This window comes from Diceros bicornis, chromosome 1 (genome assembly GCF_020826845.1).
Source record: "Diceros bicornis minor isolate mBicDic1 chromosome 1, mDicBic1.mat.cur, whole genome shotgun sequence".
Classification (NCBI taxonomy): domain Eukaryota; kingdom Metazoa; phylum Chordata; class Mammalia; order Perissodactyla; family Rhinocerotidae; genus Diceros; species Diceros bicornis.
The window spans coordinates 60,157,031-60,301,209 of record NC_080740.1 but is presented as its reverse complement, the minus strand read 5'-3'; the positions used below and the strand labels follow the sequence as shown (position 1 = coordinate 60,301,209).

The window sequence follows — 144,179 nt, the reverse complement described above, 5'->3', positions numbered from 1 at the left end:
CCTAAAGAATTAGGTTCTTCCATCCCCAGGTCTATACAACCCTCAAATTTTAATCTAGCATAGGAGTTGGCAAAGCTTGGCCAGTGAGCTGCTCACCTGTTTTTTTTTTTTTTTTAATTTTTAATTTATTTTTCCCCCCAAAGCCCCAGTAGATAGTTGTATGTCATAGTTGCACATCCTTCTAGTTGCTGTATGTGGGACGCGGCCTCAGCATGGCCGGAGAAGCGGTGCATCGGTGCATGCCCGGGATCCGAACCCGGGGCGCCAGCAGCGGAGCGTGCGCACTTAACTGCTAAGCCACAGGGCCGGCCCCTAGTCACCTGTTTTTGAAAATAAAGTTTTATTGGAGCACAGCCATGCCCATTTATTTACAGATTGTCTATGGCTGCTTTTGCCCTACAAAGACAACACTGAGTAGTTTCAATACAGACCATGTGGCAAGCCTAATATTAGGCTGGAAAGCCTAAAATATCTACAATTTGCCTTTTGTAGAAAAAGCTGCCAATCCCTGATCTAGCACCTTGGGTTGCAAGGAACCGAGGCTCACCCAGGTTAGCTCAAGCAAAAGATGTTTGTGGTCAGGACATAAGAGGGAATGTGCTGGATGCTAGGGGTATAAGATGCAGAGAAATCAGGCCTTGGGGGAACTAAAACTATAATTGCAGATCTTTCTTGTGAGGTTTCTGCTTCTCTCTGCTTCTTCTCTGTTCTCTTTCCACTGCCTGCTTTCCTCAACTTACTTTGCCTTCCATCAGCTAGCACATGGCTCCTCAGGGCTATCCAGACCCCTTCCACATCATGCAATCCCAAATAGCCTTTCACCTTTGGTCTCCATCGCCAATGGCCCCAGCCTCTGAGTTTCCCAATTCTGAACTCCCAGGGGAGGAAATTGATTGGCCCAGATCATCTTTTCAAGTCTATGATTCTTGGAAATTCCTGGCCAGCTTGGGGCTGCCCCTCCCCTCAGTCAGGAGCCTACCCTGGCTCCACATCAGTGACCACGGGGTGTTGCCACATGGAGCAGAATGTGTTGTCCACTCAGCAGGGGCGAAAGGCACAGAGGCCTCCTTGAGAAGAGGATGCAACAGGGCAGGAGCCAGAACTTAGCTAATTCAACTTGTGAGGGACCCGGTCTTTTCTTAAAGTCAAAGGGAATTCTTCTAGTTCTCTATTTACAACATTGACTGAAAAGCCAAAATCCAAACGATCAACATGCTCCCTAGGAGAAGGGGAATGGAGCCCACCTGGAGTCTGCAGATGGATGTAGGGTCAGCAGAGGACCAAGCCCATCCGAGGGAGAGACGAGCAGATCAACTGCGGCAGTTGGTGGGATTTCAGAAATCACAGCATTGTCCTGTCTGGACCAGCAGGAGAAGAAGGGGCAGAAAGAAGTCTAGCCTGGCAGAATGTGTCCTAATATGCCACAAACAAACTGAGGGCTGACGCACGTGCTCCTTTCCTTCCTCCCATCCCATCCCGGGCCTCAGTTGTCCCGCTGATCAAATGATTGGGCTGAATTAGACCAGTGGTTCTCCTGGTTCTTCCCCCTGCATCAAAATCACCTGGAGGGCTTGTTCAAACAAGTGGCTAGGCCCCACCCTCAGAGCTTCTGATTCAGAGGGTCTGGGATGGGGTCCGAGAATCTGCATTTCTAACAAGTTCCCAAGTGCTGTGGCCGCTGACCTTGGACCACATTTTGAGAACCACTGGTCTAGCTCATCACTAAGACTCCTTCCAGCCGTAGCATGCTATGGTCAAGTCTACTCCTAGGTTAGGTTGGATAGAGAGCTTGGACTGTGGGCCAAGGACACCTCTTGCTTGGGAGAGGAGGTCTTTCCCCAGCCTGGCCAAGATCAGACTGTGCCCCCCACCCCCACCATCTTTTCTGCCTCTCGCCACCACAAGGACTGTTTCACCAGAGAGTCCTGGGCTCCAGAAATACTCGGCCACTTCCCAGCTTGCTGGAAAATGTTGACTTTCTATTTCTCCCTTGGCCAAATTCTGTGGGTAGCGTGGCTCCCTGACACGTAGGCCACACAATCAGCTCTCACAACCCACTTCCTCAAGGTGATCCCATGGCGTTCTGCTGTCCATGGTAAACAGCTCTAGACTGGGCAGCTCAAACCCAGGGGAAGCCAGCCTGCTGTGGATCTGGAAAGTTCCCCGCAGGCAGATAGATGGCAGCTGCTTCTCTGGCCCAGACTGAGGCCAAGCCACAAGCTGGGAGGACAACTCAAGCCCAGGCCTCTGACCGGTGATGCAAATTGCCCCTGCAGGGCCTGGCCAGGTCAGTGGCGGCCAGAGGAGCTGGAACTCTGAGTGACAGCTGAGCAGGGCGACACCCTTCACCATCCCGCTAAATCACTAAGAGGTTTCTGAAACAGGTGGCTCAAATTTCCTTGAAAACCCAGAATAATCCCCCATTTGAAGTGTGCGCGAATCTTGTTGTCACCACCTCGTATTAATGGGCAGGCACCACAGAAGGAAAAAGGGGTTTTCGGCTGCATTTTTGCACACTGACTTGCCTGACAAGCTCAATAAAAGCTTAAACAAATATTAAAAAACACACAGAAAGTCAGGCTGGTTTAAATTAACTTCCCAAGCACTTCACCTACTGTAGGAAGAAATTATAATAAAATGTCAGAGCAAAAATAAACCGTGCATGGAAATAAAAATAAAACATAAAATGCCCTCTTACAACTCACTGCTCAGTACGATTTAGTTCATAACAACACATCATTGTACATGAAGTTTTCATAGTCCTAAAGTGTATTTGGGTATTAAGAATGTTGACTCTGAAATATTCATATTTTACACATTGGGAATCTGTCCCTTTCCCAGAAGTCTTATGGATGTAAACCATGAAAAAAAAAAAAAATCTCTGTTAACTCTGAAATAATAATTCTTCCAAATGAATATGCTGCTTGACATATGACCCCAAATTCCATTTCTCTTAGGCGTTCTCATCCTTAGCCTGCTACTGGGGCTCCACAGACGCCCTTTTCCTCACCGCTGGAGAAGAAGGAAGGAGGTGGGGGGTGCGGTATGACACGTTCCACACAGGCTGTCCTGAAGGTTCCCTCAGAGGTGGAGTCTGTGAAGGGGAAAATCACTTGTAATCCTTGGATCCGCGGGCTGTGGCTTGTCACATCCTCCAGACTCGGTGCTTACACCGAGTCGGATACCCTGAGACATTAAGGGGTGGAGTGCTTGGAGCTCTCTGTCCAGGACAGAATAAGACAAAGAAGGAAGGCAGGAGAAGGAGAAAGGAAGGCAAGAGGGAAGGGAGGAAGGCCAGAGGGAGGGAGGGAAGGAGGGAGAGAGAGACAGAGAGGGAGGTGGGAGGAACAGAAAAGGAAGGAAGGGAGAAACGGAGGGAAGGAGGAGGGGAGGGAAGAAGAAAGGCCGGCAAGTGAGCACCTCCAGCTCCACCAGTTCATCTTGTAAAAGTTCTTTCACAGGCTGGTTCCTCCCACTCCGTGTGTTCAGCCAAGCTGATATATCCTCACTTTCCACCCAGAGAGAGTGCGGGGGCTGAGAAAGACCTTGTGGGCCTACGTGCCCCTCCTTCCCCTGCCAGGTTTCTGTCACACCCCTGATTTTCTGGGAAAGGGTTTTCCTGGCAGGGCCAGGGTGGAGCAGCCTGGTACAGCTCAGTGTCTGGCTCCCAGTAAGACTTTCCAGGGGCGACCCGTGCTAGCCTCCCCTTCCTCCAGGTCCTATCGAGGACTCCCACAGAGTGCTCCTGCCTCAGAGGGTAGAGCCGAGGAGGCCCAGGATGGCAGTAGAAAGGAGACAAGCAGCCATCCAACTTGCTCAAGTACACACACAGGTATGTTCGTAAGTGGGTATCTCCTTGTATAGACACACATATAGACGCGTGTACATCTTTCCTTGTGGGTTAATTAAGACCTTCCCAAGAGAATGGGAGATGACTCACCAGCTGGCAGAGTTTGGACAGCCATGCCAGGGGCATCAGGCCTGGCCATCCCTCCAGAGTGGACTGGTGGCTGTCGAGGGCCACACAGACGGAGCACGATGATGTCCAGTGCAGAGAGCAAACACAGGCTAAAAAATGCAACTTATTTCTCTAATCTGCTTGTGCTGATTGTGCCAGAAGTAAATACCAGCAGGCCTGGAAAAAATGTTTCTGTTCGTTTGCCTCGGCCCTGAGCCATAGGCCCCAAAGTGGAAGGAAAAAGAAGAGGAACAGATTCTTAGGCTGTTTTGTCTGGCTTGCTGGACCCTCTGCTCGCTTCACCTCTGGGAGGGAAGTGGGGGAGTTATCTGGAGCCCCCCACACCGAGGACCTGAAATAGCCCCTTCAGTTTCCCACAAACAAGCTTCAGAAGCGGAAACTGGCCCTGGCTCCCTAGGGCAGAAATTGAGAGCTCAACTCTAAAACACTTCCTTTGCCTGGTAACAATGCGCGGAGGAATTTCCACAAATCCCCTTAGCTGTCATGGCTTCCGCTCCTCAACTTGGGAAAAGACAGCCTGGGACATTCCAGCCCCCCACCCCCACCCCCACCCCGTTTGATCTGTTTGGCTCCTAGACAGGGCTTGGACATACGTTTCCCTTCCCTAGTTTTCCTCCTGGAGATGAGAGACAGCTAAGTTTGACCAAGCTGTGGGAAGAGGCCTGGCCAGCCCAGCAGCATCACCAACAGGCTGTTCTCTCACATCAGAGAAGAAAGGAGCTTAAAGGGAGGGCTTGGGAGGACCCAGGCTGCAGAGCAAAGCGTTAGGACTTGAACTTGGGAGCCAAACAGCTCCAGCCTGCGTCTGGGCTCCCCAATTCTAGCTGTGTCACATTGGGAGCTTATCTGAGCTCCTGTCTCACAAGGTGGTGGTGGGGGTCCCATGATGTAGGTTTATAAAGCACTTGGCATGGCTAGCACACAGCGAGAACTTGACAATGTGAGCAGCTGCAGCCAACCCAAAGGTCGGCTACCTTGAGACTCCCCTGCCTTACAATAGCAGAACCTGAATGTCCCTAGTCCCCAAGAGTGTTCCCCACCACATATGCACAGATCACAGTCACCACGTGAGGTCTGCTCAGCAATTCTGCTCTAGCTCAAAAAGCCCCTTGGAAAAAACGCCCAACATCCATGCCATTGTCCATGCCGGCAGCGCTTTGCACAGGTGTGCCTGGAGCATCGCATCCATCTCAGGGACAGGTGGAGGGCTGTTCTGGAGAGTGGTGCCCTGCCAAGCTGTGAACCTCACTTGCCCACTGGATCACCAGAGCAGCTGTGCTTGTGCCCAGAACTGCACAGTGTCTGATCTAGCCTCAGCTCCTAATTTCCAAAGTGTGCTGGAAGGAATCATCTACCTCCAAGGAACCTCAGTTTCTCCATCTGGAAAATGGGAGGGCATTATGTACTGAATTATGCTCCCATAAAATTCAAATGTTGAAGCCCTCACCCCAAGTGTGACTGTATTTGGAGATAGGGCTTATGAGGAGGTAATAGAGGTTAAATGAGGTCATAAGAGGGGGCCTTATCCGATAGAATTAGTGTCCTTCTAAGAAGAGGAAGAGACACCAGAGCTTGCTCTCTCTCTGCACACACAGAGAAGAGGTCACGTGAGGACACAGCAAGAAGGGGGCCATTTACAAGCCAGTAAGAGAGGCCTCACCAATAACCAACCTGCCAGCACCTTGATCTCAGACTTCCAGCCTCCAGAACTGTGAGAAAATAAATTTCTGTTGTTGAAGCCACCCAGTCCGTAGTATTTTGTTATGGCAGCCTAAGCAGACAAGACAGAGGGGGTGGACAGAATCAGTCTTCCGTGGAGTAAAGGAGTACATTAGAAGCGCCCAGAGTCTGGGTGCCAAGGGAAGCAGGGCAGAGAGAGATGGGGGATGAGGCTCCTGATCTTTCAGACCTACTTCACTGGAACCAGCACCTATTTTAGCTGTTTTCTTTAAATTGGAGTTTAAGTGCCTTTTTTTTTTAAAGAAAATTTTTACATTATTAACCCATTCGATCCTCGCCAAAACCCTATGAGGGATGCTTATCATCACCATTTTACAATTGAGAAAACCATGGCTCAACTAGGTTGTCACTTGCTCAGAGCCATACAGAGTGATCTGTTTGATTCCAAAGCCCATGACCGTTCCCTGTCATCCTATAAGAAAGGAGAGGTAGGCGCTAGGCAGTCTTTCTGTCAGCAGGTATTACCCCCAACCTCACCACAGCAGAGACCTGCCACGTAGCATGAGGACTCTGCCCCTACCATCTCGGGACCTAAGTCAGTGGGCTGATTCCTAATTCTCCTCAGAATCCTAGGCACTTGATAAACGGGCATTCAGATTGGCTGCTCTAACTGATTTTTGCATTTTAGACTACATATTTGGAGTAGGGCCTCTTAAACACTAAGGTGAATTTAATTAAAATGGGCAAATGATCATTTTTAATTCAGTAATTCTTAATGTTTTCTTACTGAATCTGCAGAACTAACATGTCTCATTAAACATTCTAGACATTCACGAAAGGATGAATGGAATAAAACTATCATTATTTGCAGATGAAGGATTGGCTACATAGAAACCCCAAAATAATATGCAGATACAGTATTTGAACTAATAAGAGAGCTCTGCAAGATTTCTGGGAAAACAATAATTTGCATTTCTATACATCAGCAATAATCAGTTAGAAAATGTAATTTTCTTAAAAAGATACCCATTTCTAAAGGCCACCAAAAAAATTTAAAGTACCTGGGAATAAATCTAGAAAAGATATGTAAATGCGTTGTGGAAAATGATCAAACTTTAAATAAGATTTAAAGAGATCTAAATAAATGGAGAGAAATACAGTGTTGTTAGATAAGAAAATTCAAAATCATAATTACATCAATTCTAGCCAAATTCATCTATACCTTTCATGTAATACCTATAAAAATCCCAACAGGTACTTTCAAGGGACTTAAAAAGCTGTTTCAAAAATGCATATGGTAGAGCAACTGTCCAAGAAAGCCAAGACACTTCTGAAAAAGAATAAGTTGGGAGGGACCTACCCAACCAGATACAGTAGTCCCCCCTTATCCACAGAGGATACGTTCTACGACCCCCAGTGGATGCCTAAAACCCCAGATAATACCAAATCCTATATATACTATGTTTTTTCCTATACATACACACCTATGATGAAGTTTAATTCATAAATTAGTCACCGTAGGAGATTAACAACAACAATAATAAATTAGAACAATTATAACAACACACTGTAATAAAAATTACTAGAGAGTTTAGCAACCTTAGCATACAATTTTTTTCTTCCCTTATTAAATAGAGCACTTTCACCTTTTCACTTAAAGGGAGCGCTTTACAGCTTCTCTTTGGCATATCTGAATTACCAGCATCACTACTCTTGTGCTTTGGGGCCATTACTAAGTAAAATAAGGGTAACTTGAACACAGCACTGCCATATTGAGACAGTGGATATGATAACCGAAACAGCTACTAAGTGACTGATGGGCCAGTAGCATATACAGCGTGTGGATACACTGGACAAAGAGATGATTCACATCCCGCGTGGGACAGAGCAAGACGGCGTGAGATTTTATCAGGTTCCTCAGAACGGCTGCGATTTAAAACTTATGAATTATTTATTTCTGGAATTTTCCATTTAATATTTTTGGACTTCAGTGACCAAGGGTAACTGAAACCGAGGAAAACAAAACTGAGGATGGGAGGGGACTGCTGTACCATGACTTACTGTTAAAGCTGGAGTAATAAAGATAGTGTTCTTTGGAATGAAGACAGATAAACGGACCAATTAAAAATAACAGATAATCTAGAACAATATCCATGTATATGTAGAAGCTTGATTTATGACTAAGTGGACGTTTCAGATAGTGGATAAAGCCTGGACAATTTAATAAATGGTGCTGAGACAATTGGTTAATTAAATACAAATAAGTGGAATTGCATCCCTGCCTCACACCATATACCAAAAACTCCATTTTGGGACTTAAATATGAAAGATAAAACTGTAAAATCTTTAAAAGGCAACATAGAGAAATATTTTTATATGCTCAAGGATAGTGGGGATTTCTCAATCAAGAACAAAAAGCCCAAATGATAAAGGAAACGACTGATAAATTCAACTACATTTTAAAAGGAGAGAGTAAAAAGACAACTTACTGGTAAAAGATATTTGGAACACATTTAACTAACAAAGGATTGATATAGAGCATATATAAAGGACTCCTATAAATCAAGAAAAAGCAAAAATAAACTATAAACATGAGCAAAAGCCTGAAGAAAGCATTTCACAAAAGAGGAAACACAAATGGCCCACCTGTCAACACGTGAAAATGTGCTCAACCTCATTAGTCATCAGAGAAATGCACATTACAACCTTGGTGAGGTTTTACTCTTTCACACCTAGTCTTACCACAACTATCCCTTCACACCTACCAGACCGACAACAATTAGAAAGGCGGTCAACCCAAGTCCTTGAGAGGATATGGAGCAACAGGAACTGCTATCACAGCTGGTGGTAACATAAATGGGTACAATCACTTTGGAAAAAGTTTGGCCTTACCTAATAAAGAGATTAGTAAGCATATTTTCTACCACCCAGCAATTCCACTCCTGTGTTATGTACCTTCGACAAACTCCTGCCCAAGGGTTCGACGTGACAGGCACTGACATTCATAGCAGGGTTGTTTAGCAGAGCCAGGACCTGAGGGAGGAAGAGAGCCTCCTGGGGCATAGGAGGGAAGGTGGCATTCACCCAAGCATCGTTGTAGGTTGTTGCCTCTGATATTGCACCCTCGGTGTCTGCAGTGGGTTGAATGGTAGCCCCCAAAATACATGTGCGTATCCCAAAACCCACGAATTTAATGTTATTTGGAAAAAGGGTCTTTGAAGATGTGATTAAGTTAAGGATCTAGAGATGAGATCATTCAGGATAATCTGGGTGGACCCTAAATTCAATGACAAGTGTCCTTATAAGACACACTCAGAGGGACACAGGGAGAAGAGGGGAAGGTCACGTGCAGATGGAGGCAGAGATTGGAATTATGCTGCCGCAGGCCATAAAGCAAGCAACACCTGGAGCCACCAGAAGGTAGCAGAGGCCAGGAAGGATTCTCTCCTGGATCCTTAAAGGGAGCATGGCGCTGCTGACACCTTGATTATAGACTTCTGGTCTCCAGAACTGTGAGAGAATAAATTTCTATTGTTTTAAGCCACCACATTTGTGGTCATTTATTACGGCAGCCACAGGAAGCTAGTACAGGGTCTCTCTTGCCTCACCATAGTCCCAGCTCTGTTGTTCAGATGACTAAAAAAAGGAAACAATCGTAATGTCCATCAACAGTAGAATACACGAGTAAATTGTGGTGTTAAGTCACAATGGAACATTACAGCCAAATGAATGAACTGCAGGTACATGGGTCAATTTGAATGAATCTCAAAAAAATGTTGAGTGAAAGAAGCAAATCAAAGAAAACTACAAATATGTGATTCTATTAATATAAACTTCAAAAATAGGTAAAAGGAAGCAATGTATTATTTAGGTTTCCATGCACAGGTAGTAAAGCTATAAAGAAAAGCAAGTGACTGATTAACCCAAAATGGTGATTACTTCTGGGAGAGAGGGGCATATGATCCGGAAGAGGTGCTCAGGGCTTGCAAGGTTGTAGGGTTTAAGCCGGGTGCTGGGTACAATGGTATTTCTTGTATTATTCCTCTTTACTTGCTACATGTACCTTGTATAGACTTTTTGATATCTCTGATATAATTTATAATAAAAATTAATTAACAAAGAAAGTATAGGCTTCTGGAAATTAACCTTGCTGGTGTGCTGAGTGTCTCTTCTCAGATGAAAGATTCTATAAGATACGGGCTAGCTAGGACATAAGTCATTTAGTCAGTCACCCAACAAGTACGCCCCAAGCTCCAAGGAGGGCCGATACTGTGCTAGGCTCTGGGCTCCAAATGAGAAAACAAATTTGTAGGGAAATGTGTGGGAGCTGAGAGAAGAGAGAGAACACACACTGACTTATTTGCAAACTGAAGTGTGTTTAAGGGCCACAGCTTATAATGTTTTTTTTTTTCTTACCCGAAGCCTGAAAGCTTGAGATGCTTGATAAAGGGATAAATTTACCGACTGGATAAATTCCATCCAGTTAAAGATGGAAGACGGAACATAGGCATTTAACATTCCAAAGCCCACAAAAATAAGATGAAAGGATTTTTTTTAAAAGACATAAACCCAGAAGGACAACATGAACAGGAGAAAAGACAGCAGCAAAAACAAAACAAAACAAACAAAAACCCAGCAACAGCAAGAAAAAGAAAGCTGGAAAGCAGATGGATGAGTGGTCACCCACTCAGCAGGTCCCACGAAGCTGACTCCTAAGCCAGCAGCCGGGCAGGCTGGGCAGCCACGTGATTGGCACACAGATCCCTGCGAAGGGCTCAGGGATGGCAGCACCAAGTGTCTTTAGAAGTGGGGGCGAAGGTGGAGCATCAGAGCTGGGGAACGGGTTGAAAGGCTGTTAAAGATGCAGCCGAACCCCATTCCCTCCCCCTCTCCATGGAGTTCAGACTCTGCTCCTCCCTGAGGCTGGCAGACATGGAAGGTTTATTCTCTGAAGAGGGAAACAGAGGGTCTCTTTCCTGGGGGCACCAGCTCAGTTGACAACAGTGGGATGAAGCGAATGTTTACATACCGTGTGCTGAGACACCCCCCCACCCCTCTGCCTCCCATGGGTTCCCCAGAAGGTTGGCAGCCAGGCGAGCTAAGTATGGTGATTAGTTCCCTGAAGAACTCAATACTTGTCAGCTCTCATTACTGTGTCATACGGATGTCTTTTTCCCATTTCCATAGCTGACTGCAGGACTGGAACCCAGACACCCACCCAGGCCTTCCCAGCCCATGTTCTTTCACATTTTTCCACTGATTCCACCAACTCAGGTGGACACTCGCCTCTGATCCCCCACCCCCCCACCCCAGTGTCCCCAGTTCCAAAGATTGAAAGAATTACCTGGCATCCCCTCAGACATGCCGAGGCTCCGGCCACCCTTCCCAACCCTTGGTAAACTCAACCCTTCAGACTCCCACATCCATGCTACTCTGGGCCGCAGTGGAGTCCTCCTTCACCTTCTTCTAGCATTAGTGGTCTCTGGGGGGAGGTTTTCTGAAAATCTGGAGGAGCTCTGAAGAGTCCCCAAGGGTTTTCAGCCTGGAGTGAGAGCTGGTGCCAGAGGGCAGAGTCTGGTCCTCAGGGTCTCTCTTGAGAGCTTCCTGGTCATACCCATAGGTCGTGGATGAATGGGTGCCCCCCAGCCCCCAGGCAAGGGGGACATTAAACAACTGCTGTGAGACCATCACATGCGAGAAAAGAGAAGCAGCAGTTTCTGTGTCTCCCCTTCATGCCAACAGTGGCAGAGATTACGGGTAAATCGGCAATGAAGCCGTTTCCACACAAAATGCAGCGGCTTCCAGACTACTGGGAGGCCAGGAATAAAGATTCAGATGCTTCTCAGCCCTGCCCCGGATGGGAGGCACCCAGGCACAGATAACCTGTCTCAAAGGGCTTCGCCGGGGCTGTTGGCCCTGTCCCTCTGATTCAAGACCCGCCTGAGTGGTCTGCTCCAGAAGTCAGCAAAGGCCCCGAGTGACTTAGCGCCTCACGACAGAGACCCCATAATGAGTCAGGAAAAAGAGCAGAAATTCTCGTTAGAAACCCAAGAGCGATTTTGAAAACATCCCCCACACCCACCCCTGCTCTCCTCCAACCCCAACTGTCATCAGCTCAAGCCACAAAGCCTTCCGTCCCTGGGGAGCCCCCAGCGCCATTCTTCCCTGCGGGTACCACACAGCCAGGACAAGAAAGCATTCCTTTCGGTGGGGCGAGGAGGAAGTGGGCCCAGCCCCGCCAGGCGGGAGGGGAAGAAGGATTCCATTCCCATTGTTTTCCCTCAGACTGGCCAACAATGGGAGAAGGAGCAGGAGGAAGGAGGGGCCCGGAGGGTTTGTCTGACCTGCTGGGGCAGCAATAACCGGGCCTTCCAACCTCCCTCCCGGGTCTTGTGTGTTCTCCAGCCCTCCCTCGATTTCCCACACTCCTTCTTCTTCTTCCTCTCCCTCCCTCCCTCCCCGTCACGCCTTCAGTCTGCAGGCAGCTCAGGGCAGAGGGGGTCCCGCTGATGCCTGTCACCTGTGGCCAGCCCCTGCTTGCCTTGTGGCTCTCTCTGGGGATTCCTCCTTGCATATCTGTAGCCATGATCCACAGACTGGAAATCCAGACCCGTCCCCAGTCCCGTAGACCAAACACCATAATTCCCAGAGCCAGGGCCACGGCCACGCAGGGTCAAGTTTGCTAATCAAAATCAGTTTCTTCCCCTCTAGTCATCACCCACACACACTCAGAGGCTGGAGGTATGATGGGTAAGGTTAAGGGACGAATGATTAATAATAATTTGTTCTTTCACTGCTTTTAACAAATATGTGCCAGGCACTGTGCTAGGTACTAGGGATGCAGCAGTGAACTAAACCAAGATTCCCATCCTTGTGAAGGTTATATCCTAACAGGCAGATCTTTCCTCATTTTCTGCTTTCACCTGTGTGATAGGTCCATGTGGCAAGAAAATGCCTACTTGGCAACGTGGCCAGGAGTGTGGCAGTGTGGCACAGTGGTTAGGAGTGGGTTTTTGACACTAACTAGACCTGGATTCAAGGCCTGCTCCTACCCACTTGCAAATTGTTTGACCTTAGGGGGATTTTTCTTGTCCTTCTAAGTCTCAGTATCCTCATCTGTAAAGTGGGGTTTTATTATGGAGATAAGCATTATTGTTAAGGGAAATAGTTCATTATCACAGGGGTTGTTGTAAGGAACCAATGAGAAGATGCATGTCAAGGGCTTGGCCCAGCACCAATCATGTAATAAATAAATGCTCAATAAACATCAGGTGTCCTCATGGGACCATTCCTCCTGGGGGAGGCTGTCTGCAGGAAGGAATCTTTGCTCCAGTTTACTGTGTACTTGCAAAAGTTCCACTTGCCCTGACTGCTCCCTCCTCTGCAACATCTTATCATGAGCCAGCTCCCAAGCCAGAAATTCCTTGGGCTGTTTATTTTCCATTTGTCCATATGTTCACCACAAATGTGGAGGAGCCTCTGGGTGAGGCTTATGCTTAGGAGCTATAATCGCAACCTTGCAGCCAATGCATGGAGCCAGGGGACAGGACCCAAGTGCAAACAAACTCTCCATATGGTTCAGATTTCTGGGGTCCTTGAGAAGCACAACTCAGGAAAGTTTTTAATTATGTCATTGGGCTATTGAAGAGAAAACAGCATCCTCTGAGAGGACCCTGTTTGAGCTACCAAACTCAAGTCTCATCAGCTATCTCCTTGGTGTTGGGACAAAAGACAGGTCCCACACTGAGGACCTTCACAATAGGGAGATCACAAGGATGTTTGAAATCATTCACTGAACACAGTATGGGCAGGACCAGGGTGGGGACTGTTTACCATATTGTTGCAAATAAATCTTGCCCACAAACCATGCCCTCTTCATGTTTGCAGTGTGAGTGGGAAAACTAGTCTCAGAGTAGATATGAAACAAGGCTCTGAGTTCATAAATACCAACTTTTCCAAAGATGTTAAATCCTGGTCTCATTTGGGGGTCATTTATCCAGAAATTGAAAGACTCAAGGAAATGTCTGTGGAGAGAACATGATCTAATCCCTTTGTCTTAGACAGATGTGCTTTCTGAGTTCTTCTCACCACAAACTTGAGTTAATGAAGCCTCACTCCGCACACAGCATCCTGCTAAATGTTACCACATTTGTTTGCCTGTTGTCAATGTGCCCCAGACATTTAAGGAGGTTCCACTGAGTTCTTAGGCTCCTAGATACACAGAGTAGAAAGAAAGGGGGTGCATCCAACATTTCTGTTTGTTGATCTGAAGATTTGGGGTGGGCCAAGATATCCCAGGATGCAAGTCGGATTTCTCCGTGTGTGTGTTGGAGGGTGGAGGCAGGGAAGGGGTGTTGGCTTGTCCTTCTGTGTACACTAGTCCATTGGAATAGAGAACTCAGTATCAGCTCGGAAATCCCCAAAGGGACAGGCCTGAAGCGAAGACACAATAAGCTCCAGAAGGGATAGGATTATGTCTGTTTTGCTAATTGTGATATCTCTCAGGGCCTGGCAAAATCCTGGGCACATAGGAGACCTTGTGTCAATCAGGGTTCCGGTAGGAAATAGGTGGTATACTCAAACTGGATTATTGAGCAGTTTAATAAAGGTTCTATTTACAAACTTGAAGGAAAGCAACAAGGGATAGTGCAGTGTCCCAGGTGAGCCATAGTGGGGCAGCCTTCACATTCCTAGAACAGAAGGGGCTAGAGGAGGGAACGGTGCCCAGCTATGGCACCAGCTCACTCTCCCCTCTCCCTCAAGTCTCCTGTTGGTGCTTCCCATTGGTGGAACCCAACCAGAACCTAGAGGGAAGTGAGTCCAAGGTGCAGTCCACCCCGGTGAGCCCCTCAGGTCACAGAGCAGGGTAGCGAAGGGAGAGACGGGATCTGGAGGGCCAAACAGAAGACATCGAGCCCTCATAAGGATTTGCTGGTTGACTGAGAAGCCAGCCTCTGACCAAGGATGAAGCTAATAGGGAAAGAAGCCACATGGTGTTCCTCTGTGTTATTGCTGTTTGTGGATCAAGTCCACTCACTAGGCACTCATGCACCAAGCACTGCATTAAGGGCTTTACATAAACGATCTCACTTAATCTTCACAGCACCCCTATAAGGTAAGCACTGTTATTATCCCCATTTTACAAAAAAGAAAACTGAGTCTCAAAAAGTTTATGTAATTGTCTCAAGGCCCACACTTAAATGGAGGAATCAGGATTCAAGTCTAATCTTACTCCTTTATTTTATTTCCCAACTTTTCATTACGAAAAATTTTAAAAGTGAGAAAAGTTGAAAGAATAAAACAATGAACATCCTTATATCAACCACTTAGATTCAACAATTGTAAATATTTTGTCATATTTGCTTTGTATATATAAACATGTAGATTTTTATTTAGAAAAAGTATAAAATAACTTGCAAATATTCCCTCATGCATCTTCCAAAATAATGACATTTTCCTCATAATCGGTCTATTACTGTCACACTGAAGAAAATTAACACCGTTTTCTTAATATCAAGCAAATCAGTTTAGAGTCAAATTTCTCTAGTATTCCCTAAAACATCTTTTTGTTTATTTATTTGAATCAGGAGCCAATTAAAGTTTGCACACTGCATGCATGTGGTTGTTACGTATTTTTAGCCTCCTTTAATCTAGAACTGTCCTCCAACTTTTTTATTAAATGAGATCAGCTTTTTGAAGAGTCCAGGCCTGCTCTCATGTTGAACACTCCATAGTCTCAATCTGCCTGATCGTCTCTTCGTGGTGTCATTTAAATTGTTCCTACAGTCCTCTTATTTCTGAAAACCAGAAATAGAGGCTGGATTAGATTCAGGTCAAACATTTTTGGTAAGAAGGCTTTACAGGTGATGCTGGCCCCTCCTATCGCATCTCCTCAGGAGGACTTCGAGGTCAAGAGACCCTCAGAGCCTGCACTCCAACCTGCCAATCAGGGGCCTGCGCCCTAGCCAGGGGGAAGGAGAGGGGAAGGGCTAGAGATGAGCTTGCTGCCCCATAGAAAAATCCAGACTGGGGAACTCCTTACTGAGAGTTGTCTGGATGGGAGAGTTCAAAATCCGTGGGAAAGAATAGGACAAGAGGGGAGAGGGACAGACGACCCTGACTTCGGTCTTCCCCATACAGTTATAACATTTCCCATTTTCCATCACTCTGAGGAAAAGGACAACTCCCCACTGTGGAGCACAAATACACAGACTGGTGCCGCATTCAGAGAGGAACTGCTCACCACCACCCCTGCCCCCACCCCCACCAGCAAGCTCATTTCACAACTAGGGATGTTCACCTTTTTTATGTGATCCCTTTTGCCCATCAGGTTATGTTGTTTTTTTTCGTCATGGATTGTCCTGTTGCAAGAAATAAAACCCCACTCCAGGTAACTCAAGTGAAAAAGCATACATCATAACGAAGCGGGCATATAGAGAAACAGATAGATTCACGGGGCCCCAAATCAAGATCTATCCAGCCCCTCTCAGACTACACCCACATGAACACAGTAGACGTGTACTGGAGTGTCTGGTCTGCCCAGCACAAAACCCACCACGGGCCCTTAAAGCCCTGGTTTTCCGGAGACCCTCCTTTGGCCTTTGGATTAGGATCGGTGACCCACCAGGTCCAACTAGATTCTGCCTCCCAGGAATTTGGAATTGGAACTAAGAGATGCAGGTCAGTTTCTGCTGGTTCTGGGAATTGAGGACATGTCACTTCAGTAAAGCTGAGAAAGCCAGAGAGCAAACCCTGAGGCCAATACTCAGAGCAGCCAGAGGTGTGTCCCAGGGTCCTAGAGAAGGAGAGAGGCACTGCCCGCAGGCTTCTCCGTGGGAGACCCCAGTTCCTTATACTACATTACCTTTTCGGCTTAAGCCGGTTTGTAATGAGCCTGTGTAACCCGCCACTGAATCCACTTGACCAAACAGCGGCTTACCAGGGCAGGGCAGAGGAGCAGTCTGCCCCTGTAGGAGGAATATTTTATCGCTGACATTGTTTAGAATTGCTGGTGTATGGCAAGCAGTCCTTTGCATCAGTTCCATTCTTGACTTTTCGTTATCTGCAGACAATGTGCCCCCTGTGTGGGGGGGTGGGGGGCGCTCCCAACCACCTCGCTCTTTGGACACCGCTGTGACTAAGTCAGTGAGGACCAAACCGGAAGGGTTTTGGAAATGTTTTTTGAAGTCTTTGTTTCCCTCTGCATCTCGGCCCTAATTCAAATGTGCTTCTAGAAGGAGCCTCCAGAAAGACTTCCCAAGGGGCCTGAAGTGTTCCCTCTGGCCAGCCTGAAGAGAGGCAGAGGACGGTCTCCACCTGTGGGAAACTCTGCCTTGTATGTCAGCAGGGCCAGAGCCTGAGTCTTCAGCCTGGCCCCAGCTCCAGCTAAGCGCCTCTCCAGAGGCCACGTTAGTCACCCAAGTATGGGTTTTCCTCATGCAGGGAAGATGGCTGGTGTCATCCTCCTCCTCCTTCTACAGACATTCACTCTTCTGTTTACTCAACAAGATTCAACACTTAAAAGGAAGTGAGGGTCAAAGATGGGAGCCCAGAAGGCTTCCTGATGGATAAGGTGAAGTGAACACAAGACCTCAAGACACAACCCAAGTGTTGCCATCTTTTCCAGAAACATTCCAAGAATGCCTGCCTCCTCCCAGGCCTGCCCGAGCCTTCCCCTGTGAGGCCGAGATAAATGCTATCTCAGGGAAGCAAGGTTGCCTCGTAGTTAAGAATGTGGTCTCCAGATCGGCTGCTTGGGTTTGAATTCCGGCTTCACCATTTAACAGCCAGCACTTCAGGCAGCTTACATGATCTTAGCCTCAATTTTTTATAAACAACTTTATTGAAGTATAATTTACATATTATAAAATCTCCTGTTTTAAGTGTACAATTTAATAATTTTTGGTAAATTTACGGAGTTGTGCAACCATCACCATAATCCAATTTTAGGACATTTCTATGATCCCATAAAATCCTTCATGCCCATTTACGGTTAATCCTCATTCCCACCCCCAGCCCCAGGCAACCATTAATTTACTTTCATAGACTTGCCTTTTCTGGACATTCCATATAAATGGAATTATACAGTGTATGACATTAGCATAATGTTTTTGAGGTTTATCCACACTGTAGCATGTATCAGTACTTCATTCCTTTTTATTGCTAAGTAATATTCCATTGTATGCAATTTTTTTTAATCCATTCATCAGTTGATAAACATATGAACTGTTTCCATTTGGGGGCTATTATAAATAGTGCTGCTATGAATATTTGTGTCTAAGTTTTCGTGTAGACATATGTTTTCACTTCTCTTAGAAGTGAAATATAGGGCCGGCCTGGTGGCTTAGCGGTTAAGAGCACGTGCTCTGCTACTGGCGGCCCGGGTTTGGATCCCGGGCGCGCACCCATGCACCGCTTCTCCGGCCGTGCTGATGCCGCGTCCCACATACAGCAACTAGAAGGATGTGCAACTATGACATACAACTATCTACTGGGGCTTTGGGGGTAAAAAAAAAAAAAAAAAGGAGGAGGATTGGCAATAGATGTTAGCTCAGAGCTGGTCTTCCTCAGCAAAAAGAAGAGGATTAGCATGGATGTTAGCTCAGGGCTGATCTTCCTCACAAAAAAAATAAAATAAAAAAATAAAAAAAGAAGTGAAATATATACCTAGGAGTGGAACTGCTGGGCCGTATGATAAATTGATGTCTATCTCTTTAAGAAACTGCCACACTGTTTTCCAAAGTGGCTCAGCCTTGATTTCATCAGCTGCAAACTCAGCATCCTGAGTCCCTGCCTCCTCCGGGTGTAGTGAGGTCTGAACAGTCAATGCGTGTGAAGCGCTTAGCACAGCGCCTGGCTCGTTGTAAGTGCTCAGGAAACGCTACTGATTACGGCTGGTGATATGAGCTCCAGGTTACTTGACTACTCTTCCTTGAAGGCAGGGACTGTGTCTGCTTTGAGTTTTTATCCCCAGAACTAGCAGAGTCTCGGAAACTCGAATGCAGGGCCGATTACAGAGCAGAAGTGTGCTGCACCGTCCCAGGGGCACGTAGCGCCTTGCGGATCCACAGAGGAGAGGCTCCAGCTGATGGCCTCCGGCAGGGCTTCCCGGAGGCAACAGCAGACGGGCTGAACCTTGAAGGTGGCCTTCTGCAGAGACACAGGGTTGATCCATAAAGAGCTACTCCCCCACCTCAAGGTAAAACATCCAAAACCCTATCTCAGGCCCTTAATTTCCTTCTGGCGTGGAAGAAGGATAATGGGGAACATTTTCTGCCTGTTCTCTCGGTTTCTTGGCAAAAGTTGGGAGAAGGACTTCCAAGGGCACCTAACCGGACAGCTCCATCCAGTGTCAAATACCTCCTCCCCACCCTTTGCCCTTGACCACCAGGACTAGGAGCAGGCAGTGGGGCGCCCCTCCATGGGGCTGGGCCATAGCCTTAGAACTTGCTGCTCCCCACTCCTTAGGATACCCCTCTAGCTCCTTCCTGCCCCTCCTCCAGGCCCCAGGCCCCAGCGTCTGTCCCACTCATTGTCTTCTGGTGAACCCCTCCCCACCCACTCTGTCCCCAGGATTCCCATTCTAGCCAGGTCTGCGCACAGGAAAGAGAACTGAGGGTGTGGGCGCGTGCGTGCATGCGTGTGTGTGTGTGAGTTGCAGGGCAGCCAGGAGAATCAGCGTCCACGGGGGTGCTTACTCTCTCTGCCCACCTCCCCCTCACTTTCCTCCTCTACTGCTCACAAGAGTGGAGGTAGAGCAGATGAATGAGACGCCTGTGACCCCAGCTCAGGAATGCCTCCAGCTCCAGCCTGATGGGCCATGGTCGGGGGGAGGTGGCTTTGGTGCTTTGGTTCTAATACACTGAGAGGCTCTCATGGGGCAGGGGCACCAAGAGTATTTCCCCACCGGCAGCAGTCATGCCTACTGCTGGCCTCCACCTCTCACATCTGCTAGAAGCCCATCCCCATCTGCCGGAAGGCTACTGGGACAGCGGGGAGAGACACGGGGAAGGAGAGGGAACACTTCCCATCCCAGAGGGCAATTTCAAAATCAACGCATTGCCGACCCAACAGCAAGCCAACTGCACGTTGAAGGAAATCAGTGGAATGTATGCAATTAATTAAAGAACAAGTCTCAAGGCAGACTAAATACTGGAAATCAGGAACTGGAGTCCAAGTCCCTTCATGATCGGAAGGAGGAACTTCCCGATCTGATTGCAGAAAGCAATTTACTTCAATTAGCAGTGACATAAACAGGGTGATTGCTTAATAGGAGTACCGAATCTCTAAAAAATAAACAGGCTGAATTGCATCCCTTACCATTATATTAGCAGAATGGGATTGCTTTTCCCAAGACAGGTTTGATTAACCCTGTAGGAGCCACCCCACTCCCAAATGGAGAGCCTGACATCTCCTGCAAGATCTTTATATAATGGCCCTAACATTTGTTGGGCATTTAATATGTGTTAATCAATTTGCTTGTTGCTTTCATGTCTTTTAATCCTCTCAGTAATCCTGTGAGATATATATTACTATGCCCACTTTAAAAGGTGGGGAAAATGAAGCTTAGAAAGTTCAAGGGGGTGATATTTTCAAATATAAATCCAATCATGTCATTCCCCTGCTTAACTTAAAACCCTCCAAAGGTTTCCAAACTCTTTGTCATGGCCTCCAAAGCCCTGCAAGATCTGTCTCCTGCCTACTTCTCCCACCTCGACTCAAACCACTCTCCCACTTGCTCACTACGGTTTACATTTTGTGGCCACTGCCTGTTCCTCAAACGTATCAAGACAGTTCCCACCTCAAGGACTTTGCACTTGCTGTTACCTCTGCCTGGAATGTTCTTCCTCCATCTCTGCGTAGAGCTGACTTCTCCTCCAGATCTCAGGTCACACATCACCTCCTTAGAGAGGCCTGGTGTGTCTGCCCCATCTTTCCCCTCCCTTCTGGCTTTTGACCTGACACAGAATTACCCACAGTGATCTTGTTTGTTTATTGTAGATGTATTTCTTGTTGTTGTCTCACCCACCACCCCAAGCCCCATGAGAGCAGAGATCCTGTCTCCTGTCTGTGTTGTCCACTGCACAGGTCAAAGGCAAGCAGAAGATATTTGCTTAGTAAAAGAAGTATTATCCCTGCTTTTATATAGATGAGAAAACAGGTTCAGAGAAGTTAAGCCACCTCACAAGGTCAAACAGCCGGTAAATGGCAGAGCTGGTGTTTAGACAGCTTCCTTGCATGTAGCTACACCACACGGCCCTTTTGACTTCTTTTGAGAAGCCTCTCTTCCCCCCATCCACCCTCCCCTACCACCTTCTCACCATACCCACCCCAGCCCCGAGAAGCAGGCACTCATCCAACCAGCTGGGAGAGCACTAAAACCACAGCCCCAGAGCAAAATCTCTTCTTCCTGCCGAAACTCCCTCCATCATTGGTATGTTGGTATTGTTGCTCCTCAGCTGGGCAGGGTCCTCATTCCAAGAATGCAAATTCCGGAAGTTAAAGACCTTAAGACCCCTCTTCCTCGGGCTCCCCACCTGGAAGGATTTAGGTAATGAACTAGCTCCTCTTAGAAAATGTATCCCTGGCCCTGGGGCTGTGGAGGCCATGGAAAGGCTGTTTGGAGGAGCTTAAGCTGCTCCGTGAGTCCCACTTTACCCACAGCCAAGTCCCTCTCTTGGCCCAAGCTCCCCACACTGTGGGTGGGTGGGGGCCACCTGGTCCTCATCCCAGGCCGGCGTAAACTAGAAAGGAAAGGCTGAGCAAGCCAAGATCAGGGGCAGGAGAAGTGGCTGGGAGAAGATCAGAGAGAGAGTAAAAGTTGTGAAAAAATGAAGGCCCAGCTCTGGGCTGCAGTGGAGGCGGCCTCTGAGCATGTCCCTGTGGCAGGGCAGCGGGGGTGGGGGCTGACCTGAAAGCAGAGCTCTTCCCCCGACCTCTGACCCCCTAGACACGGCTGACTTTGGGCCTCAGTGCTTCATCTGGTCCCTCCACACGGTCACCCTCAGCTGTCATCACAGTGCCAGTTCCAAGGTCCATTCCCTACTGGCCCCGGGGCAGGGCCTTAACTTCTCAGAGGCCACTTCCTGGTTGATAAGGAGCTCACAATCCTCACCTTGCCTAATGGAAGGGTTTCAACAGCTTTAAATAAGGTAACGAAGGGGAAAATGCTCTGGAAAGTGTAAAAGATGAAATACACTAAGGGATGTACTCGTGTTTCAGCCTAAGTAGGAAAAAAACTTTAACATTTACTAAACATCTACTGTCGAAGGGGCGGTTTCCTCTGCCTCGCTTTAGAAGAAGCCCGGACGCTCAGGCAGCACCTCGCCTCCAGCTTCTACGCTCTGAAGCCTCGCCGTCAGTCACTGTCTCTGCCGCGCGTAGCCAGCCGGGACAACACTTAAGCTCAGACCTGATCCAATCCGACAAAATCCTGGGGGCAGGGGAGCAGCCTGGGCGCAGGCCCTGAATACCTGCGAAGAGCAGCGGGTGAGGGGCGCCGGGTGCACGATGCAGATGGAGAAGGGACAGGGGCCAGATCACGGGGCCTCCCACACCGTGGAAAGGGGTTTTTATTATTCGGCTCTAAATTATAATAAGAAAGCATTGAAACGTCAACATCTGTAAAAGCACCCCTGGCAGCGTGCGGAGGTGGTCCGGTGGGCAACAGGGGCCGGGATGGGGTGGGAGGAGGGGCTGGAGGAGGGGTGGAGCTAGAGGGAAGAGGATGGACTGGAATTCCGAGACACTTTGGAGGAAGAACCAACACGACCTACTGTGGGTGGGCGAGGACGAACGACTAAGAGAGCGCTAGAGGTTGAAAATGCTTTGCACGGGAGTAAAGCAAAAATCCAGAGCAGCCTTTTTGCTAAGGACACTCCCAAAATTTAAGAAGATCCCAAACCTAGTGGATAAACATAGAAAAAACTCTTGAAAACAAGTCTCACGTATGCCCTCAGGGAACGGGATGTATGGCGCCTCTAACCCGATTGGCTGGAGCCTTCTGCTTCTTTCTTTAATGCAGCTTCTCTCCGAGCTCCTTCTCTGTTAATTATTCCCAACCTCCTGGGTGGGACGGGGCCTTGACTTGCGATTCCGGCCCAGGGCAGTCTTCAGAAATGACTTAGTGTGGCTTTACTTAGGCCTTGGCGCCAGCTTTGGGCCTCAGAGCCTCAAATTCCCCCGTGACCATCGGGAGGGAAGACCGAGTCCCATTTGAGGTCATACAGTGTTTCCCAAGGAGCTCAAATATCACCTCCTCCATGAGGCCCACCCTGACTGCTCTAAAATAGGAATTCTGTCTCTCTGTTATTCTCCATCTTTGTACCTAGGGCTTTTTTCATTCATAGCGATGATCACAATTTATAATTGACATGACTCATTTAATTACTCTTTGCCCTCCTTTCCCCATCAGGCTGGGCCCTCTCCAAGGGCAGGGAACATACCTGTGTCTTCAGAGCCACATCCGCACCCCCCAGCACACTGCAGGCACCTAGTGGTTTATAAATATTTGCCCACTAAATTCAAGGCACTTGACCGAAGCTTTGAAAGCCCTAGTCAAGCCTTCCCTCTTGTGGTCTCTCTCAGGCCCCAGAGCTCTGACTGCCACTGACAACTTCTGTCTCCCACACAGATTCCTCCTTTCTCCTCACCTGCCTCAGGCATTTTGTTCCCAGGGGACTTGTCAGCCCAGTGGCTGCCACGTGCATCATGTCACTGAGGTCAAAGAGGGTACTGATGACAGACAGAGAAGCCAGGCTTTGCGTGTTGAGGAGATGGCACCCAAAGGATCATTACAGGTGTGAGTGGTTCAGTCAAGGACCCTGCATGCCAGCCACATGCCAGGCCCAGGGCTCAGAGCTGCGACACGGTAGACAAGACCAATATGGTCCCTGAATCTTCTTGGAGCTCACAATCCAGTGGACTCCTCAAAGTCTTTTCCAAGAACCATTCAGCCCCCAGGGCAGACCTCCATTGCCAGGGAATCCAGCTCATTCTCTTCCTTGGCCCTGGAAGTGGCAGCCTTCGAGTTCCTCAAGGAAGGAATCGAAGCAGTAAATCCCACCTCCTCCGACTCCAGGCCAGGGGGACACTAGGAATGAAGCTTTCATAACCCAGGCCTGAGGCTCATTGACTACAAGACCTTGAGCACGTGACCTCTCTAAGCCTCATTTCTTCCCTTGCAAAATGAGATCGAGTCCCCACCCCATAGTGTTGTTATGAGGATTAAATTAGATGATGATGATAATTGCTAATATATTTTTTTAACTCTTTACCAGTGCCAGACACTATGCTAAGAGCTTTGTCTGCTTTATCACATTAATCTTCCCAACGACCTCATAAGGAGGGGGGTTATCACCCTCATTTTTAGAGATGAGTACAGACAAGTTGCATCATTGCCCAGCGTCTCCCAGCCAGCAAGTGGTAGATAGAGCTGGGACGCAGACCCGGCCCTTCTCACTACAGTCTACCATCTAACCCGTTGCCTCACACGCCTCCCCCATGAATGCAGCCAAAGTGCGTACCTTGGTGCCCGGTATGCAGTAAGTGCTCAATAAGTGGTACCTCTTATTCAGTACCTGGAGGCTCCCAGTACAAGGCTGCCCCAACTCGGAGAGTTTTTCAGGATTGACCTGTGATCTGACTGCTTGGCAGTCAGACCCTCCCTGACCCATCCCCAATCTGCCTCATTACACAAAGTCAGATTGGAACAGACAGCGGCTGGAAGGCTGGCCTTCCCCAACGTCTCTTCTGCAGCCCCACTGCTGCGGGCCACCCAGAGTCTCAGCCCTGGCTGAAGACCCAGAGCTGAGCATCCTCAAAGAAGCTGAGTGGCCAAGCTGCCTCAAGGGACTAAGTTTTGCTCTCCCTGTCCCCTTCACCCTAAGCCCAGGTACCAGCCTGAATCAAAGCAGCAGGGGCCTGGGAGGTAGCTCCGGGTACCACTGGGACAGCATGAGTCCGTTCCAAAGAAAATGATAGTATGAGATCATTCATTATAATATTTAGCTCCCAGAAGAAACCACTGCAAGCCCCATCCAAACCACAGACAGCTTTGGCAGCCCCAGTATCCTCTTACGGTTACATAAGCTTTGCAGAGAAATAAATACCAACTCATCTCGAAGGAATTTTAAGGGCTAATAAACCTTAACCAGTCGGTGCAGAGAGGGCTCCCTTCCGAGGGAGGGACTGTGGTTTTAGAGAGGAAGGACTGAGAGGGCTCCGGGGTAGGACTGAGAGGGAGACCTCATGGCCCTGGCTATGAGGACATTCCTCAGAGAGGCTCAATCCCACGCCCTCACTAATAGAGCAGACATCTCCAAGGCCAGCCATGCCCCTGGCCACCCCCTCTTGGTATACCATCAGAATCCGCTCCCTAGTTGACTCTTATAGGTAGTGAGTTCCCCATCACTGGAAGCATTCAAGCATACTCAAACAGAAACTGCATGGCTCTAAGGGAGCTTCCAGTTCCAGGATTTTATTATTGTATTATGGTTTTCAGTATAGGAACTCACCCTTGGTATCAACAAAAGACAGGATAATATAGGAAGAAGAATTTGTGTCCAGAAACTGAAGACCTGTAATTTGGTGCTAGCTGGGTGACCTTGGGCAAGTTGCTTCACCGTTTTGAGCCTCAGTAAAATAGAAATAACAATGACTCTCGTCTGCCTGCCCCACCTGATTGCTAGCAGGGGCAGATAATTTGCAGGTGTGTGAAAATGCCTTTCAAATCACAAAATGCTTTGCAAACAGTGAGATGCTGCAGACACACCAGGCGCTAAATGGAGATGGTGGCTGCCTGCCGGGAGTGTTAGGAAAAGCACTAAAAGCCCAGCCTGACCATCATTCCATGCATGTCTGAGGCAGGTTCTTCCACTGCCCTGTGTTTTTTGGGGAAAGCAAAGCAAGTGTGTCAGGGTTAATAAGACTGTAATCTGGAGCCAGGTTCCCTGGGTCTGAATTCTGGATCTGCCACTCACTAGCTGTGTATCCTCAGGCAACTCACTTGACCTCTCTGTGTCTCACTTTCCTCATTTTAAATGGGCATAATAATAGTACCTATCTTAGAGCGGTGTTGGGGGATTAAGTAAATAATATGTCAAGTGCTTAGAACAGTGCTGGCACAAAGAAAGTGCTGTTGTTATCGCTAATATCTTAATCAGATAATTAAGTTAATTCTCTACTAGTCTCTGAGTAGGAAGACTACTCCTAAAGAACAGAACACAAAATGGGTACATTTTGAAAGGGATGACAAAAACGAAGACTACTATTTAATGAGCACTTACTGCGTACCAGGCCCTGTGCTAAGCACGTTACATACATTATCCTATCTAATCTCTATCACGGCCCTTTGAGGTGGTCATGTTATTTGTTCTATTACATAGAAGAGGAGACTAAGCCTCAGCAAGGTCATGTGACTTGTCCAGGATCAAAGAGCTGGTAAGTAATAGCTTCAGGGTTTGAACCCAGCCAGTCTGGGGCTAAGGCCAATTTTCTTGAGCTTATCTGAGGCTCGGGTATTACCTAGGGCTCTGAGAGGTACACCAGTTCAGGACCCTGGCAATCAGAGTCCCTCCAGTGAGGGGTAAAAGGAAACGGGCAGATGATGTGTCATGAACATAATGGGTGACCTGCAGGCCACACCCCAGTCCCTGGCCATTCTCAGGGATCCTGGTCTCTGGTTCCCAAGGAAGAAGAAAAAGGCCTACCTTCCGGGCCAGACGAGACAGTGAGGTGTTGGGAAACAAATGTCAAGTCTGAAGGCAGTGTCAAGTGCAAGAAGAGACAGAGTCCCATCCTCACTGGAGTGGCCTTCCCACCCCAGGCTATGGACAGAAGTTGGGGGACACTCCTTCAGAGGAGTTAGTCTGGGTGGGCAGACTAAATGCCAGGAGGTGAGTCTGCCTGCTCTTGTCAGGCCAAGCCCAGAGAGAGGTAATGAGTAACTGGGCTCACTGAGATTCAGCCTGCGTAACCAAGGAAACCGTGGGGTTCAGTCATCTGGAGACCACAGAGCTGGAACAGGACCCCCAGCCCCGGAACTGTCAGGCCACGTTGCCAGAGTGCCAGGACCAAGGCGCTTGGACTCCACTGCGCTCTCTACACCAGCAAGGGACCCTGCCGGGTTCTCCAGCAAAGATCTGATTGCCTCCGGATATTAAAAGCAACGACTTTAGTCTCTGACTTACAAAAGTAAGTAACTTACAAAAGTTCTTACTGATTGACAATGCCTGTAGGAGAAAGAGAACTTGCTCAATCCTCAGATCAAATTTCTGCACCTCCCAAAACACATGCAGGCTGAGAATGCCCTGGAATGGTGGAGGCTCGCCCCTCTATGCCAGGCACGTCCTAAGCACTGCCAGGTTCTGGAGATCTGGGTGCGAAGAGCAGGACAGAAGAAGGGTACAACCAAGGGGAGACAGAGTGGGGGATGGAAGGGCCCTTTGAGAACCCCGAATAGACACACTGTGACATCCTGCCTGTCTACTCCTCATTCGCCAGCAGGCCCCAGGTTGGTAGTTTGGTCTTCCTCCCTGGCCTAGGGAAGTACTCCAGGTAGCCAACCAGGAGGAGGCTCCCAGGCCAGCTATGTTGGGCCCTGTCAGCCCACCCAGCTCCCAGCAAGGCACTTGGCCCACAGACCCTCACCCACGTGGCATGCAGGCAGCTGGCAACTTGTTTTATGAACATCCAAAATCCAAGGGGAACCACAAAACCACGCTGGGCTGTAGACAACCAATTGCGAGGAGGCCGACACTGGGGATGCCCCTGCATCCTCCTCCTAGGCTGGCTCCCGCTGGGCTCTGCCCCATGCGGGGCAGCGGTGGGAATCCACTCCCTGTCCACCAGGCCACGCTGCCTCCCAAGTCTCGCCACCCAGCTCTGTGAGTGAGAACACCTGCTTTCTCCCCAGGTAGACCTGAGAATGGCAATGGGGAGGGCAGCAGGGGTGGGTGGTCCATGACATAGGTCAGAGGGTCAGTAACCAATGGAGACTACTTGGAACTTTCTCAAATATCTGGAGCCTTTTTATTGCCCATTACTAACTTCTTTTTTTGTTTTTTGTTTTTTTTTTTTGTGAGGAGATCAGCCCTGAGCTAACATCCGCCAATCCTCCTCTTTTTTTTTGCTGAGGAAGACGGCCCTGGGCTAACATCTGTGCCTATCTTCCTCCACTTTATATGGGACGCCGCCACAGCATGGCTTACCAAGCAGTGCGTCGGTGCGCGCCCGGGATCCGAACCAGCGAACCCCGGGCCGCCGCAGCGGAGCGCGCGCACTTAACCGCTTGCGCCACCGGGCCGGCCCCTGTTTTTTTGTTTTTTAAAGCCTTTTAATTAATTAATTTTTTTGTGTAAGGAAGATCGGCCCTGTGCTAACATCTGCCAATCCTCTTTTTGCTGAGGAAGACTGGCCCTGGGCTAACATCCATGCCCATCTTCCTCCACTTTATATGGGACGCCACCACAGCATGGCTTGCCAAGCAGTGCTCGGTGCGCGCCCGGGATCTGAACCGGCGAACCCGGGGCCGCCGCAGCGGAGTGCGCGCACTTAACCACTTGCGCCACTGGGCCGGCCCCCTACTAACTTCTGACCAAGGGGAAGAAATCAGGGGTTTGGGGAACTCTGGTGGCCAAAGGATGGTATGGGGGAGGGCCAGGGGAAAGGCTACATAATTTTCTAAAACTGTCTTTTTTCACTGAACAATATGTTGAGGATATTTTTCTGTCTCAGGAGATGTAGTTGTACTGCATTCACTTTATATTAAAAAATATAAAATGATAAATATTTTCATGTGGCATTTTCAGCTGTGGGATTTGGAGGGCATAGAGATGGACAGATGGCTGGACCAATAGAGTTAGGGCTTCTCCCCGCCCCTCTAGCTTCATCCTGGTCACAGGGATGTCACAGATCTTTTTTTTTTTTTTGCTTTCTCTTATTTTTTGTTGCAGTAACTGGTTTATAACATGGTATAAATTTCAGATGTACATCATTATACTTCTATTTCTGCATAGATTGCATCATGTTCACCACCCAAATACTTACAATCCATCACCACACACATGTGCCTAATCATCCCTTTTGCCCTCCTCCCTCCCCCCTTCCCCTGTGGTAACCACCAATCCAATCTCTGTCTCTATGTGATTGTTGTTGTTTTTATTGTCTACTTATGAGTGAGATCATACTGTGTTTGACCTTCTCCGTCTGACTTATTTTGCTTAGCATAATACCCTCAATGTCATTCATTGTCACAAATGGCTGGATTTCATCACTTCTTATGGCTGAGTAGTATTCCATTGTGTATATATACCACAGCTTCTTTATCCATTCATCCCTTGATGGGGACTTACGTTGCTTCCAAGTCTTGGCTATTGTGAATAATGCTGCAATGAACACAGGGGTGCATGTATCTTTACGCATTAGTGTTTTCATGTTCTTTGGATAAATACCCAACAGTGGAATAGCTGGAGCGTATGGTGATTCTATCCTTAATTTTTTGAGGAATCTCCATACTGTTTTCCATAGTGGCTGCACCAGTTTGCACTCCCACCAGCAGTGTATGAGAGTTCCCTTCTCTCCACATCCTCTCCAACACTTGTTGTTTCCTGTCTTGTTAATTATAGCCATTCTGAGGTGATATCTCATTGTAGTTTTGATTTGCATTTCCCTGATAGTTAATGATGTTAAACATCTTTTCATACGCCTGATGGCCATCTGTATATCTTCTTTGGAGAAATGTCTGTTCAGATCTTTTGCCCATTTTTTAATTGGGTTGTTAGTGATGTCACAGATCTTAAGGTCTTAGCTTAGGCAAACCTTCTTCTGAGTGCACCTCCCTAACCACTTTGGGGGAGTCTCTCTCCTCATTGGTCTCTATCTCTGCACTTCATCACAATGTTAACTAGATATTTTTTGATTGCTTATTGTCTTTCTCCTCCACTAGGTTATAAGCTCTGTGAAAATAGATGTATTCTAAGCACCTTGCATAATTCTGGCACATAATGAGTATTCAATTAATACTTGTTAAATGAGTGAATGAATACTAAATTCAGAGGGAGGTGCCAAGAGACATAAGATGTGGTCCCTAATTTTAGTCTTACTAATTAGGTAGTGAGAAAGATGGTTGTGTGGAAAAAAGTAATCAATAAATGAGATCGTTCAACAAATGGTCTTGGAATAATTGTTCAAGGCATTCATAAGCAAAAAGAAGGAAACGAGCTAAATCGCACACCTTATACAAAAATTAATTCAAAATGGATCATTGATCTAAATGTAAAATATAAAACTTTTAGAAGGATACGTGGGAGAAAATGTTCATGAACTAGAGTTAAGTGAAGAGTTCTTAGACCTAACACCAAAATCACAATCCATAAAAGCAAACAATTGATAAATTGGACTTCATCAAAACTTAAAATTTTTGCTTATAAAAGACTCTACTAAGAGGATGAAAAGACAAGCCACAGACTGGGAGAAAATATTGGCAAATCACATTTCTGAGAAAGGACTTGTATCAAGAACATAAAAAGAACTTTTTAAACTGAACAGTAAGAAGATAAAGGATCCAATTAGAAAATAGGCAAAAGACTTCAACAGACATTTCACCAAAAAGAATATACAGATGGAAATGAGCACATGAAAGGATGTTCAACATCATTAGCAATCGAGAAATGCAAATTAAAACCACAATGACAACCAGTACACACCTATTAGAACAGCTAAAACACAAACACCGACTCTGTCAAGTGCTGGCGAGGATGCAGAGCTCTCATACATTAGTGACGGAAACGTAAAATGGTCCAGCCACTCTGGAAAACAGTTTAGCAGTTCCTATAAAATTAAACACACTTACCACGTGACCAGGCAGTCACTATCCCAGGCATTTATCCTAGAGAAATGAAAACTTATGTTCACACAAAAATCTGTACATGAATGTTCAAAGCAGCTTTATTTGTAATTGCCAAAGAGCAGCAACAACTCAAATGTCCTTCAGCAGGTGACTAGATAAACCACCTGTGGTACATCCACACAATGGAATCCCACTCAGCAATAAAAAGAAACAGATGCAACAAGTTGGGTAGATCTCAAGGGCATTATGCTGAATTCCAAAAGCTAAGCTCAATAGATTACAAACTATGTGATTCCATTTATACAACATTCTCAAAATGACAAAGTTATAGAAATGGAGAACAGATCAGTGGTTGCCATAGGTTAGCGATGGGGGCAGGGTATGACTATAAAGGAGTGCTCCTTTGAGGTGATGGGACAGTTTTGTATCTTGATTTTAGTGGTGGGCCCCAAATCTCTACAGGTGATAAAAATTTAATAGAACTACACACACAACAAAAGTGCATGTAAAAAACTGGTGAAATCCAAACAAGCTCTGTAGTCTAGTTACTGGTGTTGCACCAACGTCAATTTCCTGGTTTGTTAATGTACTATACTCATGTAAGATGCTACCATTGGGGAAGCTTGATGAAGGGTACAAGGGATGGACAGGACCCCTCTGTGCTACTTTTGCAACTTCTTGAAGTCTATAATTATTTCAAAATAAAAAGTTAAAAAAAAGAAGGGCCGTATAGCTCCAAATGTGCAGAATAAATGTGAGAAGCTATAAGCACCCAGGAGAGGTATGGCTCCCATCCAGTTGGGAGTAGTCAAGAGAGCTCCGATCAAACTGATGTTCATTAAGTACCTTCCCTATGATGCATTCCAGGCGTCATGTCAGGCAGTAAGGGGAATTCAAAGACACTGGTATTCTCAAGAAACTTCGAATTAAGAGGGTAGAGAGGTAGGGATGGGGGGAAATGCCCATTGGTAGTGGTGGGACCCAGTAGACCCCCTGTAAGGTGGATGTCGGTCAGGACTCCATTTATTATGTGGACCCCTGTGCTCCCACCTAATGGGGGAACTATGACGACACTTCATGTCTTTGGGTATCGATGTCGACTCAGACTCTGTCTCCAACAGTCGTCAAATATCTAGGTATTCCCAGTTCCCCAGAGCAGAGTGACCTGAATAAATGGCCATAGGTCCCTTTGAGGGAAGGACGGGGATATTACATGCCACGGTATTGCAAGGATCTTCTTTCTGGAGACCCAGCCACCTCTTCAGTCAGTGGCTTACAAGTATAAAAACTGGCTTAGATCTGGAAATGGGCAAAGGATTCTATCTTTTTATTGGACCTCAATCTTCTATTCATCTCTCCTTGATTTCTTCTACCGGTACAAGCTGAATAGTACCTTTATCAACTATCCAGCTATTTGCCCCTGGAGACACTGTGATAGATTAACCATCTCCATAACTTCCTGTTAGGCACCCTTGGCTACCACTTAATTTTGCCAGCCATTATGATCATCATGGTCCCCTGGCTTCTGGTGGTTAAAGTGCTGCCCCTGACCTCTATTACTTGGGGGAACTAACATCACCATCGCTATCAGGGAGACACATCCTATAAGAGCCACTCTACCCTCAGCCCTGGCCTACAAAGGAGAGCCACCACTGAGCTTTTAGTGATGCTGGGCCCCCTCTCACCAACATGTCCTTACACCCTCGGCGACTGGTGTGTCCTCTGAGCCCTCCCGTGAACAGGTAAAAGGCAGGTGTTCCAGCTGTCCTTAGTCTATCCATTTCAACACACCCACCTCTTGGAACCTTTTCAGCCCTTCCTCCACTGTTTGCCATGGCAATTCTGGCATTTCAACTTTGCTCAGCACGGGGTGGTCACTTTCTCCATGCCTCTGGGAGCATCCTAATAGTTAGTACCATCTCCGGGGTCCTGCATCTCAGGAGAGCACACCAAAGTCAAACTCTTCCCTATCCGAGGTGATGTTCTGGTCCTATGATCGCCACCCTCAGATCCAGGCCCATGCACACTCCTCTGGCCCCTCTGGGCACCTCCTACCTCAGTCCTGCAGTCCCTGTGGGATGGTCCCTTGACTCCCATTTCAAGCGCATCACATCCCCAGCTGGGTTATGCTGCGACTTAACCTTAATTTCAGGCCTGGCGGCCAGCAGGGAAGGTGAGGGCAGATCCTAGAGGGACCTGCTGTCTTCAGAGGAGAGGCCCTTGCATTGCTGCCCAGCACAGGGAGAGTGCTAGCTCTTCCCAGGGAGGGCTGACCCACTTCTGCATGCTCTGAGGGTTCACCAGGGCCTGGGAACTCACAATTTTCTGGGGCATCCACATAGATGTCTCCATCCCATACGTCAGGGTCCTAGAGTCTCAACTTTGGCATGATAGAACCGCTTAGTTGGGCATTTCACGTTCTTCGAAGTTCAGCCACTTGGACTAGTAAATCCTAGATTTGAGTCTCTGCCCTCTGCTGAAGATTAGAATTTCTTTGTATGCAACAAAGGGGCCCTCTGGCTTTCACATCTGCCTTTCAGTTGCCTGCTACTAGCCCTTAGCTGTCCATCATCTTTCTGTAGAGCCTCAATGGGGCTTAGTAACAGCCATCCAATCCCGTCATCCATATAGCTCTGTGAACCCCACGGCTCTCAAACACCTCCCACGCCTCCCAGTGCACTCCCCTACTTCACCACCTGGTGAATCAACAATTGGGCGACCACCTCATCCCAGGGCTGCCTGTGCCCCTCTACCCCCACGGTCAGCCCTGGATAAGTGAACCAAACCCCACCTTATTACCTGCTTTCTCGGGCCATTCCCTGGACTAACTGTCCCAGGTTGGATGCTCCAGAAGCAGATGCTGTTATGGAGTCTGGGGTGCAAGATGTTTATTAGAGATCAACATCTGTGAAAGGGAGGAGGCAGAAGCAGAACCGGGCAGAGGGAACAGTTGTGCTGCAATGCAGGCCCGTCACATGCTCGGCCAACCCAGCAGGGAGATCTGGAGCAAATGTCATACCAGAGTTGTCCTTGTCAAGCTGAAATGGCCAGGCGTTCATACCCTCACCTCACGAGGCACCAGATGTGGGCTGCCCTGAGGAGGGCATGACCTCGGGCGAGACAGCTCCTAGCAGCTGAGGCAGACCCTGAGGGAGCCGACAGCTGGAAGCTGCCTGCTGACAGCCCCACAGCTGGGCAGCAAGTCCTGCCTTGAAGGGACATCAGGGCGATGAAGGAGAAATCAAACTCATTTTGGTTGATAAGAAACTTCTTCCCGAAAGATTTGAAGTATGGTTGGGATTTCAATGGGAAAAAGAGAAGGGAGAGACTTTCTTAGTGGGAGAGAGCACCTGAGGGCTTCCCAGGAGATAGGAGGGTGAGGGGCTTGGATGGGGGGCAGCCCCACAGCAGAGGCTGTCCTCTGGGCTTGGGGACATGGTCACCTTTGGTGGATAGACACTCTTGACACTCACCATCTATTTGTTGCTCTCATTTGAAAAGTGGTTGAGACTCTTCTTGAGCGAACTCCTCAGAGAGAGGGCTCCCAGTAGTTCCCCGGGTGCAACCTGTAATGCTGGCAAAGTTCTTGGGAGAAATATCTTTTCAAAAATTGTGCTGGCTTGTTATTTAACATCACTATTGAAAAAACAGAGAGGGACCTGCCCCCTCCACCCACTGAGGAAGTCCCGGCTGACTGGCTGTGGGAGGAAGACCTGGGGTTCTCCCACCTCTCAGGAGCAAAGGGCCAAATCAGTGTGGTAAAGCCTCACTGTGGGGTTAATTACATAAAATAGAGAATAAAGCGACATCAGAATGACCCTTTGACCATCTATGTATACCTTGGAGTGTCCTGAAATATTTAAAGTCTTCATTGCTCATTTTGAAAGGACTAAAAATTAGGGCCCTCACAGAGAAGTAAAGCCCCAGAACTGAGAAGAGACTAATACAGAAGTGGCTTTCCTTTTTCTTTTTTATGTTTGCTTTCAATTGTACTTGAATCCAGATCAATTCCAAGTCCCCTTGACACCCCCTCCCCAGTTCTGATCCCCTTCCAGAGGTGACCACGGTCAGCGTTTATCTTTCCAAATCTGTCTCTATGTATGCACAGACTTATATGTGGACAGATGGAAATAATTTTCGTGGAAGTATTTTTTAAAACATATGTCCATAATGCTCCGAAACTTGCATGTTTCACACATCAATATGTCTTGGAAATCTTCCCCCAGCAGCAGTGTGGTGGCTTTGCAGCAACTTGGCAAGGCTAAAGTACGTCTCCGGGATTTCCCTTTCCTGTGTGTTTCCAGTTAGCGGGGGCCAGGAGACACTTTTGCTGAGATTTGGAGGGCAGATGTGATGCGGCAACCCTGTTCCTTTTTATCCTCGGAAGGTGAGAGCAGGGTCGCCGGGCGCTCTTGCGGGTCACGCACGTTGCCGTTGATCTGCTGGCCTGCAGCTGCTCCGCCGTCCCCCGTGTCCTCCTTCAGCTCCTTCCTCTCCTGGGCCCAACGTGCGTTTGGCTCTGTGAGGAAGGGCATCAGCTTCTCCTGAAGGACACTCATGTCAACAAGTCGGAGGCAGTGAGGCTGACGTGGAATTTAGCGGGCTCCAGCTGGCCCTTGCTCCCCCCAACTTAAATTACATCGCTCTTCTCTACCTGCCTGCCCTGTGGACTTCAAGCTCCAGCCTCAGGTGAGAAGACAACAGCCTTACCAAAACTGTTCAACCAGCTCTCCCGATTGTGTGAAGTCAAATCCCCATAACACACACACACATTGTACCTCCTCGTGTTTCTGCTTCTCTCATTGAACTGATAAGAAGACATAACTATACTCCATTCTTCATTCTTCTTAACTACCATGGAAATGCCAGCATTATTTAACCCTTCCTTATTGAAGGACCTTTGGGAAGTTCCGCTTTGTCACTCTTATAAATCATGCTATAAGAAGCACCCTTGTTCATGTCCTTTTTTTTTTTTTAAGCACATCCGTGATTATTTCTCCAAGACAGAAAAATGAACCTGATGACTCCAAAAGCTGGCAGCCCATTTTACATTTTAGCAGGTGGGTCCAAACCGCAGGGAGGCTCCCTGTGCCTGCAACCAACACAGGCAGGGAATATTGACATGGTAGTTTTAGTCTCCTCCCCAACAAGGATAGAAAAACATTTGGCAGCAATTGATCGTCAGCATAAGCACCTTCCTGGGGTTCAGCAGCGTGGTTAGCACTATCACATACCCAACATGGGAATTCCCAGACCATCTGGTGCACCTGGCAAAGGGTGAGGCACGTAGTGAGTATGGTAGGTTGGATTATTGGTCTCAGTTCTTTACTGACCTGTAGCCCCAGTAGCATGCATCCATACCATTGCTGTGGTTTCATGGTGGGCAGAAAGTGCCTTTCCACCCTTGACTTTGGGCTTGGTCTTGTGACTTGCATTAGCCAGTTAGACATTTCAGATGTGAAGTGAGCAGAAACTTGAAATATGATTGTGCAGTTGGGCTCGCCTTGCTTCTTGGACATGAAAAGATGGCTGCTGATCCAGGGAGGATGAGAGACACGGACCTGGACTCAACCCACAGCTGGAGCCAAAACCAATAGATCCTAGACTAGATCAGCTGAACCCCAGTGGCCCAGACACCGTTCAGAATCACACATAGTATTTAGCCATGTCACTTTAGTCTCCTTCAATTTGGAACAGGTCCTCAGCCTTCACGACCATGACACTTTTGAAGATTACAGGTCAGTTATTTCATAGAATGTCTTTCAATTTGGTCCTTATGAGTAGATTCCAGTTATACATATTTGGCAAGAACATCAGAGCAGTGAGGCTGTGTTCCTTTTGCACCCTATCAGTGGCGCACAATTTCAATTTGTCCCATTGCTGATGATGTTCACTTTGATCATTTGATTAATGTTATGTCTGCCAGACTTCACTGTAAAGTTACTCTTTTCTCTGAAATTAAAAGATATTTTGTGGAGAGAATATTTGAAACTATGTAAATGTTCATTTATTAATTTGTATTAGTATGGAGTCATGATGTCCTAATTTAGTTAGTGGGTTATAATCCATCACTATCACTATTTATTTTGATGTTCAAATTCTCCCGGATTTGGCCAGTCGGAGCCTCTTCAAGCTGATTTCTGTGTCCATTTGACATTTCCCCATCATTTTTTGAGCACATCCTTGCTTTCTGGCACTTCTTGTCCTTTCCATGCCCTAATCCAGGCACCAGCTATTTCTCCAAAGAGCCCTAGTTCCTGTTAGTGGAAAATGATATTTAGAAGCCAAGATCTGGGTGCTAGGTATGTTCATTGCTATTGAGGGGTCACTATTCCCATGCTCTCAGTGGTCAGAGATAGTGGACATTTACATCTATCTATCTATCTATCCATCAATCCATCCATCCATCCATCCAACCAACCATCGATCATCCACCTATGTGTTGAAAACCATGAGTTCTAATAGATATCTCCAATTCCAACCCAACACTACAGGGTTCATTTAAGTTTTATCCTTCTCCATAATTTTAACTCTCTTCTCTGACAGTGAGAAATGTGGCTGTCATTAGTCCTGATATATTTACTTATTTGATCACTTTCCCTGACATCACCAATCTGCCATCACCATCCTTTCCCCTGGACACCCTTCTCTTCCTCTGACTCCTATGCCAGGACAAGCCCCACCCCCATGGGCACGTTCCTCTTTCTGCTTGGACTCTGACCCTTTGCTCCAGGCCCCTCCTCTGCACAGACACCTTCCTCACTCTATTTAAACTCTGATACCCCATAATAGGCCTCTCCTCCCCATGGGCACCCTCCTCTCCCACCCAGGTTCTGTCTTCTCATGTTCCCACATGAGGACGCCCCTGCACCACTTGAATACCTTCTGCACCCTTCAAAGCCTCTGATATCCCTCCTCCTTCAATGCCTTCTTGTCCCTTTGGGTTCTGCCTTCCTGTGCCAGGCAATCTTTCTACATAAACACTCTCCTTACCCCATTCAGGCTCCAACCTCATTCTGGACCACTGCAGCTGTCCCTCAGGCACCTACCTTGCTTTGTTCCACCTAATGGCTTAGGATCAATCTGTTCATGAAAGGATGGGAAAACACAGGAAGGGAGGGGAAGAGTGGGAAGCGAAGGAACCTCTGCTCATCTGGCCGATGGGTGAAGAACAGACTGTAGGGAGGAACGAGCAGAAGGCAGGAGACCAGTTGAGAGGCTATTGCAACAATCCAAATGAGATAATGGAGACTCGCTAGCAGTGGGGATGGTGAGAAATGGTCATATTCTAGATATATTCTAAGGGCAAGGCCAATAAGTTGTGCCAGTGAAATACTTGAGAATTCAACCAAGGATCATTTATATTTCATATCACTTAGTCAAGGCTCTCTGGTTGCAAAAAAGTAGAAATGCACTCAAACTAGCTTAAGTAAAAAGGACGAATTTCTAAGGATTCAGGTGTATCTCTCAGAACCCAAAGGCAGGAGGAGCAGCCAGGCCTCACAAGGGACAGGAACCAGGACCTGGAGATCCACCAGTGGCCAGGGCAGGAACCCTTCCTCTCTCTTTGACTCTCTGGCCATGTGGTCATTTGTCAGTGCTGCTTTCTACACATCTGCTCCATTCTCCTCTCTTGGCAGACCTCCTTCCTCTGTTCTCTGTGCACCTGGCAGAATATGGCAATGATGATCCACAGCTCCTGTTTACATGCCCCATCCAAAAGACTAGTGGAAACCAACTACTGTCTGCTTCCCAGTCCCAAATTCCCAGGAGAGAGAATCTGAGTGGTCCAGAGTGGGTCAGTGGTTCTCTCTTCTTATAGCCAAGGGAGCAGGGTAGTATAAACTTGGCTCCTGGGACCATTCTTGATGAGGGAGGGGCACTCCTTAGGGACTAGGGATCAATAAGCAGGTCAGACACACCCCAAAAGTGTCACTTACTCATTTATTAAATGCAAAGTGTTGAGTAGGTGCTGTGAAGTATGCAGAAACAGAGAAGACACAACCCATATCTTCAAGCCAACAGTCTCTGAAGGGAACTAAAATGTGAAACACTAAGAAAATGATTCAAGACAGCAAGGGTTATGTGTCAGGAGCTCCGAGAAGCACTAGTGGCCTTCAGAAATGAAACAAATCCCACTCACCACCAGCCTCTAATCAGCAGCATCTCAGTTCCTAGGACAGAGGCTGGTCAGCGGGAAGAGGAGGAGGAAAAATCTTTGGTTATATTACAGTGGACATGACAGGCCCAGCAGAGGCCCCATGAGCCGTGCTGTCCTCTGATTCTGCAGGTAGTGGGCCTCTACAGGGCCCTGGACCCTCTCACCACTGATTTATGGCTTGTGCAGTCAGCAAATTTATACCCTCTGTGTCTTTGTTTTTATAGTATTGCTTCTCCAAGAGCTGGCTTCATACCTCAGACATATAAATCTGTTAGAGTGTGGATTATAGCCCAAGAAGTCTTTCCCAGGTGGGCAAGATTTTGTTTTCATCTACAGATTCTTTCAGAGCCCTCCCAACCTGACTCCCCTCTGATATATTCAGTCTGTCTTTATTCACTGGAAAAGCCAACCCAATCTATAGTTCCAGCGCAGCTGGGAGATGGGGCCCAGCTCCCTTCGAAAGCCCTTAAATGTTCATTGAGCCACCCAATTGCTGTTAGCCCACAGGCTTGGAGGTCAGTCTTGGCTGTCTTCAATTTGCTAATTTTGCTAATATCCACCTGCTCTAGTTAATTCTACCATTTCTAAGGCCTTGGCTAAAGGGGCTACATGACAACAAAACAGAGGTGGAATCCTGATACAACGAATTCCAGTTGTCATTCAAATCTTACACGGCTAGAATCATATTTGCAGTCTATAGCAATATGGTGCTAGGGCAAAGAAGGAAGTGTCATGTAGATTCTTGAAATTCCTGTTCATTTCCCCCCACCCCTTCCTTTCAGAGCACTGTTTTGGTTGGATGAAAGCTGTAGTGTTGGATGTAGGGATGGGTGAGGGGAGTTGAAGGATATTTACTTCTTGGGGCTGAACCAACACTCTCCCATCTCCAAGCCAAGCAGCACAAACCAATACCTTCCTCAAGGGCAACTTGCCTCTTGTCAGAGGCAGAAGGAAGCTTGTGCTGGTTCATTTGTGGGAGAGGACTTGTAGGACCAGAGCAACAAATCACTGTGACCCTGGGCTCTACGCCCACCATGGGAACTGTTCTGTCCTGCAGGCCCCCTCTTTGACTCAGGGACCACAGATTCTGCTCACAAAAAAATACTAAAATAATATAGTATGAGTTCCTTGTTTCCTCTACATGGTTCCGTCTAGATCAGCATTTTCCAGAGAGGGTTCCACACAACATTAGTCCCATGAAATGCTCATCAAAAAATAAGTTTGGGCAATACTATCTAGGATAGTCCGCCCTGGGATTAATACAATGATGTGTACTGTGAAAAGGATGAGAAGTCCAATAGTTAGGAAGCCTGGTTAACTTTGTTGAACCTGTTTCCCAAACCTATTTGACCACGGAACACACAGCTCCCACCATTGCTTCTTCTTTAGTAACATTGGCTCCAAGGACACATTTCAGGAAATGGCACTCCTGGCCGACTGGTGCAGGTGATGTGGAATTTGGGAGTCCCCACCTGAGGCACCATAAAATATTGATATATTTAGTTCCATCCATGAACCAGGAATATCTTTGCTCCTTAAAAACATGGCTCTCTTATATGAATGTGGCCTCTGCATCTCAAAAATATGAATACATAAATATTTCAAAAATTGAATGATTAAAAAAAATTTTTTTAAATCAACCTAAACCTACGTGTCTAAAATAAAGCCAAACTTGACAAGCCAAACAACATCAAACAAACGTGTGGTTTGATCCGTGGAAGAAAAAAATCTAAAATTAGAAAAATTATCTCAAATTCAACAGTCTACCATGACATTATTAGCCCAACTCATTTTGATCTATTCAATAACTTAAGTTCTTTAAGCTTTAGCTTACTTGTCCATTTTACAGGGTTATTGAGAGGCTCAGAATGGAGTGTGTATACATATATACACTTTTAGTACTGCAATACTCGAGACACCAGATGTTAAAGATGGTCTTATGTCTTGGTTTTCTCTGAGGCTCCAGTGGCCGAGAACAGAACCATTGATGCCAAGTATTCCTACATGCCGAAGTGGGGCATTAACCCACCAATATGAGATTTGAGAAAGAGGTTGTCAAAAATGATTTCACAGCCCTTGGCAAACATCCACTTTAAGTGCATAAAAGAAAAAAGATTGAAGAAGTTAGAAATGATCATTTGTCTGGGGAAATTTATTGGTGCCCTGAGGCATTTCTCACTGCTGTTGGCCATTAAGACTTAGCTATGAGGTTGGAGTTGGGAAAACGAATAGGATGTAGAGGAAGGAAAAGAGAAACCCACCCCTTCTTTCCCAAAGGATTGTGGGAAGAGGGTGGCAAGCAGAAGAACTGAAGGTAGATGCGTAGGTGTGTAAGTCCCAATTTTCTCTCCAAGAGGTGGTAGGGACTAGATCAGGTGCGAACACGGTGAGCAGAGGAGGTTCTTGGCCCACTTCTGATGAGGCCCCCGGAACGGTGACCAACACAGCACAAGGCTGAGTAGAACAGTGGGTCACATGGTATAGCCAGGAGGAGAGGGTCTGGGGTCTGTCGGAGCCTTCCCCAGTTCCTGCGTGGGGCACGTTGAGTTAAGAGCCAGGGGCCAAGGGTGGAACTCCTGCCCAGGGGACAGAAGGAGGACAAGAAGGCAGAGACACAAGAGGATCCACTGAGGGGAAACAAGTCAGCAAGGATGTCCTACCAGGCGCTGTCTGAGCTGAGTAGGAATGGACTCAGACGTATAGCAGACACCAGGATGGCCCAGGGACCTGTGTGACATCAGCCAGCTCATACCCAAGGGCAATCACAAGGACAGAGGGACCCTTGCCCCAGAAGTGAACTCTCCCACGCCCCTCCCCCACACACCCTCTCAGACCAGGGAGAAGAGACTGAGTGAAACCTCAAGAGACTGTTTAAAAGATCAGACTCCGTTATAAGCTGCACTGGACTGCACTGGTTTTTTTTCCTGCCACCCAGTAGGCCAGGGTAGGATGGCAGCTTCTACCAGTTATAGCTTTAAATAAAGTCACTATGCTTTCTCTGCACATCTGAGAGTGGTGTGAACAAAATTTATGGCCCTAATACAAACCAGTGGAGGTGTTTCTCTTTATTAAATAATGATGTTACCTCTTGATGGAACACACATTGGGTTCAGTAGTAAGAATCAAGGATTCTACTGGGAACCAAGGATTTCTTCCAGAAATAGTTAATTGCTCACTTTAAAAAACACTTTTATTTCATAACAAATTGCCAGAGGATAGGTCGGTGGCTTCACAGTGCCAGGTGGGCAGTGGTTTTGCTCAGGGCCTAAGGCCTGGGCACTGGGATCAGAGGAACCTGGATATGAAAGCTGCTTCCACTGAGCCCCAACTTCGTGACCTTGAGCTGCTAACTTCCTCTCTCTGTGGCCAAGTGCTCGCCTGTACAGTGAGCATGACCCTTGGCTCTACTCACAGTGATCTTTGGAGGCATCAGAGAGGTGAAGCTTACAAGTACTTGGGACGGGGCTGTGCACAGCCCCCTGTGCACAGCCATTATTATTTCTGTTCATCAGTAAGTGAGGATTATTACTATTTCCACATCTCTCTGTTTGCTGCATTGTAAGGCATAGGTCTACAGAGTGAATGATTTTTTTTAAACAAACACAGCAGAACTTTTATGTCTAAAATGAATGTCGTTCATTCACAGACCTCTCTCTGAGATTGAGACCCACATAAAGGGCACTGAATAATTATGTTACAACAGCGCTCACGCCCATTCCGCCCCCCACCCCCCACCCCGGGGGACGGCACTAAGCTATGCTAGGCAGGGGACTGCGCATGACGCATCCCTTTATCCCCAGGGCCCAGCACAAGGCCTGGAACACAGCAGAGGCTGAATTAGTGCCTCCCCAGGGGATCCTTGCCCTTGTTTGAGATGTTTTTTGGCCTCTTCCTCAGAAGTGCTTTCAGGTTCTGAGCCAGCAGCATGGGTACGGCCTCAGTGGTGACAAGTCTTCAACTCTAACGATGGGCTCTATTTTGGGAAACGGTGAGGCATTTGGAGCCCAGGCAGCCAATAAGGCGAGGGGGAGCTTGTCAACCATTGTCAAGGGGGAGCTTGAGTGAAACCATTTTTGGTCAAATGTGCCAGGAAGCAGTTCCACGTGCAGGCCTTGTGAACAGAGGAGCCCTCAGGAGAGAACACGCAGATGTGTGTGAACCTCTGGAAACAGTAAGCATTCATTAGCGGTCAACAGGTTAGCTGACTGGAGGTGAGGCCTGATTTGTTTCTTTAACTCTGTGGCCTTAACTCTGGGGCTTTGAAGTCACTGCGGTGGAAAATTCTACTTGTTTTATTTTACAGAACAAAAGAATAAGTCGTCATTAAGAAATGTTTATGTGGTGCATTTTTCTATGAAAAAGAAATAGCATACAGACTCTCCCAGGAAGGATGCCGTGGAAACTGGTAACAGGACTGCCTCTGGGATGCACAGCAGGCTGGTTCCTGGGGTGAGGACTCCTGAGGCCGAGGTTCCTGGGGCGACAGACTCTTCCCATATAGCATTTTTTCCCTTTTAGATTTCATACTCTTCGCATGCTATTACCCATTAAACAACCAACAGCAACAAAGCAAGAGAGGCAGGAGGAAGGAGCAGCATTCCTTTTCTCTACAATAAATATTTAACCTGAGTTTTTTCTAAAAAACAAAACCAAAAAAGTCAACCATAAAAGGATTAACAGGAGGCTAGCGATCCCATCAGGCCTGTTAGCACATCCCAAGGTTGTTCGCCCAGCCTGGCAAAGAAGGACATTTCATTTCTCCAAACTGTTTAGGTTTGTGGTTGAAGAAAATATCTACCCTTGACCTAAACCCACACAGATAATTTGCAATAAAGATAATCAATTTTACAGAGCCAGCCCTGATGGCCTAGTGGTTAAAGTTCGGCGCTCTCACGGCTTCAGTGGCCCAGGATGGCTTCCCGGTCGCGGAACTACACCACCAGTCTGTCAGTAGCCACGCTGTGGTGAGAGCTCACATGGAAGAACTAGAAGGGCTTACAACTAGGATATACAACCATGCACTGGGACTTTGGGGAGGGGAAAAAAATCAATTTTACAAATACAAATCCTGTAATTGGATTTTGAAAGGAAGCACTGGATCTCCACCAGCTCCTGCCCTCCCTTCCTGGCCTTTTCACCCATCAGACACCTTCCCTGAGGGCAAGAGGGCAGAGATGGGGTCATATCTGCTCTCATCCTCCCACTTGGTGAAGGCAGATGAAGGCAGCATGACCCAGGACTGAAGCCGAGCTTTGGGATCATTTGTAATTTGTTCTTGGACTATCTGCAATTTTTTTGTTTTTGAGGAGGATTGGCCCTGAGCTAACATCTGTTGCCAGTCTTCCCCTTTTTCTATTTTCTCCCCAAAGCCCCAGTACATGGTTGTATATCCTAGTTGTAGGTCCTTCTAGTTCTTCTATGTGGGACGCCGCCTCAGCATGGCTTGATGAATGGTGAGTAGGTCTGTGCCCAGGATTCCAACTGGCGAACCCTGTGCCACTGAAGCAGAACATGCAAACTTAACCATTACACCACTGGGCCGGCCTCTATCTGCAGTTCTTTGTTAGCCACTGCTGGTCCTGGGATGAAATGAATTAGCTATACCTGAGAGTGGGTTAGATCCTCAGATCCCTCCCACTGTAGATTTTATTACGTAAATGAATGACCGTGTGATATACATCATGGAGGAACCAGGACAGTGACTTTTGTCCTTGACATCCCCAATGGCCTTTCCTCTGCCTTCAGGAAACAGCTCCCAGGGCTTCTTTGGGATCCACTCCTCCTCCATGCTCAAGATTCCCAAACACAGGCCTCATGGAGGAACACATGTCCCAGCCTGAGCCAATCACTGCGCCAGATTCCCCAGGTTACGGGATTTACAACAGGGATGCAAAATGGCCCTGGGGAAGCTGGAGCCCATGGGCCACAGAGTCCTTGCTGGGAACACAGAGCCAGAGACAGGCACTCTGTCCGGCTGGACTTGGACCTGAGGATGAGGGGCCACAGGCCACTGCCACGTGGCCTCACGGGGAGTCTCAGGTGAGGAGAGGAGATCTGAGAGAAAAGTCTAGGATTGATGAAAGTCATCTTTGAGTCCTGAATCCATCCATTCCCATCTCTACCCCTAGACATCCTAGTATATGATCCAATAAATACGTTTTTTTTCTTTTCCTCCTTAAGCCAGAGTATGGGTTGGCTTTTCTGTTTCTTATAACCGGTCTGACATGTTAGTGTGCAAAGTCTAGGAAACTGAAGCTTGGATCCAAAGCTGGAAAAGAGTGGGACCAACCTTGACCAGTGAGCGTCTTTGAATTAATCACTGGACTACTCCATCAAAGACATCATTGCCTATATCCTCTTATCTTCCCTTTGTGGGAGAGTGGGAATTCAAGAGGGAAAAAGCCTGAAAGCATGTTAACAGGAGGGCGTTAAATGGAGGTTTTACTCCCCTGATCTCACTACCAGTAGCCCTCTCCTCCTTACTCCTAAACGGGCTTTTTCAGCCCAGCCACTGGGCTCAGAGTTCAGAGCTGGTCTCACAATTTCAGTGAAAGTGCAGAACATTCTCTTACTGGAAATTACAGAGCCCTCTGAAACCCATCTAAGTAAGTAATGAGCCTGAAGAGAGTACAGGGTTGATAATTTGCTCACCACCACTGTGAAACCCTCTCTCTCAAAGGCAGGTCGCAGGTGGCAGCGATGTTTGATGAGGCCCTGAATCAGAGTCCTCTTATGTGGTATTTGCTCCCTGCAACCCCCCAAACCATCACCCTGTTTCTTTGATGGTGCCAGAGGTGTAGGAAATTCATGCGCGTATCCCCAAGTTGAATTCTCAAGTATAAAGAAGAATGAAAAATAAAAAAAGATGCTCAACATCACTAATGCTAAAAACAAGATACAATTTTTCACCCACCAGATTGACAAAGATGGAAACAGTTGATAACATCCAACACAGGTGAGGGTGTGGAGAAATGAGCACTTGTGTTCCTCATTGAGGAGAGCATGGACCGGTACAGCTTTGTTGAGGGCAATCTTGCAGTAGCTATCCAGTCAGGAATGTGCATACCCTTTGAGCCAACAACTCCGTGCTAGGAATTAACCTACTAATACACTCCCACCTATTTACAAAGATATATGAAGAACAAGGACACACACATACATATTTAAATTTATATATTTATGATAACCAGTCTCCAACAATGGCCCCCAACAATTCCTCTGCTCCCTGCATGGCACACATGCTGCTCTCACATCAAGAGGTAGAGCTTATCTCCCACCCCCTTAAATCTGGGCTTGTTCTGTGATTGAATTTGATCAATGGAATATGGCAGAAGTGACATTCTGGAACCCAGCCTCATGCTGTAAGAAACCCAAACCTCATGTAGAAACCAGTTAGAGAGCTGAGGTGCTCCTGGTGACAGCTGCAGCTCAGCTCCCAGCATCAGCCAGTACCAACTGCCAGCCATGTGAGGGAGAACATTCTGGACCTTCCACCTTTGCCAACACCATAAGGCAGAAGAACCACTCAATCAATCCATAGAAACATGAGAAATAATAAACTGTTGTTTTAAGCCACTAAGTTTTGAGGGTTTTGTTCCTCAGCAATAGATAACAGAAACAATATTCATTGCTATCTTGTATGAAATAGAGAAAAAGTTGGAAACAGCTTAAAAGGCCATCAATAGGAGAATGATTATGTAAGTTATGGTCTAGCCATACTAGAAATGTTGTGCAGCCATTAAGAAGATTGAAGTATATCTGGATGTAGTGACAGGGAAAGAACCTCAAGATAGGTTAATAAAAGCAAATTTCAGGGGCCAGTCCGGTGGTGTAGTGGTTAAGAGCGTGCGTTCCACTTTGACGGCCCAGGGATCGCAGATTTGGATCCCAAGGCGTGCACTGATGCACCACTTTTCAAGCCACGCTGTGGCGGCGTCCCATATAAAGTAGAGGAAGATGGGCACGGATGTTAGCCCAGGGCCAGTTTTCCTCAGCAAAAAGAGGAGGATTGGCATCAGATGTTAGCTCAGGGTTGATCTTCCTCACACACACACAAAAAGCAAATTTCAGAACAATATGCCTAGTATAATTTTATATAAAAAATATATTATTTAGGTAAATGTATATACACCAAACCATTAACAGTGGTTACTTCTGGGGAGAAAGATGGGTTTGGGGGCAAAGGAGGATGCAAAAACTTCTGTTTTGTTTTCTGCATTTTTTTTTTTTTGCAATTGCAAGTACTTGTGTATTAGTTTTATAATCTAATAAAAGATGACAAATGGATTTCTCAACCTTTTCAACCCAGTCCACTGACTTCCTGAGAATTTAGGATAAGCCCAGTCTCATGTTGGCTGTCATTTCACTGAGCCCCTACAATAAACCAGGCAACCTGTGTAGTATTTCTAATTTTCAAAACAACTCAGGCAGGTGGGCATTATCTTTCCTATTTCAGAAATGTGGACACTCAGGTTCAGAACGGATGCGTAGCTTTCCGAGTGTCACCCAGCTGAATGGCAGAACCAGTTTCTGAACCCAGGTGGGTCCCACTCCGAAACCCTATGCCCTTTCAGGTAAGACTAGGCTCTGCCCAAAGGAGCTGAAGGTCTGGCTGGGGACGAGGTCTCCCACACAGAAGCAGCACTGCTGGATGCCACAACTGCACTCGTGGACCCAGGTTCAAGTCCCAGCCTCACCGCTGCCCAGCTGTGAGGTGTGGACAAGTGACAGCCTGTGTCTTATTCAACCATCGAACAAGCGTTTATTGAGTACCTCCTAGATGCCAGGTACTGCTGATGCTGGGTCCCTAGCACCTCAGAAGGGAAATCCCTGCCCTCTTGGAGCTCATGATATAGGAGCCAGATATAAAACAAGTGACTAAATAAATATATAACGTGACCACAGAGAGTCCTAAAGCTAAGAAAAGGAAATACAAAAATGCCTCAATTTCCATGTCTGTAAAATGGGATACCAATGGTGCCGACTTCATAGGACTCTTGTGCTGAGTCAATAAAACATTTCACGTAAGATGCTTAGTGTCAAGCTGAGCGCATAGTGAATTCCAATAAGTGGGAATTATTAATTTTTATTATGGGCTAAATTTTGTATGCATAGGCCGTGATAAAGAGTACATGACAAATATGTGTTAAATGAATACAACAAAGAGGCAACCCACCTGGGCTAGAGCAGTCATGGAGGACTTCCCAGAGGAGGTACCACAGGAGCCTGTGCTCAAAGCTGGACCATGCTTTGTTTGCAGGGCAAAGGCCTCCACCCTGCCAAGGAGGCTCTGGAGTGGCCAAAGACAGAGCCAAAGCGAACCTGCCCATCACCCTGCTAATGTGGTTAGTTAGGGACTTATCACAGAGAGGAGCTTGGCCTCAGACCCTTTGTGGGGCTGACCACAGGGCCTGTGGAGAAACCAGACCGGGAACAGGCCTGCTGCTGCCACCACGGGGAGGGCAGTGGGGGTGGGGTGCAGGAAGGCCTGGGGGAGCACCAGGTTATTTGTTATGGGGTGAAGAGGAAGCTATAAGTGGTCCTCTGTCCTCCATTAACAGCAGGATGGAGTCAGGCTGGAGCCGCCGGCTGCGGAATCAGCCTTGTTTTTTAAACACACATGGCTGGCCCAGGCCTTTTAACCCCCAGACACCCCAGGGTTCCTGCAGGAAGAAAACAGTAGCCTTTGGTCTAGAAACTCTACAGCTGGGGTGTAGCTTAGGGCATTTCTGTTCAGCTCAGAAACAAACAGAAGATAAGAATATTGTGATAAAAGGAACTGTACTTTTATAATGGATTATTCAAAGTCAGGGAGTCTGGGCTGGTTATAATTCTTTATACTTCAGACTCCTCACTGTACATCCTCAAAGCTAAGAACAAATAATAAAAATGGATTACTCTTATCTGCAAAGAAATATAAACTATTTATTTCTACTTTATCCATCCTTCTAAGACTGTCCCCGAGCCTATCACCAAAAGTTACCTGAAAGTATGGATCTCGAAGTGTTTAGACATGCCCTCTCCCCTCTGGCCTCTGAACCTCACCCCTCACCATATTGCACTGGGACTTTTTCTACAGCACTCTTGGAGAGGTGAGGAAGTGGTTAGACCAGTGAATCAACTTTTTGGAGCAGTCCCGACTCCTTGGGAAGCTCTTGAAGGCCACAGACCCTCTCTAGAAAAATGCACATGTGCACACCACACAGAATTGTGCAGGATCAGGGGTTCCAGGGTGCTCCGTCTGCCCCCCAAGCACATTCTAAGGCTCATAGGATCCCAGGTTCTGTCCTTCCCAGACCAGACTGACCAGTAAGCTTCCTTTCGGCTCTGACTCTGTAACTGCTTTGATTCCATTCTCTACATGAGATAATCCTTAGCAATCAGAGTCTAATTACAAAACATTTTAGTGGCTCAGAATCACCCAGGAGAGTGCTGAAGCTCACGTTAGCTCCCTGTTACCACCAGGGAGACCAGGGCGTTCAGGCAGCAGCTCTGAATCCTGACTTTCACCCAGGATGCAGGGAGCGGTCCCTGGTACCCTTAAGGCCCAACAAGATTTCCGTCTGCCCCATCAGACCCACTGCTGGGCTGAGGAGGAACCGAGGAGAAGGAGGAGCTTTCCCAGTCCCAGCGCCACCACCCTCCCGCATGGCCTCAGCCCCACACTCCACAGTGGAGTCCTGCAGCCCTGCCCGAGAGTCCAGTCCAGATTGGTCTGGGCCCCCAGACCTCGGGGAAAGGGCAGAAAGTGAGCATGTAATATTCACCGTGACTCTCATCCAGCCTCGATGAAGAACAAAGCTGCCTGTCACCCCAACTCAACTGACCACTGACAGGGGCTCCTTCCCAGAGCCTTCAGTTCTTATCTACCAAATCGGGATTCCAGGCTACCTCTCATCTCCCTGCTACATAAGGATCATCCCAGACCTGCCAGAAAGCAATGTGCAAGGCAAAATCGCTGCCCCAAGGGCAGTCTGTTCAGAAACCAGGGCGATGGGGGCAAAGGAACTCATGTGAGGCAGGAAGATTAGGATCCGCAGGCCTTTGGTCGGAGTCAATGGGAGCAAGCCAGCCCCAAATGCAGGAATGATTACTAACAGACCATGTCCCAACCTTACACGTGTTCCACATCCACAAACTGGAAAAAATGTCAAATTAAATATGAAACAGGAAATGGAGATAAAGAGCTATGCACATAAACACACACACACTCTTCCAGTTAGCACGGGCTAAAAGCCGGTGGTGGCAATTTTTAATTAGAAAGGAGGACTAATAGCCGCCTCTCAAGGCCAGGCATTCCTCCCTGAAGCATCAGGCAGAGTTAACCCTTGCAGATCCAGGGGGGGTGCCTTGTTACGAATGGCTCCTTTGCTAGAGAAATCTCATCAGGGTTTTCTAAACCTGGCTTGATTAATTGCAGAATCATTAAGAAAGAGAAGGAGGGAGGGAGGGAAGAGAGGAGGGAGGGAAGAAGGTCAAGGGGAGGAGAGGTCAACCCCTCCACCGCGATGGTATATGGGTGAAGGCACCTGAAGCCTGAGAGTGATGGGTTCAACTCCCAGCTCTTGTCTTTACCAGCTGAGTGACCATGGACTGGTTACTTACCCGTTCTCTTGGTTTCAATTTTCCTAGTCTGTGAAATGGGGATGATAGTATGAACTTGAGAGGGTTGTTGTGAAGATTAAATGAGATAATGTATGAACAGAACTTGTTTGCCTGGAACATTTTAAGTACTCAAACATGATGGCTCTTTCATTATTACTCTTGAGTCTCCTCCTTAATGTGTCTGAGGCAGCCACTTCCTCCTGTGATGTACAGGAGATAAACTACCTCCTGGAGAGACTGCTTTCAAAGTGTGTTGGGTAAGGGGGAAGTAAGTGGTTGCTCCTTCCATAAACAGATTGAACCCCCCACACAATGACAGTGAAATGCGACATCGGGGATGGGGGAGTCCAGTAGACTGTCCTTTAGGGAATCCGCCCTCCCCACAGAAAGAGAGGAAAACAGGGGCTGAGGCTGCCCTCCCCCCAACTCCTTTCCCGCATCACTCCCCTGGGTAGCATTTGATTTGAGCGTGGACAAGGATACGGGTCCGTGGGTTTTCCCCCTTTCTCTTTCCAAGTCTGTGGGAAAAGAAACGAGTTCTGCTTATCGCAAAGACCACTTAAACAGCTAGTTCACAGAATCATGCTGGGCACACAGTAGGTGCTCCATAAATGTCTGTTAAGTGACCAAATGGACAAAGGTGATCTGGTTCCCACAGTGGCTACTCTTAAGGCACTCACACGCCAGTGAAAGAGACACAGAAATCTTTTCCCCTTCACCAAGTTTCCAGGTACAGGGGAACAAAACGCAGCTCAATTATGGCCTCCAAATACATTTCCAATTTTATAAAATTAGTTTTAGAAAGAATTGAGTTTTTTCTCTCCTCTCTCTGTCTCCCTATCACTTTTACTCATACATTCTTACTAAGACGTTGGACCCAGGACCTGACACATAGTAGGTTCGTAATATATTTGTGGACTAAAAAGTAATTAATAAATGCACCTAGTGCTGTCAAGAGCCACACTGCTGGCCTGATGCAATGGTCAGAGAAAGATGGCAGTTGAGCCCAGAGCAAGTCAGCCATGTGAGTTTTCTTCCATCAGCATCCTGTACCAGATAGTATCTTCCTAAATGAAATCCCAAGTGCAGACCTGTTTGGGGAGTGCAGCATTGCCAGCTCACTCTAGTGACTCAAGCCATGTGCTTTAGAAAAAAGCAGCCCACCTTTCTTAGTGGGGGTAGACACAGTGCCAATAATTTACATTTTGTGAGCATTTATATGCCAGACACTGTGCTGGTTGATTTACATCCAATACAGACTTTAATTCTCACAACAACCACATGAAGTAGGTTATATCATCCGCATTACACAGATACATGAACCACCGCCCAGAGAAGTGAAGTAACTTGCTCAGGGCCCCCCGGCCAGTCTGTGAGGCTCCAGGGGGCTTCCTTGCCCCGCCTCTCAGCACTGACTCTCCCAACCGCCAGCTTCCATTTCTCCCCAGCTGCGGCCATTCCTCAGACACGCGGACTTTTGTTCAAGCACTTTGCCTGACCTGGAAAGGCCGTCCCGTCTTGTCCACCATGTAAAGGCCCCCCTCATCCTCCAAAACTGTGCTCCGATGCTGCTCCTTTCTGAAGCCTTCCCGGCCTCCCCTCAGCCGAGGCAGAACCACCGGTCCCTTCTCTGTGCCCTCAGTGCAGAGTGTCGCGCCACCCAGCACTCACGGGGAGGGGCAGGATCCAGTTCACCACCGTACCTCCAGCACCAAGCACGGTCACCTGCCTGCCACACAGCAGGAACACGATAAATGTCCTATAATTAAGTAGAATTAAGCACATCCTTCCCCAAATAACAAAATAGAGAAGTAAACCCCCAACCCATTCTGGGACATGCCCATTCTGGTCCCCAGGAAGTGGCCGACCAACAGGGTGGGGACGGAGGCAGCAAGAAGATAAGAATTACGCTGTCCCCAAACAGCCCTGGGCAGGGGTCCAGGCTCGGGGACAGCCAGCAGTGGCTTCGCCCACCTCAGGAGGCGTTGTGGTGGGCAAGGTGCTGGGCAAGCTCAGATGGTTAAAGGTCATCTGGGCTCTGGGTGGTCACCGCCCTCACCCCGCAGACAGAGCCCATAGCAGCCCTGTCACTCCTGCAATCTTCTTCGGGCCCCTCACACTCCCCAGCCTCCCTCTCTCTGCAAGTTCTCCATGATCTCATCACATTTATCACAAAGAAGCCAGGAGAACAAGTTACCTCCTGGGCTTATCTTCAAGCCCAAGGGTTTTCTCTCTGTCAGAACAAGAGGCCGTTCCCCCAGAACTCCCAGCTTTTCCCTTTCCTTATTGCTCATCAGAGACTCTGAGCAGAGGGGAGAAGAGGCGGAGCAAAGAGAAATCTTCCCACGGAGACACCTGGAAAGGGCTGGACCCCGGCTGCGAGGGAGGCGTGGGGATCTTCCCGGATGGAAGGGGTGGGGGCCTCTGCTTGTTGCCTTCCAGCAACAGAATGAACTAAAAGACCTCTGGAAATCCCTTCCAGCCCCCCAGTTCTGTGTTCTTTCTGGAGACTGGTCACATGTACCTGTGATTCAGGTGGCCATAATTTATTGTCCAAACCAAGACACTCTTAAAAACGGAAGGGGTCAAATTGGCATAAAGTGGGCCTGCCCCAGGCAAACTAGGATGTCTGGTCTTTCCACCTACAGGACCGAGGACAGGGAACACTTCCCCAGAGTCGAAGTTTGCGTAGCTCCAAACCTGCAACCGGTTCAAATTTTTCCAAAAGAAATGGCCACTTCTCAAAGAGATTTTGGCAAACCACTTCTCTGAGCAACATAATAAGATACATGATAAATCATAATGTAATCTCTCTTTGGCCTAACGTCCTCTGGTTTCTCCTGTAGATGCTCTGTACAGAGGTCCACGCCAGGGGCAGTCTCTGAGTGAGCAGACGCTCCCAGAGGGGAAGCCGCGATAACACTAAGTGGCCTGTTCTACTGAGTGGTTCCCGTCAGCACCACTCCTTCTGTGGGGGCAGGAGGCAGGGCCTTGAACCAACTTTCCCAGGTGGGAAAAAGGAGGGAGCCGAGCCACTGGCCACTTATCACAAAGTAGAGCCCCTCTGTGTAGCATAATCTGAGGCGTCCCCACATGCCCCAGAGAGGTGGGAGCTGGAAAAAGAGGGTAGTACTTCCTGTCCTTCCCCCGACCAGAATGTGGGCCCAAGCTCCTGGCTCCCCTCCCTTTCTTCCCTCTGGCTTCAGCCCAGGGTTCGGTTTCAGGGCAGCAGGGACTCAGGGACAGCCGACCAGCACTTGGGCCCAAGCAGATGCAGGGCTCCCCGATTAGTTAGGTGAGGAAATATGTGGGATGGGGCCTCAGGAACCTTCTGTTACTTTCCTGCATCCCCTTTGTAAACTTGGGACATCAGGGACAAGTGGCCATTGGTGATCAAGAATCCGTGACCTCTCAGGATCATTATTTCAGATATGTGTGTGTGTGTATGTGAAATTGGAGATCAAAGGATCAGATGTGTTGAGGAGTCCCCATAGAGGACTGTCCCCAAATTTCTGTCAGTTTTGCCATGCCTGGGTACCACCTGAACACTTTTATTCTATAGAGTTCACCAAGTCAAGTCCATTTTTAAACTTAATCAATAGTTTAGCCTTATACCAAAAATAATCATCTGTGAAATAATGGATTTTATGAATGTTATTACATAAATAAGATAGAAGCATTTAGTGTGTGTGTATTTTAATACATGACTATTAAATTTTAAAAATCTTTATCTATGGACCTCCTGAAATATCTCACAATTGGGGAAACACAGGGGCAGGGGTCAGTGGTCCGAGCTCAGGGCACCAGAGGGATGGCAGAGAGCAGGACAAGGGTAGGGTGTTCCCTGTGGAGTCATCTTGGGCTGACCAGGTCCGACCCTCAAAGCCCCAGCTCCTATAAGGGAGGCCTATCCACACATCAATGGTTATCGGGTCCTGGTACCTGCTCCCTCTTCCTTCCTGTCAGAGTGGTCGGGCCAGCTGGTGCTCCCCCAGAGGGCTGCTCCATCCTTGTGGGTTCCCCAAACCCTGCCCACACCACTGCAAACTGTCCCTTTATTAAACTCTCGGCAAAAGACCCAGATGAATGTGCCATCTATTTCCTATCAGGATCTGACTCATGTATGTAAATATCTCATACAAAACATAAAACGATTATAAAGTCCCCAAGAAATGATGGACAAAGCTTAGGAACAGATAATTTATATAGAAGAAATACAAAATAGTAAACAAATGGTGGGGAATTATTCAATGTACCTAGTAATCAAAGTGAGGCACCTTAAAAACTCTAAGGGACTATGGTACACCTTTTAAATCAGCAGAAGAAAAACACAAGCCAAGAGACCACCCAATGCTACCAGGCTGGGACAAACTTGGCACCTCACCCATAGCTGGTAGCAAAGCAGGACGTATGGTCCTTCTGAAGAGCAGTTCAACAAAATGTGTTGAGCGCCAAAAGATGTTCAGATCTTTGAACCAGGTAACTAACTACTGGGAATTTTCCTAAGGAAATAATTCATAAGAGTATAAAGAAAAATGCACAGAGAATCTCATTTCAGCCTTTTTTAGATAACAAAAATCAGAAACTGTCCAGATGAGACCCAAAAGAGTAGATTGGTTAAGTAAATTATACTTTATCCCCTCAACGGAATATTAATCTTGTCTTTAAAATTGTAAATATAAAGACTTCATACAACATGTTTATAATGTATATAAAACTAAACAAGAAAAATACCAATGCCCGTGGGCAAAGATGGGAAGGACATGCTTAAAAATGAAAGCACTTATTAGATAAGGTGGTGAGATTACAGGCATATTTTTTCCTATGAAGATTTTCTTTACTGCCATAATAATATTTAATACATTGCTAGTACAATATTATTTTGACAATTACAAGTAAAAGGGAAAAATTAAAATTTCCAAAGTAACATATATCTTGTGGATAATAACCGTACTAGTCTCCCACCTTCTCTAAATTCCTGGGTCTTTTAACATCCGGTAACAGAACACCGTGGTATGGTAAATGGAGCTGGGCTTTGAGACAGACAGAGCTAAACTCCCGGATTTAAGAGCTGTGGGGCCTTGGATAAGTTATGTAACCTCTCTGAGCTTCAGTTTCCTCATCTGAAATATAGGATGATAATATCTACCTATCTTCCAGGGCTTTTAAAGATAAGTGCCTAGTACACCATAAGTGTTCAATAAATGATCACTATCAGGCGAGATAAACTACTGGAGCTCATTTCTACAAGTCTATCTCAGCTGACATTGTTCTCTACTCCACTTTCTGCGTGTGTATGTCTTTCCTCCCAAACTAGACAGTGAGCTCCTGAAGGGGAGCCTCCTTTGGAGTTAGCCTGAGAACAAAGCCCACAGACAACGATCCATAAATACCAGATGAACAATGGATTAATACCCATTGGGCCCATTGTTAATCATATGAAGAAGGGCAAAAATAAAGACTAGAAATATTTGGGCATTCAGGAAAAGGCTGGTGAAATCTGTGACCTCCCACAAGCAGACAGCCAGGACAAAGAGCCCTTGAGAAAAAAGAACACTATCCCTTCTAAAGGCCCGCCCAACTCATTCCAAAAATGGAAGAAACACAGGATCTGGAAGCAAACCTTACTGTTCTCTCCATCCTTCTCCTTCCCCCATCCCACCCAGGGAACTAGCCTGGAATGAGAAAAATTCCAACTAGAGGGTTCCACTGCAACGAAGAGTGGCTGGCCCCACATGTGGCCCTTCCGGCCCGTTCTGAAGAATTGAGGGATCCCAGGAGAAAGTGGAGAAAACCGTAACCCCTCAGTCACATTCATTCTTCAGCCCCCTAAAGACCAAACACATTTCCCCAACTCCTTACTCTCAAAATTAGGAATTAAAAGGAAAGACTTGAGCATTTACCTCATCTTTCCGGAAGGAACTGTATTTCAGGGTAATTAGATAGTTCCAGGCAAGGAGAGGAAGCTCTTCTTTACAGACAAACTCTAGAGATAATAAATGTAGGAGGAACAAAAATTCGAAAATCGCCTTTTCACAACTCCAATGAAATAACTGATTCAGGCAGGGATCATCAATGGATGCTAAAGCCATTGGGTAACCTTGGTTTGGGGGAACTGGATGTTCAACATGGGGACCAAAGCATCACCCCACAAATCATCTGCTGCTATCAGTGTGGAAAATGGAAATATAACTCGACACTGGAGGGATCAGGCAAGAACACCCGTACTCACAGGCACAGAAGGACCCCCAGTGGGACCACCGGACGAGATGTACCCCTTGATGTGAGGCAGTGGGAAGTGTGCAGCAAGCCACACCTGAGTTTAATCAGGTTCTAGGTCTGACTTCAGTTTACAGGAAATATGGCTGATGGGGAAGGAGTTAAACCTCACCACAAGTCAACAATCAGACCACCCCAGAAGGTGGGGTTCTACAGGAGACCTGCCTGCTTTCTCCAACAAGCCAATGTCATGAGGGTGGGGAGAGGTGGGGAGGGAAGTTCTAGAATAAAAGTGTCTTAAAAGCCACAACAACCAGATGCAATATGTGGTCCTGATTTGAATAAACCAGCTGTAAGAAATATTCCACCTGGGGAAATTTGAATATGGATTTGTTGTTAGATGATATTAAGGAATTAATGCTAATTTTGTAAGTTATAATACACAGTATTGAGGTTATTTAGGAATATATTCTTACTTCTATGAGATGCATATGGAAATATTTAGAGAAATGTCATGATGTTTGTACTATACTTGAAAATATATCAGTGAAAAAAAGATAAGGCACATATGACCAAATATTAATGATTGTTAAATTTAGGTGATGAACTTATATAAGGTACCGAATTCATAAGGACTAAGTAGACTGGTGGTTATGAGGGGCTGGGGGAGGGGGAATGGGGAGTTAGCGTTTAATGGGGACAGAGCTACAGTATGAGATGATGAAAAAGTTCTGGAGATGGAGGGTGGCAATGGTGACACAACATTGTGACTGTACTTCATGCCACTGAACTGTACACTTAAAAATGGTTAACATAGTAAATTGTACGTTATGTTTTCTTTACTACAATGAAAAAAATTTAGGTGGTAGATGTTCATTGTACTAATACTATTCTTTCTACTTTTCTGTTTGTTTGAAACTTGTCATAATGAATAATTTTTTAAGACTGACCACCCCTCTGGTCCCACACTGCGACCTGGTCTTTTCTCTACTCCTAGTTACACCCCAAGTCTTTTAAAAAGCCCATAGGAGGTCAAAGCAGTTTTTAAAATCCTCCCTTTTTTTCTTAAAAGTAAATCTCAAGGACTAATCTCTTTCCGGCCCTCCACAGAGTCTGGCTCAGAGCAGAATGGAGAAACTCTGTTCTAGAAAAAGCCAGCGCCTGATGAAACAAGATAAAGGGACTCAGGGCTGGAGTCCTCTGAGTGCTCACCAGAGCCAGGCACAACTCTGAGGCGGCTCTTCAGACTCTGTCAGGTCAGCATCCTCACCCACTCTTACAGGTCGGGAAACAGCCTCAGAGAGGTTAAGTAACTTGCCCAAAGCAGCTCAGCTGACGTACAATAGATTTTAAACAGGCCTCTCAGAAAGCAGAGCCTTAGTTAACCAGCCCTGGAAGCTTTTCTGCCTCCTTCCCTAGGAAGACTGTAGGGCTGTAATCTCCAAACATATCAGCCCTTCCTCCCACATGGCCTGGGTTCCCCAGGGTTCAAGGCTGGTTGGTCAATTTAAAAGCACTGACCACCACTTACCATAAACTCTGAACTGGGCAAGGCTCGTGCAGGAGTCAGAGGCAGAACCCTGTTCTCTGGCCTACAAGCACTTACAATCCATTTGTGAAGACAACACTAAGAAACACGAGAAACCGGGAAGGAGTAACGCACGAGACAGTGCTGGTGGAAGCGCTGGAGTGGAGCCCTATGACCTTTCGCCCTCGGTTCCTCCTGCCACGGTGCCCGTCACGCTGCGCTGTGATGACGTATTCAGAGAGGGCTCTCTGCCTCTGCAGCGTAGTGACCACGGCGCCTTCAGGACCTTGTCTTATCTTATACATCGCACACGGACAACGCCGCCTGGCACAGAGCGGCTGTGGGCGATACTGAATGCAGGTGGGGAGAGAGTGACTAGGCGCACAGAGCAGATCATCCAAATTCCCCACCTTCTCTGCCTGGTTTGGGTCCTGGGAACCAGTCACACTATTGTCCTCCTCCCCTTTCTGCCCACACCCCAATCATTCCAGACTCCCTCCAGGTGGCGCGGGTGCCCTTGACCTCCTCCCCAGCAGGGGGAAGGTGTGGTGTTACTTCTGACAGAGCCTCGCACACAGACGCTAAGGGTGCTACTGGAATCTGCCCCGGCCAAAGGCCACCCCCAGGTCCCGAGCCCTGCCTGGCCATTCTGTCCTTGGGCAGGTGGGCACCTTGTCAGTGTTAGTCCCTGCTTCCCCCAGCCCCCGGCTTCTAGGCCATCCGATTTTCTCCATGAGTGATGGGGACTCACAAGGCAGATGGGATCCGCTGCCTCCAATCTAGTCCTGAGACCTGGGAGGCCCCCAAATCAGGATAAAATCTCCTCTGTGTGCACAGCGGGGTTGCTGACACTATTTCCTGGGTCAGGACTGCTCCCTCAGCAAGTCCTCTGAGCTCTGGCGGGACGAGAGCATGACACACAGCTGGACCACAGTTTCTTGGTGCTCAGGCCCCACGGACATGGGTTTCCCCAAGTGTTCCTAGTAGGCAGACCTGGTGCAACTGTCCTTCTGACTGAGGGGGTGGGTAGGCACATTGGCATCTTAGCAGCAGCACCTGCTCCCAAGGAAACATCCCTTCCCCAGCATCCGTGCCTCTGTGGGCTGGCATTGCATTTTCAGTGTGGGCAGGCTGCTCCGTGCCACATCTTCCTCCCTCCTTCCCGGGGACGGCGCTGAAAATGCATGATTTCCAGGCTCCCACGTGGCTGTAATGACTCCACAGTTTTCTTCACTGAATGTTTCGACACAGTTTTTAGAACCTACAACATGCACATACTGCCAAGTACATTCTTGCCTTCCAAAGCCTTTTTTCATTTTGGTTAATCAGGCCAAAATTATTACTACCACAGGCAAAATAGGAAAGCTGAAAAAAATTTGGAAAAGCACAAAACCGGAATTCTGTCTTTGTTTTTAAAGCTACACTCCAGCTTTTTGGAATGCATACTCGAGTTTTAGATTGAACAATTCTGAGGTTACGTGCTTGTATTCACTGAAGACATTCAAACTAAGAAATTCAGTTCAGAATAGTAAACATCTGAAGCTGCATCCTACCCCAACATACACTCAGTGTAGCTCCATTAGGCCTACTTTCTTCCTATTGTGACAGATGCATACAAAACCACTCTGATGAGGATGCTCCAGGACCCGCCCTCTCCTCCCAGCCCCCACTCCAGCTTTTTGCAAAGCTAGTGGTCTAAATACCACTGAACAATGACATTTTTTACAATGAACTTATTCTGTCCTGTTAACTAAGTTGTATGTATAAACCTGCTTGGCTAGAAAGCTTTTGTTAATGCTTCATAACGAGGCAGTGTGGCACAATGATTTGGGGCAGGATCTGGAGTCAGACCTGGGCTGGAATCCCAGCCCCACCTTCCTAGCTGTGTGGCCTTGAGCAAGCGACTCAACATTTCTATGCACAAGGCTCCTCTCCTGGAAAATGGAGATGGTAACAGGAACCAGCCTGACACATAGTAAGGGCTCTGCATATGCTCACTGCTCGTTTTGTTCTGTTTGTCCTAACTTTGCAGTTTTCCCTAATTGCAATCTTCTGCTGCAAACGTCACAGATCGAGAACACACAGGGGAACAATCTCCTCTGTGTGCACAGCGGGGTTGAGTGGTCTGCATAACCTTGGGAGCCAAGTTCACCAGTGACCCGGCTATATTTTAGCATCACAACCCTCGGTCTGGCACAAACTCACTACCAGGGCCCAGAGGACCACAGACACCCAGGAAGGGATGAAGACTCTTCATGTTCTTTTAAAGCTCTCATGCAGGTCTACATTTCACTGCCCTCAGCAAACCACCCTCCCACAAGCCACGTCATCCTGGATTAACCTCCTTGGATTCCGCAGCCAACGTCTCCTCAGAACCGGGGAGGGACCTACCTAATTTGCCCTTATCCTGGAGGTTGCTCTCTGTGTCATCCTCAAGGTGCCTTGGGCATGAGCCCATCCAGTGAGGGTCCAAGTGTCTCTGAGAAACCCAAAGTCTTCTCTCCTCCAAAGCGGAGGTAGGAGCTGCCAAGCTCACCTGGGCAGGATCCAACCAGCTGACACCTGCCCTCTCAGCCAAAAACCCAACAGTCAGGATGTTTCCACAACATGGCTTAATGGGGAGAGGGAGGGATGGAAACTGGGACAAAACCTAAACATTCAATAATAGGAGATTATTAAAGTATATTATGATATAGTCAGGTGATGGAATACGACTCAGCCACTTAAAATGATGTGACGCAAGACTATGAAGAAAAGATGCTGGAGATAGACTGAAACAAAAAGCAGGCTAAAACAGCTTGCACAGTGGAACGCAGATTGCAAGTTTTTAAAAAAACTTTCCCGTGCATATGTGTTTATATACTTTATACCTATATACATATGCATGTGCCGAAAACAGACTGGAAGATGCACCAAAATGTTCACAGGTGCAATCACCACGTGGTGGAATTAGAGGTAATTATTTTATTCTTCATTTTGCTTATCACTGGTATTTTCGATAATGGCTATGAATGACTTTTGGAAAGAGGAGGAAATTAACTTTAAAAGAACGTTAAGAAATGCCTCAACTCTAGTCTCTCTCTGGCTGAGTCACATCTTACAGAGAGGAGACAAAGGCATGGCGGCTCCCCAAATTCATCCCCATTCCTCTCGGTGGTGGAGAATGAGTTTCTGACGGCAGAGCGGGCGCATCGCGGGGCTGGGATGGTCCTGGCAGGAGTTACTTTCTAACACGTCCCGACATGTGTTTCCAGTAACGCTGTTTGTAGCTGCTTTCTTCTCTTATCGCTCCCCCCGTGACCTTTCTGGTTACAGACTTACTGGCTGGAGCCAGGTGGATTTGTTTGATTTTTGTTGATGGTTATTAGGAAGAGGAAGTGCCAGAAGGGATTACCTCAAGTTTAAACCTATTTCCAGCAGAGTCCCAGGGCCTTTAATTACACATCTTGGGTCTGTTTGGTAAAGAAGTGGTCAAAGATGTGCTTTTTATCTCCCTCGGAATCTCCTGCGACTGGCAGCATTCCATTTGTGCCTGGTGTTCCTGTAAACTCAAGCCACAGTCCCCCGGCGGGAGGAGGGTGGTGGAGAATGGGATATGAAGTTGAAAGCTGGCAAGAGACATTTTTAATAGCACCATACCTGCGAGTCCTTGGTCAGGCCATGCCCTTTTGGATATTGACAATAGAGGAAGGCTAGGAACTGCGTCCCCAAAGAGGTAGAATTCTGTTTTCTGGACCAGAACTACTGCAGTTCCCGGAAGAGTCTCCCGAGTCAGCTACTGCTGAACCACAAGGCTGAGGACAGTCAGAATGCTAAATGCCCAGCCCAATCCAAGAGCATTCTCTTTCTTTTTTTTTGCAAATTTTTTTTCACATCTTGGTACTGAAAGAGTACAGCCTGAATCACCATGGCAGGCAATCAGCGTGTCTGGGATGATCAAGAAACCAGATCAGCTGTGGGGCAGACCAATGCCACTTTTCTGCTACAGGTGGGCCTAGTCAGAGAGATCCAAGGACCAGCTGGTCCTCAAAAAAGACCCTTTCCCACTCGCTGATTTCTTCAGGCCCGTGAAAGAAGACAGACTCCAGGAAGCCAAGCCCAGCTCACGAGCATGCTGCCATCCTTTGTCTGTTAGAGAGATTGCCAGATTACAAAGTTGCTAAAGGTCCAAGACTGGGAAGTTTAACATGTAAAAGGAAACTTTATTGGGGGAAAAAATGAGGATGCTCTGTTACCAAGGGTCTTAGCACATCTTCAATATATCAGTGAAGTCAGGAAATTAGGAATTATTCTTTAGCTGCTTGCATTAAAGACATAGCAATGTAGGTCAAATGCATACACAATTTCAGACAATAGGACTCCAAATTTACCTCTAATTTACGCCCCAGAGGGGTTGGAATTTAGGGAGGTACTTTTGGTTAGAATGGAAATGGGAACAAATGGAGTTTAGTTAGAGGCCTCATTCATCCTAGGCTGGGACCACTTATCACCAAATTCTGTCCCTGGCGAAGCTATTTCTTCCATAACCCCCAATATCGCAGCAATTCCCTTCAACAGGAGCACACAGCCATTGAGTACAGATTCTTGCCGCAGTCCCTGGAATCTTTCAACCCCCTCAAGGCAAGCAAAGCAATATTCTTTTTCTTGGCACTGCTGCCTCATTAGAGCAATGAAAACAGGCCCTGAAAGATACAGAGCACGGTCTCCCCCAGAAGAGAGCCTTCCCTGGAGTGAACCTGGCCATTGAGACTCCCAGCACACTGGAGGCCACGAGGTGTAAGGGCTATTTTAGTTCACCTACAATTCTGCTGCAATATACACATGTACCCTTTCCATCTTACATCAGGATTTTTCAAAGTGTGGTACCAACACACTGATGGTACTTTAAATAATGTTAGGTGGGACATAACATTTTTCATTTTAATGGTTATGTATTTATTCTAGTGTGAATTTGAGAAAAATGAAAATACCACACCAATGGTTATTTCATGGATATTGTTTCGGATGAGGTTAAGTAATAACAAATTTAGTAACATTTAATAAAAAATTTTAATTAAATAGTGATTCAGTAATATAGGTGCTATACAAATAGGACAAAATTCATGAAGCTGATTTTTAGCTGGCTAAAGTTTGGGATAATTTGGTGCCAGTTTGACAAACGAACCAATGTATATGAAAAGCTCGAACAATTATATTGAAACACGAGACAGCCTTCCACGGTGCTGACAGCTACGGATCAGAAAGCCCAGGTTCAGACCCTAGGCTCTATTGTTTTCTTAGCTCTGTGACCTTGCACAATTCACAACTCTTTAAGCCTCAGTTTCTTCATCCGTAAAACAGAAGTAAAAATTCCCATCTCCTAAGACTGTTCTGAGAATTAAATGAGGTAATACTCATAAAGCCTTTAGCACAGCACCTGACACAGAGCAAGTGCTTAGAAAGTGAGAGTAATGATTATAAGTGGAAAGGACTCATTCTAAAGCAGTCTACCATCTATCTGTTCTGAAGAGGTCCTTCCGAGAAGATGCAGCTCAAACAGCAGAAGAACGTTGAGCCCTGTGGGTCACGGATCAGCTCCCAGACAAACATGCATGCAGACACGCTTGCAAACATTGCCAACATTGCATACAGCATACAGTTTTAAGGTGTTCACAGTTGGCACCTTCTTTAACCACTTCCTGAGCTGACTACAGACCTGCTAAATTAAGATGGAGAGCCAGGGTACCAAGAGGCACCTCCGCCGCAGAGAGGCCTGGAGTCATCCCACCTCTGGATGCATTCCTAAACCAGACTTCGATTCTCTCTGGGTGCCTCTAAACACACAGGCCACCACAGCTTTATTCTCTACATGGGCAGAATGCAAATAAGGTCTTGAGGACCCACATATACCCCTACTCAGTAACTGGCTTGTTCTCCTTGCCCTATCTTGGTGCAATAGAGCCTGGCCTTGCAATTTTTAACTCAGTGCTGATGGAGCTGGGTAAACTCAAGGGACCAGCAAATGTACATGGAAAACCGTGGGCCCTGATAAGCTGCTGATACGCTGCGCCTGCACTTCCGCCAGTTCTATTTAAACACTGATAGACCCTTGGGCAAACAAGAAACCTTTTGTGCTCTGAGCATCCACAACTGCCATCCGGAGTCTGTTCTGGACACAGCCAAGGCTCAGAGGAGGTGGAGTGGGGGTGGGAGAGAGGCAAACTTTTCCTGCACTTTATCAGATAAATGCACACAGGCAGGACCACGCGGATCTTCAAGCCTGGGGCTCCGAATCTTTCTCCCTGCCGCCTGCCCCACCTCACAGCAATCTCTTTACAGTTGAGATTGAGAAAATGTTTTCTAGAAAATTCACTGCAGATTCTTCAAGCAGAACATATGGCTAGTTCAAGCTACGACCCACCCACATCACACTGGTAAGAGATGAATGACTCAGCTCACAAAGAAGCCGGGAGGGGGAAGCTGTGAGTTTACCCATACACACTAACGTGAACCAAAAAGGGAGTCAAGGTCAAGCCCAAAGAAACGCCAAGGAAACCAGACTGCTGTGGTGCCAGGACAGGGGTTGTTTCTCACAACCATTTGAGTTTCAGTTTATTTAGTAAACAGAAGTTTGAATTTGAATTTCTTCCTGGAACAGTAAGTGGACCAGAGCCTTGATCTTCGCAGTACGGTTCTTCTGGACCAGCAGTTTGGGTGTCAGCTGGGAGCCTGTTACAGATGCAGAATCTTGAGCCCCAGACTAGACCTAAACCAGAATCCACATTTTAACAAGACCCCCAGCTAATTCAAATGCATGTTACAGTTTGAGAAGCACTTGCTTGAGTATTTATAAAGCTCCTGGAAAGGTGTATTAAAGGATAATAAAATATGGATTGTTTCCTTTCAGGTTTGCAACAGATCTTAACCTAAATATCGAGTATAAAAAATAAAGTTCAATTTAAAAGAAGGAGACTAGTAATAGTAGACTTGTTAATATAATAAATTTTGTTTTCAGTACTCAGTTCTCAAATCTAAATGAAGAAATATTTCTCAAGAATAGCTCAATATACACATCAGTTGGGCAGCTTCAAACACCTTCTCTGACATGAAAACAGGATTACTCTTAGCAGTCTAAAGATGTTCTTCTCATGAAAGTTCACAGCTGTACACATTAGAATTAGTGGCATTTTAAGAAGTTAAAAAAGTATTTCAGATTTAGCACTATTGACAGAAGGCAGATTTTTAAAAAATCAGAGTTGAACGTTTCCACAGTCAACAGGGATTACCTTTGGAAAAAAAGGGGAGGAGGGGAAAGAAGCACTGATTAGTGGGTTTGGATCCTCACTCTATCTGCTGTGTGACCTTACTCAAGTTACTGGACTTCTCTGAGCCAGCTCCTACAGTATAAAATGGGGATAACAGCACTTTTGCTGTTGAATTATTGTAGGATTAAAAGAGACTATGCATGAAAAGCACTATAACAGCATTTGGACACAATATGAGCTGAATAAATGTAAGCTATTAATAAGAAATTAGTATTGAAATACTGTCTCAAGATGTCATTCTGCATAGTTTGAGAGAGAGAGTGAAGACACTTGGATCTTGCCCTGTCTCTGTCCAGCGCTAGCTCTAAGAGTCTGCAGAAATCACTTCGTTTGAGCAGTAGCTAGAAAGATTCACATCATCAGTGAGGCCTGCCTCATTGGCTTGGAGTGGGATAAAAACCCCGTGGTACAAACTGGGGAGGCTGAAGCCAAGGTCAAGGTACAGACCAGGTTGGGGCAGCACAGTGCTGAGAGACGGGCCCACTTCATGGAGAACAGGCAAGAACAGAGAACGTCTCAGGCGTCTGTGGAAGGGTGGATGTTCTGTGCCTCCAGGCCGGAATCCCCCCATTCCCACCTGCAATAAAGGGAAGCTGGCAGGCTGGGAGCCCTGGGGAAAGAGAAAGGAGTAAGTGTTAAGGAGGGATCAGGCAGGGGCAGGAGAATAACAAGAGAGAACGGAAGCAGGTGCATCACAGGAGGGGCAGGTGCCGCATCACTGTTAAGAGTTCATGCTCTGACAACACAAACCTAAAAATTAGTCTCAGCCTCACTGCTTAAGAGCTGGAAGAGGCAAGTCAGTTAACCTCTCTGAGCCTCCCTTTTTTTAAGTATAAAATAAGGATAACAGTACTACCCACCTCAAAGGTTTGGGATGATGAATAAATGAGGTAATGTGTATAAACAAGGAAGCGGGGTACTCCACGCATGGTAAATGCTCAGTAAATGGTACCCATTACTATCTGTCATGATAAGCCTCTGCAACAGAACAATAATACACATATTTACTGTAGGCTTAATCCCTGGGGTCAAGTTTGAAACCAGGAATCCAGGTCAAAGGAATCTGATGTGAATTTCAGATCAACAGCAAACTGGGTCTCTTTTGGACACCCTACCAATGGAAGACCAAGGTTATATGAAGCCTTTGTTACAGTGCAAAAGCCTAGTCATTCTCCTTAGCAATGGAACAGTGTAAAGAGGTATTAGAAGTTGGTTTAAAAAACACTATCATTTAGGATTCATCAGAACTAGTTAAAATGCAGGAAAAAGCAAGATAATCTCTAGTGCAGTAAAAAGACTGTAAAAAATTTAATGTCTGATATAAGCAGAATGAGAGACCTCATCTCACCAGACTGTACTGGTAGGCTAGTACCACACTATGTAAACATGATAAATTCACAAAAACAGGGCTGAAAAAGAACAAGCAGTTGATTTTGCGGGGTAGTGGGATTACAGGTGACTTTTACATTTGTTAGTTATTTTTTGCAAAATCAGGGTATTTTTGAAACCCCTGAAAAGATCAAGGAGAAAAAATGTATAATGGCCTACCAGTTTCAGGCAGAGTAAGAGATGAGTTGGGGCAGTGGTGTCAAACTTTTTTTCAGCTGCAGAGTCTTTTTTGTAAAAATCTTATTGAGCTCCGAATCTAGACAGCAGATAAAAATACTGCTTTTATTGAGTCAATTTATTTATATGTTCAATTTTAATCCTTGGGCCACTTAGGTCTGTAAATGAGAGCACAAATAACTACACAGTTTGAATATACATTTGAATCAAGACATTTTATTATATTTTTAATGGTTAAAGATATTTTTAGAAGATGAAATTCCAACTAAAAGCTTACAGAATCCTAGTGTTTCTCAGAAGATAGTTCAGAAATATCAAGAGGATTATGAAAATTGGGGCTAGCCAACCCCTGTGTGCTTGTCCATATAGACCCAAAGCTGGCTGTAGACTCAGGCAGAAGCCATTTGTGTTCATGTAAAGTGAGAAAGAATGATGAGCAGAGGACACCCCAATGTCTTCCTTCTAACGACCAACCAAACTAACAAACTAAGAGGGGCACGGAGAAGAGGTGAGCCCATGGACACTGTGACAAGGCCACATCTGTGAAAAGCTCCCCAGATCCCAAATAAAAGGAGAAAACAGGCAGGTGGTACCTGGGCAGGCTTGGATTTGCAGGGAGGAGACACAGACACAGGCTGGGAACATCCACGTAGAGGCATTCAGGATCACTCACTGGAGGGCTTCAGGAAGGAGAACAAGGCATGTGATTCTCTTGTTGGGGGGGGCTCAGTGGATGGTGAAGGAGGGCAGAGAGTAACCAGGGTTGACCTGGCCCAGGTGAGATGAGGAGAAAGGAAAAGGAAAGGTGGCCATGAAGGAAATGCCCGTTCTAGTCATAGGGAAGGTCGGTGTAGGAATTTAGGACAGGAAAAGGCAAAGAGACGTCGCTGTTAGGAGAAGTACAGAGCAGCAGGCCAAGAAGGTATGTGAAGAGCAGAGAAGGGAGCCAAGAACTTCAGGCAAGTGCAGAAAGAAACAAGGTGGAAGGTACAAGCTTTGAAGACCTAAATCCACACAAAGATAGTGTATGTCCCGTCCTGTAATATAATATGAATGGCCCACAGAAAGGAGGCCAGAATTTCAGCCTATAGGACTCAGGAAAGGAAATGAGAATCAGAGTTGATGGGCTTTATAGAGTGTTTTGATGTGACTGAGTGTTGAAAACTTATCTGCCGGGGGAGGTAGGCTTTGGTTGCTCGTGGTAAAGAATGCATAATAATCCCTTTTATAGTAATCTGTGAGGATCAAATGAACATGTATATAAATATAAGGTCCTACATAAACATGCGATGGCATTACCAGAAAAGCAAGAGGAAGTCGTATTCTCATCTGGGCTGCAAGAATTTAGGAGGAAGAGAATTTAGGAGGATGGTCTGATTTATCAGGGATGGTCTAATGACAGCCTTTAGGAAAGAAGGAATGAGAAAGGCAGAATTTATGAAAGCTATGTGGTCCTGAGAAGGAAATGAATGCCCTTGGTTTGAATTACAGGTTTCGGCCTTTAATGTCCTGCTCTTGGATCCAATGCTGGAGCTGGCTGCAGAGCTGCAGAGAGCTGTCTTCTGTGTGCCAGGCTCTTTACCTACATTATCCTATTTAGAACTAAAAGCAGCCCTGTGAGAAAATAGTCTGGTACACAGACTAGGAAACCAGAGCTTGGACAGAGCAAGCGAATGACCCAAATCACACAGCTGGTAATGGGGAGCGAGGGTTCAAGCCCTGGCCTGGTGGACTCATGCTCGCCTCTCCCCTCGCAGCTGGTTCTCCAGGTCCCAGCCTCGCAGCGCCCTGACATGCGCCCTCCAGCTCTGGGCTCCTGGGGCTGGCCTCCCCAGGTGGCAGTAATCTCTCCTTCCTGGGAGGGTATTTGGTTTTATGAAGATCTTGAGTGCCTTTCTGGTGAAAACTAAATTAGAGGCAGGTAATCATAACTTGAAAAGTGTAAAAAGCTTCTTCCACCACTACACAAATAGGGCAGAGAAAATTATCATGTGTTAAGATTTCTTGGACAGGAAACTACTTTCGTCTTACGTCCTGCCCCACCCTCTCCCTAGACCAGAATCTCCTTGTGGCCAGGGCTAACTTGTACAAATCTTGCATACACTGTACCTAGCACAAGGTCATACACATCATTATCAGCTAATAAAAATGAATATTTATCAAATGAAGCCCTAAAGCAACTATATGCAAGAAGCCAGAGCATTTCAGTTGTGCAAAATAAGTTCTAGTGATCTACTGTACAGCAGAGTACCCAAAGTTAATACTGTATTGTATACTTACGAATTTGCTAAGAGGGTAAATCTTATGTTGTGTTCTCATCACCAAAATAAATAATAATAAAAAATAAAGAAAGTGGGAGGAAACTTTTGGAGGTGATGGATATGTTTATGGTATAGATTGTGGTGATGGTTTCAGAGATGCATACTTATCTCCTGTATACAAACTCATCAAGTTATATACATTAAATATGTATAGCTTTTTGTATGCCAATCACATCTTAACAAAGTGGTTTAAAACAAATAAAAATAAAAAAGCCAGAGCACAAGTGTTTATAACACATAGAAACTATATTTTTCAAAAGGAGAACTTGATCACTTCTAACACAGGTGATTTTCCAAATTTCATCTGTAATTCTTTCCAGGGAAATAAAATACTACAGATGGAGGTAAAGCCAAGGCCACTTGGAATCTGAAGATGTAGGGAAGGTGTCTTGGCTTCTCTTCAGCTGTCTGAAGTCACCAAAGCAGTGCTCTAGAGGGCCAGCTTGGATAAACTTATGACCTCTGCTCGGCCCTGTGTTCCTAAAAATTTTATGGGAAGGTCACTAATAAACTCAGTGTGCAAATGCTCCACCATCTAGTTAAGAAATAACTGCTCCTGGAGCTGACTTCCATTACATATTTTCTGCTAAATACATTTATTTACCTTTCCTTCTAATAAAATACACCCAGCAATAAATAAAAGGCAGTAAAGGTATCCATGGCTTGCTATTAAAACATGATATGTTTTAACAACAATTTTTAGTATACTGTTTTTGGATGGATCAGGTATTATTTGAAAATAAGCACCCAATGAGGCCACGATTGAGATTGGCACCAAAGAACAAACACAATAATTTGTCCTAAGTACAGTGTCTGTACTCAGAGAACTAAATGTCTCCCCCTGAAAGATCAGATTGCACTTTAAAATGGTCAATATACTTCTACCAATGAGTCACTTGTACAAAAATGCCACCATAAAACACATTAGTCTCTTTGGTTTTTTTTTTTAAGTTTAAACCACAGTCTAGTGAATTTAGTTCATCACACTCTTACATAAATGCTACAGTGGAGGGGGAAAAGAGTCTTTGGAATTTCAGGGATTTTTTTCCTTTCTTTTTTGTAAAGAAAACCTCTCCAGAGGGTATCCAACCACTTCTTGGAGACATAATCATATGTAAAGAAAAGTGACCCAGATAAAGGAGGAATTAAAAACAAAATCCTTAGTCACTCTTTAAATTTATTCTTCAGTTTAGGCCAATCCTCTTTTATAGGGGGCTCCTAGCAATTAGCTGGCAATCTTCTCCCGTGAGTCTGAAGGATTAAAGCAGGAGAAAGAACAAAGGCCCCGATTTGCTCTGCTCTCCCATCAGTCCTTCTTTCTTAACAAATCAGACTTCATTTCCTCCGGGCCTCCATCACCACCTAATCTTCTTTGTTCCTTCCACCCGTGGTCCCTCAGGGAAAGGACTCTTAAAGGTAATGTTAGGGAATGCCACCTAAACAAAATTCTTTCAGAACATACAAAGGTTTGAACATGACTTCAGAAACTAGAGAGTGGTTTTTCATTTTCTCATTTTGGCATTCTGAACAAAGGGCAACTTTTTTTAATCATTGGATATTTAAAAAAATGTAGCAATAGGTAATAAGCCATCCAAGTTAGGTTTCTCAGGAGTTTAGACAGACTCGTTCCTCTCTCGCAGACTACTGAGGACAGTGCTCCCAGAAGGTCACATTAAAGGGAGCACAGCCTGGGAATGGCACATGTGACATGTTGAACTTACTGTCCCACCTGCCACTGACATGGGCCACATGCAAACCTCTTGAGCTCTTAGGGACTCTAAGGGGCCTGCTAATCCACTCTTCCTTTTCCTCTACCCTTAAACCCTTCCAAACAGAGGAGGATCTACCCTATTTTTTATAATTTTATTTATTTTTATTTTTTTCCCCCAAAGCCCCAGTAGATAGTTGTACATCATAGTTTCACATCTTTCTAGTTGCTGTACGTGGGACACAGCCTCAGCATGGCCAGAGAAGCGGTGTGTCCAGTGCGTGCCCAGGGTCCAAACCCGGGCCGCCAGCAGCGGAGTGCACGCACTTAACTGCTAAGCCACAGGGCCGGCCCTACCCTATTTTTTAAAGACCCCAAGGAAGAGTCCACAGTAAGTCGTTTTTTTTTTTTTTTTTTGTGGTGAGGAAGATCGTCCCTGAGCTAACATCCATGCCAATCCTCCTCTTTTTTGTTGAGGAAGATCGGCCCTGGGCTAACATCCGTGCCCATCTTCCTCTACTTTATATGGGACGTCGCCACAGCATGGCCTGACCAGTGGTGGGATGCCCGCCTGGGATCTGAACCCGAGCCGCCAGCAGCGGAGCATGCGCATTTAACCGCTGTGCCACAGGGCTGGCCGCGAGTCCACAATAACTCTTAGCCGAATATTTAGGAATTAATTTCCCTATCGCCCTTCCCTATTGCTCTGCACACACGTTCTTTCCCATAGTTCTACCACAAAAAGGAAAATATTGTAGCCATGAGCTTTGAGAAGACCTACATGAAGATAAAATAATTCTTAATCTTACCAATCAATGCCATGAAAATATTCTAATGAAAGAGTAACTCATAATTTTAAGGGTAGGTATGCATGCTCTGCAAGTTTCTTCTATTCAACCTCCTTCTATGGAAAGTGAAGACTCGACATGAGTACTTACCCATTCTCTTTATTTGGAAGCTCTGAGGAACTGCTGCAGGAACCAAGTCTGCCCACTTATAATTCTACAGGATGGGTGTTGGAAAAACATAAAATGTTTGATTTCAATACCTAAATCTAGGGCTAAATCACAGAAAGGCTGAAGACGAAAAACAGGTGGGAGACCTGGTACAGATTAAACCCCATTTCACACATACAGCCTTGGGGCTGTTTGGTTAACTACCCAAACAAGGATTTCTCAAACCCATGACTATGGGTACACAGATCTAGGGCTTGACAGTCACTGAGCTGGACCTAGAAAAAAATGAACTGCCAATGTTGCTTCTTTAGGCCACCAGTGCCTACTTTTTAAAAGCAACTACATAGTACCAAACGATGCCAGTAATAAAAAGCCTGGTGGAAATATTGATCCTTCCAGTGGCTCACTCACTAATTTATCTGCAATCCCAGTTAAAACATAAACTGGAAATAAATCATGGATGTAAAAGTCCTCAATGTTGACAATCAGAGAAAAGAACAACATACCAAATTGGCCAGAGGGACATCTAAACCCAGCGACTGCCAAATACAACCTGTGAAATGTTCTGTCAAAATAAAGATGTGGAATCAGGAAGCAGATGGCAAAATTCTAAAATCTCACTTAAGGGAACATTTTAGGCATTTCTGACTGTTGTGAAGAAGAAAAGAAGGATGTTTCATCAAGTGTAACTCTAGCCGAGTTATGCTAATAGTTGCTCCAATCTTCTCCACTTGGCTCAGGAAGTAACTGGCTTAAACGGGGGAAGCCGCTCTCAGTGGGGGACTGAACACAAACCCTAACGATGCAAGGTGCAAACTCACTGCAGCTCTGGACGGATGTCAGGAGTCGGGCTGGGTTTTGTAGTCATAAGGCAGCACTTCCTTAGTTCCACAGTTTAGCTGATAATGCTTTGTGTCAAGAAATCACCTTCTCTATTTGAGAGATTTCTTTTAGGTTTTTGACCCATTTTCTTGTTTCCCAGGCTGTGTATACCACTCATGAACCTTCCAGACAACTAATGAATAACCATGAATACTGTCTTCTTCTCACAGCTCCAGCACTAATCGTTGTAACACTTAAAGGAAACAATTTTTCTCAGTTTTGGGGGTCTACAAACCTGCAATCACATAAATGATTAAAACTAATCACTTTGGGAGCAGGATGAACAACATACAAGCCAGGGCTGGGAGATGTCGATGTCACACAACTGCATCTCAGTTTCTGACCTGGGTGAAATCCTACATAAATGAATTCTATTTCATATATTCTATATTCAGTTTTAAGAGCTTTGCATTTAAAGTTTATGTCTTACTAATTCGCCAATTGATGAACTTAAGAATTAAAACTCTCAAAATCAGTAAATAATGCTTTTTGGTAAAGAAAGAAAAAACAGAGATTTAAGTAAAAACAAGTATCAAACCAAAACTTGAGTGATATATCTATTCTACAATAGTAATATATCTATTCTACAAATTCTGAGAATAACTGGAGGGCTGAGGGGATCAAAACGCCATGCAGTAGATGGACTATTTCAGATTTTATAGGCAGCGAAACTGTCCTCAGCAGGACAGCTCTCCATTGATAGACTTCCCATAAGAGCAGGTCTTTCGACAGGCCCTACAGTTGTAGCTGATACGATCAACTGCATTATAAAATAGCCCCTTTTTAGAATGAGGATACAAAATCAGTTTCTGTCACTATCTTTTCCTCCTGAAAACCTTTTACTCTTAACCTAAACTTACGCTCCCCTTTGGGAATTCCTGGTCTATTTCTTTGAGGTGTCCTCCACTTTAGTACCAGAGCCTCCAAAGACCCAATATTCAGAGGCTCCCTGTGCAAGAACACTTTTTGTGGGTGTTCTAGATGAGTACAACCATACATATCTACAACAGTGGACAGGGATCTGCAAACGGGAAAGTTAACCACAAGCACTTTAGTAATGCTTTAACAGATGCTCTCACTCAATCCACCGTACAGTCTATAAATACTACTTAGGCTTAAAAATAGGCAAAACAAGATTTTTAAAAATGCACAAACCATCTATGGAAACGTATTTTGCATTTTGTGATGTCCTTCATCGTCCCTCAAATCATCTTCAGAAAGCTTGAAAGGTGAAAATCTAAATAGCTGAAAAACACCAGCAGAACCTGAAAATTGTTAAACTACATCTCGCACATGATTTACCTGGACTCACTGTTGAGTTTTCACCAAGAACCAGACTCAGGTAGGTAACAAGGGCCATAATTACTTTTTCATAAAATATTCCCTCATACTTTAATGTCCAGTTCTATGTCTATTCTCGGCATGTTTTAAGTTAAAATTTGATTATTGGAATTTACTAGAGTCGGAGCCAGGTGAGTTTTCGCTATCTACTATGCTGACCTCAAAAAGGCCTGACATCGGGAAGAGGCGGTGGGGCTGGAGTCAAAGGTGAGGCCAGTGCTCCATTTGTGGAGGATCTTCTTGTTGATTCTCACCCCAGAACCTCGTCACCTCAGGCAACCACTTAAATTGAATTATCACTTTTATTGGCCCTGGAACTCCCTTTCAGAAGTTATTTCTTCCTTTAAATATAAACGATTTATAGCTAAGTGGAGTATATCCTAGTAAAGAAAATAGTAAAGGCCAAAAATCCATCTGTGTTACTAATGTCTCATGATAGGCCACAGCTCAAGTCAGAGAACTCACACCGAACAAGAAACAAACAAACAAACAAAAACAGAATATCATTTACTTCACCAAAAATCTTGTTGTTTCTTTAAAACTCTAAACAAAATTGATCTCATCAATAAAGGTATTCATTCTTATCTTGTAACAGGTGAATTTTAATAACAGCTTTTATTCCCACACAAAGCATTCTAATTTTCTGAAAAAAATGAATGGCTATGGGCCAGCCCGGTGGCACAGCAGTTCGCGCTCCGCTTTGGCGGCCCGGGGTTCGCAGGTTCGGATCCCGGCGCACACCGACGTACTGCTTGTCAAGCCATGCTGTGGCGTCCCATATAAAGTAGAGGAAGATGGGCACAGATGTTAGCCCAGGGCCAACCTTCTTCGGCAAAAGAGGAGGACTGGCATCGGATGTCAGCTCAGAGCTGATCTTCCTCACACAGAATGGCTACACAGAACCCTTTAAACATCATTTGTATCATTCCAAATGGTAACAACATGGTGGACCTCTGTGGTCATGGGTGAGCCTAGGTGTCCCTTAGCCCAGAGTTAAAGTCAGTTTATTCCATGTCCTTAGGCAAATAACAGTTCCTCAGGATCCCCTTTCAAATCATTTATTTTAAAGCCCTACCCTTTAGCTGAAAGGGTTATTCTTAATAATGAACCTACCAAAAGGAGACAGAAAAGAATGAGAGAGAAAAATGAAAAGTAACAGAGCAGCATGAACATTTCCACCCTAAACAGTAAGGACTCTAGTTGACACATGGTACCAACTTGATGTATCTGAAAAGACTTTAATTTTTAGAACATTTAAAAGAAAATCATCCTCCTAAGTACTTTTAAAGCATATCAAACTGTAGGTTTACATCTGACAAAGTCTGACGGACCACCAAACACGTAGAAATAGGAATTCCAAATATTTCAGTTCTCTGAATATACAAAACCAAATAAGGCACAAGGACCTAGAGAATAAACACAAAGCAAGTCTCAGTCTCCAATGTTTGAGTTAATGGGATTTGGGGCCCTTCTATTTTGTCCTGTAGGATAATTTAAATAGTTCTCTCTGTTACACATGTCCACATTTATTCGGCTTGTTAGAGATATATTGATTCTGAAACTTAGAACATTATAGGCTATAAACTCTTCCAAACTCTATTATTGGTATAATCTAATTCAAAATAAAAAAAAATCTTCCAAGAGACTTTCATAACCCCCCTGCCTACCTATTACAAAATATAACTTCAGAACAAGAAGATACTATACTATTAACTATAATAATCAATAAACTAGTGAGAATGATCATTGAAATGTCGACCCAGGGGGCTCTCAATTTTCCTGTTTGGCTTTCAAACAACCTACACTTCTGTGCATCACATACGGACAACTCTAAACAGACTGCCTGTGCTGATCCTGGATGTTCACAAGCACCAGATAAACGAACACTTGCAGCCATTATACCATGCTAGTGCTGGTTTGTGTAGTTATTTGACCATCTTGCTGCATTTTTTCTTTATATTTTATTTGAGTAAGTGGAAGAGGGAAAAAAATCAAATGGCTGATATTGTAAGAACCACTGGGCTCTAAATTTAACACAACTGAGACAAGAATAGAAATCAGGAGGAATGAGGAAATCTTTAGCCTCAACTGGGTGCTCACAGGACGTAAAACAGTTGGCTGTGTTCAACTGAGAAAAAGGGCAAATGCAGGGAATGTACTGGAAAATACTGGAAATAAATTATCCTAAGATTATGTCTAAAAAATGAAGCATAATTGGGAATTCCCAATTATGTATTATGTAGAGATTTAAGATCTCTACAACTCCTCCCTATTTTAGCCGATTATCTTTTGCAGAACCAGTTTTCACATATATTTTTAGGAATGTATTGAGTATATGAAAGAAGAAAACTTCCTGTGCTGAAAAAGAAGGAAAAATTGGCCTAAGACCAATTTTTTTATATTTACTGAATAATTTGGTATGAGTCTGTTTTGAATGAAGATTAGAAAAAACTGCCTTAGCAATCAACAGATGCAAACCAAGAAATTAAACACTAATCTACAGCAAAAGTTGCTACACAAGAAACGTTTATTAATGTTCTGTTGTATTTACAGTTTTAACATAGCAAACCAAGGTGAATTACCACTTGGCAGAAAGCACATCATTCTACATTGATAACGCATAGGTTTCTGCTAACACATTGTAAAAGCTAGTAATACAGTATGTTAGGGATCATCTCAAAAGTTCCATGCTAATTCTTTCTTTGCTCCTAGTACCTAATACCCCCTCTACTCTCAGCCCCAGGCTTAATCATCAGGAGACAAAACAAAAAGAAAAAAAGGGGTAGAGACTCTAATCACACAGAAAGTGTCAAGAACCGCATTTTAGTAATTAAGTTGCATTTGTCCTGGTCTTTTCTATTTTATGCAGTGACAACACCTTTACAATCCCTTAGGTACACGACACAGAACAATAAGGTACTGCAAAATTTAGAATACAGACTACAAAAAATTAATGCTTTTTATTGACCAATTAAGAACATATTCTTGACCACACCTTAAATGTATTTTGCACTATGATTTTGCTTCCAGATGTTCACAACTGAATAAATTTCTAGATTAATTTTAACAGCAAATATGGATTACGTGCAGAAAAGCAGTCATAACAAAAGTTTTAACTTTTGAGAAAATCCCTTTAAAATGGCCAGCATTATACATATCTTACACTAAAATATTTAATTCCAAATTCATTTTGAGATGGAGGATGAATAAAGCAAGATTGCCCCCTACTGACTACAGGGACAAGGCTCATGCTATTTAAAATGACTACAAACAACAGATAAGGCATTATTAATACATCACAGACTTGATTGCGAGAGCTTTTTCAAACATTAACCACTAATGATTCGATGATTACAGAATTCTGCATTAACTATTAAAATTTTACACCTAGGAACAAATAGAGAGAAATGATCTTTTTCAACAGTACTTTATTTTTTTAAAGCAGGTGATTATTCCTCTGTGTTCTGCATCTTGATTCACTTCCTGCAGGTGTTCTCTTGCTTCTGGAGAGAGAATTCATAAACGCAGGAAGGCCTTTGCCAGAAAACATCTGCCAGAGAAGGATATTGAATATTGAAACTCAAGTTAGCTTGTTATTCTGGCTAAGAGGAGGATGCAGTCACAAAGGAAGGCAGGATGTTTGGAGACACAAGAAGTACATTTTAACATAGCTTTAAGATTACTATACACTGACATCACAGTATTCAATAAACATTAAAATTTCAGCTCTTAACATTATCAAGGACTCAAGAACTAGAAAGAACCTGAATGCTTTCTCTAAATCCCATGAGGTCAGGGGTCTCTCTCTCCAAACTTCCAACAAAAGAACAGAATGCAAGTAGCACTTCCTTCGCCCCACACTTAACCTCAACAGCACTGACTGAAACTGGCGGACAAAGAGACAGCAGAATCCAAGTACACAGGTAATCTTCCTAATACACCTAAAGCTACTGTTTACCCTGTCAATTCTGCCAGATCTCACACCAGGAAGACTTCCAGTAAGGATGCCAATGATGTCATGCTGTACTGAGAGCATGGCAAATTAAAAAATGACTGTAAACTTATAGGTATCACAGATACTTGTTTTAATCAATTAGAAAAAAAGTCAATGTATTTTTGGGCATGTATCTCTAAAAAAAAAAAAAAAAGATATACGAAGCCCCAAACTAATTTTTAAAGAGGAATATATATGACTGAAAGAAATACTCTCAAAATAACGTCCATACATGTTGTTACATGCAGTTTTCATCTAATACTATGAGGCATTTCTGTACTGGCATAATTGTTTTGGTTCTCATGGAAACAACGGGAAAAGGTACAAGCAACTTCCTATATTAATGCTAACACTAAAGAGATGCATTAACTACATAACAAATATTTACTGAGAAACTACTTTGTGGTACCGTGCACCAAGTGAGAGTTGGATGGACTCACATACAGGCCCTTAGCTTACTCTTCCATCTTCCCAAACTGCTGGAAAAGCCACAAGCAGCCCTTTTATATCTTTTCTGATTAGACTACTGCATAAATCTTTAAACAGCCAATAAAATGCAGAGAAGCTGCAACACTGGAGGATATTAACATATTCTTTTTAAACTGTTAATGTTTTCCCAAACTCCAAATTGAGTTGGTGTTTTGATTTGAAGTAAACCAATGATACTGACACAAGAGCAAATTTCTTTAGATTGAGAGACCTCAGAATGCACAGGGACAAAGACACAAGAATATACGGAACTCTAAAAGCCAAACAGAAGCAAAAAGAAAATGGGTAGACTGATGTCAAACAGAGGGGTTTGCAATGAGGCTAGCCTCATTACAAACCTAAGTAACTTCAGTTGTATCAGTTTCCACTAATAGATGAAAACTGATATAACATTAGAGTTATACTATTACATCAAAACATTAGCGTTTGCACGAACACATGATACAGTCCAGATAACTACCTGGACATTTTCCTTAGTTCATGCTGCTTCCACAGACATAAACTAGCTTTAATAGATCCCTCCAGGTCAGAGCCACACAACAAACATTAAAAATCCATTAAAAGTACCTAGAAAGGTTACTAATGAGTGATCTCAATTACCATACAGATTCCAAATGAAAAAGATTACTAGACAGGCACTCACTGCTCTCTGTCTAAGACCTGGAGGCCTGTTCAGACCAACTTGACTCACTAGTTGTTACAAAAACAATGGTGGAACACGAAGTGGAGGACAGATAGGCTTTAGGGACTGTGGACATCATTACTAAACTGTAGATCAGATCGCTTCAGAAACAAAAGGAATCCAACAGCCTACAGATCATTTAATTTCAAGAGGAGGACAACCATTTCTTCTTGGACATTATGTGAATTTTTTTAGCAAAAGTTTCACTGGAAATATTTCTGTCTTGCTACTTTAACACAGTCCAATAAATCAAACTTTAACTTGAAGTGAATTTCCTTTAATAAAATAAGAGAAGTATTAAGGAGGAGGGGGAAGATTATAAAAAAGGAGAAATTGGAAGCATTTATCATCACATGGAAAAAAGTTAAAATATCTGATGCCTAATAGGTATAGCTCACCCGGTCATAGCAATCACTCATTAGGAAGGGCCCTATCTCATTAATGCCAGGGCTTACAAATGCTCTTTCCTCCTACTTCACATGTGGCTAAAATAACAGAATTTAAAATCTATTATGCTTCCTATGTCATGTGCTTTTGTAGTAGTAGTAAGATACCAGCTAACTGTGTGACCACCTTACAGCCACTGTAGCCAACCCCTCAATTACCTGTCAGCATCAGAGGAAGTGGTACTCCATAAAAATTTATTTTCCAGTTAACTGGTAAATAAGAAAAAGTATGAACATTTTATATTTTTGCGCTTTTCAGAGAAAGATCTTTCTAAAAGGTATCTGTTTCTTTTTAAACAACACAGAAGGAACATTTTGTTGCTCTGCTTCCTCACAGGCACACACTTCTCTCTGATGCCACTCTGCCCACCTCCAGCAGTTCCTTCTGGCTTCTCTTGCTGTGGGGTAGGAAACCACATTTCCTTTTTTAAGCTTAAATGAGCTCCGAAAGGGAACCTGAGAGCTGCCCTATGACAGCAGTGCATGAGCTTAGTTTCAGCTTCTGTAACATCTACTTTTGCTGATTAGAAGAGGCTTTTTGGGGTCATTTTAAGGTTTGTTTATGTGTACTATATTTTGGGTAACCCGAATAGAAAAGTCACTATTCTTATACCTTTTTCCAGTAAAATGCCAGATCTTAGTACAACATGGGAATTAAGTTCTTTTTTGTTATAGCAAAGTTATTTTCAAAATTCCCTACCTGTGTCTTTCCGGCAAAAAGTAAGCATACAGCTAGCTTCTCACTAGTGACATTTCCATTAAAGAAAGTAAGAAGTCTCAATGAAAGAAAATAAAATCTTCATACTTTATGTGATGGTTTTCTAGCACATCTTCAAACTAAATTAAACTACATTTCCTCTGAACTAGAGGAAAAAACATTCTACATTTAGATCTGGATGGCCAGTTCTTACCCAGTCAATGGACAAAAGAAATTCAGTCCCATGAGATATTATGGCTTTTCAGGTTCCCTCTGGGGATACTGAAAATTAGTAAGGAAGTCATTAGAATTCTAAATGCTGCTCTAAGTCCCCAAACCCTTAATTTAGAGCTCTGAGTGCTCTGGGCATGTCAGGAATGATTTCAAATCAACTAGAATATCAAAGTCAGAGAGAGAAGCAAAGAAATCCTACTATGCCCTCCAATACCTCTAAGTTCCTGACAACTCCTAGAGTACTAGAAGGCTTCTGACTCCAAAATACAGAGAACAGCAGGCCTATAATTTTCCTTCACAGCTCCAATAGCGTTATTACTAAGGACTGCCTACTTCTAAATCACAGCCCTAAAGATGCTTTAACATTTAGATACTCCCATAAAACATTTCAGAAATTTTAGAAAATCAAAAAAAAAAAAACCAGTAACAACAAATTTTATAAACAAAAAACCCTCAATAAAGTCCCTAACAATACACGAAAGCTGAGAAGATCAGGCTTTTCTCTCAACCTGGTTATTTGCTATGTATTAGAAGCAAGACGAAGAAGGTGTGCAATCCCTAATAAAGATGGAAATTTCCTTCTAACTAAAGAATGAACAGACAGAGTGTGATCTCAGTCCGTTAGAAATTCAAAGCTGTCATTAGACTAGAACTACAGAATCTAAAGAAGGAAAGGAAAGGAAAAAGGAAAGAAAAAAGGAAAAGAAAGAAAGAAAGAAATCTGTCCCCTCAGGATATTCTGGGCACTGAGGGATGAGGGGAACTCTGCAGGTGATCTCAGCACCCCCTGTAAGAAGGAGAACTGTGGCCACCCCAGAGAATTATCTCTTGAGTCTTTGGTAGGTAAGCGTTAAACCTAAGGCTTGGAAGTAACTATAAATTTTAACCAGACACGTAGAGCAAAGAAACAAGACAACAATAGTAATTACATAAAACTGCACAGAACACCTGACAAGCCTCTTAAAATCAGGATGTCCTGGACACAAAGACACATGGCAGGCATTAGAGCCTTGGCCAGTGGGGTCAATGTCCATCCGAGTTCAGACTCTGTAACCTAATTCAAATTCAGGACATGCCACACACTTTTAAATATGCAATAAAAGATTCCCTTTCTTAAAAAAAAATAATAATTATAAACACAGCACGCTTGATGACTAAAGTTTTTTTTCAAATAAAAGTACATACTCCCTTGAAGAAAGCGACTTTAACCAACGCAAGTGTAAGTTTTTTATATGCTTTAACTTTCTAAGAAATGCCTTATGAATATACTCCACCATGCATGTACGTGAGCTTATCTATCATTTAACCTTGTTACTTCCATAAGCACATTTAATTACGCATATAAAGTGCTTAATACAGTATCTCATATATGGAAAAGTTGAAAATGTTAGTTATTATTATTATACCATGCTTGAAAAAAATTGTTACATTCAAGAAGCTCTCATCATATTACTCTGTTGCTTAAAAACTTTCAATGCTGTCCCACCACCTGGCAAATTAAATATGGTCGATACTTTTTTTCTAGAAGCAAACATCCTGAGACCACTAAGAATCTTCAAAATTGAGAACTCCACTCTTAGCATATGATTACCTATATAAACTATGATAACCCAACACAGAATATGGAACAAACTGATGTTCACATAGGGTTAGACTTGCAGTGAGCCAACCTGTCACTGGGTTTAAAGGGCTGCTCTATGAATTCTGTGGTTCCACTGCAAATGGACTTAGTACTCAAGATATTTGAGAACACTGTCTCAACCTGGCTTTCCAGCCCTCAACCTCAACACTCCCTTATGCTACCATCAAAGTGCTGTCCGTGAGCAAGCTCCAGACCTCCTTGCCTCTTTCTGCTCTTCACTCTGCTTCAGTTGATCCTGAAATTCTTCCCCACCCTATTCAACTTTCACTAGTAGAAATTCTACCTTTCATTTAAGGTTTATCTCAACTGCTACACCCTTTACAAAGTCTTGCCTGGGGCCTTCAACTGGCCTGGCTCTAGATGTTGCTCAAGGCACCCCTCCACAATCCACCCCTCCTCAACCATCTTAAGGAACAAAGAGTAAAGTCCAGGGAGGCCTATTAGATCCTGCAGAGAGGCCTCTCTCTGGTGTACTCTTTCCCAAGATGTACTCTTTCCCAAGAGAGGGATCTCTCTCCGTTTTAACAGCTACTGATGTAAGATGCAGTCAGCCTCTGGGGAAAACCATGTGTGAATCAAAGAAGAGCCTGGGCAGGGCTTAGGCCTCCTGTTCTGGGCAGGAGAAAAGGCACTTTCTCTCCTTCTCTTCCTTGGGTTTGACCCTCCTTACCATCAGGGTGGTAACATCAGGGCGTGAACTGAAGAAGGGTACCAGGAAAGCCTCCCTGACTAATTTTAAGAGATGGAAACCTTTGTGGGCTTGCCAGTAGCCCAGGCAAAAGGAGTTCCAAAAGAAACTAAACGTTCCTAAAAGCTGGTCTCCCCCAGCCCCGGGATTTAGGGCCGTACACAATTAAGCTGAGAGATTAGGCCTGAAAGGCTCCTTCTCGATACTGTCCTCTGGAACCAGGACAACAGCAAGCAGTGGCTTCAGGATTCAAGATTCAAGATTCAAAGATCCAGGACCCTGAGTCCCAGCCAAATACCCTATCTCCTTGATGACTACTAAGCCCCTGCCTCTTCTGCACTGTCAGAACACGAGATAACATTTTCTCCTGTGGCAGTTTTTCTAACTTGACTCTACTCTAAACCCAAGGGAAATCTACACTGTATCACAGGATTACACTGGGACTAGGACAAAGTTTTTTTCTTTAATACCTTTAATAAATAAAGAGAACTCTGGTCCTGGGGAGATTTGAGAAAGTTTCTGGCATCTTCCGAACTTTTGCATAATTGATAAATCCTCTGAGAAACAGGAGAAAGCCTAATTCAAAAAACAAAAGTCAAGAATGAATTTATAATTTCCATATTAAGTCCCCTCCCCAGAAATATCCCTCTTGATAGCACTACTTCATCATTTTTCTGCTAAAAGCTATCAAAAACATGAGCAACTTCCCCAAAATTTCCAAAGCATTTCCACACCAAATTTTCCATTTCTCAATGAGAAGACATAATCTCAAGAGCCAAATAAAAGTCTCTTTTGAGCATTCAGAACCTAACTGGTCTAAAGAGGAAATAAAAAATAAGATGGGGCCAAACATCTACATTTGGAAGCCCCACTGAGAAGCATTTTCAAAACCTACCTTCTGAATTCCAAAAAAAGTATTCCAAGATAATTAACTCCAATTAAGAGAGGTTATAAACTGTTTTTCTTAAGTAAAAAAAAATTTCATCCTTTCTTGCCATGGGATTCTTTTTTTTTTTCCTGTCGACAGTATATAACATTGTCCACTAGATGTCAGGATCCCCTTACCTATTACAGCAATTCTTAGAGTCTCAACTCTAAACTCTATACTTCTCTATTCTTAAAAAATATATACAAATAGGGTACTTTGCCATTTATTTACCAGGCAGTAAAGGAGTAAGACTGATTTTGTATGGCTACACCAGCATGTATATGTTCACAGAAGTCTGCACCTCGTGGAAGAGTCAGCGGGGAAGGTGATGGGCCCTCCAATGGTAGCTCAGACACTCCTGGCCCTCCTCCTTCAGAGACAGATGGTCCCTGAGTCTTAGACACATTTTTTTTAACACCTTTATGGAGATATAATTTACACACCATAAAGTTCACCCATTTAATGTGTACAATTCACTGGCTTGTAGTATAGTTATGCAGTTGTACAACCAAAACCATAATCTAATTTTAGAATATTTTTACCACCCCAAAAAAAACCTATACCCATAAACAGTCACTCCCCATTCGCCTGCTCCCTCATCCCCTCCCCCCAGCCCTAGGCAACCACTTTATTTTGGATACATTTTCAAATACACTCAGTGGTGGAAAACTCTTTGTACTCAGATCGAATTGAATTTGGCAATAACCAAGAGTCATCAGGACTGAGCTCAGCGAACACCATTCTGTTTGGCACCAAAAGCAACAAGTGACTATAGAGTGGGGGTTGCCCCCTCAAACGTTGGGTGGGGGGATCCTAGTGAACTGGAGAGCACATAACTTGTATGGAAGAGACAGCTACAACTCAGCTCCAGTCAAAGGGTGGGTGCCATGTGGGAATACAGGCCAATTTTGCTAAATATTCTAATTTTTAAGAAAAGTAAAAAAAATTCAGACGTTTTATGTGAAAACTCTTGTTTTGCTTTGTTTCTGTGAGGAAGATTGGCCCTGGGCTAACATCTGTGCCCATCTTCCTCCACTTTATATGGGACGCTGCCATAGCACGGCTTGACAAGCAGTGCGTCGGTGCGTGCCCAGGATCTGAATCTGCGAACCCCGAGCCACCTAAGCAGAGTGTGCACACTTAACCCCTGCGCCACTGGGCTGGCCCCAAAACTCTTGATTTTTAAATGATGGCAACTAATAAAAACACTTCTGAAAATCACTGTGAAACAAACCAACCACAACTACAGGTTAGATGTAGCTTATGAGCTGCCAGCTTGAGAGCTCTGTGTAGAGCTGGCCCTTACAGGAAAAACTCCCCCAAAATTGGTTTTTTCTGCAAGAGAAGTTCCAAAAAAGACCCAAACATTGGATCCAAATGCACTAAGTACATCCGAAGTCACCATTTTTTGTTTACTAGTAAGCAGTAAGATAACAAGAATGATCCATTATAAAGTATTATAAATTCATCTCCCATGAAACTTTAATATAGGAAGGAAATCGGTCCATTAAATTTCTTTACATTATCTATGCTGTCAAAAATCAACATGAAAATATGCTTAATGGCCGTTCTTTGATCCATTCAGGATTTGCTCGCTTGGACTTGAGGCTTAAGAGACAAGGGGGAGCCAGCCTTTTTCTTAAAGATGCAATTTAGAGAATAAGCAAGCCAAGGAACTATTCCTCCAAAGTAACTCTCCTATAGCTCATTTTTATTATTAAGCTTCTCGGTAATCAAGGGAGGGAGAAAAAAATCACTATTTCTCTTTCCTTGGAATTCCAGTGACTATTAGTAGAGTAGATGCTATTGGGGAGGTGGGGGATGATGTGATGGGTGACGTGTATTTTCAAAGGAAAATTTAGGGTCAGCAAGGCATGGCTGTCACCCTAGGCAAAGCAGGTAGGTCTTGAATGTATTAAGCACCTGTTGGGCATGGGTTCTACACTATGCTAGCTAGACCCATTAGCAGCACTGCCACCAAGGATCTTAATTAAGGAGGGAACAAGAAGGCCCAAAACAGGAGATAGGAAGAAGTAGTGTCGAGGAAGCGGGGCAAGGCAATTAGCCCATCTTTAGGAGCCATGCTATTGTTGGCCGTGCTATTGTTTTGTAGAAATGACAGCAGTGATAGTAGTCTGTTATTGTATCATATATATTTCTTCACAAAGAATGAAGAAGCCAACAGTATTCACCTCAATGTCTTTTGTTTTAAAATGTCTTGGAAGAAAAAATTTTAAAACAAACGTTTAGACTAAAAAAATATAATCTTAAGCCCAACAACCTGCAATGCCTGGTATATTTAAAAAAAACAAAAAGTCTCCTTCTTGGAAGGGGGTGGGCACAAGGGGTGAAGGGGCACATTTATATGGTGACTGACAAATAATAATGTACAACTGATATTTCACAATGTTATAAACTATTATGACCTCAATAAAAAGAAAAAGTCTCCTCCTCGTTGCAAAATAATTCTTATTCTCACCAACAGTGAACTAAAGAATTCTGGAAACCCAATAGTGGTTCTTCCGGAAGTTATGTCTAGCAAGGCTATACATCTTCTGTTTACTACTGACAGATCCAACTGAAGATGGGCCACATACACTCATGAGTAGTTCAATTGGATACAATACACCTATAAGCAATTTGAGGTTAAGTTTGTGTACCCTTTGTGGCAATAACTTACAAGGAGCAAAAAAATCCACAGACTATGAAGTCATCTTACCAGTGTGCCCCACTGGTCACATGGGGAACCTGAGAAGTATGAATGAATACATAAGGAAAAACCAACCACCACTAAGAGACATTTTATTAACATGCATGTTATTCTGATGGTGACAATCTTTAAGAGAGAAGTATTTTTAAAATTATATGTATTATTGCTAATATATTACCGTATAGTAAGTGATATGAGGGTTTACTAAAAGTAATTTTACTTCTAAAATTTAACATAATTTTTTCTCTCCTTTGTCTATGTTAAAAGCACTTACCTAAAACCAGGAACACCCACCAGAGCCAGTACTGACCATCAAAATATCCAGGGAAATAGGTGGAAAACTGAAAAATAAGCAAAATATTTTATAGCAGCTTAGCAGACACAATTTCATTTTAACTTAAGGGCATACAAAACATAAGACTTTATTTTTTATGCTAATGCTGTCATTTAGCTCTTACAATAATTTTTTAAAATAAGTGAAAGTAGTTTATACATTACTGATTTGAAATGGTTACAATATATGCAAATATATTTCCTTTCATGGAAAAGCAATCTTGAAATATGATAGCTTTCAGCTTTTATAGACTCCTTGTTTTGAAAGTGCTCACATCTGTGTTTTTTTTAATCTTTTTTTTTTGCCCACATAATATTTTCCTTTCTAGAAATATGTTTTCATGATACTTTTACTTTGCTTACCCAGTGCCAAAACCAACTATTTGACCTTCTTTCTAATGAGCCCTGATTTTTTCCTCTTCCTCCAGCCATGCCTTGACCTTGGAAGCTTTATCACATACATCATGACAATCCCATTCCTTGGGACTGACACATGTTATTCTGTCCAATGGGAATCGAGGGCTGCTGAGAAGGTTTCCCCGCTCTTAAAGAGAAACGGAAGAGAAGAAATGGTTCCCTTTCTTCTGTTGAGCACCATTGAGTTTATGATATGATACCTGAAACTACCACAGCCATCTCAAACCTGAGGGAGGAGCAGCTGTACCAGGATGCTGAGCAGAGACGACCACTGTCCCTGATGATGTCAATGAAACACTGATGTGACTAACCTCCCTCCAGGGCAGGACTTGTTTTCATGGGAAATCAATTTTCCCCACTGTTTTCTGAGTCATTTTGAGCTAGGTTTTCTGTTACTTGCAGACAAAGCCATCCTAGGATACTGATACAAGTTGATTCATTAAATTCAGTTTAAAAATTCAGTTAAAAATTTAGTAAAAAAAAAGATTGGTAACTAATTTTATCTCTGTTTTCTATTTGGGGCTTTGGTGTCCAAGAGTTTAACACGGTTTGAACATTAAAATATAGTATCTTATTTCTTAATAAAATAACAATTAAGACTTAGAGAAGGAATGAAAAGCCTCTTTAGAGCTTGGGTTCTTAACCTAAAGTCCGTGTTTTAGGTAAGTATATACCAGCTGCCTGGGGAAAAAGCCCATAACTTTTACCAGAGTCTCAAAGGAACTTGGAATCTTAAAAATGTTGACAACTTCTTTAGAATAAGTAAGTCTGAAAAACCCTGGGGTTAGTCAACAGCCATTAATTAGTTAATAAAGCCAATTTATGATGAACACATTGGTTTTATCTATAAAGTTGACCACAGCAATAAACTTATCTGAAATCAGAGAACACTTTAAGAGACTAGATCTTCTACAATTTAAATTACTTCACACAATTCTAACTTACTGGTAACTCCCAAATCACTGAGGATCTGTAATTTACTTTAGAGATGAGGCCCCCTAACGGTGTAGCACTTGTTAAACAGTTTTGGCTCCCCAAACATTTTGCCATAACCAATGATGCTACTGATAACCAATCCTGGAAGGGAGGAAGAAAGAGAACAAAGAAGAGAAGGAGGAAGGAGCGGGGCCGGCCCAGCCGCGCAAGCAGTTAAGTGCGCACACTCCACTGTGGCGGCCCGGGGTTCGCTGGTTCAGATCCTGGGCGCACGCCGACGCACCACTTGTTAAGCCGTGCTGTGGTGGCGTCCCATATAAAGTAGAGGAAGATGGGCACAGATGTTAGCCCAGGGCCAGTCTTCCTCAGCAAAAAGGAGGAGGATTGGTATCGGATGTTAGCTCAGGGCTGGTCTTCCTCACAAAAAAAAAAAAATAAGGAGGGAGAAAAGAGAGGGAAGGAGGGAAGAAGAAAGATAGACTTTAGTAGAATTAATAAGATGAATGCTTGCTTTTGATGAGACACCAAAGAGGTAATAGCCTTCCTTTTTTATAAAAATAACTAATTTTAGAACAAACACGTATTATCATATTATAAACATTAAAAACAGAGAAAGCAGTTGGTGAACAATCTGTAGGACAGATGCCCTTGGACAACCAATATTCACTAAATTTGAATGCAAAGCTTGTATGCACGAACCAAGTGCAACTGATTTAGGTTCAACTTCATAAAACCAGAAAAAAGACAAACAAAAATCATTTTAAAGGTTGAGACAATGCACAAAACGCAAATGAGAAAAAATCAAATATTCAAAGTTATTCTACTTATTACCTCTCTATAGAGTCTATCTTTTCTGATGTACAACTTACCCTGACAATCAGGATCCACTTAATTAGAGAGAGACCAAATCCTGAAATGGCCCCATACCTTCCTGCAGCTGAGGTGGTCAGACAAAAAGACAGGAAAAACCCAATCCAGTTAAAGAGGAATGCCACTGTAAAAGCAGAGAGGAAACAAAGAGGTCAGCCACGTCCTGTTTCCCAAGGAGCAAGAGTGCCCTCTACCTTTGCTTCTGCTTAAGTGGCCTTTCCAGAGATAAAAGACAGCCCCGCCTAACCTCCAGAACCCTTACCCCCACCTCCCCAAAACATCTATCCTTCTGTCTTCCTCCCAAAAGCAAATAAGAAAATAAGCTCTCTGAATATCAGGTGTTACACTGTTATATCTAATGCTATTCACTTTCAAAAATGTCTTAGCATTCACCAAACCGTATACTTATGACTTGTGCCCTTTACTGTATATTACACTTCAGTAAATAAATGCCTTGAACATTAAATTAGTGACCCCAAATAATTTGATTCAAGTCATTCATCCTCCTGCTTCTATGAATTTTGACAGCTTATGTAACATCACCTCTAAAAGCGCTGCATTTCCTTTATATCTTTTTAATATAGCAAATAAAAGAAATAGTTGCTCACTTCTAAGTGAGGCATATGGAAAGATAAATGCAAAATAACATCAAGGGGGAGAAAATCCAGCTGACTTTGATCTGTTAGAAAATAGAAGCTCGCAGGGACCGGCCCCGTGGCGTAGCAGTTAAGTGCGCGCGGGCTCCACTGCTGGCGGCCCAGGGTCGGATCCCAGGTGCGCACTGATGCACCACTTGTCAGGCCATGCCATGGCGGCGTCCCATATAAAGTGGAGGAAGATGGGCACAGATGTTAGCCCAGGGCCAGTCTTCCTCAGCAAAAAGAGGAGCAATGCTAGGGGCGCTGCAGACCTGAAAGATGAGGCTTAGCTCACGTAAAAATGCAGCATCCCCATAACTGCCTTAATTATATTTTCCACAGATATTCATAGAAATAGAAGATGTAGTGAAAGGACATTAAGATAAAGGTGTACTAAGCTCTGAATATCTCAGTAAAAGGCATCAAATAAATATAATGTATTAAAATATTAGCTCAGCTAGTTATTTTAATTCAGTCAGATTCACCCATAATCTAAAGCACTCTGGTTTGTGGAAAGTGGCTCTGCCATGTGTAAATACTTACTGAAAAAAGTTAACATGAAAATCCCATCATTTCCTATCCTCAGCTGGTCCGCATCATCAAAATCATCCCGACCCACAAAATCCTCATCCTAAATGAAAAGAAAAACAATACGGTAAATCACAATGAATTATTTCTAGGCAAAAGAAAGACATCAAGAAAAATAGAGAAAGGGACAAAAGTGAGTACCAGGAGAAAACGTACTGCTTTGGCTCAATTAAAAATGTAGCACTAAGGCTCAGTATGTGTTAAAAATTTTGTCTTATAAGAAAAAGATATAATTAGAGAAAAGACAAATCTTTCCTCTATCTCTAGTTTTCTAAATGAAAGGAATTTTTCATTTTATAACCAAGTTCTTTAACAATATACTTCAAATGTTATAATGTTTACAAAAAACTATTCACTCTTCCTTTTTTGTATATATCTAAAGAAAAGAAAAAGGAGAAAATTTATTCACACATTTGGCTGAAATTCTAGAATATCAGTAATCCAGGGCCTATTTAGAGCCCAGAATATTAGTAATCCAGAGCCTTAATGGAGATACAATTGACTAGCTCAAGTGCTTTATGAGACAGACATGGAGAAAAAAAGGGCAGCATGACCATACACGAAGAGTCTACAGAGCTGCCCGCTGCTCAACTCATAACCATTTGTTGACCTTGGTATACGTCTGAAACAACCTCACCTCCAATCTCACTGGCAAATAGGATCCCTTCCTTCCACCCTAACTTGAAAACATAGTATTGCAAGTCTAGAAGGAATACGATCTTGACCAACACTGACACCAACGTATGTAGCCTACCTTTTCAACTGATGTAGGTATGTGTTGAGATATTGAAATAAATGAATATACACTTAAAAGTAAAAGTAGACTTGTACACAGTCCAATGAGGGTTCCTCAAATAAAAAAAAAAAAACAAAAAAACTTTAGGGACAATCAAAACTTGCTCTACACAGAAAAGGGGCTGGGAAATCCATAAGGAGCTGTTAACAGTGGCTCCCCTGGGGAGTGGGAACTAGAGAAAGGGGAAGTGTCAGTGGCAGCTTGCATTTCTAACTTAACACATTTCCTCTACTGCTTGAAATTTTTACAAGAAAGTGTTTGTTTTATATTTTTCAAAAAACGAAATACCTGGTATTCTGACCGAAAACTAGCAAAATAAAAAAGGCTTTGCCAAATTAGAAACTAATACTGTTTTTTGCATAACTACTCAAAAGATATACTACAAAAATACATGTAATTTCAAATGATATTGCAAATGCCTTCTAACCGTTCTTCCTGTTGTTGGTATCTCTACTACCGGGTTTCCTCTTACAAACTGTTGCCAGGTTAATGTTTCTAAAACACCATGCTCGTCTTATCATACACCTGGCTTAAAAACTCTGAAGGATTCTGTGTGACCTACATACAAGTCTAAATGCCTCAGCCTAGCATTCCAAAGATTCTATAACCTACAGTTCTGGTCGCAAACTCTTTGCTTAAGCAAAACCAATTACCAAATGCAAAGAACCTGCTCTACACCTGGCTGAATTCACTTACTCTCTGGGCTTTTCCATCTGGAATGTTCTTATCTATCAAAGCTCGGGGCCCACTTCAAATCCCATCTTCTCCACAGTCACACAGTAAAAAGTCATAGTTCTTAAGGCTCACTGCTCTGTGCTACTGCTTAGATACGGGTATTTGTGGGCCTTTTCTCCAGCTGGATTTTAAGCTCTTGTATAGCAGGAACATTGCCTTATACAAAGCTTTCTACCTATCCACTGCAAAATACATGGCACATTGTATAAAAAAGTGCTCTATATATGTTTGCTGAATAAGAGAACCATTTAAGAGGTTTCTAAATATGTACACTTGTCAAATAAAGGTATTCTAAAGAGTTCTGTGATTAATCAGAGCTAATCTCCTGGTCTATTTCCAGTTACCATATATTCCAACAGGTTTACAGAGTACATACAAGAACTCTGGAGTCTCGAATATCTCGAATATTTGACTCTCACCTATGCTACTTATTACCTGTAAGACTTCAGGCAAATCTTTCTGGGCCTCAATTTTTGCAGCTGTAAAATGGAGATAATATAATCTCTATCTTGCGAGGTTATTGTGAGGACTGGAAACAATATATAAAATATATAAAAGCACCAAGCACAGTACCAAGCATGTCATTTGCTTCCAATACATGGTAATTATATTAAGACTATTTTGCCCTCAGACAAGAAGCTCCACGAGGGTTCTTAGCTTCTTCCTGGCACCTACAAGAACTGAATGCACATCACCATGTAGAATCAGCCTAGACTGGGCTTATAAACTATTATTTCTGCCAAGCAATGGTTTTAGAAGCTCCACCCCTCAGAGTAGGTGTGGTCTGTAAACAGTCCACTACCCTAAGGCCTGAACTTCTGGGGCCTGTGCCATTGCACTATGCAGACTGAACTTCTGTTCTTGTTCTTATCTTGCACTCTAGTTTCCTGCCAGAACTAGGGCCTGGGGCCCTGATCGACCCACATTCCTGGAGACTGGATCTGGCTCCTCATTCTCCTACCGTCCTGCCCAAGGTTCCTATCTGCATCAGCTTCAACCTGGATGAGGATTTATGAAACCACATCTACATCACTTATAGGTCTGACATCAAGAACCAAGAGTGCTCCAAAATCTCTATCTGGCTTTCATCACCCCCACCCCCACTCCCATGAACCAACATCAGGCCAGATGGAATCTGAATTCACTTTGCCCGTGAAGATGGCATGATCTGGACTGCTGGTGGCACAGGGTTCATCTAGATGATTGTTAGGGCCATTTTACGAGTTTAATTCTATGAAGGTACATTTATTTATTCTCTCCATAGATCTCCCCAGCAGCTATCTACCTAATACCAAAATAATAAGTGTGCAGAATCAAGGCAAAGTCAGTGTATCTCCCTAAATCAGCTCCTGCTCCAAGATGTTTCAGCCATGCCAGGAGACCTGAGACGGTGGTAGTTACTAGTAGAGACACAGGGAAAATGAGCTGGCTTGACTAGTGATTTTCTGCTCATTTGTAACTTTTACCTCACCATTTTCAGGAAGCGGTAAGAGTTTATTATCCCAGAAGAAAATGTACTTGTTTTTTAAAATTAGCTGTACATTTACTAAACAATACAATCATAAGTAATAAATAAAAAGCGGATAATGAAAAGAACTTAATTCCCATAAAGCCACCATTTGGTAAAAGGATGAACTGAACTTACTCTTCCAGGAACCAAAGGGATAGTAGCTTCAGCCTTGGTTCGCTCAGCTTCATCATAACTGGGCAGTGTTGTAGCCACATTGTAAGATGGGGGCTTCGGAAACCCAGACTCATCTTTGTAGTCAAAATATGCTGCAGAATAAAAAGGAAGTCACAATTATCTGATGATTAGCTGAACTGAGGAAGAAGAGGATTTCCACTAACTCAAGCAAACAAAAACCAGCCATCCCTCTAACTGTACATATAGAATAATTGAATCAAAAGAGGTTTATAGATGAATATAAGAGACTGGGAGTGGTTTTCAAATTTATCCACTTTTCAATTATTTAAATTCCACACTCACTTTGCCCTCCCTTCCAAGTGCTTTGAACACTTTTTTTTGACTGTTATGTGGTGTGTTCATATTAATAATGACATAAGGAAAATATTTAAGCTAAGAATACTTCACATGTGTGTGTCTGTGAATCTGTACCATGGTTTCCTCTCATTTACAAACAGAAAAAAGTTAAAATTCATTTCTCACAGGTTTATTTTACCACTTTGATTCTTTCACATTATTTTTACTATATATCATTTTCTATGACATGCCTAAGGTAACTAATTCAGTCACAGAACCATTATTTATCTGTATTAAATCTTTCATTTCCTCTTTTTAATGCTGCATCTTCACTCTCATTGACCTCTATTATAAAAGATTCAATAGTATTATTAGAAAAGATCTATTTATAAATGAATTAAATTTCTAAGCAAGTTTTGGAAAAACTTACGAATTTTGAAAAAATTCCTATCACTCATCAAGATTAACATTTTTCTTTCTTTTTTTCCTCTTTGGTTAATGGTAATTAACTTCCAAAATTTTTACTGTAATATATTCTCAAAATTATCAATCAATACAATTCACCTTATTAACAGAAAAAAGGAGAAAAATTCTATTGTCTTGACATGGGCAGAAAAAGCATTTGATAAAATTCAACAACTACTACAAATAAAAACACTCAGTAAATTAAGAATGAAAGAAAACTTCCTTAATCTGATCACAAGTCCTAAGAAAAACCTAGAGTAAACATCATAATTAATGTTAAATTACTAAAAGCTTTCTCCCCTAAGATTAGAGAATTAGACAAAAATGCCCACTACCACCACTTCTAATCAAACATTATCTTAGAGGTCCTATTAGTTGGTATGATATGGAGAAAAAGAAAAAAAAAAAAAAAAAAAAAAGGAGAAATACAAGACATAAGGATTGGAAAAGAAGAAATAATTGCCCTTAATCATGGATGACATGATTGCACATGTGGAAAATCCAAGAGTATGTACACAAAGCTATTAGAATTAATGTATGTATTTAGCAGTCTCTGAATACATAGTTAATGTAAGCCATCAACTGTATTTCCATATACCAGCAACAAATAAAAAATGAAATTATATACGGACCATTTACAACAGCACCAAAATATACTGACTACCTACAAATAAATCTAATAAAAGACGTGTAAGACCTTTATAATGAAAATTATAAAATACTGAGAGAAATTAAAGAAGACCTGAATAAAAGGAGGGTTATATCATGTTTACAGACTAGAAGAGGCAATATTATAGAGGTTAATTCTCTTCAAACTCACCCACAGATTCAGCGCAATCCCAACTAAAATTCTAGCAGGGTTTTGTTTTGTTCCATTTTACGGAAATTGGGAAGCTGATTCTAAAATGAATATGAAAATTCAAAAGGCCAAGAAGAATCAAAGGAATCTTTAACAACAAAAAGGCTAAAGGACCTACACTACCAGATGTCAAGATTATGAAGCTCTAGAATGAAGACAGTAGGGTACTGGCAAAAAAATAAACAGATCAAACAAGAGAATACTGAGTCCAGAACATGTCCACACATATATGGTCACCTGATTTCTGACAAAGGTGACACTGCAGTGCAGTGGAGAAAGAATGGTCTTTTCAATAAATGGTGCTGGACCAAATGGATATCCTTAAAAACAAATTAATCTTGACCACCACCTCACACTACACAGAACAAACAACTCCTGATGGAATGTAGATCTAAATGGGAAAAATAAAATATCAAAGCTTTTAGAAGAAAATACAGGAAAATGTGTTATTGAAACTAAAGCTTCCACATAATCCAATTTAAGGAATTTGGTTTTTTTCCATGTCAAAATAACTACTTAACATACAGACACACATACACATATACATTACAAAAATTCCATATATAATTTCTTCTTTACTTTTAATCAAATCATACCAAGAAGACATATGACAAATTGAAATGCACAGTTTGAATTAGTCCATTGCCATAGTAGTTCTGAACACATGAATAAAACTGAAAGCTATTACTTTAAGTTGAGGGAAATCAAGAACATTTTTATTCCCCTATTTCAAAAGATTCTTTTTAAATGGGATCCATCAATTTAGATACCTCATATAATTTAAGTTTCCATGAGAAGTTTCATGTGACAATCATTTCAAGTTTATTTAGTACATTCAAAATAAAAAAAATCCAATATTTTCAAATGTGTACACCACAAATTAAAATAACCATACGTAAAGTGAATATACAAAATAATGATTTGTGCTTTTTTTCCCCCACCAACACGTGTGCGCCATTCTGTTTCTAACCATTTTTCTCATAAATGAACTAGTAAGTACACACAGTCAACACTTACGTAAAAAAATAAGCAATGTTAATTTAACAAAGGGGAGAAAGGCCATTTTAGCCATTTTAGGTTTCCTTAAAAAAAAAAAACAGTCAAGTAAAAACGGAAAACTCCAGTTCATAAATAATCAAAAATTAATGTTTGTGAGTAACTTAACGATTTCTAAAAACATATTTCCCTGACACCTCATTTACGTGGAGCTCAAAGAGCTCAGCAGAAACCCAGGAAGTTAAGGGTTTTTTTTTTAATTGTTTTTTTTAAGGCCTCTGTGTAGTCAGATGAAACACCACAAAACCCAAAGTCTTTATTTAGGAGAGAGTTCTTTAGGCCTTATTCTAGAAATAGTTTACCTTTATACCCAATCTTAAGAAGTTTTGTTATTTGCTGTTGAGGTCCACAGCAAGATTAACAAAAACAAAAGAGTAAGAGGTAAAGGGACCTCACACCGACAGCAATGCCATCTGATGACCAGGGGGGAATTTAATTCTTGAGTCAAAAAGTTCTACAAATCTCAGTGAATAAAGGCATCACTGTACTACAGAACAGAATATCTGTCAGAGAATGTTCCTGATTGTAATCCCTAAATCATAAAGAAAAATTTAAACAAAGAATATGAGGTATAAGTGAATAAGGGAGAGAAGTTGTTTGAGAAAGATTTCTATCTAAAATGGTTAAAAGTTTTTACAATTACAGAAAGTAGAATCTCAGTTATTCAGGAAAAAATTAACTTCTAATGATTCTGGGTAGCTAAATTAAAGGATTTTATCATTAATAAAATGGGAATACAATTTATTATTAATCAGTGGAGGTTTTCGCTGGATGTACTTAATGGAAGACCAGAATATATAGTCTGGGCAGAAATGAGTGAATAGGGCATGGCATTGTGATTCTTTTCCAAGTCTTGCTGTTCTAGTCTTAATTTGATTCCATGAGGCACCCTAGAATTCTTCCAAAACCTTAAGTCAGCACTGTTAGTTTCAGATGCTTACAAATAAAAGAATCTTAACAAATACAAGGAGACAGGGTTCAGAAATTGAAGCCAGAGTAGAGGTGAGAACATAGGCGAGGGCCTATGTTCCTCCTAATTATAATGGCAGCGTCAGGACCACAGAGACTATCAATGGATTTAATCTCACATCAAATGACAATAGCTGCCCTGAGTGCCGTATTGAAAAGGATTCTAAGGCTGTGTTTGGGATGAATGCTGCCTTCAACTTGTCTATCTACCCTGGGTGTGGGTTGGGTTCAGTGGCAGCACCATGGGCCACGTACTTGCCACTCTGCCACAGTTCTGTTTTAGAGAACATGGAAAAGGTTCCAACAAAACTGGTCAACTTTCAGCAATTAAAACAGAACTGGTTATCAGGAAGCTCTAGTCCTCAACTATTGAGATTTTCTTTCTTCTCCATTCCTTCTACACATATATGTGAAAATTAAAAAGATAATCTGGCATACATGAGAAGACGAAAGGTTAATTAAGGAGGGCTTAAACTATGAGGAACATTTAAACTATGAGGAACAGGCTGAAAGAGTTGGGAGACTTCTAGTTTCTTTATTAAGAATTTACTAGCACAAAAGAAATCTAACATACTATAGTACCAAGTCATAGGTACTAGAACACAAAGAGCAAAACAGCTAATGAAGAAACTACAAAAAGGACAAAAATTAGGTGATCACCTGGCTGCTGAATTTCTACTTCCTTTATATTAAGAGTCTGTTGGAATAAAATTGAGTTCTGTAAAAACGCCACACTGAAATGGGGTTTTTATCTGTTTTTCAGAATAGTAATGAGTTTTTCTCACCTCAGGCTACAAACTAAAAATAACGTGCAAGACTTCTTAAGGACAGCTGAGGCAAAGGCAAATACCCGTAAACACTTACTAGACAAAAGTCTACGGCTAAGTGCATTTCAAGAGCTCAGCAGTCACCTCGCCCCGTTACCTACCTGCGCTCTCTGCAGAGATGCTGCTGTAAGGTGGAGGAGCGTCACCGGCAGCCTGCTCTGGCTCTCCAGGCTCTTCCTCATTCTGCAACTAAATAAACATTTCACATTTTAATGCAAGTATAAAGCCAGTTAGACAGAGAAGAATCTGAAAACCGGAATAGCCTTTCTGGAAAGCTATTTGGCAATATGTTTCAAAAGCCTTAAAATGTGCAAATCCTTCACAAAGTATTCTATTCCCATATTCTAAGGAGATAATCAAACAGGCAAAAAAGGTAAATATAAATGCCAATTCAGCAAAAATTACAAACAATCTAAATTCCAATCATGGGGATGTATTAAATAAATTACAATTCATCTCACAAAGAACTACTAAGCAGCCATAAAAAATGAAAATGAAGAAAATTTGATAGACATTCATGCTGTACTGTTACATGAAAAAAGCAAAATTTACCAAACAGTACACATCATATAATTTGGTTCTGAAAGACAGATATATAATGGAAAGAAAATCTAGAATGATAGATGTCTACAGTTTACAGTTTATCTCCAGATGATGTGATCACAGGGGAATTTTTCCTTTTTGATGTTATATATGTATGTTCTAATTTTTTGTAATGAACATTTATCACTTGTATAATTTTTAAGTTAGAAAAATAATCTAGTAATAATCTGTTAAGACAAAAACAAAACACAGCAAAGCAAGGTTTACCATCATATTCAGTTTGCACATAGAAATTAAATCTTAAATAGAGACATTTACAAAAACATAAAATTCTACCTAATTCTTCATATAACCTATCAATACATCTTCCTCTTCCCTATCTCAGCAACCTTCTTGCTGGTAAAATCTACAGCTCCAGTTACTTTAAACAACTCACACTGAAAGTGTGTCTTCCTGCCACTGCCAGTCTGGACAGTCTACCCAACCCATCTTCAGAGAACAAAGACATATGACTTAATTTTTCCAGTGTGACAACAGACTACAGCTCATTTAAAAGATGAACTGGTTGTGAATGGGAGTCAATCTGTAGAGTAATAACAGAATATTCATCGGTGTAACTGACTTGGTGGTCTGGGTCTCGGCTGTATATCATCATGATATACAGAGCCAACTGAGCCACTTGTAAAAACACATACCCCTCTAAACCAACTACTACAAAGAACTCTATCTTGAATCGAAACAGAAAAACAGAGAGCCTGACCTGTGGTAACATGAAGTAGAGCTTTCTAATTCATTAAATTTTAACCAACCATCTCAGTCTCCAATCCCTATGTTATTCAAAATCAGAAGCCAACCAAACTTTTCTGATTAATGCTGCAAAGCATTCAATTTCAAATGAATTCTTGTGCCAAATTTTCATCAACACTACCATCTGGGCACATTTTTTTGAACTCTAGTAATCTAATGTTAAACTTAAGGCACTCCCAAAATAATTGTATTGTAACTAAGATGATTTAGGAAGGCATATAGTCAAAATAGCGATAGTAAAGCCCAGTGTTACCGGAACACCAAATCAGTAAATTATTTAAATAGAGTTTAAACCGGGGCCATGGTTCACTTGGAATACTTTTAACATTATCTGAAGATCTAGACAGGGTATTCCGACCCTACTCCCACCTAACCACTCTTGTGCTCCAGGAACGTCTCGAAAAGAAGCAAAAAAGTCAGCAGCAAAAACACAGGCAAATAAGGACTTTTCAAGAATGTTGCCTTAATATACTGCAGCTAATAATGTTACCTAGCTTGATATTTTTTGACCGATTTTATATTTCCTGAGCTTAGTCAAATAATTATGTTACCTCTGCATAATTTAGGTTTTAGAAAGGAAGCATGACAATTCTAAGAAATACAGAAGTCCAAAGAATAAAGAGGTCTTATATGCCGGTATCTACAAGATAGGTTACTGTCTCCTAGCAACCTGGAAATGTGAAATTTGATCATCCCACACCAGGGTAACAGATAACAAAGACATTCCAACCATCTCAGAAACCCACATATCTCTTCAGTGAAGAAAAAAGAAACATTTCCAGGTGAAGTTTTTTGCTCCATTAAAATTCACCACTTTAGAATCGTGTACTAATATTATTTCCAACTGAAAGTGAAAACAAAACAACAAAAAACACCCACTGTGACTATGGAGGCTCCACATACTGGGATGATCCCAAGACCTCACTATACAGGCTTCCCAACTCGGGCTTGTTTTTTATAATGCTGGTGGATTAGTTTAGGCTCCATCAGGAAAGGTCCTTAAAATAAATACTACCATGTGAGAGGAAAAGAGGCAATCACCTTCAAAAAGTATTTAGTGACCACCATCTGTGTGAATAACAGCTTGCTAAACAAGAGAATCCCTAAGTATATACACCTTTTTACACTCGGGGGGCATCTATGGCCATTAATTTGGCTCTGTCAGCCAAACAGATCAGGCATTCACTAAGAAGGGGGGGACATGTGCACTGGAACTATAGTGGGGTTTATCTATAAGGCTATGAACTTGGTTACTTGGTTCCAAAATGTTTTTTTTTTTAATATAATTTTATTTATTTATTTATTTTCCCCCAAAGCCCCAGTAGATAGTTGTATGTCATAGCTGCACATCCTTCTTGTTGCTGTATGTGGGACGCGGCCTCAGCGTGGCCAGAGAAGCGGCGCGTTGGTGCGCGCCCGGGATCCGAACGCAGGTCGCCAGCAGCGGAGAGCGCGCACTTAACCGCTAAGCCACGGGGCCGGCCCCTCAAAATGTATTTTTAAGGTTCCCCTATTCTGTCCCTGGAAACCTTTCCTGTGCAGCCCTCCCTGCCACATCCCTGGGGCTCAGGGATCTTCCGGCTCTCCTCTGAGGCTCTCTCAGAGAATAAACATTGTCACTTTGGGGCTGGCACTGGAAAGATGCCCAAACTCTTCTATCAACTGGGTCATTGGGAGCCTGAGTCCAACCTACCTGTCACAGAACCCTGGTTGTAGGCGACACTGTGAGAGGCAGCTCTGAAAAGTGGTGGGACCTTCTGCTCACTCCCTGCACAGTGCTATTGGGAAGGTGGGGGGATCCTTTGATTGTGTAACTGCGACAGATAATAAATACTTGTTGGAGACGGGATTCTTTTCTGTTTTTAAGCATATAATTTTTTTAACTAAGCCTCGAGAAATCAGCAACGCTTCCAAAATTCTGATCAATTTTACTTATCCCCAAATAAGATTTAAACGGCATTTTTTCTAAATAGATTTATGCAATTACTTATGCACGCCATATAAAGTACTGAGTTTAGTACAAAACTACCTAAAATTACCTATGTCTCCATCACTGAGACAGGAATAATTCAATCATCTGAAAATTCAGATGACCTTTCTCTTTACCTCACCCCAGGCTGTGCCTTCACTCCCACTTTCCTGATTATCCATGCTCCTCTGAGCACACTGTCATGACTCCCCAGGAGAACCCTTAAACTCTTCCATGTTCTCTAGATATATCACAATCTGCTGTGGTACCTCTTGGCCTTGATCATCCTGAATTTACTTTTTAATATTTACCTACAAATAGGTGCCAATAATGTTTTGTCCTCTAGATTGCGTCTGTGAAATACAGCACATCTAAAATAAAGGATGTTTTTCCTTCTTACCACACCCTCTGTATCCTATCTGCAGTGTCGCTATTAGAAATAATATCTAACATTTTAGCTAAACAACAGTTTAAAGAATCTCCCATAAAGAAATCAAACATGGTTCTAGTTCTAACAGAAGCAAACCTGAATTTAACAAGTTGAAAGACACTTATACTCTACGGGTTTAAATCCTTATTTGAGTTCCCACCCCAGCAAGAAGGCTTCATCACTACTCTCCCCTAAGTAGTTCTAAAGATGATCTTCAATTTAGAAATGAGCTGTTTTTAAGCAATAGCAGAGGCAGGGCTAGGAACAGACCCAAGTAAGGGACAACATTTACAACTGTACCAGTGGCGATACCTAAAGGTCATTCTTGGATTCCCTCTATTTACTAAGAAGGGAGACCAAAAAAAAAAAAACCCTACTAGACAACAAAGAGAAAAACAAACAAAAACCCCCCACAAATCCTTATACGTGAGGTTTCAAAATACACCTCATAATTCACACAAACACAACAAGCATGTGGAAAATAATGCTGAACTAGCCAATAAACCCACAAAGTTACAAGTATTTGCACCACTCATTTCTTTCTTGGTTGACTTCTCTTTAAATAGCAAGCAAATTCTTATAAGTTTTAAATCTCTTTTTTAAGTTATTAACAATAAGTCTCAGAAAATCCTGGATCAATGCCTAAACTCTAGCTTTAAATGTCATTTACTAATTTTAGAGTTAATTTCTAAAACTTTTACCTTAAAATGCAATTTTTAAACCTCTCATTACCAACTCACTACTTCTGCATACTCTTTAAATCCTACCAAATGAGACAGCATAATCACCAGAAAGTAAACAAGCGTATTTCTTTAGGTAAACAACTGAGGATGCTATTTCACTTTGTGGTTCAGAAACAGCCAAAGTTAGTGAGGACTGTAAATTTTCTGTTGTATATAGATTGTAGATTTTTAATTGTATATTGTATATTGACTGTAAACTGTTATCTAACATCACCAAATTCTTTACATTCAAGAACAGTTCTCTATTTAATTGCTATTAATTAGGGGATGACTTTTAAAATAAGGTAAATAATTCTGATGAAGTGAAACTTAACAATAAAAAGACAATCTGATTTAAAAATGGGCAAAGAATTTAACAGACATTTCTCCAAAGAAGATATACAAATGACCAGTATACAGAAGATGCTCAACATCATTAGTCATCAGAGAAATTCAAATCAAAACCATGAGATACCACTTCACATCCACTAATATGGCCATAAAAAAATAAAAAAGGAAAATAAGTTTTGTTCAGTATGTGGAGAAATTGGAACCCTCATACACTGCCAGTGGGAATGTAAAATGGTGCAGCCACTGTGGAAAACAGCTTGGCAGTTCTTCAAAAAAAAAAAAAAAAGTTAAACATAGAATTATAAAAAGATCCAGCAATTCCACTTCTAGGTATATACCCAAGAGAACTGAAAACATATTTTCACAGAAAAACTTGTACATGAATGTTCATAGCAGCATTATTTGTAACAGCCAAAATGTTCATCAACTGATGAATGGATAAACAAAATATGGTATACCCATCCTATCCAAAAAAGGATACAGTACCGATACATGCCATAACATGGATGAACCTTGAAAAAAACATCATGCTAAGCAAAAGATGCCAGTCACAAAAGACCACATATTGCATGATTCCATTTATATAAAATGTCCAGAAAAGGCAAATCCAATAAAGACAGCAGTGGCTGCCAGGTGCTGAGGAAGGGAACAAGGAGGAGGGACTGACTGCTAATGGGTCCAGGTTTCTTATTGGGGTGATAAAAATGTTCTGGAATTAGATAGTGGTAATGGTTGCAAAACCTTGTGGATATAGTAAAAATCACTGAATTGTACACTTGAAAAGGATGAATTTTATGCTATGTGAATTACATCTCAAAAAAAGTAAGAGTATTTTCTAATTTTGAAAACAAACCGATATAATTTTATTTAAAAGTAAATTTTATTTAAAACAAAATTAACTACTCCAAATCATTATTCTCTTGCTAAATCAACATCTACATGCCCCTTAATGGGAGGGAATGGGTCCTGATCCCATCAATATCCCCAGAGCTTAACATCGAACACATATTTGTGAATGGATGAAAATAACAAAGAAAACTAACACACTGAATTGCAAACTAATCATGGGGGGGGGTGGAAATCCTTAATATTCTCCTTTCCTGAAGAGAAATCTAATTAGAATCAAGAAATCAAAAGATAGTTTGGCTAACAACCTATTTTAAGAGGTGAGGATGAACATCATTATTTTTTTCTACTTCAAGAGTTTACCTAAAGATAACTTTAAAAACAAACTACCAGATTAGGCTATCCCCAACAATCTCTCTCATGTCAGAAGGAAAAGATAAATGCAAAGCCTTCTAATATCAAGACAAACACACAATTAAAAATCAACATTCACCAAAGCAAGGGAAAAGCAAAGTAATCAGAATAATACTTTAAAAAGTCAATGCAATAACAGATGAAAAGAATAATGTGTATTTATGTGTGTATATATGTAGGTATATATTAAGATATATATATATTTAGGATATATTACATATATACATATATATGTCTCCTAAAATCCTAACTTGTAAAACAATATAACGTAATATTAAAATTATAAAAGAAGTCAACCCTTTAAAATCAGTCTAATGCAAAGTTATTGTTAAACTACATGCCTATCTAGCAATATACTTAAATTAGTTTGATTTATATAACATTTCTGAAAAACAGCTGAACTGCAGAAAGAGTACTTAATATGTAAATGCTATTAATGTAGATATATAACTTAAAGGAGTAGAATCAAATATAAATATGTTGTGATTCAAGCTTTCCGTTCTCTCCATTGTCTTTTCTTCTGCGGTAGCCCATAACAGCCTTCATCACGGACAGTTAGAAATCTGAATATTTCATTCAATGAAATTGTACCAGGTATACTACTACATGCCAGGATCACACCAATTTTTGACTATTTTTCCCTTAATGTTCCTGAAAGAATACTTCCATTTTTTCAATAATTTACTAGAAAGACTGGTTATTTCAAGCCATATGAGCCTACTACTTAGGCTGATAATTTGGGATGTTAAAAGTTAATTTGATGAGATTTGTTACATGATGCTTTATGTACAATTATTGAAATCAACATTTGTAAACAAGGACAAAATAACTTTTTCATTACTTCTACTGACAGAAGCCCTATTCCCATACACCATTATACTAAAATACCAAAGGCAGTAGTTTCTTAGGTACAGTAACTGGTTTCTTCTGGGCTCTACTTGTTTTTTATATGTCAATATTCTCTACTTTGTGGTCAGCTCAGTGTTGGGGTCATAACAGGGGTTGGCGTATTTTTATCAGCAATTTCCTGCAGAAGCAGTACATATCCATTTTACTGTTCTTCAAAAGTGGACTATCAATTTCTTTCTTTACGGTTAGCATTTTTTGTGTCCAAGGACATGAAGATGTTCACTCATGTTTGCGTCTCAAATTAAGAACTTTTACTCATTCAAAAGACACCAATAAGAGAAGACAACAACCTGGAGTGGGAGAAGGTATATCTTTCATATAAAGGACTCAAATCCAGAATATATAAAGAACTTCTAAAAATTACTAAGAAAAAGGAAACCACCCAAATGAAAAATGGGCAAAAGATGTGAACAGACACTTCACAAAAGAAGATATCCAAATAGCCAATAAACTTATAAAAAGGTGCTCTATTTCATTAGTCATCACAGAAATGCAAATTAAACCACAGATGATGGTTAAAATAAAAAAGCAGAAAATATCGAATGTTGTTGAGGGTATATAACAATCAGAACTCTCAAACTGGGAGTGTAAATCTGTACAACCACTTTAGAAAACGGTTTGGCAATATCTACTAAAGATGAACTCATACATACTCTATGACCCAGCAATGCCACTCTAGTTATATATCCAACAGAAACACATGTTCACCAAAAGACACACCAGGATGTTCAAAGCAACACTATCCATAAAATTGGAAACTACTCAAATGTCCATCAACAGCAGCATAGGTAACTAAATTGCCAAATCTTCATACAACGGAATACTACACAGCCACGTTAATGAATCAACCGTAACAACGCACAACAGCATGGGTGGATCTCACAAACATAATGTTGAGCAAAAGAAGCCAGACACAAGGAGCCAGCCCCGGCAGCCTGGCGGTTAAGTTTGGTGCGCTCCACTTCGGCGGCCCAGGTTCACTTCCCAGGTGCAGACCTACACTACTTGTCAGTGGCCATGCTGTGGTGGTGACCCACACACAAAATAGACGAAGACTGGCAACAGATGTTAGCTCAGGGAGAATCTTAGGGAAAAAAAAGAAGCCAGACACAACAGCATTTACTGTACGATTATATTTATATAAAAATCAAAACCAGGCAAACCTAATACGCCAGTGAGCAGTTATCCCGAGGAGAGGAGCAACTGGAAGGGCACCTGAAGGGAGCTTTTGGAGTTCTGGTAGTGCTGTTTCTCGATCTGGGTACAAGTTAAATGTGTGTGTTCAGCTTGTGAAAATTCACTGAGCTGTGCATTTATGATTTATGCATGTTTCTGTGTGTAAATCATACTTCACTAACAATTCAGGAAGGGGAGGAAAGGAGACTGGCCGAGGATTCATGATGTCGACTGTGAGCCCTCTGTAGGCTGGGACCTTTGCATGGTGTATCGCGGTACTCACCCCCACAGTGAACAGTGAGTGGCACCTCGTGGCTACCTTACCAGCGCACGTTGACTAAAGCAGGTGTGGAGGCACAGCTTTAACAGAAACCCACCTGAAGAAACAGCAGCTCATCTTAATGCCATCATAACTTACCAATTCACATTTATCTAAAGTATTCATATTACTTTACAAATCACCAAATAAATGTATAGGCTAGGCATGTTGCCACATGCAGATGACTGCCATATCTGTGGAAGGGACAGGGATGATGGCTCCACGAGTGGTCAGCAGCAGGTGGCATCCCCATCCCTACTTAGCACAAGGAGCACATAAAACATGGAGAGAACTGAGGAGAACCAGGGCTTTACAGAGCAACTGGGCTAAAAGTAAGGAGGTGGGGGAAACAAAAAACTTCAAAAAAGACTGCTAGCACCTGGGTTGTAAACTCACAGCTGTTTGGTTTCTTTTCATGCTTCATAAGGTACATAGTCCTTCCGTATGTATCACATGTATTCCTTTCATATGGATCCAATATTTCATAATAAAAATGAAAAGAGCATTATGGTTCTATAGTTACCAATTTTAAAAAGAAATGGAAACAAAAGTATAAGAAACACAAGAAAAACAGACATCTCAACCTTTATCTCTCTAGAAATAAGAAACACTTAACATTTAGTATCCAACCTGTAACACTTAGCATAGTGTAATGGGTACAAATCCGTGTTCAATAAAAACACCAATTTTTTTGTGGTACATATGAAAGAAAACTGGTATTTTCATCACACTGTAATTCCTAGAATGTTTTTTTCTTCTAAAAAAACCAACTGGCAGGGGCCGGCCTGGTGGTGTAGTGGTTAAGTTTGCGCTCTCTGCTCCGGTGACCCGGGTTCGCAGGTTCAGAGCCCGAGGGTGGATCTATGCACCACTTATCAAGCCATGCTGTGGCAGGCATCCCACATGCAAAGTAGAGGAAAATGGGCACGGACGTTAGCCCAGGGCCAATCTTGCTCAGCAAAAAGAGGAAGATTGGCAATAGATATTAGCTCAGGGCTAACCTTCCTCACATAAATAAATAAATACAACCAACCAATTGGCATATCCAAAAAATAGAATATTCTACATTAAAAAGACAGTAAAGCCAAATGTACAGACACTGAAAGTGACAGAGACACGTCTAGAAGCCAGGGACGTGTGCAGACTGCAGCCTGCTTGCTCTGCTAGCCCCATGAGCTAACCAGAGTTCTCTCTCAGGCTGAGAAGTTCCAAAAGTTATGTTTGCTTATTATACGATGATGATGCCTGGAGTAGTGCCTAGGGCAGAGATTATGGACAGGAAGAGGTATTCTATTCAAGCGAGTCTGCCTTAACTTAGGCCTGGTCATGAGGTCCCATTCTACTGTAAGAATAATGAGAGCCAAGAGAGAGATGCCTTAAGCATTCCATATGTTTCCTTCCACCCCATCATCACAGAATGTTCCGTAATGCAAGCGTTTAACTGCTAGATTAATTTAACACTACTCAATGAACATGTCAGGCCATGACTGGTGTGGGGTCTGAGGACACAACAGTGAATGTAATTGGTATTTTCTTTTTTTTAAGGGATTTCAATACGGAAGCAACAAGACAGATTTGGGGTTTTGTGTGTGTGATTGGTGTTTTTGACCTCACTAACTACTGTTTAGCAAAGAAAAGACAATCAAACGAAGTAATTACAATTACGATGTTCCAGTTAAAGATTAAACACACACATTTGCCTCTTATCCCTTCCAAAAATGTTAGTAAAGTTTTATCAATTTTAAGGCAAAAACTACAAAGACAAGTAACAGGAGAGGAAGCAGCAATAAAATCCTGAAAGCTAGAAGCTGGACGACAAGTGGTAACTAACACAGCAGGCTTAAGAAAACTGAATTCTAAATCAGAAAGCAGAAAAGCAACCTGTCTTACACTATACCCCTAAAAAGGCTCAAGAATTGGTGGCATCAATACCGGTGGATGTAGGGGTGAAATGGGATTTAAAAGCAGAAAGAAAGGTTGGAGGTGCAGTTACACACACACAGCTCGCAGGATCTCCATTACAAGACTAGAGGTTTATTCTCTGAGGAGAGTGAAGCAGAGATCTGGGCTGAAGACACCAGAGTTTAGGAGAAAAGGCAGCATATCAGAAAAGAGTGATTAAGTGAGAGATTTAGGTACTACATGTTGAGATCTCCCAATTTCCCCCAATCAGCTCCCAGAATACTGGCAGCCAGGCCTGGGAAAACTGACCAGCCCAAGAGAAAAGACCTAGACACTGTCAATCAAAGGAACAGCCTAGTCAGGTCATGCTATGGTGAGGCATTGGCCAGAAGCTCCACCAAGCACACTGAGCTTCCAGACTCCTTTCCTGATCATGTACTTTTAACCAAGCAGGCAGAGATCACTATGCACCTAATGAACATTTCTAACATAAAAAGTCATGAAAGACCAAAGCAAAGAGAATAAATGCAACGCGGAGTAAACAACTAAGCAGGAAGATGAAAACTTAAACAAGAAAGAAAAAAATCTTTCAATAATCTCAGAGAAATAAGAGGAAAAAAAAAAATAGGCCAGCCCCAGTGGCCTAGTGGTTAAGTTTGGCACACTCTGCTTTGGTGGCCCCGGTTTGGTTCCCAGGTGCGAACATACACCACTCATCTGTCAGTGGCCATGCTGTGGCTGCAGCTCACATACAAAGAGGAAGATTGGCAACAGATGTTAGCTCAGGGCAAATCTACCTCAGCAAAGAAAAAAAAACCAATAGAACCATAAAACAAAGACAGCATACTATAAAAAGGGGGGGGCAATTAAAGAGTTTTTGAAAATTAAAAATGATAAATTAAAATTTTATCAGAGTAGAACATAAAATTGAGAAAATCTCATAGAAAGTAGAGAAAAAGACATAGATGAAAAATATAAGAGGTTAAAAAAATTTTAAAGAATCAGTATAAGAGGTCCAAGATACAAAGAGAGAAGAAAAAAAAATCAAAGCAGCGAAAAATCAAACAAATACTTTTTTAAACTTTCCAGAACTGACGGACATGAGCTTTAGACCGAAAGGGCCCACTGAGTGCCTGGCACAAAGGATGAAAGCAGATCCACACCAAGGTACAACATAGTGAAACTGAAGAACACTGAGGACAAAAAGAAGCTCCTAAAAGCTTCCAGAGAGAGAGACAGACAGAGAAAGCAGGCCACATCTAAGGAGTCAGACATCGCAACCGGCTTTAGGTTTCCTAATAGCCAGAATGGAACCCAGAAGGCAATGGAGCAAATGTCTTCAAAATTCTCAATGAAAATGTTTCCAACCCAGAAGTCTAAGTAAGTGTGAAGCTTAAATTTAAAAAACATTCTTAAATGTGCAAAGTCTCAAAAAAAAAAAAAAAGTTAACCTCCCATGCATTCTTCCTCAGAAATACACTGGAGGGTGTGTTCTATGAAAATGAGGCAGTAAACCGAGAGAAAGATGTGAATCACAGAAAGGGGCTTCAATTAAAAAGATTTGGAAAGGAGGGCCAGGCCAGTAGCATAGTAGTTAAGTTTGCACGCTCTGCTTTGGCGGCCCACGGTTTGCAGGTTCAAACCCTGGGCCTGGACCTACACACCACTCATTAAGCCATGTGCTGCAGTGTCCCACATACATAATAGAGGAAGATGGGCACAGATGTTGGCTCAGGGCTAATCTTCCTCAGCAAAAAGAGAGGACTGGCAACAGACATTAGCTCAGAGCCAATCTTCCTCACCAAAAAAAAAAAAAAAAAAAAAGATTGGGAAAAGAAATCCCCAGGATGACAACTGAACAGCAGACCTAGACAGCAACCTTCTAGAACGGGTCAAAAGGCCAGGAAAGATCCCACCCCCCCCAACCCCCACCACTCCTGCAATGAAATCAGTAAAATATCTGATGTGCTTGAACATATAAAAAAACTATTAAGATTATTAGGTAAGAGAGGATGAATTTGTGCTACTAGCAATTTATGATATATACCTAGAAAATTAAGCAAACAAAAACAATTATTAACTTTAGGGAAAATAAAGTACCAGTGAGGCAAGGAAAAGTAATCTCAGTATACTACATATTTCAGCTGTGAACAGTGTTTATTATTTTCAGTTACTCTAAATCTGAATGTTGCTCTAACCACATTTGGATAGAAGTCTATTAGAAAAATGGAGAGACAGCAAGTGGGAGTATGTGCAGTCGTGGGAGGGTGGCGAAGGAGAGCTTTATTCCTTATATCCCACAGTGGTAAGTCAATTTTTAAAATGCTGAAAACTGAAAACTCAAGAAGCAGCACACTATAAATGTTATTTAGTTACAAGAACACCACCAAAATAGCCCAAAAAAAAAAAAAAAAACACAGCTAAAAGAGCTAAGGAGCAGGCAAGCAAGCAGGAGACTGCTGGTTTTGGTAATACGTCTATAAGATCTATTTGACTCTAACCTACATGTGTGTATAACTTCGACAGAAAAATTAATTAAAAAGTAAAAAGAAAAAGATAAAAATGTGATTACAAAATGTGTCACGAAAGGGGAATCTCATTGTGCTCAGCGGAAACTAACCTCATTGGGGGCGGGGGGAGGTGGACAGACTACCTAAACTAAGACGGGGGCTGGGAGGGAGGGAGCATTCTAGGTAGAGGAAACAGAGTGAGGCAAGGCCTCCAGGCCAGAGAGGGTGACACACTCTAGGAATTGAAACAAGTTCCCCATGGAAACAACAAATCACAAGAGTCCACCCCTACCCCCAAGTCCTTGCCTCCCCCAACTACATCTCACCCATCCTTCAAGGCCAGGCTCAAGTTTCATCTTCTGAGAAGCTTCCTAGAAGTCTCTGGAACCAGGTGATCTCTCCCATCTCAAAATGATGCCTTTTATCAACTGTCTCATTCTCTGAATTAATATAATTAATATTGTATCAATACTATTAACACATTCTCACAGTTGAAGTCACTCAACAGGTATTTAGTGAATACTTACTATATGCATAAAATTGTGCCGGGTACTAAAAGCAAGACAAGGAAGAAAAAAACGAAGGGAGGAAAGGGGAAAAGAAAACAAAGCAGCAGCAGTCCACAGACACTCAGTAAACTCTTAATAGGAAGGCCTGCGGCACATCCCTTTGCATTTCAAAATATTTAAACACGAAAGCCGAACTTCATAAATGCCTCTTATTAATTAAATTACAAATGGCTCATAAATGAAAAGCCTGTGGTGAATGGTAGCTTGACATTTTTAAAACGAAGATACAAATTTTGAAGGAAAAAACTGTGTACTCTATACATATTCTAAGACAAGCATAAAAGTAACATTTTTATAATAATGAAAACAGCACAGAGGGATTTTTTTAAATACTGTTTTTTCTTCTTGATTACAAAATTCATAAGTTTACAAGGAGAAAACTTGGCAAAAATATACAGAAGAAAATAAAAACTGCTATAATCCCATCCTTCAGATATCCTTCTAGCCTTTTGGGTGAATGCAAATAATTTTATAACCTTTTTCACTCACTACATGGTGGAAATTTCCTTCATCATTAAATATTCTTTTGTAATATCACTGTAGTATTTGAAAGTCAGTCTATATTTTTAAAAGGAAAAGAAAGTTCATTTCTCAGAAATAACTACAGCATTAACTAGGGACAGCTAAATAATAATTAAAACAACCTGCTAAGAGAAATACAAAATCAGCGTAGTATATCCTGGTAATTGTTGAGATCCTTTTAAACACAATTACAGATTCTCACTTAAATATTTTCACTGAAATGTGAAGTCTTAAACTTAAAGCAGCATTTTGATTACATTAAACATATATAGAAAATAAAAGATATTTTAACCTTCCCAACAATAGTAGATGCTAATATTACAAGCCAATGATTACCTTTCATGCTCAACATAATTTGTTTTTTCTCCCCCTCTACTCAGCTCGTCATTTTGGCCAGAGCTAAATGGTGCAAGACGGCTGTAAAGCTCACAAGATTACATAATTGTGACCATCTCAATTAACTCAGTCACCAAAAATGACTCTGGACCAATGTGTTTATGAGAATTACTGCTGCCTACCCTCAAATGTATGACTGAGTAGAACTGATTTTAAGCACATTTTAAAATACCATATCAGAAAACACAATTCAGCTATACAAGGACAAAAGTGTTGAAAACAATCTCACATCAACCATCAGTCATGTATAAGACCCTCAAGGCTGCAGATAACCCTCAAATCAGGCTTCTGATGCTGTGTCTATAGTGATATGAACAGATTTCTCTAACCTTCTGAAAATGCAATTACTAAAAGCAGTGAATAAGCATACCAGACATCAGGGCCAGCCCGGGTGGCCTAGTGGTTAAGTTTGGCATGCTCTACTTTGGTGGCCTGGGTTCAGTTCCTGGGCACAGACCTACATCACTCATCTGTCAGCAGCTCACATACAAAAAGAGAAAGATTGGCAACAGATAGGTCAGGGCGAATCTTCCTCAGCAAAAAAAATACTAGAAATCAAAGACCCAGCTTCTTAAAAAAAAAAAACTAAAAAACTTTTTAATTTAATATTGTCTTGCTCTTAAGAGATTACTGACTTTACTGTGAACTTAAAATTGTTCTAAAAAATAAAGTTTATTTGAAAAATCAAAAAATTATTGATTAATTGTCTTGATTTCTAAAAGCATCATTAATTTTTTGCCCTGATATACAATGTTTGAAGCTGACCAGAATGGAAAGACTTACAAAGTGTTTTCTACTGCAAAATTACAAAACAGTATTCTGTACTCATCAGTGACTCATTCTCTTAAAATATACTACTAAGGAGATATTTTCTATATTTTTAAACCATGCATTTTTTAAATATTTTAGCATAAACTCACCATCTATTTTCACTGACATCACTTTTAAAAATAATTATTCATCAAAAGAAATTTGCTAAATCATCAGTAGAATGCTGTCTCTTTGATTAAAGCCACTAGCTTCTACACACAAAAACAATCAATTATAAAGCTGGAAGGAGTCAAAATGATCTAGCCCAACACCTTCATTTTACAAAAGAAGAAAATAAGGCTAGAAGGAGGTTAAAGTTCTCGCCCACGTCACACAACTACTTACCTCATGACAGAAGCTGGACTATTACTGATTAGATGTTTTAATAAAGTCCTTGTACGTTCTTCTGAATCAGTCTCTACTTAGGGCCTAAGGTGAACCTTCCAGATACTGACGTCTACATCACAAGCTTCAAAAATTGCTTATTAACACAAAGCTATCTGAAAAGTTTGGATGCTATAATGTAAATCTCCTAAAATGAAAGCTTCAAAGTACTAAGAACACTATATTCCTGATTCCCTAGGCTACAAAATTTCATATAAATTTAACAGGGACAAAATAAATTAAGCACTGAATTCTATAGAGATAAGGATTAAGGTAGTTAAAGAAACTTGGGTTTTACCTGCAGTACTCTGAATTTTTATAGGATTGTTTTCATTGCTAATCAAACCTTAATGTTTAAGGTGAATCTGGGCAATAGATATATGGGTATTATTTTACACTATTCCTGCAACTTTCTGTAAAGTTGAAATTATTTCCAAAGAAAAGGAATTTTAAAAAAAAGCAAAACATGATCATTAACAGAAAATTGGAAAATAAAAAAGAGAAATCACTCCTACTATTCTTCTTAAAAGTATGTTTAAAAGCAAAAAAAAAGACACTATGCATTCGTCAAAACCTATAGAACTTTATAGCACAAAGAGTGAACTTTAATGTACGCAAAATTTTTAAAAAAACATTTAGGTGGTTGGCGGTGGTTCCCAGGATGGTATGCAGAATGTAAGGAAACAATCTAACTGTATTATCAACATATGAAACAACCCGCCTGAAGAAGGGGGTACAGGAGAAGGTGCTGACCTAAGTACCTAAAAAACTTTGGAAATGAGTTGAGACTGTAAGACTAAAGGCAAAAGAAACTGTATTATGTCCTGCCCTATGGTTGATAAAACTGTTCCCACAGGGGTGAGGGTTAACCATTCTGACACCTATATTAGATATTTATATTCTACACGTGTATATTCTACACATACATATTAGAATTCAAGAATTAAGTAAGTGGATGGTGGCTGGTGGGAGCCAGGTTTCTCACTGCTGGAGTGTGAGTTTACAGATAAGTGAGGAGAGGAGGTTCAAGTGACCCATGTAGTAATAGATTAGACTTGGTGAGTTTAATATACATACAGATGGTTACACACAGAAATGTTTTCAGCTATGCATACACATATATATTTCTTTACTCTGTCAGCTTAGAAGGCCTAGAAGCAATGACACCCTAGCAGCAATGAGCACAGATCTTGGTTTCTAATAACATTCTCCAATAAAAAGAATCAGGGCTCCTTGGAGAAATGGCTGATTTTAGGACAGCACAGGAAATATACATAATGAGCCTGGAGCCAAAAAGTAAGGAAGTGCTTTAAAAAAACCACAATGATGGAACTATGTCAAAGCGACACCGGTGCCAACTTAAATGGTTCCCAATGGCCAAAGTGTATAAAGAATGTATCTGTGTACTACTGTATAACAAGAAATGTTTAATTTTAAATGCCACATTTAAGCATTGAATGATAAATAAAATGAAACTGTCATTAAACAGAAACCACTCCTCCTAAACCCTCGTATTTCTATTCATAAATGATCCAACATCCAGAAAGACCTCCAAATCACATTTAACCCTCTGATTAACTACTGATATTACTGCAATACACGAATTTTTTTTTTAAATAATTTTATTTATTTTTTTCCCCCAAAGCCCCAGTAGATAGTTGTATGTCACAGCTGCACATCCTTCTAGTTGCTGTACGTGGGATTCGGCCTCAGCATGGCTGGAGAAGCGGTGCGTCGGTGCGAGCCCGGGGTCCCAACCCGGGCCGCCAGCAGCGGAGCGCTTGCACTTAACCGCTAAGCCACAGGGCCAGCCCGAAATACACGAATTTAAAAGAAAAACTGTCAAAGATTATTCTAAATTGTTGGCGTGGGGGAAGATAAGAAATATATTATACGTGTGAAAGGAGCCACTTTAATAAGAACATATTTCACTAGAAATGTTCTTAAATTTGATCAATATTTAGAGCTAGTATTTAGAACTTTTAACGTAAACTGTGTTATTCAGAAAAAATGAGTCAGCCTAATTGTAACAGCAGAATGTGCTAAGTGACGTCTGATAACATTGGCTTCATTACTGCACTTAGTGGTGGCAACAACACACACTGCACCTCCATCTAGACAACACCAGAAGCAATTACAACTGGAATACGTAGAGCTCAATAAATTCAATACATGATATTTACCAGTTGCCTAGCATACTGACAAAAATGACATGAGAATAAAGATAAGACCATCAAGCTGATTTTCAGCATTAATCTCTAATTACAGTGTTAAAAGTGCTTGATCTACATGAGATCATCCACTACTCCAAGAATATGGTTCCACTAAACAGTTGGACTTGTTCAAAGACAACATAAGAATAAATTATTAAGAAACCACAGTAATTATTTTAAAGCCGTAAGAACAAATAAATCAGATGTCACTTGAATCTCTTCAAGCCTTCCTTTTTTTAATTAATACAAATACAAAATTACTCTCACGGTAGGATTTATTTTATAATATAATCTAATGTAAAGTAATGTAATATAATTGGTGTCTAGGATAAAGCAGTTTGAAGTTATGTACAGGCAAACAAGTGGGTGGCATCAGTTTAGATGCCAGGGTTTTCTAGAGCACCTCACCTGGGCCTTGGTCTCTACCCAATACCAGGGAGTTCTGCTCTATTTCCAGGGCAAAGATAGAATGCTTACACCAATCAAATCTCCCCGAACAGGTGGTCACCAGTAGAACTAGGTAAGCAAATAAGAATGGATCAACTGATACAAAAACAACACAAAGTACACACAGCTTACCAAGAGCGAGTCAAAAACAAAGGCCAGTTGCAGATCTGCAGTTCCCGACACTCACAAACCCTGTTCCCACATCCATAACAGATGACAAAAGTGCTCTCGGGATATATTTCTCATGTGATAACAACTGCTCAAAATCTCACACCATTATCTTTTAGAGCTACACACACAAGTATTTATGGAAGAAATGATATTTCTAAGATATACTTCAAAATAATAATGGGGAGTATAAATGAAAAAAGATTAGTCATTTGTTGATAACTGAAGCTTAGTGATGGGTACATAAGGTTTATTAACACTATATTTTTGTATATGTTTAAAATTTTCATAGTAAAAAGTTGAAAATGTAAATAAATATTATTAAGAAATTACTCTAGGGCAGGCCCCATGGCTTAGCAGTTAAGTGCGCGTGCTCCGCTGCTGGCGGCCAGAGGTTCGGATCCCGGGTGCGCACTGACACACTGCTTCTCCGGCCATGCTGAGGCCGCGTCCCGCATGCAGCAACTAGAAAGATGTGCAGCTGTGACATACAACTATCTACTGAGGCTTTGGGGGAAAAAAAATAAATAAAATTAAAAAAAAAAAAAAAGAAATTACTCTACTCCTACAATTCAACAACAAAAAGCAAACAACCCAATTCAAAAATGGGCCAAGGACCCCGTGGCTTAGCGGTTAAGTGCGTGTGCTCCGATGCTGGCGGCCGGGTTCGGATCCCCGTCGCGCACCGGGGCACTGCTTCTCCGGCCATGCTGAGGCCGCGTCCCACATACAGCAACTAGAAGGATGTGCAGCTATGACATACAACTATCTACTGGGGCTTTGGGGGGGGAAATAAATAACTAAATAAAATCTTTAAAAAAAAAAAAATGGGCCAAGGACTTGAATACACGTTTCTCCAAAGAAGATATACAAATGGCCAATAAGCACATAAAAAGATGCTCAATATCACTAATCATTAGGGAGATGCAAACCAAAACCACAATGAGATACCACTTCACACCCATCAGGATGGTTTTATTAAAAAACAAACAAAAAAAACAGAAAATAACAAGTGTTGATGAAGATGTGAAAACACTGGAACCCTTATGCACGCACTGCTGGTGGGAATGTAAAATGGTTCACTGCTATGGAAACAGTATGGCAGTTCCTCAAAAAATTAAAAATAGCATTACCATATGAACCAGCAACTCCATTTCTGGGTATATATCCAAAAGAATTGAAAGCTGGGACTCAAAAGATACTTGAACACCCATGTTCACAGCAGTATTATTCACAATGGCCAAAAGGCGGAAGCGCCCCTTGTGTCCATCTACAGACGAATGGATAAACAAAATACGGCATACACATACAACGGAATACTGCTGTATTAAAACAGAAGGAAATTCTGACACGTGATACAACACAGATGAACCTTGAGGACATCATGCTACATAATGCTAAGTGAAATAAACCAGTCACAAAAAGACAAATACTGTACAACTCCACTTATATGAGGTACCTCATATAATTTAGAGTAGTTTAAATTCACAGACTGAAAGTAGAACGGTGGCTGTCAGAGGCTGGGGGAGGAGGAAATACGGAGTTACTGTTTAATGTGCACAGAGCTTCAGTTAGGGAAGATGAAAAAGTTGTGGAATGGATGGCAGTCATGGCTGCCCAACAATGTGAATGTACTTAATGCCAGTGAACTAACTGTACACTTAAAAATGGTTAAAATGGTAAGTTTTATATATTTTTTTACCACAATTTTTAAACAGTTTTTTAAAAAAATAATTCTACCCATTTTCTCAAAATTTTTTATGAAAGTTTTCTTTGATCATTGGCCACAGAGGCCACAAATACAGTACACTAACCTTAAAATCTTGACATAATATTCTAAGGAGCATTCCATGATATAATTATAATGACTTTTTAAACTAAAAAAATAAAACCACATGGGCACTATTTGCCCCTTCCTCAAGGATTGTGACTTCATCTAACACCTAAACATGGATATGGTTTAGTCTGCCAGGGATGAAATTCTTTCCCTGATGTATCAAAACCTTCCTCCACAATCCTGAGAAAGCTAAAAGAATCCTGAGATATCAAAAAAGTATCATCCCCAAAGCTGCTCTACAATGTCATCAGACTACAATACAAACTTATTAGTGATGCTCACAAGCAGGCAACTTCTTTAGCAGGCAGTGTCATCATTGCCCACTTACACTGAATTCAAATCCAAATATCTTAGAACATTTCAGGAAATATTTGGCAAAATTCATGATATAAGCAAAGATCTATTCCAGTGAGGCAAAGAGGGCTTGGAATGGATGAACCGGAATAAATGTTCTCAGAGAGCGATACATTAACAAGTTTCTCAGCACTGGGCCTACCTAGACCTTTCTGAAGCAGTGCTTCCGAATGTTTGGACACACAATCTCAGTTTCAAAACGCAAAAGGGGAAAAAAATAAAACCACAGGGAACTTACGAGCCCAGCCTTTCCGTGTAGTCTGATAGGATGCTCAATTCAAGTTGTGCACATATTGCACTACCAATAAAAAGACCATAAAGCCAAAAATGTGTTTGCATTTATGAATGAATCATATAGTTTTCCGTTACATTTACTTTGCTGAAGGACCAGCCCAATTTGATTAACCAGATCAAATAGAAGTCAGAATGGCCTTCTGTGACAACCAAGGAGTATCATGCTCCTATCAAGTTTCCTGGACAATTCACCAACATTCTATAATTCAAAAGCCTTTTAAACATGTATATTCTCTGACCAAGCATTTCCACATCTAAAGGTTTATACTAAGGAAATAACTGACGATGTATGTAAGAGAAACTTCAGTGAATGAAAAAAATTATAAGTATCACTAGTGACCAACAATGGGCAACTGATTAAATTATGGTTCAGTCATACAATTACATGCTTTATAGACATTAAAATATGAGCCCATCTTATTAAATAGCTGTATTGTGCACCTTTGTACAAACATCTGTGTGCATGAATACCTTGTGCAAATTTGTGAATGCACATGTGTCTGAGAACATGATACACACGGGCACATGTGGGTCTGTAAACACATACATGTGCTCATATCACACAAAGTGTGTGCAAGTATAATCACAGGCCCATGAAATTGTACATGTGTACAAAGATGTGCCTATATACATATGTATGGGTGCATAAAATAACAAATATGCACAAGTATATATCCGCTAAAGCATATGTCTATATTTGGACTGTGAGCCTGTGTTTTAAGTAGGTGAGTGTGTATTTATCCTTGTAATCACTACTTAGAAGCTGTGACCTTGAGCAAGTTACTGAGCCTCTTGGAGAGTTGACTTTGTCGTCTACACAGTAATACCAAACCCTGCCTCATAGGAGTTTTGTGAGGATTAAGTGAAATAATGGATGTAAAGCACTTAGCACCCTCATTGGTGCATAGTAAATGCTCAATCAATATTAGCTTTCCTTATCTGTACACATTATATTGATCTACACTTGTGTATATTTACATAGCTATAAGTCCACAAGGATAGACATTAAAATATTAACTTTGGTTATCTATAGGTGATAGGTTTTTGTTGGAGGGTTTTTTAGGGAGTTTTTTGGCCTTCATATTTTGCAGTTTTCTAGAAAGATTATTTTTTTCTTTTTTTTGAAGATTATTTCTTCAAAATAATGATGATTTAAAAAAAAAATAAAGATGGCCTGTCCCTGACATACCTCAATCCTGCATATTTAAAGCTATTAAATACTACACCAAAGAATACATAATTTTGATACTCCACCAAATTTTCTGTATTCTAGCAGTATGTCAGCATTACCTAATAGCTCAAGAAGATGGCAGTACAAAGAAAAGCCACAGCTTTTTGTTTGTTTGCCTTATCCAAGGCAGGATGAAAAGAATGAATTAGATCACACTATGGGATCCATGTGATTTGCAAACACCTTGGTGACAGTTCAGTGACACCTGTCATTCGTATTTCACTAAAGCAAGGAGGAACCCAGAGCCCTGCCCAAGGTCATACAAAAAAGCATGTGCCAGACCCCAGCCTGTGAGCGATCTAAGCACCAGACTGCACTGCCACAATCTGGGCGTGTTTATGAAACCAAAAAGCTAAATTCTTAACACAGTCATTTCAGGAGTCCGGCTGGAGGAGGGAGGAAATTACAACACAGCTGATGACAGCAAAACAAACCAGTAACTGGACGCACCAGGGTTAATCTAGATATTTTAATCGTATTGGTTTTCTTTATTTCTAAAATATAAAACTGTAGATCATCTATGATAGCACATTTAATTTCATAGAAGCACGATTGACATTTGTATGCAAATTATACTGAAACCATTTGAAACATGGCAAAACGTAAGCAGTTACCTGCGGTTCCAATGCTGAGTCCAATGTTGATCAGTTACTACCTGGCTCAATTCCCACAATTACGATATGTGTTATATTAAATATCTCTAAAAACCCTACACAATGTCCCTCCGAATTTCCGAGGGAAACCCAGCTCCAGACAGTGGCGAGGGAAACAAGCAGCTCTTTTCCCTAGGGCCTCAATTTTCAAATCATATCCGAGATAATAATCCAATCACCCCCTATACACTTCCTCCCCAGCTATGTTATTAAATCCCTTTAAACGTCATTCCCAAGTTTTTAAAACACACCCAGGCACACGCCCTGCAGCCTTCAACGTAACTCGACATTTTGGGGCAGCACCACTGTTAAATATCGCCTTTTCCAAATTTACTGCAAACTGCGGTCTCAAGTCTCTCGCCTCATTTTTGACTTTTGTCTGAAACCGGAGGCGAGGAGGATGGGTTTTGACAAACAGACTAGGCTCTGAAACCCTGAGTAATCGCATCTCGCTGCGGGGAGCTGTCGACGGCAGCAGCAGCGATTTTAATCTTTTCTCTCCACCCAGTTTCCTTTTCCATTTCATGCTTGCCTTTTTTTTTTGGTCTTTCCAATGACATCAAACCAAGGGCGGAAAAAGGAAAAGTGAATGCCCCCAGGTCGACGCCGACTGAGGGTCGCGGTTCGACTCGGGGACTCGCCCGCCACGGGAAAGCAGGAATGCGGTCGGCGGAGGCTTTCCCACCGCCCGGGTCCCGCCCCGGGTCGCGGAGGGATGGGCCCGGCCCGCGGCGGCCTCGAATCCCAGCCCGGGGCCCGCCCGGCCCGCCCAGGCCCAGCGCGGCCTGCCAAGCCGCGGCGTCGAGTTGGCTGCAGGCTGGGCCGGAGAGGCCTGAAGCGGCCGCCGGGGAAGGCAGGGCAGGGCGGGGCCGGGGGCCGCGGCGGGACTCGGCGCTGCTCACCTGCTGGTACCGACTGCCGCAGGTCGGCTCCACCGCCGCCAGCGCCGCCAACGCCAACGCCATGGCGCAGCCGGCCGCAGGGAAGGAGGGCGAGCGAGCGAGCGAGCGAGCTGAAGGGACGCGGCGCTGCGGCCTGGGAGCGCGGGGAGGCCGACGGGGACGCGCCTCGGGCGGGTCTCGATGGCCGCCGCCGCTTCCAGGCGAGCCGCTCTCCTCGGGCTGTGAGCGCCGCCGCCGCGGAGGCTCCGACACAGCCCTTGGGGAGGAGGCGGGGACGACGACGACAACGACGCTACGCCGCCGCCCCGCCCCCGACTCGCGCGGCCCGGCCGTCCCGGCGTCGCCCCGCGCCGCCGCCCTCGCCGCCGGTGCCGCCGCCCGCAGTGGGCTCCGCCCCTCCTCCCGCGCCTCCGAGGCTGAAGCGTCGGATTCGAGTCCACGAAAAGCGAGTTCACCACAGGCCCCCACAGAGAGGGCGACGCCGGTCATGAGCACCGCGTACCAAGCCCTGAGCTTCCCCTCCGTGTTGTCATCTAACCCTCATCACACACCCCGACACAGGGGCTGCAGCCCCATTCGAGAGGTCGTTGGCGCCCAGGGAGGTTATCAGTCTTACACAGCAGAGATCTGATCCCTGATATCTGGCTGCAGAGTCTCGGTTCTTATCCACTCCCTTCTTATCTGCCATCCTCATAGATCAGGGGTCAGTCGACAGGAGGGCAGAGGCCAAATCCGGACCACTGACCATGGAAAGTATATGAAATTCAAATTTCAGTGTTCATAAATTGTTTTATTGGAACACAGCTGCTCCGGTTTGTTTTGCCTGCAAACCCTAAATTACTGGCTATCTTAGTATTTACAGAAAAAATTTGCTGACCCTAAATCCTCAAGAACTGTTTAGGTCTCAGAGCCTATTTAGGGTGGATGATAATAATAGCATCTTCATTTTTATGCAGTCGTTTATTATTTTAACAGCCTCATCCGTGGATATAGACACGATATTTCCTGAACCAAAGCTCTCTGAGGAGGTGACAGGAAAGGCAAAACTTCAAACATTAGCCTTGCTAAGAGCTTTCCAGGTAGCAGGAACATGTGCAAATGCGTTGAGGGAAGAGCTTGCCTTACGGAAGAGCTAAAAGGAAGCGACATAACTGCCATATAGGAGATCATTATCAATGTTTCACAATGCCTCAAGAGAGTAAATATTTTACCAAGAACACAGAGCTATGGAGGGGTAAAGCTGGTATGTGAGTCCATTAAGCCAGCTTTCTTAACCATTATCATGCAACTAAATTATAAACGTTGTGAAGATGAGAATATTTGTCTTTTAAATATTTTGATATCTCCCATAGCATCTAGCACAGTATAGCTATAGAGCAGGCATTTGAGGTCTGCTGTTTCTTTCTGTCACACCCAGCCATCTGGAATTGTTTCTACCCACATGTCCAACACAGAAAAAAACTTAATCTTGGAAGCTTGTTGCAATTCTCATTTCTTCTTGATTGCCTTTCCAAGTTGGTAGTCTAGGGTTGGCATTAATATGATTATTGTTTTAGCTTCTAATTTTCAAGTTTGGTTAACTACATAGTTTAAAACATAGCTATGTTTTGAACCTACTCTGAGGTTTCTGTATATAGGAGCCAATTGTAATCAATAAAAATTCTAGATATTTATCTTCCTTACTTGAGATCTCTACCAGCATCCAAACTCCTACATGTCTGTCCTATTTCCAAGTGTTGGCTTCACATATGTATACTCTGGGAGAGTGAACAAATCCAGCAATATGCTAATCTGAGAGTCTCAAAGTGGTAGGTTCCTTACTTTGTCCTTCAGTTGTTGTTTTTAACCCAGAAAAATAACCTTTAAATGTAATAAGGTACAGTGACAGTCCAAACATAATGTCCTACCTTTGTGGTCTTACATAGGGGGAAAAAAGTCTAATTTGAAAAATTTTTAGATCTCATCAATGGAAAGTAGAAATCCAGACTTCTTTGCCCAGAATTTCTAAACATACATGTAAGAAGGAATAAAAAAGATGTCTGTGCTGCCACATATGGCTATTGGCGCAATAGCTGCCATCTTTATGCATCTCTGCAGCACTGTGGCTTTTGTGGAAAAGAAGTTGCTACTCTTCCCATCTACTTCTTTCCTAAATTACTTTCTCTCTCAATAGCTATACATTCCCTGCATGTGACATATTTATCATAATATAAATACTGGGCTTTCTCAAAGGAATATTTTCTCTCGAAAGGAAAAGAAAGTTGATCTCCAGCTTCCAATATCCCTTTCCTACTCCTTTTCTGATATGTTGAACCAAAATATTTTGTGTTAAGGAAAAGATGTGGTCTTCTCTTTCTCTGAGTTCTCCAAAGCCTTTAATAAGTAAATTGAGATAATTTGTGTTGATTCAATGGATGGGTAAATTGGGGAGTTGAGAAATTGAGTCACCGCTGTATAAGGTCTCCAGTTGGCAAGCAATTGTACAGGCAAGGGGAAAACTCTGAATTTCTGACTCATGGATCCATGCCTGCTGCAAGCCAAGCAGACAGAGAAGATAATCCAAGGCCATAAAAATTGCACTCTGGCTTCATCTCAAGATGTTGTCAAGAGAGTTTCCACAGAGAAAGTTATTAATTTCAGATTGCTGCACTTAAAAACTTATTTCCCCACAGAATAACAGTAATACTTTCCATGTGCAATACTTTTTATGTGAATTGCTGACTCTGAATCATCCATCCTGAGAGAGAAGAGAAATATTATGGACAACTAAGAGCATAGCTCATGTCTATTTCCTTTTTTCCCTCCAGTTTAGATAAAAATCTCTTCCAGGATAGATGTGATCTTCTCTCTTGCACGTCTACCTGAGGCCTGTCCTAGGCAGTACTGGGCTCAATGAGTAACCAAGAATGGTTTGTTAAAAAGCTCCACTGGTCTCATTTCAGGCCTTAAATGTCTCCAGCTAATCTTTATAGGGCTCCAACTGAACCATGCAGCTCCATTTCTACTGATTTTTAAATTCTTGCTACATTACTATGAGTTTCATTAAGAGCAAAAGGTAATATCTTTATATTACAAATAAAGAAATTTTCCACTGATAATTACAACTGTTTGTGGAGCACATGCTGCGTCTTGGACCCTTTCATACATCATGTCCTTAATCCTCATAACAAACCCATTCTGCAGGTGAAGAGATTAAGGAAATGTACATCAGTTGCTCAACTAGTGAGTGCTGGAACAATAATTCAAACTCAGATCTGTTTGACTACAAAACTTGAGTACTGCTCTGTAAGTGGAAGGAAATACAGGACATAGAAGGACCAGTTCTACCCTCAGGGTCTTCACGATGAAACAGAGAAGATAGTAAACACATATTCAGGTCATTTTTTAATATAAAAATTGCAAGTTAATTACAGCTGTGTTGAGCTATACTAAATAACGCTGAGAGATGGTACAGGGAATTATGTGACCAGGGGGGATAATCAGGTAAGGATTCAGCAGAAAGGGTTTTAAATGAGAAAAAGCCTTTGTTGTGATGGAAAGAGGGGAAGGCATACCAAGTCATGAGTATGCTTGAACAAAAGCTTAGAACAGCGGTCAGCAAACTTTTATGTAAAGAGATAGATAGTAAATATTTTGGGCTTCGTGGGCCACAAGCTTTCTGTCACATCTACTCCATTTTGTATTTTTTGCACCGCCATTGTATCGTGAACACAGCCATAGACAATACCAAACAAACTGGCCTAGCTGTGTTTCAATAAAACTTTATTTATGGTCACAGAAATTTGAATTTCCCATCATTTTCATATGTCATGAAATATCCTTCTTTTGATTTTTTTAAACTATTTAGAAATGTAAAAACTATTCTTAACTCTCATGTCATAAAAAAACAGGTGGTGGGCTGGATTTGGCCTCCAGGCCGCAGTTTGCCAACTCCTAGCTTCACAGAAGGACAAAAAAAGTTTATGTGCTAAGAGCTTGAGTAGGAAGTTTAAACCACAGAGTAATGCAAAAGGCCTACTGGACAGGGAAGGGAGAGAGGAGGGTGGGAAACTATAAAAGATCTTAAAACATAAATGTGTTGTGCAAAAAAAGTAAGTCAGAGGAAAAGGATTTGTCAAGTAGGAATCCAACATGAGACTCCTGATTCCTTGGTTTATCTTCTTGACACTGGAATACCATTGATTCATTTATTCAACAGATATTAACTTACCACCAATATGGGCAAGCACTGTGGCTTTCTGCCTAGAACCTGAAACTACAAAAGAATAGTTTCTCATTTATTTTCCAAAATGAAATTAAGAAATGCTAAGGGTGATTGTTTACTTATTTATTTAACATATCTTAAGTTTTGGTATGTTATGTCTTTGTTTTCATTCATCTCAAGGTATTTTCTAATTTCTCTTGTGATTTCTTAGACTCATTGGTTATTTAGCAGTGTGTGGTTTAATTTCCACATATCTGTGCATTTCCCAAATTTCTTTCTGTTATTGATTGCTAATTTCACTCCACTGTGGTTGGAGAACATATTTTGTATTATTTGCTTTATGGTTTGCTTCATGCTCTAGTATGTGGTCTATCCTGGAGAATGTTCCATCTCCACTAGAGAAGAATATACGTTTTGCTGTCTATAGGTATCTTTTAGGTCTAGTTGGCTTATATTGTAGTTCAGATCTTCTATTTCCTTGTTGATCTTCTATCTAGTTGTTATAGCCATTATTAAAAGTGGATTGTTGAAGTCTCCAACTATTATTGTTGAATTGTCTATTTCTCCCTTCAATTGTGTCAGTTTTGCTTTATATATTTTAGTGCTTTATTGTTAAGTACATATATGTTTATAGTATTTACTTATTTTATACACTGTCTTGGTCCAAAAAGGATTTAAGTGGTTACAGTATAGCAGGAAATCATAGATTAGAAGTAGATGAGAAAGAAAAAGCTAAACAAGAGTAGTAACATGAAATAGACTTTGTCTTCATTTTCACTGTTTTCTCCATGTGAACAGAGCCTGGCACATAGTAAGCCCTTTAGGATTGAAATATCATTGGGAATGAGGTTAAGTTATACATGTTACAAGCACACCATAAATTTGGCCTGTGATTGAAGTGGAGACCTGATTGGTAATACAATTGATAGTGAACCTGAGCTAAATAAACAAAAGATACCAAGACTAATAGAGAAGTTTCTTCCAAGAGTCTTCACTAAAATTTAATTGTAAAGATGCGACACTGATCTCTGTCCCAAACAGAATATATGCGGTAAGTTTCGGGAATTCCCCCCTACCAGGAGTGATGCTATGGCTGGTCCATGTTTTGACTGCCACATCTGATTGTGCAACCAGGGATAGCCATCCCATTGTTGTCTGTTAAATGACACCTCCCACCCTGCATTTGGGCGATATACAACCTTTGCATCTATAGGAGGCGACCCCATAAAATCTGTGAGCAATCCCTCTTCTGACGAATAGTTCACAATATATTTAGGGGTGTTATGGGTGGGGAAGGAATGAGGAACAGCAAAGTGTCCACGAGGAAATCAAGTGTCTGATCTTCATCTTTGGACACAGTGTACCAACCAATCACATTAACTAAGCACCTTAAAGAAAGGAACACAGTGATTAGGGAAAGTGCTTAACTCTCCAACCCTCAGGCCGATTCATGAGGTAAGAAAACGGTTTCTCACATTTCCCAGGCTGGGAGTTTTGTTACTGTGTTTAGGGAGTATCGTAAGAGACATGAGTACACATGGGAAATACTAAAGCTAGGAGCTCTGCACTGCCTGTGGTGTGTCAGGGGAAAAACAATGGGCGCTAATTATGTCACAGAAAAGAAGCAACCCGCAGGGAGCCCCACTGGAAGAATGATGTTGCCTTAAACTCAGCAGCAGCTTGTGGGCATGCACGCTGGTTCCTACAGGTCTTCAGGGAACTCTGCCCGGGTGACTTAGAGCAGGCCTCAGGCAAAGCACAAGAGAGAATCTCTAGTTCTAAATAAGACTACGTGAAGACCAGGAAATAATACCTTATTTTTTAAGCAGTGTTGAAATCCTGGCCAAATTATTCAGGGACTCCTCTCTAACGTTATTCCTGTGTGGGGCTCTCCCTCATTACAACGTCTTCAGTAACTAAAGCCCACAGATGGAGCAAAGACAAGTCCCCTTCTAGGCCAAATTCCTCCCCTGGAGTGAGCAGTGCTATAACATGGGAGTGGTACCTGGTGAGATGCACCTGGGAACGCAGCCTTTCCACCACCTTTGATGGTGACAAAACAGGTCACAACACCTCAGATTTCAATTTTAAACGGCGTAATTAGCCACCCCCTTAGTGGCTGAATGGAAGCTGTGTTCTTGGCTCTTGAAACACCAAACATCCTCTCGCCCTGTCTTTACCTGTTAAGCCAGTGTCATTCTATAAGCAAACATGGTCAGTATACGAGTCTACAGGTCATCCAGAACACCAGCTTAAATTCCCACTGATGTTTTTCACCAGAAAAAGTTTTAAGGCACATTTTTTATTGTTCACTGCCCTAACAAGGTGCCTCTGATGTCAGTGGCCCCAAGAACACTACTTTAATAACTCACATGTATTAAGCAATTACTTTATGCTGGGGACTGTGCCAAGCAATTTACATTCCTTATCTTTTTTACCACTCACAATAAACACATGAGATAAAGTGTATTTCTGTCTCTATTCTGTGGATGAGGGAACAAGTTGCATGGAAGTTAATTATCTTGGCTATGTGTGTGTATCATAGAAGATTGGGGCTAAAATACCTTTAGAAATCATTTGGTTTAATGCCTCACTTTACAGATGAGGAAACCGAGCTCAGAGAGGTTAAGTCTCGTGCTCATGATCACACAGCCAGGAAGTGGCAGAGCTGATACCTAACACAAGGTTCCTTCCCTCTGTGAACCATACAATCTACCACTTTGAGTTAACACACATCACCCTGGCCTCCTGTTCTCTACTAGTCGGTGGCCCAGCCTTTTATGATTTGAGGATATGTGCCATCCCCAAGCATGCTGTCATCATGCAATCAAACTATGATTCAAAAGAAAAGTGGGGGGCCATCATGCTCCCTCCGCATCAGATTGATGAAGTCAAACTTCGTGACTCAGAACACACAGAAGCTCTTCAGCCCTTAACAACTTTCCCCACAGGAAACCTGCCAGGTGCTGGGGTACCTTTTGAGTTCTTCATGGGTGGCAGAGAACGCAGCTAAAAATAGATCTGTCTCCAGCTCTCCCAGAAGAGGCTTGTAGCCTAAAAATGTCACTCTCTTCTCCCTTCCAAAACACAGACATCATTGCCCAGAGCATAGCCCTTCCCTCCCAACCTAGCAGCTGCTTAAGGATAAGATTTCCTCCCACCTGGAGACTAGATTTCCTTCTTGGGGAAGGGAGAGAAGTGTCTCTTACCAGCAGGAAAGACCTTTCACATGAACTTTGGCAAAAACCACTCTTATAAAGCAGATTGACTTCAACGAAAATGGTGAGGGTCTCTGGGCTAGTCCTTTATATCCTGAAGATCAACTAAATAGGACAGTGTCTGTAAAAGGACTTGGTAAACTGCAAATACCAGGAACCATCATGTGCCTCTGCACGTGTTCCTTGCATCTTCAAAATCACAGTGAGCGGAAGGAATGACTTCTCTAGTGATACCTCTGGTGACACAGAGTTTCCAGCCGCTGAGACTCAGGGAGTTTTCACAGCCTGGGCTTTCCATGGGTAACTCCTTGTGCGCTGAGATGAGATTAGGATCACTGCAGAAAGCAGTTCTGAGGCTGGGCTCATGCCGGCTGAAAGGGGAGCAGGTACTGCAATGAGTAAGAATGAGTTTCAATCAGCCAAGAGAATTGAGGAGACAGGGAGAGAGTCTTGTTCAGCCATGGGAGGACCTCCCAACTGAGTCTCCGTCCCTGTGTTAACCTGGAGATGGTCTTAATATAAAGACATGTTTGCTAGCTTCTCGCCAGGGGCATGCGATGCTTGAGCTCCATGGAACATCTTGTCACGTGAGAGGTGTTTTCAGTTCTTTTAGTTTATTCATGGCATTCATTCATTCAGTAAATAGATGTTTAATTCTTACTCCATGGGTAGCTTTCTCTGCTAAAAAAACTTCTCCGTTTTCTGCCGAAATACAAAGCCCACATACAGTGAGTATAGTCTGAAGGTAAACAGGTTTTGTTTAAATACAAAAAGTAAAAATGTGCCTATTTCCATTGAATCCACTCCCTGCCACTCCCCTTGCTCCCCACCATAAACCAGAGGTCACTTTGGGGATATTTTCTGTTCCTGGGAACCACTGTGCTTCTGGAAAACACTGTCTTCAAAATGCCATCTTATTCTTTTTATAATATTTTTTATAGTACTATTACAGTATTTATTGGACACTCTTGTGCATAGCTCCATGAGAGACTCCGAGGGAATATGAAAGCAATAACAGCACGAACACATCATCATGAAGAAAGACAAGAAGTGTAAGATGTGGTGCCTGGGCCTTAGGTCCTTATCACGGGATGCACAAAGGCGGGGGGAATGCCTGTGACTCATGCTCCCTCTCCCACGCCCAGGACAGGCAGCAGTAATCCATCCCAACACTCCCACTGAAGTCAGATCCGGCTAAAAATTCCTCTCAACACAGTGCTCTGAGTAGTCACTGCCAGTTTTCTGGAGTTGGCAGAAAAATACTCCATGTAAAATACAATCCATCCACCTCCAATTTCCATCCATGTATTTTTGACCAAGTTCAACAGAAGTTCAGAAAAGGAAGAAACGGTCATATGTGCTGGAGTGATTGGGAAAGATGCCATAGGGGAGGGCAATTTTAGCTTTATCCTGAAGGATTGGTCAAATTGGGGTAGAGCAGGTAAATAGAAGAGAGGAGAGAGGAAGAATACTTGCTTCAGTGAAGTTTCTTGCATTTTTTTTAATGAGGTCAAATCTATGTCTCTCTCTCTTTTTTTTTTTAATGACTTCTGGCTTTAATTTAGGAAGATCTTCCTCACCCCCAAGATCATGAAAACATTTACCTATATTTTCTTCTAGTACTTTCATGGTTTTCTTTTTCACACGGACATATTTGATCAAGTTCAATTTATTTTGGGATAAGGAATATGGTAGGAATCTAGCTTTCTTTCTTTTTTTTTTAATGGCTAGTGGGGCCAGCCCTATGGTGCAAGCAGTTGGGTGCGCGCGCTCCGCTGTGGCGGCCTGGGGTTCGCTGGTTGGGATCCCGGGCGTGCTGGTTGGGATCCCTGGCGCGCACCGACAAACTGCTTGTCAAGCCATGCTGTGGCAGCGTCCCATATAAAGTGGAGGAAGATGGGCATGGATGTTAGCCCAGGGCCAGTCTTCAGCAAAAAGAGGAGGATTGGCAGATGTTAGCTCAGGGCCAATCTTCCTCACTCTCACTCACACACACACACACACACACACACACACACACAAATGGCTAGTTAGATCTCGTACCATCTGTTAAATAATCATTTAAAGAGTCTCCTTTACAGGGGCCGGCCCGGTGGCGTAGTGGTTAAGTGCACGCACTCCCCTTTGGTCGCCCAGGGTTCACAGGTTTGGATCCCAGGTGCGCACCCATGCACTGCTTGTCAAGCCATGCTATGGCGGTGTCCCACATAAAGTAGAGGAAGATGGGCACGGATGTTAGCCCAGGGTCAATCTTCCTCAGAAAAAAAGAGGAAGATTGGTAACAGATGTTAGCTCAGGGCTAATCTTCCTCATACACACGACAAAATAAAATAAAAAGTCTCCTTTACAGATTAGTGGTTACCTGAGGGGAAGGGAGTGGGGAGAGGGCATAAGGGGTAAAGGGGCTCATATGTACTGTAACAGATAAAAACTAGATAAAAACTAACTAGACTATCAGTATATAGAAACTGATATGTAATGTATCAACTCAAATTACACAATGTTACAAACCAATATGACCTCAGTAAAATAATAAAAAAATAAACTATTTAAAAAATAAAGAAAAGAAAAAGTCTCCTTTAACATATACAAAATCTCCTTTGTATGTGTGCTTATTTCTGGATCCCTGATTATTTTTTCATTCATCTGTTCATATGTTTGTTGGGAGTCCTGTTTTTTAGAAAACTCAATTTGCAAAATCCTCAACATACAAATCAGATAAACTAAGCAGGTAAGAGTCCTCAGGCAGTAGATAGGAAGCTGCCCTAACTGTCCCTGAAATGATTCAGTTTTTCAAAAGCTTAAATGTATACATATCTTTTTTTATACAATAGCTTTATTGACATATAACTCTCATAGCATACAATTCATCCATTTAAAATGTACAATTCAGTGGTTTTCAGTAATTTACAGTGTGCCATAATCAATTTAGAACATTTTCATCACCCCCAAAAGAAACCCTGTATCCATTAGCAGTCACTCCCCATTTCCTCCCAACCCCCTGCGCCTTAGGCAACCACTAATATACTTTTTGTCAGTATAGATTTGCCTGTTCTGGACATTTCATATACACAGAATCATACAATATGTGGCCTTTTGTGTCTGGCTTCTTTCACTTAGCATAATGTCTTCAAAGTTGATCCAAATTTTAGCATGTGTCTGTACTTAGTCTTTTTTTTAATTGAGATAAGATTTATATAACATGAAAGTAACTATTTAAAAGTATGCAATTTGGTGGCATTCAGTATCTTCATTATGTTGTACAACCATCACCTCTATCTAGTTCCAAAACATTTTCATCACCCCAAAAGGAAACTGTGTACTCATTAAATAGTAACTCCCCATTCCCTCCCCCACTTCCCTGCACTCCCCAGCCCCTGGCAACCATTAATCAACTTTCTGTCTCTATAGATTTGCCTAGTCTGGACATTTCATGTAAACAGAATCATACAATATGTGACTTTTTGTGTCTGGCTTCTTTCTCTTAGCATAGTGTTTTCAAAGTTCATCTATATTATAGCATGTGTATCCATACTTCATTTCTTTTTATTGTTGAATATTCCATGGTATGGATATAGCACACTTTGTTTATCCATTCCTCAGTTGATGGACATTTTGGTCATTTCCACTTTTTGGCTATTATGAACAATGCTGCTGTGAACATTTGTGTACAAGTTTTTGTGTGAACCATACACTTCTTTTAAAAGGAGCATTACCTTTTGCATAAAGTCTTATAGTTCTTTGCAATACCAGTCCTATGAGCCATCTTTTCAGGATGATTAACAAAATAACCTTGTTTCTTTTTTTGTGAGGAAGATCGGCCCTGAGCCAACATCTGACAATCCTCCTCTTTTTGCTGAGGAAGACTGGCCCTGGGCTAACATCCATGCCCATCTTCCTCCACTTTATACGGGAAGTTGCCACAGCATGGCTTGCCAAGCCGTGCGTCGGTGCGCACCCAGGATCCAAACCAGCGAACCCCGGGCCGCCGCAGCAGAGCATGTGCACTTAACCGCTTGCGCCACCAGGCGGGCTCCCATACCCTTGTTTCTTTAAAGCCAAATGTAATTTCATTTGTGGAGGCCTCAATCCTGTCAGTCTATGCTAATTTGAACCACCATGAAATAAAGTAAATTAAGAAATTAATTAAGAAAACTGCAGTCTGGTGAAGAACATGACTAGGTGGGTGCTCAAAAGGATCCAGTGATAAAGATGGAGGCAGTGCTGAAGTACAAATACAAAATCACTCCCGTTACACTTTTTAAGTTCTCTTCTTCGCAAGAATAGGACCCAGGTAATTTCATTCATTTACTTATGGACTAGAGGTTCAATTTTTAAAGCAGTTTAAACATTTAATAGGTTTTGCCTATTAATCCTGCCATTAACAGGATTGCCACAGACAAGGTTCAATGGAAGAAATCAAAAGAGCACAACAAAGACAGACAGTTTTTTAACAGACCCGACTGCCCCCCAGACTCTAGTTCTTGAGAACAAAGACTGCATCTTGTTTGCGGTAGGCACACCATAAATATACTGTATTTGTTAAATAGAAAAATGAGTGAAAGTATGTCTAGAATCAGATTTCTAGCCTTTGCTCCACCCACCCACTCCAGCCCTGCTGTTTACACCCCCCCAGAGCCCCCAGCCTCACCCAATGCTAAGGGACAGATCATGATCTATCTAAGGCAGGCGTGGTTGGAAGATTGTCTTTAGGAATTTGGGGAAGAGAGGGAGTAGCATCAATGGTAGAAAATCAAACGATCTTGTGTGGTCTTACCCTTCATCTGCCAATTTTGAAAGGACAGTAATTTCTCCATACTTTGGCATTTGTACTGAAAAACAAAAACAAAAACAAACAAGAAAGAGTTTAAATACTAAATCAAATTGACTGTAAGCCTCTAACCCTCCGCCCAGGGCTCCCTGACCCCTCAGTGTTGTCTAATTGCGGCTCTGGGAGACGCAGAATAAGCAGGCCGTTCAATGCTGCTATTTTAAGCACCAAGTCTGGGTAGTCAATGCTGGCAGCAGACCGTGCAAGAAGCACCTTCACGGCCCAGACAGCCATGTACTCTGCCAGACTCACTGAAGATGAACCACAGGGAAGTCCAAAGAGCCTGTTTGGGCCTCTTTGCCCCTCATTAGTTAAACCGTGGCAGACATTCCAGGCCAGAGGGACATGTTCTATCTGTAAGTGCCTGAAAAATCCCACCGTGCTCTGACACAGCTGGGGCTGTGTCGCTGGCTGGCTCCTTTGCATCACTTGGTAATCAGTTCAGATGTCACCTCCTCAAAGGGGGCTACCCTGGCGCCTCACAAAGACCTTGAGACCCTAAAGATGAAATTGCTATCTATCTCAGCCCGCACAGTGCCCTAGTTCTGTCTCTTTAGCCACAGAAGCTCCTGAGGGTGAGGGGTGGCAGGCCCACCATCTGAAAGGGTGGTGGTAGTGGTCCTTTTGATTAGTTTGCACTGTTTTTCTCGGGTGTTAGCTCCTATTCTGATGAAATGATTGTGATTTCACCTTGCCCCAGAACAAACAGAGCTGTGACTTGTGTTTCCCAGTGTTCATTGCTAATTTCATGCACCATCAGGTTTCGTGTTCTCTCACGTTTCCACTAAACCTTGTTTCCCCCCTGGGCTGTGGGAACATTGTGGGGAGTACATTGTGGGGAGCTGGTATGCTGGGGGTTGCCAGGAGGCTGGAACAAACTTGGGGAGAACTTGTCCCTTGGCGACACCCACCCATGGGAAGCTTGCTCTCCAGACTACCCACCCACACACCCAGGGCAGCCATGGCTCACCCACCACAGCTAAGATGGGAAATGGCCTCCGGGTTCTGCTCAAAAGCACCCCAGGCAGCCACTACCAACTGAACTTAACTGGCACTACTTGGCAGTCCTGCTTGACTTATTAACAATAATCGAAAAAGAAAAAATAAATCTGTCCCCCAAACTGCATTCAGTTACACTGTTGCTCAGATCGTATTCCCTGTTCATATAGCGCTGTTTCATGAATTTTCCCAACACCAAAAATCTATAAGGTGAGAGAGCCTTTGTTCTTTTAAGGAGGAAAGAAATCTCTCTGAAAACACCTTTTAAAAATAAGTTTTGGGGGGGCTGGCCTGGTGGCAGAGTGATTGGGTTCGCATGCTCTGCTTCTGCGGCCTGGGGTTCGTGGGTTCGGATCCGGGGTGCGGACATGCCTACCGCTCAGCAAGCTGTGCTGTGGTGGCATCCCATATGCAAAATAGAGGAGGATGGGCACAGATGTTAGCTCAGGGCTAATCTTTCTCAGCAAAAAGAGGAAGATTGGCAACGGATGTTAGCTCAGGGCCAATCTTCTCACCAAAAAAAATAATAATAACAATAAGTTTTGGGGCCAGCCCCATGGCCTAGTCGTTAAGTTTGGTGTGCTCCGCTTCAGCGGCCCGGGTTTGGTTCCCAGGCGCAGATCTGCACCACTCGTTGGCAGCCATGCTGTGGCAGCGACCCACATACAAAATAGAGGAAGACTAGCACAGATGTTAGCTCAGAGTGAATCTTCCTCAAGCAAAAAGAGGAAGATTGGCAACAGATGTTAGCTCAGAGTGAATCTTCTTCAGCAAAAATAAAATAAAATATATAAATAAAAAATAAATATAAGTTTTAATGTATTTTAAGTATGAAGAAGTACAGAGAAGAAAACATTTAATGGCCCATGTTCTCATTGCCCAGATCCTCTTGTTGATATTAATAACAATAACAATAGAATAGTAATACATGTACAAGGTTTGAAATTTTAAACATTAAAGTATAAAATAACAAGTGATAACTTCTGTTCCTGCTCTTCCTAATGGTAACACCTATTATTTATTGATAGTGTTTTTATCCGTCCTTCCAGAAAAAGTATATGTATGTATAAGTTCTTTTTTAAATTTATCAAAAAAAGGGAGATGGATCATGCTCTACATTACGTTCCATGTGTTGTTTTTTTCTTACAAAATAATACATCTTGGCATCCTTTCCTGACCCACCTCATTCATTTTATCAGTGCATGGTTTTCCAACATATGGACGTGCCATAATTTAGCTAATGACTACCCTATTAATGGCAAAACATCTTTTAAACATTTCAGTGGGCCCTTTGGCAGTTGATACGCTATACATCAATAAGAGAGGAGGGACTCCTATTTCATTCATTCACTCAAAATCCTACAGCTCCAAAGATTATTCAGCTTGGTCCACAACATCTGGCAAATACAACTGCAAATCAAAGCATCAGCAGAGTGGGGGTGGGGGTGTGGAATGAAAAAGTCATTTGCAATGCACCAGAGTGAAGATCCCTTGCAATGATCATAAACGATATATACTGACAGTCCTCGAAGACTCAGTCATCGATGGGGCCAGGTGGTATCGCCGTGGGTGACATCTACGCAGCATTGCTTCACACAGAGACTTCAGATTAACAATGTCTCAGAAGCCTTACAGCACTGAAAATGCCTTATTTTATTTATAACGGGTATATTCACTACAGCTGCTGAGTCCACTGAGCCAGCCATGCTTTCCTATCATCAAGGTGCCTTGAGAGTAGGACCATCTTGATACATATGTGTATTTTTTTTAATTCTCTAGGGAAACAGATCTTTGCTTTGTCCAATTCTAATTCTGCCAGGGAATTGGGGTATTCAGTTCAGGTAAAATTGAAACTGGCCTCATTGAACCACTTGTTAACTGTGTGTCCTACGCATGTCACCTAACCGTTCTAAGTCTGTAACATGGAGATAATGATGCCTACCCCATAGGGTTGTTGGGATGGTGAGCTGGGACAATTTATATCCACAGGAAAACATACGGTATGCTCCCACTTCTATATTTAAACGTATCTAATCTGCAAAGAGAGATGTCTGGAAAGATTTTACCAAAATGTTAACCTTGGTTTTCTCTGGGGATGGGATTTCTGGAGATTTTTTTTTTTCCTTAGCTTTTTTCCATACTGCTTGAGTTTGTTTGTTTTGAGGATTTTTAAATTTTTTACAATGATTAGGAATGATTTTTACACAAAACATAAAGCCATTTTTAAAATGAGATAATGCATATAAAGAAAACCACACACAGTAAGTGCTCAATCAATGGTAGATGGTATTACTGTGAAAAGCTATCATGAAAAGATGGCTTGTTCGATAGCAGAAAATCACCATTTAACTATATTTAAGACCCACAAAGCCCAATCCTTAAGATTATGGGCTTTGGAATCAGACAATCTTGGGTTTAAACCCCAGTTCTATATCTTTTTTTTTCCTTCTCTCAGTCTTTTTAGGTAACACATCTTGAGCAGAACACTTCACCACTTATAGCCTTGGCTCCTCCATCTGTAAAATAAAATGCTTTTCCCCTCATCCAATCACCCAAATCCTACTCAACCTTCAGAGTTTTCAGTGTTTCCAGCTGCCCCAAATATATGGAATTCCTGGAGTACTTGCAACTTTGTGGCTCTTTAGGGCCCCGGATACAATAATACAACCTAGTCTGGAAAACACAGCTAATTCCCTGCACAATATCTATTCCTCTCTTTCTCTTTACCAACAGAACTTGGCTTTTATGCAGGGCAGCATGTGCCCAATTAAAAATACTTCCCTCCCAGACTTCCTTGCAGTTAGATAGCAGTGGCCTTGTGACCCAGTCTGACCAATGAGATATAAGCACTATTCTTATATATTACAAGGGGCTTCCAAGAAAATTGTTTTATCCCTGATCAGAAGGGAGATATTCAGCTGACATATGCTCTTGGCTCTCATCTCTTCCCCCTATTTCAGCCTGAAGCAGGAAAATGACACTTAGAGGGGCAGCAGCCATCTTTGCAACTATGAGTATGACTCACTAAGAATGACAAAGCAGGAAAGCAGAAGAAACCAGGTCCTTGATGACTTCATGGAGATGCTGTACAAATCCTGGACCAAATACTCTAGACTTCATGTTACATGAGAAAAACAAACCTTAGTAGGTTAAGCCACTGTTGTCAGGATTTAGTTACATGCAGCCAAATGCAGTCCTGAGTGAATACACTACCTTATAGGATACACTACCTTATTTGAGGATTCAAATAAGATAATATGTGTCAAGCACTTAGCCCAGTGCCTGGAACATAGGCATAACTTAATAAATATTTATTGATCAGTTCCAATTTTCTTCCTAGTGAGAGGGAATTAGGAATTGAAAATCTGTCACGGAGCATGGACTGTAATAATAAAGTTAGAAACTTTATTTATTCATTCATTTGTAAAGTTCTTAGAATCACGCCCAGCACACAAGAAGCACTTTATAAATATCTGGTAAATAAATATAATCCTAACACATGTTTACTGAATGCCTACAATGTGCCAGGCACTGTTCTAGATGCTTGAGAAGACAGCAGTAAAGAAGACAGTGTTCCTGTTCTTACAGTACTTCCATTTTAGAAAGAGCAGGAGGAGACGAACAAAAAGGAAATGAATGAATAAACAAGAAATCGTCATGAAAATAAAAGGAGATGGTGTGGTGCGATAGAGACCCCAGATCTCCTTGGATGGAGTATACAGGGAAGGCCTCTTGGAGGCAGTGACATTGAAAGTAAGACCTGATCTGTAAGAAGGAGCCAACTCTGCAAAGGGCTGGGGGAATAACACTGGTAGGCAGAAGGAGGCTTGTCAAAGGCTCTAAGGTAGGTATGAGTTTGGTGTTCTGGAGGACGAGTCTTCCTGAAATCACCCAAGATTTGCATTTGTAACTACAGAGAGGAATGCATACACAGGGCAAATCCACATTTTATGTGGCCTGAAACTACAATTTGGGGGACCCTCTTTAAGAAAAAGAATACAAAAGTACAAATACAAAATGGGGCTTTGGAAGGGGTCTTTGCAAGTGAGAGGCTCTGAAACTCAAGCTTCATGAACTTCATGGAAAATCTATTCCTGTTTAGACCTGAGGTGATAGAAGCAGATTTGAAGTATGAGTTATTCAGACTCTTTTGGTAGGCAAAAACCCATCTGAGTCAGATGGAGTGAAAAAAGTTGACATTTATGATAAGGATCCAGGATATCTCACAGGACCCAAGGATGAGAATTTAGCTGGGGCAAATATGTATGGCAATCAGAGACTCAAATACCAGCAGGACTCCCCATGTTTCGTCTCTTCTTCTCTAAACCTACATATATGCTTCGTTCTTATCTTTCTCTTTGCACATCAGTTCCAACTGCTTTTCTGACCCAAGGAGCAGAACACCATGGCCACCCATGTTACACGTCACATGTTACAGCTCCAATCACCAGTTCCTAGTCCAACTTCCCAGGGAAGCAGTCTGATTGACAGACTTGAGTCAGGTGTCCATCCTTGGGTGAAAAAACAGCACCATGACAAGTGGGAGGCCACTCAACCCTGAGATCAAGTAAAGGCAGTCACCTGAAAAAGAGGAATCATTGTGAGCCAGGGAGCAAACCCAAGAAGCGTCTGCCTCACCTGTTAGTCTCTGATTGTAGGGCAGCACTGTTCAATAGAAATATAATGTAAGATACAAATGGAAACCACATATGTCATTCAAAATTTTCTAGCAGACACATTAAGTACAAAGAAACAGATGACATTAATTTTTATATTTTGTTTAACCCAACATATTCAAAATATTATTACTTTAACATGTACTCAATACAAAAATATTTTACATGCTTTTTTACATACTAAGTCTTCGAATTCCAGTGTGTGTTTTACATTTCCGGCACATCTCAGTTCGGACTAGCTACATGTGGCTAGTGGCTACCATAGTGGACATGCAAATCTAGATTTCTTGGCTGAGATCTGGTTGATGCTGCTCTTCATGTACATCGCAGCAGTCCCAAGTCTGTAGCGATCAAACACAACAGTCTCTTGCTTGATGAGGTTGTCATTATTGTGTGTCTGCTCTTGGGCTCAGATAAATGTGCAGGACTAATCATCACTGGCTTTCAGAGTGCACACAGCACCAGCGCATTTGCTGCCAAATTGCAATTACAGAGTTCTTTCTTTGATGGATTCAGAGTTAATGTCTTTGCACTTCCTTTATTCCAGAAATGAAATTAAAGCCACTCACACACACACACAAAAGGCCCACACAAACCTGCAGCTCCATCAGCAAATTGTTCAGCCTTGGTAGGAAGGTCATTAGACTGGTTTTATATAGAGTCCATAAAGCATCAGGAAAACAGATAAATGTCAAAATCCTGGTTGCTCAGCTGCACTTCAGCTCAGCCTCACAAAGGTAATAAACGCATCTTTCCAAAGTGTGTCTGCTTTCTCTTCAATTTACTGCATCCAAGTAAATAAGCTCTATAAGGCTTATTCCTTTTTCATTACAAATATATCTTCCCCTAAATGTTAGCCAACACAGATGTATACAGGTCAGACCTGCTCCATCTCACTTTGAGAGGCTAGTTTCTATTCTGGCTGTAGATTTTTCAGGTGAGTTTTGTTGACAAGATCAGATGCGACTGGTTTAGAAGTCTCTTATTTTTCTGTCTGGAGGCAATTTGTCTAACAGTTGTCTAATAATTTAATAGCTACTGTCCATCAAGCACTTATTATGTGCCAGGCAATGTGCTAAGTGCTTACAGACATTATGTTGTTTAGTTTTTGCAACAACGCCATAGGTAAGTACTACTATTAACACCCTCATTTTACAAAGGAGGAAACTGAGGTTTGAGAAAGATTAAGTGACTTGCCCAACGTCACACAATTACTAGGCAATAAAACCAAGATTTGAACCCAAGTTGCCTGACTCTAAAGCTTTAGTTGCTGAGGTCTACACAACAATTTGGGATAATTTCTGAAATTAGAAATTTCTGAAATTAGAAATTAGAAATGGCCTTTCTGAAGGCCATTAAGTCTCCCTTCCAGGGGCCAGCACTTTTACCAGAGGGCTTCTTGGGGCAGGGTGTCTGAGAAGAGAGGACAGTCAGCATGAGGTTACCCGTGGGCAGGGCTGGAAGGTGGCAAAATGGAGCTTCTCGTATGTGGGAAAAATAAATACCAATATGCAAATGCCTGGGCAGGGGGCAGTTGACCAATCCTGTCAAAGAAGGGCTGGACCCCAGTGTGCCACCATTGTAAACCAGCTCTGACCTTACTCAGCAGCCTAGAACAAGCCACTGGCATTTCTGGCTTTACATTACTGGCTTTCAGTAATGTAAAGATGACGGCTCTGCCAGGCGTCCCTGAGGGCCTATTTGGATTAACTAGTTAATGGTTATATACTAGTTTGAATAGGCAAAGAGCCCAATAAAATCTTGACTCAGGCCTTTTTAGCACAGAACTGAGCCCCTGTTGATGATAAATGTTAAAGCGAGATCAAGCCCACTTCAGTTTTATTGCCTGAATTGGACCATTTAGCAGTACTAGGCCAGACAAGAAAATAATAGCATGCCCACACACATAACCAACTTGACTCTGAGAGACAATACCAGTAATGTTCTTAGAACCTGAATTTAATGTTAGTAACCTCAGGTGGAGGGCAGGCTTTGGATAAATATTTGTTGAATGACTAAATGCAAGAATTTGACGTTTACTCAAGCACCTACTATGTGCCAGACAGTGGATTACAAATGTCAGGCTTTAAAAAGCCACCTCTCTGATGTCAACATTTTGCCCGGAGATGGGGAATGTTACTAAATCACTCTGAATGTGGATTTCTCCACCAGCGAGTGCACAACCAGCAGTAAAGCAGATGATCAAACTATCAAACAATCCCGCTTAAAAGCAAACTATCAACTTCTCATAGCAAAGAGAAATTGAAAATCCAACAGTAGCTCTTTTGGCAGGATGGCCCTGGAAGACAGAAATCTTCATTTGCCAAACACAGGGTAAATAACAGAATTTTCAGGAGCTACTTTTATTTCAGAGCTATTTTGATAACAAACATAAATTGAAAAATATGCAGACTATTTTCATCCTTTAAAGGACCACATCTAGTCAGATTTCTACAAGGTAAGGGTAAGTAAATTCCCAGTTAGAGGTGAAAGTCACATCTCTATCCCATCACACCCCCAAACTCTCAACTGTGTCTGTGTGGAAAAATGTGAAATGTGCAAGTTTTCATAGAAATAATCAGAAATTGTCCAACTGGCTTCAGAAATGGCTAGACTCTGTTCATTATTTAATAACTTACCTCGTGAGATAAACACAAGAAAAGTATTGCCAGGCTACAGTATTTTCTCAAACTATAATTTATTCATTCATTCTTTTATTGATTCAACTAAAATAAATTGAGGGCCTACTGTATGTCAGGCACTGTTCTAGCATCAGGAAGCAAGAACAAAACAGAGATTACTTGTTCTCCTAGGATTCACATTTTAGCAACTACTTTTCAGTTCACCAATAGAACCCAAGTACACTTCAGTTTGTAGTTCAACAAAATGAAATAGCTTTTCGGGCTAGTACTCGGATTTTCTTGTGTTGATTCATTCTTTCAGCAAATATTTACTGAGTAACTACCGAGCTTCTCTGGAGCAATACAAATGTGTATGATGACAGGGACTGTGCTTTCAGAGAGCTCACTGTCAAGATGGAAACATAAAGCATTTATAGAAAAAACAATACTACAAGGTATTAAATGCCATGAGCAAAGCAGACAGAATGCTGTGAAAATTCAGAGAAGAAAACAGCTTCACGGAGGAGGCAACTAGGTGGCGTATGAATCAGGATTAAAAAGGATGGGTACAATTTGCAAGTGTGAGATGAGAGGAGGGTGGGGCGCACAAGGATGCAGGACAGTCTGTAACTGATCCAAAGTAACATCTTATTTTCTAATATACATGTTGGTAAAACAAGGTTATGAAAGCTGCTATGGACTGAATGTGTCTCCCCAAAATTTATATGCTGAAGCAAGCTCTAATCCCCAGTGACATGGTATGTGAAGCTAGGGCCTTTGGGAAGTAATTAGGTCATGATGGTGGAGCCCTCATGATGGGATTAGTGCCCTTATAAGAAGAGTCTTGATTAAAAAAAAAGGAAGAGTCTTGAGAGAGTAATGTCTCTCCTTGCCATGTGAGGATACATAAGAAGGCACCATCTGTAAACCAAAAAGAGGATTCTCAGCGGAACCTGACCATACCACCACCCTGATCTCAGACTTGCAGCCTCCTGAACTGGGAGAAACAAATGTTTGTTGTTTAAGCCACCCAGTCTATGGTATTTGTTATAGCAGCCTGAACTGACTAAGACAAAAGCCAAGACTTCAACCTTGCTTTAAAACTTCTTTATCCAAATGAAGTTTTAGAGTAGCTACTGTCCTCAATTTAACTGAACACTCAAGGTCAACCTACAATGAAAAGTCCAAAGAGTGGAAAATGGGTTTCACCTCATGTATCCACTGTGCAATTGGCTGCTAGAAGCATTATAATTCCGAGGCTTTATTAAGGTTTTGGTAGGAAAGGGCCCGTGATTGATTAGTGATGTCTGCCACAGCCACAGGATTCAGATGTGGGGTTGATTTATTTGCCATCCCTGGGTTCAGGTCAAATATCTGAATTGCCCAGTGAGGAATGCTCTGTCACAGAGGTTTTAAAACTGTTTTAGCAGCAGAACGCTTTGTTCAAATGAAATCTTACTCAACAACCCAAAATTTTAAAGAGTGGAGCTATCCCCCTTGGAACAGGAAAGTGAGAGATCTAGAGTCTCACCTACTCACCCTCTTCCTCACTCATCATAGTGGCACCCAGAGCACAGCCTGAAAAATCAATGCTTTAGGAGACTGTTGCTTTCCGTGTTATAAGAAGAACAGCATTGAATAATTTGTTTGTCCATATTAAATTCCACAAGAGGGATAATAATCACCATTTTACAGATGCAGAAACTGAGGTCCAAAGAGTGTAAGTGATAAGCCCCAAGCTCATGACAGATGGTCAGTGATGAAGTCAAGAACTAGAAGCTGGGCCTCCTCCCTCTTCCTTGGGCCAGGGTGTCACACATCTCTAGCTCTGCAGCCCCATCAGAGCTTGCCATGGGCTGAACACCACGGACTTCCA

General features: G+C 42.8%; 1 protein-coding gene across 2 annotated transcripts; it reads right to left on the bottom strand.

Annotated features, from left to right (window-relative positions):
• Positions 1–76,604: 76,604 nt before the first annotated feature.
• NDFIP1 (Nedd4 family interacting protein 1) lies at positions 76,605–139,644 on the bottom strand. Of its 2 annotated transcripts, none has more exons than XM_058542953.1 (8): positions 139,588–139,644; positions 98,178–98,265; positions 93,565–93,695; positions 90,344–90,431; positions 89,162–89,286; positions 86,881–86,947; positions 83,439–83,544; positions 76,605–77,646 (listed from the first exon to the last, which is right to left on the bottom strand). In XM_058542953.1, exons 1-7 carry the CDS (start codon positions 139,603–139,605, stop codon positions 83,441–83,443), a joined length of 621 nt encoding a protein of 206 aa, XP_058398936.1. In that variant the 5' UTR covers positions 139,606–139,644; the 3' UTR covers positions 76,605–77,646; positions 83,439–83,440. The 2 variants fall into 2 exon arrangements, with proteins under 2 accessions (XP_058398936.1, XP_058398944.1); XM_058542961.1 differs by lacking the exon at positions 139,588–139,644 and adding an exon at positions 121,755–121,961.
• Between the last annotated feature and the right edge of the window lie 4,535 nt (positions 139,645–144,179).

What these genes read in the sequence shown, in the direction of transcription:
- NDFIP1 (XM_058542961.1), bottom strand. Translation starts at nt 121,817, where the DNA reads ATGGCGTTGGCGTTGGCGGCGCTGGCGGCGGTGGAGCCGACCTGCGGC. An exon ending in AGTGGATCCTGATTGTCAGG is followed by an intron (nt 86,948 to 89,161) that starts GTAAGTTGTACA and finishes CTTATTTTTCAG; the next exon opens with TTTTCCACCTATTTCCCTGG. An exon ending in GTGGGTGTTCCTGGTTTTAG is followed by an intron (nt 83,545 to 86,880) that starts GTAAGTGCTTTT and finishes TTTTTGAATTAG; the next exon opens with GCTTTCTCCTGTTTCTCAGA.